Consider the following 102315-nt stretch of genomic DNA (forward strand, 5'->3'; position numbering starts at 1 on the left):
AGCCTACATTTTTTATTTTAATAAGACTTCAAAGAACCATCTTCTTAAATATGTATTTCCTACACTAAGTAATGTTTTACTTTTCAAATCATTGTATACAGGGCAATTTTTACTGATACAAGCTTTTGTAGGTCAAAGTTGCTAGTTGACATCCCAGAATAATGTGGCAGGATGTCATCCTGGCAAGTCTGAGAAGTTGACAGGTTATGATTTTTTTCCTGAGTCATGTAGGATTATGTTTTGTTATTTATCTCCTACAATGTGATGAAGGCGATACTTCACAGCCATACTATTTTGGGAGTTTCTGTATTTATCTGAATGTTGTGATTATTTTGGTTGACTTAGGGATAACAAATACCCTTTCTAGTTATACACTTAAGAAGCATGTTAATGATATCCCTATTCACTTCAACATTGAAGATCGTGATACTTCTGATGAAGACACCAAAGGGTATCCACTATTATATCAACTAATATTATCTATTCCACATTATCTCTGGATTTAGCCGTCTTTTCTAAATGGAGGAACATAACTCTCAGTTAACCTCATTAACAATCATTAATTAGTATTTCTATTTGGAACATATTGAAACCCTGGGATATAATTGTCATTACTTTTCCTTCTCTTTTTTTTTTTTTTATGGCCCAGGCATGCAACAGCTCTGACCAGCAATACAGGCATCAAGCTAGGATGAATTAAGTAGGGACTGTCTTGTCTGTTCACTCCTGACTGCTGTAAGAGCAACCACTAATCACGTGTCTCCTTGCCCATTGCCAGGGGGTGGGCCACAGCTTTTCATGGCCTGACACTTTGACACAAAGCTGAGTGGTAAGCAGCTGCCGACCCACTCTAGTTCCAAAGCACAATCTGTTACTGCATTTGCTCCAAGCGGACAAACACCACCAGGTATTAAACTGGGCTCAGCAACCTCAGTTCACTTCTCTTTTACTGGTTCCTCTTCAGCTCCCTGTCCTCTTAAAAGCTGAGGTGCCCAGGGCTGTCATTTGATCTCTTCCCTATCTACACTCACTGCTCAGTGATCTTACCATTGACATGCTCAGAACTCTCAAATTCATTATTTCCAGGACAAAACTATCTCCTGAACCTAAAATGTTATGTCTAACTTCTTTGACTTCACATCTTCACTTGGGTGTCTAATAGGAAATCTCAAACTAAGCTCCTGAGCCACTGACCTCCACTATCCCCAAATCTGTTAATTCTAGTTTTTTCCCCATCTCAGGTAATGGCAAGTCATTTCTAGTTGCTCAGGTAAAATCTTTCATCCTTGACTTCTCATTCCATGTACATTCCACCAGCAAATCACTTGGTGACCATCTTCAAAGTATATCCAGAATCCGATCACCACTTTCACTGCTACCACCCTGGCCTAAGTTACTATATTTTGCCTAATTATAGCACTACCCTATTTCTGTTCCTGCCCTTGGTCCCATTTAGTCTTTCTCAGCACAGCAGCCAGACTGATTGAGTACATAAATCCCATTACTTTACCCCTCTGTTCAAACCCTCTAATAATTTCCCATAGATAAAAGATAAAGGACTTAAATGGCCTGGAAGGGCCTATACAAGCTGGACTACTTTTTTTTTAAAACTTTTCTCCCTTGTGTACTCTGCTTCAGCCATTCCTTGATGTATCTCGAGTCATTGTTTAAAACAATGGAAGAGAGGGAACTGTAGTTGTAAAGACAAACACATAAACCACACTGACCTGTCATAATTCATTTGTGATAGTATTGCCTTTGGAGCTTGCATTCTAATAGGAAGCAGATAATAAACCAAAGCATGATATAACTACAACATATTACTAAATGTTATGGAAGGAAATAAAGCAAGAAAAGGGCAGTGAAGGCAAGTAGTGATTTTTTTAAAAAATATATTTCTTCATTGATTTCAGAGAGGAAGGGAGAGGGAAACAGTGATGAGATTTGATCAGCTACATTCTGCATGCCTCCTACTGGGGATCGAGCCCACAACTCGGGCATGTGCCCTTGGCTGAAATCAAACTCAGGAGCCTTCAGTCTGCAACCGACACTCTATCTACTGAGCAAACCGGCTAGGGCCAAGTAGTGATTATTACAAATTTAAACAGGGTACTCAAATGGCCATGGCATACAGAGTTATAATTATTTCAATAATTATATTTTTTTAGAAAAGATCATGCTAGGTGAGAAAAAGTGTAAAAAATTTTCTGACTTTTGTTGTTAATCCTCACCAGAGAATATTTTTCCATTGATTTTGAGAGTGAAAGGGAAGGGGAGACAGAAACATCTATGTGTCTCAACTGGTTGCCCCCAATTGGGACCGGGGAATGAGCCTCCAGGTGAGGTAAATGCTTTTGACCAGAATCAAACCCGCGGACACTATCCACGAAACCAAACTGGCTAGGGCAAAATTTTCACTTTTACTAACCGTCCCCATTGGTTTATTAGAGTAGGAAGGTCCAACCATGTAAATAGCTGACTTTTTTCCTGGGCTAAACACTTTAATGGCATTATCTCAAGGGAAACTGGGTAGGGCTTTTTTCAATTTCAGTAATGATTTTTTAAAAACTCATTTTAAGTGATTGAACCCCCAAACTTTTTCTTAATCCTCACCCGAGGATATTTTTCCCATTGATTACTTGGGAGTGGGAGATTGGAGGCAGGGGGAGAGAAACATCGACATGAGAGACACATCGATTGGTTGCTTCCCTAACCAAATGCTCTGACTGCTGAACCAAACCGGCCAAGGCTAAAAACTTTTAATGACTTATTCTGACAGCACTGACCCATTATTACTGTACCATGTTATCACTAACACCTTTCCTTTTAAATTTGCCAATTTTTTAACTTATAAGCTTGCTCAACTTATTTTGACTTGCTTAGTCCCAATTTTTAAAGTATACGTGTGGTTACCCGTTCTAGAAACAGTACAAAGATGAGCCCTGGATTGGACAGTTCACTGAAGACTAAAGAATCTTCTAATTTCTGTGGCAGTACAAACCTTGCATCTTAAGGGTAAATAAGATGTTTTCTAAACACCAAATTAGATGCTTGCTAATTTACTGAGCTCCAAACTAATTTGTCCTTACTCATTAATCCTGTTCCTCTTCAGCTTCAAAACTTATCATAAACACTAACTTATAACCTCTAATATCCCTGCCTCCCTCAACAGTAAACTGTTCCTACTTTTACATTCTAACATTACTTATATCTGATCTTTATTTGTAAGTATATTATAGTTCTCTGAATTCCATAAAATTTCACTTCTACAGAGAAAGTATTAATTGGAAATAAAAACAAACTCAATTACAAAAATGAAAGTTTCCAATTTATAAATGCACAAGTAAAATTAGAATTATTTCTATATAGCCGAAACCGGTTTGGCTCAGTGGATAGAGCGTCGGCTTGCGGACTGAAAGGTCCCAGGTTCGATTCCGGTCGGGGGCATGTACCTGGGTTGCGGGCACATCCCCAGTAGGAGATGTGCAGGGGGCAGCTGATCGATGTTTCTCTCTCATCGATGTTTCTAACTCTCTATCTCTCTCCCTTCCTCTCTGTAAAATATCAATAAAATATATTTTTAAAAAATGTAAAAAAAAAAAAAATTATTTCTATATACATCAGCAAAACGTTTCTCCCCCATGCCTTATACCATCACCACCACTCGCAACTGCGCTTAAAGCCAAAACTAGTCTTTTCTATAAGTACCATGAAAATTGTTCAAATTTTGCAGAAAAACACGAGTGAACAAAATTTAACTTATACAAAGGATCTTATTACATAAAATTATTTTTTATTCATAAAATAAGGACTTTAAAATACGTAACCCTTCTTTTAAATGATTTTATTGAGGAAAGGGACAGGGTGAAACAATGATGGGAAAGTGATAGGCTGCCCTGACTAGGAATTGAACAGGCAACCTTTTGGTGTATGGGATGGATGCCCAAACTGAGCCACACTGGCCAATGAAGTTTGTCATCCCTTTTAAGTGGTTATCTTTTCCTCATCCTGGCACAGGAAAAAATTTGTACAGTAGCCCCCCCACCCATGGTGTTACCTGCAATTGAGATCAAAAGTATTAAATGGCAAAGGATAACCTGAAACTAGTCATCAGATTCATATAACCTTTTATTATATAGTTTTTTGTATTACTGGTAATTTCTTAACATGCCTAACTTTTTGTTTCCCTAGGACAGTGGTCGGCAAACCACGGTTTGCGAGCCACATGCGGCTCTTTGGCCCCTTGAGTGTGGCTCTTCCATGAAATACCACGTGCGGGCACGCACCTAGACTGCAACTGAAACTTCGTGGCCCATGCACAGAAGTCATTTTTCGGCCTGGGCCAGTCTATTTTGAAGTGGCGTTAGAAGTATGTGTGTGTGTGTGGGGGGGGGGGGGGTGTTGGTCGGGTGATGGGATACGCAGCACGGAGGAGGCAGGCACGATTCATGCACAAGTTGAGTGAGCCAGTCAGTCAGCAGTCTCATGTGCAGTGGTTAGTGCTAGTCACATCTGCAAATCACGCACCGGTGACAAAGGATAGATGAAACAAGTATACAAGACGAGTGTGGATGGGAGAGTTGGAAGGGGTCGACCTCAGTGAATGTACCTCAATCAGATTGAGGACATTTTTAGCAAAGGCCAGCTTAGGAGTACCCTAATTAAGTTAATAACAATGTACCTACGTATACAGTTTAAGAAATTTGGCTCTTAAAAGAAATTTCGATCGTTGTACTGTTGATATTTGGCTCTGTTGACTTGAGTTTGCCGACCACTGCCCTAGGATAAAACCATAGTATACATAGGGTTTGATACCACCCATGTTTCAGGCATCCACTGGGAGCCTTGGGACATATCCCTCACAGATAAGGGGGAACTGCTTACTGCTGGAGAGTATTCAAATCCCCAATGAAGCTACTCTTGGATAAAACTGGCCCAGGGATGCAGGTAGCTAGCTAGCTCCGCATTTGGAGTTCTGTTCATTTACTGCTTATTTAGTACTCCAAGAAAGGATATTTTAGAGTTCTTCCCTTTAACCTGTTCACTTACATTTATACAATGCTGGAAATGCCTGTGGACATTTTATTACCATTTACTTGTCAAAGGAAGGCATAATGAATGTTTAAAGTCAAACCTAAAGCTATATAGTCAATGTTAAATTATGAACTCAAAAGTGCTCTCTTGTATAAAGCATCAAAAAGTTAATACAAGTACTAGTCTTAAGCAGTCACACAAATCTAAGCCACATTTATTTGCACATGTAATGGGCAACAGATACTCCAAACTCATACAAATTTATAAAACAACAAAGTTAATAATCACTTGGTACACTTGTGTTATCTTGTTTACAGATTCAAGTGTAGATGAACCTTCTTTATTTTGTAAACTTTCATACAATACTTTAACAAAAATTCCTGAAAACACTTATTGGCATGTTTCAGTTAGAGCCAACACAAAAGTTAAGACAAGACCACAAACTAAAAAACCAAGTTTAGAATATACTTTTCTACCTCCCTCCCCTGGAAAGAAGTGATTGTTTTAACAGATGTATATGCCGCATCACAAAAGAAACAATGAAGACAAAAAATGTTCCCATAATCGTGAAGAAAATGCCAACCAAATCATACTGTTTTAATTTATATACCAAATGTATGGTGTAAATATGAGATGGGAATAAAAATAACAAGGGAAATTAGAAAAAATAGTAATTACCTTAAGAACTATGGCCCCCCCAGAGCTGCAAAGATCTGACTTTGACAACACAAAATAATTGTCTAAGGCAAATAAAATTGGAAACCTTCAAAGACATTCTAATCATGTTCGGTATCTAAGGATACCGGCTGAAAATGATATCAAGAGGATATTTATTATACAAGTGTCAAGAACATCCCAAAACTAATGAAAGAAATGAGCATTTATTTCTACAAAAGCAAAGTATGATATAGAATTAGAAGGGAACAGACTTAAAGATTTACCTATTAAAATATACAGATTCTTACTGAAGAGAATAGGATATTTAAAAAAGATGACAAGGGATGTTAATCTTTTTTTATTATTATTATTTTTACATATTTTGGAACCTCACATAATTTTGATAAATAACTCTTACAAAATTATGCAAAAAGTACAAGAATGTCTGGTAAACAAACAGTCTGTATTTTCCAAAAAGATATTTTTACAACATGCAATTCTTAAGGCAGCATCCTCCTTACAAGGAAAGGTAATCCTTTTACTCATCAAGAAATCTTCTGCTGCAAAGAATAGGCTAAGAAAGCCTGGCTTCTTCCATTAACGCCTCTTGTCTTTCCTGTCTGATTTTCGGTCTCTTTCACTTCTTGAAGATCTTTTGCCTGATCGACTACTCTCTGATATAGACCTCTTTCTGTCGGACCGGGAATTCTTATCCTTTGATCCTTTTGTATCTCTACTACTGCCTCCTTTCGAAGATTTGTGACTCCTTTCTACTCCTGATGTATCCCTTCGCTTCCGCTCCACGCTCCTTCTGTGCTTTCTATCTCTATTATGTCCCCGGCCCCTACTCCGACTTCTACTCTCACTACTACTACTAGAGCTGCTGCTACTGTCTCTGCTGCTGCTGCCACTTGTACTGGAGCTGCTACTGGAACTACTTCGACTACTACTACTGCCACTGCTGGAACTGCTTCCACTGCTGCTACTGGTGGAACTGCTACTAGAACTACTACTGCTACTGCTCCGACTTCTACTCTTGCTTGTTTTATTTCTAGCTCGACCTCTACTTCGGCTTCTAGTTTTGGTTTTGGATTTGCTCTCCGTATGTACTGTCAAGACTGGCTCTACTGTCACCTCAGTGACTTTTACAGATCCTACAGGAAACTCCTTCCTTTCAGGTAGTAAATGCCCTTGCTCCTGAATAACCTGAGGTGATGACTGTACAACGGCTAATGGCAAAGTCTCAGGCTGAGAGAGAGGCTGGGGCTGGAGTACTGGTTGGGACTGAGATTGAGGCTGAGGCTGAGGCTGAGCCAGGGGCTGGGGCTGAGGCTGAGCCAGAGCCATAGGCTCGGGTTGGGGCTCAGATTCTTTCTCTTCTTTGTCCTCAGGCTCATTTTCCATTTCTAGAGCATTAGCATTCTCTTTCGAAGGAGAAAGAGACTTACATTCTTTCTCTGGCTCAACTTCAAATTCCATTTCTGGCTCCAATTCCTTGTTAGTTTCATTTTCTGAAGGTTCTACACTTTCAACTTGATTGGTTTCCATTACCTCCTGCTCAGCAATTACATTTTTGACACTCTCCACCATTTCTAGCACATCCATAACTTCCTCAGGTTGACTATCTGGCTGCTTTTCACTTTCCCTTACCTCAGTTTCCTCTTCCATCTTAACCTCCATTTCCTGTTTTTGTTCCTCCTCCTCCTGTTCTTTCTCTGCATCACTATGAACTATACTTATTTCCTTTTCCTCTTCCTCTCCTGCTTCCTCTATTTCTACATCATTGTGCTGATTACCTGTCTCCTCCAACTCTTCCTCTCGCTGAGCCACCTTACCCTCTTCTTGTTCCGCCTTCTGTTCTTCATTACGCACCACCTGATGCTCTTTTTCCTTCATTGATTGTCTTCTAGGCCTAGCCTCCATTTTATTTATTTGTTCTGCAAATTCGATGCGTCTACTTTCAAATAAAGCTATAAAGAACAAAAATTTACATGTGTGAAATTTATTATAATTAAGAACATTCAGCCACAACTTGACACCTGGCCACAAACTGTCATTGAGCTTTATCTAAATGTTTTTTTTGTAAAGCAATAATGATGTCCTAACTAGTTTGGCTCAGTGGATAGAGTGTTGGCCTGTGGACCAAAGGGTCCTGGGTTTGATTCCAGTCAAGGGCACATATCTCTGTTGTAGGCTCCTCCCCGGCCCTGGTCAGGGCATGTGCAGGAGGTAACCAATCAATGTGTGTCTCTCACATTGATATTTCTGTCTTTCCCTCTCTCTAAAAATCAATAGAAAAGTATCCTCATGTGAGGATTAAAAAAAGGGGGAAAAATGATAAAAGTTAATTATGGCAAATAAGTAATTATAAATTCACATAAAATGACAAAAGCAACGATCCACTGGAAACCAAGAAATTGATCGCTATAGCCTGCACTGCTCAGTGGTTAGAGCGTTGGACTGTGCATCGAAGGTTCATGGGTTCGATTTCTGATCAGGGGCATGTACCCGGGTTGCAGGCTGGTTCCCTGGCCCTGCTGGTTGGGTGTATGAGGGAGGCAACATTGAAGTTTTTCTCTGTCTCTCTCCTCCCCTTCCCCCCTTCCACTTTAAAATTCCATGGAAAAAATAGCCTCAGGTGAGGATTAAAATAAACAAATTAGTTGCATCATATTATCTATGTGACAATCTTTTGCTATTTAATTTTATGCTAGTAGAAAAGATAAAAAATTTCCTTCAGACAATAAATTTTATGGTATAGCATGCATTAATTTTTCTGATCCTTAGAAATCATCTAATCACCTTAGCAGTATCTACCCTTCTGTGTGTGCTCCCCCTCTACGGACTACATTTATGTTCTATGTTCACTTTTTCTTGCTTCATTGTATTTATGTCTGCCTACTAAAAAGTATGAAGCAAAAAAAAAGGTCATCTCACTCAAATGCATAATATACATATGAATTGAGCACCACCTACAAAATATGAAAGTTTCTGGTTAAACTATATCATGAAGTAAATGATCCTCCTGTACTTCAAAAACATTAGTATATTATTTTTTTTAATCAACTATTATAGGAAACAAAAAAATATGCATGTATGAGTGTATTGCCTTACCCATTAGGAATATTTCAATGGATCTCTTCATATACACTTACCATTCATTTTTCTCTGTGACTCTTCTATTAGTTTTTGGGTAGCTGGACACATTCTTCCGGGAATATAGAACAAATGGGGCTTTGTCTTAGTTCTTATATATTTAATTATCTTGGCATTATGCTCATTCCATTCTTCTTGCTAAAGAAAAGGTAAAAAGATCAATGCTTTTGAAACATGGATTATCAATATTAGAATTTGAAAATACTACCCACTCACCAGCTGCGCAAGCTCAACCTTCTGCTCCAAAAGCCGCAGTTCTGTCTGTTTTGCACGCCTCTCTTCAAATAGTTCTCTCCTCTCATTTTCAACCTGCTTTCTCTCCTCTTCTGCCTGCACTTCAAGTTTTTGTTCAATTTCCTGGCGTCTCTTTTGCTAAAGATAAATAATGAAATTTAAGATCTCATTACATACCGATTATGTGAAACATAACAATTTCACTAAATTATCTACATATGTGATTTACATTTGCAATTCAAAGTACCAACTAATTCAAACTTAGCACTACTTAGCATTTGAGACTGAAATATCTCTTTCAGGAAATGAAGACTGAAGCTTTCACATGTAAAAATCTAAATTTTAAAGCTATTAGACAATAATATCAGTAATTTTTAGGTAAGATTCATAAATTAACCACAAAAAAAGTCTTTTTAAGTAGGCTGTCTTCAGTTATTCTTTCTGAATAAAAAAATCCAACAGCCCTAGCTGGTCTGGCTCAGTGATAGAACGTCAGCCTATGGACTACAGGGTCCCGGGTTCGATTCTGGTCAAGGGCATATGCCTGGGTTGCGGGCTTGATCCCCAGTAAGGGGCGTGCAGGAGGCAGCCAATCAATGATTCTCTCTCATCACTGATGTTTCTCTCTCTCTCTCCCTTCCTCTCTGAAATCAATAAAAAAAATTTTTTTAAAAATCCGACAGATGTGATATCCTAATGAATTAACTAGTCACACTTTCTCTCTGTCTATTCAAAGAATACTTACTACTTACACATTAAAATGCTTAAGCCTTTTATATTCTGTAGTAAAGTTAATACATACAAGCTGTAATAAGTTTATTAATCTCCTATAACTGAATTGTTTCTCCCTTTCCAAAGTAAGTTCTTCCCTAAGAAGCAGTAACTTGGGTGCTCAACTCTACAAGACACAATTTTCTACCTTTAGCAAAATAAAAGCTTCTAGAAAGATGACACATTTAAATAAACTGTGAAGGGCAGTAAACTTTTATGCTTTTGCTTCTAGAGTGCAAAAGTACTACCCAAGTGTGACAATAAGTCTAAAAAAAAAATCAGTATTGAACTAGTACCAATGATGAGTTCAACTTCCTTGTTGAAGAAAATGAGCTTATCGAGCTTGCATTCTCCTTACTCACAGCCCACAGTTCTTTACAAGGAAGTTCACACAATTACTTCACAGCACCTTAAGAAAAGATCGGCTGATGGTTGATAAGTTAACTCCAGAAAAGTTTTATGTTTTTCCTTGGCTCCATTTCAGGCTTGCAATTAAATCTTAGGAGAGCTTTTTGGCTCTTTTTAAAAACATAAGCAACTTCTTTTTATAATATAAGTAAAGGAAGTAAATAAAAATTGCATTAATACCCTTTCAGTAGCGACAGTAGACTCCTGTTTAAATTTCTGAAGGGTGCCCATCAACAAGCCAAATATTCGCCGGTTCCTAAAGAACAGAAAAAGAAAATTTAATTTCAATAAAATCCACTTCATTTAAACCTGCCATTTCCTAAAAAGAAACATACTATAGCCACTTGGACAAATGTTTAAATTTTCTTAAAATTGCATTATTTGAAAAGCTTCCCACCCCCCACCCGAAGTCACAGAAGTTACCTTTGCTTTCCTTTTTCATCCATATTTTGATCCTGGATAAGGTCTCTCCGTGTACGCTCTTTGGAGGTAGCTACAACTGAAGACTGCAAAGCTGGCTACAATAGAAAAGAAAATCTCAGTGACTTAAGCATATGGGTGGTACTCTTTAAAGTGTTGTAAGATGAAAATACTAATTCATCCTCTAAGAAGTTCTTTTAATCTCAATTACCTTTTTAACATCATCATCCTCTGGGTCGCTTTCTTGGCGTGATTCTCTCCTTGTCCGACGCTCCCCGCCCAGCCTGTCATAGGAAAAATAATTTAAATGACCACTACAGAATTTGACTTAAGTGCATACCTAGAGTAAATGATTACCTTTTCTAGGACTTTTTCAGAAACCTCATTCTATCAGTCCCCATCCCATTTTACTTTTTCCTCTAATAGTGAAAGAATAAAATATAACATCACTGCCCAATCCAGACTTGATCTCCTTTTCTTCTCAAACTGGCTGTTTTTGCAGTATGAGACAAAAAAGTGGCACAAATACACTATGTTCTCAATCTTATTTGTCTCATAACCTTTATTTTGGGAATATTTATTATCATTAGCGAAAAACTGAGTTTTGAGTGAAACTGCGTGTCTCAGTGACCAAAAGTAACCAACCACACAGGATGGTCTAATTATAAATCCTATCTGTGCAGGCAATGGCTGTCCCAGGCCCTAAAGCTTCCTTAGCAAAGGTCAATCTTTATCTCAAGTGATCTCTGTCCATTGCTGGTAAGCACCTAGGATAACTTATCTTTTAAGTGTAATTCTTTTCTAGACCCCTCCAAGGCAAAACTGCAGGCTGCACAGCCCAATACCTCGTTGTTACTGCTGTCTTGTTCCCACCAACCATCTCTATGTACGGTAAATGTTAATTAGCCATCCTGTACCCACCAATGTAAAATAACGTGTCTCTCCATTTTGCTTTTCACCCAATCCCAGAGATTTCCCTGCTTTGCTTTCTCCAGACTCCTTTATCACGAATGGGTTCCACATCCCTCCTTACGTCTCCTCCCTTTATTGTAATGTATAAAATAAGTAGCAAAACTGCCCCTCTCCAAAGCATTTTCTCCATCCGTTGAGATTTTGCTTTCTGGGCATATACTCAAAGCTCAAAGAAACTCTTACAAAACTTTTCTATAGGCTGGTTATTATTTCATCAACAAACAGTATTTACTATGTATTTACATTTGTATGCTACCTCAGAAAAGGTAATGTAATTACGCCTTCAGAATCTTTTCTTCAATTTTCCAACATACCTATTGACTGCCCCTTCAAGGTCTCTCTGTTTGGCTGGGGGTCCTCCTCCACTATCTGAGAATCCACGCCTGCGATTAAAAATGTCCAACAGAAAGCACTTGAAATTTAAGACAAATGATACCACCATTTAGCAAGAGAATTCACGTTTTCAAGTATCCTTCCAATCCCAGCAACGTTAAACAGGCACTCACTCCAAGATACTTTCATAGCATTTTTTAAGAAACCCACCAGAACAAATCAAGTTTACACAAAACTGGTACAGTTAACATATTCTGCAAGCTCCCGTTTTTGCCTATAAATGAAGTTACAAGGTAGCCGTGAAGAAACCACGGCTGGTGACAGCTTTAAACACAGACATTTCTAACACTGGTCCCACCACGAATTTTGCTTAGAAAGACACGTTCGTGTAGCGTAAAAAGCACCCGTTAAGTCTTAGCATATGAATGAAGTCCAAAGGAAATCTTACCTCAGCAGTAAACTACCACGTCCTCTACCTCCGCCAGGACCAGAAAGGGCCAGCAATCTGGCTTGGATGGGCCTGCGGGACATTCACAATCAGTGCAAAAACCACACGTGGACACACCTAATGCATTTCATTCACGGGGGAGGTTCATCGTGAGGAAAAAACCCCACGAAAACTCCAAAAAGACGTCCCAAATCCGCGTGTTTGAAAAGGGGCACGAGGCCCTATTTAACTTCCTTATTTTCATTCCTTCAAGCCCGATACCACACACGCCGTACTGACCGCGCGAACACACTTGAATCGGTTCCTAACTTGGCCCACCCCGAGGCAGCCGCACGTGGAGGAGCGCCGGGGAGCCGGGCGGCGACCGGTCCCGGGAGGGCCTGCGGGCGCCGGCGGGTGGTCGGCGGGGGCGGGGCCTGGTGCGGCAGCTCGGGGCCTGCAGAGCCAGGGCGGGAAGCGGCGGTGCCGGCCTTCCTCCCCGCAGGCCTGGAGGCCGCCGGCGCGCCCAGGCCGCGCTGTCCTACCTCACGCACCCGAGCCCGGGGACCTCCGGCGGGAGCCCTGGAGACTCCCCACCTCACCGAAGACCGGGTTCCATCGCCGCCCCGGGAACAGGCCGCGATGTAACAGCCTTCTCCTAGCGGGCCGCCCTCCCCGCCCCCAATTCACCTCGGCCGGATGATGGCTGCCTCTCGGAGCCCGCATTTCTCACCCGGCCCTTACCTCACGTCATTCGGATCCCGCCCGGTGAGCTTGCGAATATTCTCATCCACGTTCTTTAGGCTCTCTTTGGCCTTTTCTAGCTGCTCCTGCAAAGTTCTCACTGCGACCGCCATCTTCTCCCTGCTGCAGGCTTCGAGACTGCTCCTCAGGCCGCGCCGGGCTGTGTCGCGCCGCCAGACGCGGGAGGATTGACAGCTGGGCTCAGCCAATGACGGTGGGCGTAGTTTTCGGCTTCAACCAACAGCAACCGGAAGGGGGAGAATCTGCCGGCTTTGTGACGCTGGGCCAATGAGGAGTCCGCCAGCCGGCCCCTCCCCCCCACATGTAGCTGCGGGCGGCCGGGCTCGCTGTTGGCGCAATCGCGGGGCGGGATTGTGAGTCCTTGGGTCCTCGGAGGGACGCGCTCGTGGGCTCGCTCTCCAGAGGAGGAGCGCGGAGGTTTGCAGCCCTTTTAATCCGTCATGTGACGAGCTTTACGCTGTTTAGCCTCCTAATCCTCTCAGAGCGGGTGGGAGGCGAGTCTGTTCACCCACCACCCGCTCACCCCCATCAGTGATTAGGAAAGGGTGCGGCTGTTCTGTTGGTGCGCATGCCCAGAGAGTGTTGGAGGGGAGCAGTCTTTCCCCCCCATTAGGTTAAACCAAAATTAGTGGAGGGAAACAAAGAATGAAGAAACGGGAAAAGCCATTAAACGTAATAGCTAACAGTTACTTTGAAGACACTTTCAAAGTGTGAAACGCTTTACGTGCCTTATGCCTCTCAATAGCTTTAAGAAAATGCCTGTTTTTCCTGATAAGGAGGTTGAGTCTGGGGATACTGTCCCTGTCTCTGTCTGTCCAGCCCTAGAATCAGTTGGCTCAGACCCTAAGGCTCCAGTAGTCTTAGCATATTAGACATACTAATTTCGTATAAGAAGCGCCAGGAGTCTTAGCATATGAATTAAGTCCCAAGGACATCCTACCTCAGCAATAAACTGTCACGTCCTGCACCTCCACTAGGACCAGAATGGACCTGCAATCTGACTGATGGGCCTTCAAGATATTTACAACAAAAAAGCAGCTACAAGACATGAGATAGTCATTAGCCTCTACACCTGGCCCAGAGCTGGTTAGCTTAAGATGGGGTCCAGGGAGCCGGTGCTATTGTTGGTTGTGTGTGTGTGTGAGAGAGATGGTTGTTCAGCTTCTGGTTCTGCTCTGCCTGTGTTGCCAACAGAAACACACACACACACACACACACACACACACACACACACACACATATATATCCTATATAATAAAAGGCTAATATGCAAATCGACCAAATGGCAGAATGACCGGTCGCTATGATGCACACTGACCACCAGGGGGCAGATGCTCGATGCAAGAGCTGCCCCCTGGTGTTCAATGCGCTCCCCCTGGGAGCGCTGCTCAGCCAGAAGCCGGGCCCACGGTTGGCGAGTGCAACATTGGTGGCGGGAGCCTCTCCTGCCTCCCCGGCAGAGCCAAGGATGTCTGACTGACAGCTTGGGGTGGGGGAGTACGGGGACCAGGCCTAAGCTGTTAGTCGGACATCCCCTGAGGGCTCCTGGACTGCGAGAGGGTGCCAGCCGGGCTGAGGGACCACCCAAGTGCACAAATTTCATGCACTGGGTCTCTAGAGTGTGTGTGTGTGTATTAGCTCAGAAAGCATATGTATATGTATATGTATATATATACTAGAGGCCCAGTGCATGAAATTCATGCACAGGTGGGGTCCCTAGATCTGGCAGGTGATCAGGGCCAATCGGGGTTTTCCGGCTGCTGGCCAGGGCCTTCCTTCTGGCTACCTGCTGGGGCCTCCCTACCCCGGCTGCCAGCCAGGGCCTTCCTTCATTCCGCGCCACTCCCTGGTGGTCAGTGCACATCTTAGCGAGTGATCGAAATCCCGGTCTCCCTGTCTAACTCCCGAGGGGACACTTGCATATTAGCCTATATATATATATAGATATAGATATAGATATAGATATAGATATAGATATAGATATAGATATAGATATATAGGGCCCGGTGCACGAAATTCGTGCACTGGGTGTGTGTGGGGAGGGGAGTGTCCCTCAGCCCAGCCTGCCCCCTCTCACATACTGGGAGCCCTCAGGCGTTGACCCCCATAACCCTCCAATCGCAGGATCGGCCCCTTGCCCAGGCCTGACGCCTCCGCCAGAGGTGTCAGGCTTGGACAGGGGACCCCCATCTCCCCCCGATCACTGGCTCTGGCCCCCGCCCAGGCCTGAGGCCTCTGGCCCAGGAATCATGCCTGGGCAGGGGACCCCCATCTCCCTCTGATCGCTTGCTCCACCCCCTGCCCAAGCCTGACGCCTCTGACCCAGGCTTCAGGCCTGGGCAAGGGGACCATCATATCCCCCCAATCCCCGGCTCCGCCCCCCGCCCAGGCCTGATGCCTCGGCCAGAGGAGTTGACCCTCATCACCCTCCGATCACCAATCACCGGATCAGCCCCTTGACCAGGCCTGAGGCCTCCGGCAGAGGTGTCAGGCCTGGGTAGGGGGCCCCCAGCTCCCCGTGGTTGCAGGCTCCGCCCCTGCCCAGGCCTAACACCTCTGGCCTAGGTGTCCGGCCCGGGCAGCGGGGACCCGCAGCTGCAGCGGCCCCGCGATCATGGGCTCCGCTTTAGGCCCAGGCAAGGGACCCCTAGCTCCTGGGACTGCCAGCTTCGACCGTGCCCAGCTCCCATCACTGGCTCCACCCCTACTTCCTGGTATCACTGGCCAGGGCGGAAAAGGCGCCTGATTCTCCGATCATGGCTGGGGGGCAGGGCAAAGGTGGCCCAAGGGCCGCCTTTGCCCTGCCCCACAGCTCTTAGCTCCCCCCTGGGTTTCCGATCACTGTCACTGTCAGTGGCTTCTTCCTGCTTTCCCTTTCGCCTCCCTGCATTGTGCCTACATATGCAAATTAACCGCCATCTTGTTGGCAGTTAACTGCCAATCATAGTTGGCAGTTAACTGCCAATCATAGTTGGCAGTTAATTTGCATATAGCCCTGATTAGCCAATGAAAAGGGTATCGTCATACGCCAATTACCATTTTTCTCTTTTATTAGATAGGAGGATATATATATAAGCTCAGAAAGCATTTTCTCATACAAACAATGTTACAAATAACCTTTGGGTTCTCATTTTCATCTGTTAGCAGGCAACCTCCTGGCACCAAGCATTAGCAAGTCAACTGTATTTAACTCCAGTAACCATCTTAATTCACCCAACCTTTAAATGCTCCTCCCATGTAGAAGCAGCAACCTAGGCTCTGAGGATAAATCCTAGAGTAAGATAGGTGTGGTTCCTGCTTTTCTGGAGTTTATAAACTCCTCAGGGAGCAAAGATCATTCATATACTGATTCATTCAACAAATATCCAGTGAGCGCCTATTATGTGCCAGCCACTATTCCAAGAAGTTGGATACATGAGTGTACAAAAAAGATCTGTTCCCTCAAGGAGCTTGGGAGCAGAAAGAGTGTGGAGACAGAGGACAAACATCAGTAAATTATGTAGCATGTTAGTGAAAGAGAGCAGACTATGCCAAGCCAACAGGTGCCAGTTGGGCATATGAATTATTTTGAGCTGAATGCAGTTAAGACCCAGCAGACTTAAGAAAAACTTTTACCACTCCCTAATTACCTACAGTAATTTAGTTAGGGGGCCTGGTCCAGAAAGAGCTATTACCAGAGTTAACTTTTCTTTCTTTTTTAAAAATTAAATTTATTTGGTGCCATTGGTTAATAAGATTAAATGTTTCAAGTGTACACTATTATAGTACATAATCTGAGAGATAACGTTTTATCTGAAAGGCCTGCCTGCATAGCTTGGCAAACATCTGATTACCAAACATCTGCTCTTCTACCTGTGAGTTGTCCTCCCATTTGAAGCCCCAGGTTCCTAGCTCAGGACAGCATATAAACCTAAATTGCCTGTCTTTGGGGTCTCATATTTTTATGGAGCTTCCAAATTCATGAAATTAAATTTATTTTCCTCCTGTTAATCTGTTTAAGTCAACTTAATTATTAAACCAGCCAACAAACCTAGAAGGTCTAGAAGGAAAACTTTTCCACCCCAGCATTAGAAAGGAAGAAGTGCTATTGAAAAAAAAAAAAAAAGCGAAAGTAAAGCTAGGTAAGAAGGATGAGGATTAAATGAATAACTATTTCTTTCTGCTTATGAGCATACCTGGTCTCTGACCCATATTACAATCCATGTTGCAGGCAGTACATGAACCAGGAGGATGTTGCAAAAGTAGATCCTAACACCAAATAGAAAAGTGTTTTAATAAAAAAATGCTTTTAGAGTTAACCAAAACCAGGATCTATTCCTGTTTCTAAAGTATCTGTTACTTGGATCCTGGCCAATTTAACATGGTCTGATTTATGGGGAGAGAATCAGTGAAATGCTGTGTTCAACATTTACAGTAGTAGATGCTCAATAAATGTTTCCCCTCCATTCTCCAAAATATTCTAAGAATTCCATGTTATTGTAGTTTGAGAAGTCAACCTTAATAAGTTGGTCAATTGCTTACTCTTCAACCTCAATAGGGAGCCTGGATTCCTCCTATTCCTTGATGGTGGTGATGAAGAAAAAATGCAATTAGGCCCTAACTGGTTTGGCTCAGTGGATAGAGCTTCAGCCTGCAGACTGAAAGATCCCAGGCTTGATTCCGGTTAAGGGCATGTACCTTGGTTGCAGGCACATCCCCAGTAGGGGGTGTGCAGGAGGCAGCTGATGGATTATTTCTTCCTCATTGATATTTCTAACTCTCCCTCTCCCTTCCTCTCTGTAAAATATCAATAAAAACATATTTTTTTTAAAAAAAGAATGCAATTGGGACATAAAGGACCTGACTTCACATGGGAAATTTTAGTGCTGGAAAAATTAAGATTACATTTTCAAAATTACACTATTTAGTGTTTTCAAAACCTCAGGTAGAACTTTTATGCTTATTTTATGTGATGATCAAATAAAGTGATCCAAGCATTAGAAGAGACATGTAAAGAAAAAGCTACCATAATTCCAGTTATGGGACATGATCTTAAATTCCTGTGAAAGGATATGAAGAGTTGAGAGGTTAAAATTTGAGAAAACTCAATGTTAATTTTGGGAAGCAATGAATTAATTGGAAAAAAATCTGCTTTGTCTATTAAGACAAGAGCTAATCACATGCTAAGCAACACATTTAACTAATCCAAATTTGCAAAATTTAAGAGATACATTTATCTAACATGGGTATTTGCATTGCTTTAGTTGTTTCACATCTGTCGTGGGTTATTATGAACTCTATCCCACAACAACATTGCTTTTCTGAAGTCTTTAGCACTTTTTCCATTCACTGAATTCTCTGATTAATTTGTGTCTTCTGGTTCAAGAGTATCTAGTTCTTTGCTTACTTCCTTGCCTCTTCCTGGTGTCCAAAATGGCTTTAAATCGTCTTTCTACCTAGGCTTAAACTAATATGGATTGGGATAATTTCTCAATATATCTAAAATGTATAGCCTGAAAAATTATGATTTAGTCACTGTTTTTACAACTTTTCATATTAAACGTAGGGCAGGAAGTGGAAGCTTTGGATGAAGCCTATAGACCAGCGGTTCTCAACCTGTGGGTCGCGACCCCTTTGGGGGGTCGAACAACCCTTTCACAGGGGTCGCCTAAGACCATCGGAAAACACATATATAATTACATATTGTTTTTGTAATTAATCACTATGCTTTAATTATGTTCAATTTGTAATGAAAATACATCCTGCATATCAGAGATTTACATTACGATTTATAACAGTAGCAAAATTACAGTTATGAAGTAGCAACGAAAATAATTTTATGGTTGGGGGTCACCACAACATGAAGAACTGTATTAAAGGGTCGTGGCATTAGGAAGGTTGAGAACCACTGCTATAGACATTCTCGTGGGTTCATCCAACTCCCAGGAAATTAACACGGAGATGGCCGTGGGGGTTTCCTTGATCTTAACACCATCCGTCCCCAGCGCCACCCCAGCCATATCGCCTGGACCCCAGCGACGTCACACGGGCACCAGCAGTCCCCCCCAGGGGAGGAACTCCGCGATCACAGAGCTGACTGAGTGCCCGGGTAGAGGGGACCGGAAGTTGTTTTTTCGCCCCCCGCCCAGGGGCCGGCCGGGTGTCTGCGGGTTCGGTTTGGTTCCCGCCCTTGTCAGAGTCTCTCCTGGGCCGGCCCGGGGTGGGCTCCCCGCAGAGCCCGCCTTCGGGAGACGGTGTCCATTCCCCGGTCTCCTAGCAACGCGGGCCGGGCCGCAGACCGGCGGGGCGGCGGGGCGGCCCGCATAGCTCAGGCGCGAGCCGGAACCCACGGGCCGGAGCCGAAAACCAGAGCTTAAGAATAAGCAGGAAATGGCGGACGAGGCGTTGTTTTTGCTTCTCCATAACGAGATGGTGTCAGGCGTGTACAAGTCCGCGGAGCAGGGGGAGGTGGTGAGTTTCCCTCGGTTCCTTCCTCCCACCGCCGTCCCGAGCCGGTGCTGCCGGCGGATTCCTCGGCCCTGTAACGGGGAGCTGTCTGCGGTCTTCCATCTGCTTTTCTTTCGCATCTTCTATTTGATACCTTTTCGTCCATTTCCATACCTGTGACCTGCAGGCCGCAGATTTCCTTTCTTTCAGTGTTGTCTCTACCGTGCTTTAGGGCAGGGTTAACTGCACAGCCGACTTTGGCACCCGCTTAATAATCCTCCATTTCCAGCGCTGCTGAGCGGCCCACCGCGCAGACTGTCCCAGCCTGCGAGCCAGCCCCTCCCTGCTCACCCCTCGCCGCAGTCCCTACCGCTCCGCCCACCCCAAGACAGAAACCTGATGAGGTTTGGGATCAAAGCAGTTTGCAGGCGTTACTATCATTAGGAAACTAATTAATTAATTAAAAAATACTTAACGCACATTGTGTTAGAGCTGGTTTTCTAGGTGCTGGGGTATAGTAATGAAGGAAACAATGGCCCCATCCTTGTAGGGGTTACCTCTAATATGTGGGAGTCCTCACTCATTGAGTCACTCCGAAAACTTTTAGTACAGATTGTGGGCCTGACACTGTGCTAGGTGAATAAAATAAAATCCCTGCCTCACAGTGGTTGGGGAATAGGGGTTCAACGAATAATTAAGGTTTTGGCTGGTAATTAGGTATGGAATTATGGAGTTGTAACAGGCTTTATAAATGAGATATTCCAAAGTCATGCTCAAGTCAGAAGCCCTTTCTGTAATGCTATTGATAAAGAGGGGTGGAAAGTGGGGGTAGGAAAAGCATCCTAAGCAAAGGTAAAGGCATAGAGAGATGAATGCGTGTGAAGTATTTAAATATGCTTAAGTATTTCATTGTGACTGGATTGGATAGGGAGAGTTAAATGTGTTAAGAGCTAAAACTAGAAAGACCCTGAATGATTAAAGAATTAGAACCTTCTTAGTGGAAGAGTTAAAGGGTCTTTAAGGGGGAATGACATGGCCCATTCATGTGTTAGAAAGGGACTGGCTGGATGGGAAGATCCTTGAGGTGAGAAGATCATGTATTGCAGGCCCTCAGGCAGAAGGTGACAAAAATCTGAATTAAGACAGGGATAGAGAGAAGAGGAGCGAACAAATTTGAAAAATAGGAGGTGGAATCTCTACGACTTGGTTAGGTATAGGAGTGAGAATTGAAAATTTAGAGTGAGAAGCCTAGTTGGTTGGAGAGAAATAAAGGAGAAGAAAGAGATGAAGATAATGAATTTTTCATTTGGGGGCAGGTTGAAATTTTGATATGCCTGCAGGACAGCGGTTCTCAACCTGTGGGTCGAGACCCCTTTGGCGGTCGAACGACCCTTTCACAGGGCTCGCCTAAGACCATCCTGCATATCAGATGTTTACATTACGATTCATAACAGTAGCAACATTACAGTTATGATGTAGTAATGAAAATAATTTTATGGTTGGGTCACAACATGAGGAACTATATTTAAAGGGCCAGAAGGTTGAGAACCACTGCTGTAGGATATCCAGGAAGAGGAACTGCCAGATTGTAAACTGCAAGAGGATAGTGTCTTAGTACATTCCGGCTGCCGGAAAAAAAATACCATAGACTGAGTGGCTTAAAACAACAGAGATTTATTTCTCACAGTTCTGGAGGCTGGGAAATCCAAGATCAAGGTGCCAGCAGAATCCGTGTCTGGTGAAGGCCCCTCCTGGTTCATAAATAAATGAATGCCTTCTGGCTGTGCCCTCACGTGGTGGAAGGGGGCTAGCTAGCTCTCTGGGAGTTGTTTTATAAGGGCACTAATCTTATTTTTAAGGGCTCACCTCCCAAGGGTCCCACCTCCTAGTACCATCAACGTCTGAATTTTGGGGCAACACAAACATCCAATCTGTGGCAAATGTCATTAGGGAGATATCATTAGGAAGACTTCAGGAAGAGTACTGGAAAAGAAGCAAATTCTATTGTTATCAGATCCATCTGTAATAGAGATTTTTTTCCAAGTTACAAGTTTTTGACTTTATCATCATCAACAACCAAGAGTTATTAATGTTTACCACTTGTGTTAAGTGCTGAGGAGTAGATGTTTACTGTTTGTTTAAAGCTAGTCTTCCTTTTCCCCAAAGAATAATGAGTAGCACACCCCTTTTACTCTTTTTTTTTTTTTTACCCCTTTTACTCTTTATCATACTATCCCTGACCCCCCACCCCTAGCCCTCAACATGCAACCAGTAATCTTCATTTTCTCTCTCTACTTTCTCTCTTCCGGCTCTTGCCTAGGAAAACCATCTTTTTTTAAAAAAAATTTATCTTTTTCCTAATGTATTAATCCAAAAGAATCAAACAGAGCTGTTGTAATCATGACTGATAATTTAAGCCAGCAATTTTCAACTGGTGTATCACAAGAATTTTTAAAACATGTTGCCTAGCTGGTTTGGCTCAGTAGATAGAGCACGGTGGGCCTGCGGACTAAAGGGTCCTGGGTTCGATTCTGGTCAAGGGCACATGCCCGGGTTGCAGGCTCGATCCCCAGGACGGCAGAAGGCAGAAGGGCAGCCGATCATTGATTCTCTCTCATCATTGATGTTTCTATCTCTCTCTCCCTTTTCTTTCCTCTCTGAAATCAATAAAAAAAATAAAAATAAATAACTTTTCCTATTGCAATTTGTTTATGGTGGGGGGGAAATGTAAAGTACGTATAAACAAAGTAATTTTTAAAAGTTATGTGGCAGCCCTAACCGGTTTGGCTCAGTGGATAGAGCGTCAGCCTGCAGACTGAAGGGTCCCAGGTTCGATTCCGGTCAAGGGCATGTACCTTGGTTGCGGGCACATTCCCAGTAGGGATGGCATGCAGGAGGCAGCTTATCGATGTTTCTTTCTCATCGATGTTTCTAATTCTCTATCCCTCTCCCTTCCTCTCTGGAAAAAATCAAAATATATTTTTTAAAAATGTAAAAGAAAGATACATAATCATGTCATCCAGAAATGGTTTTTATATATCTTTTTAGACAAAGTCATAAGTTTTGAAATGAAATAAAGAACCAATGTTCTCACCCTCCAAATCAGTGATTGTCAAACTATATTAAAGAGGAATTAAATCTCTAGAAACTGAATAATTAGGTATTTACCAACTTATGGAGAAGAGGTTTTTTAGAAAAGTTAATGGGTAATATTGTCAAGTTTAATTTTCTTAAAATTTGGTGCCTACTAGTGAGCACTCACAGATGCCAAAGGGAATGAAGTAGTAACATCAGAAGGTATTTGCTAGGGCTTATTTTAAAAGTTCGTGTGATCATAGTTAGTTTTTGAGAATGCCTACATAGTAAGTGTATTTCCTGCTAACCAATATGCTCCTGGATGATTCTACAAAGAGTAGATTGTTCTACCATCATGACTTATAGGTACTTATTCCACCTGAGCATGTTTGGGAATGAGTGTGGAAAATAACAGAAAAACCAAGGGTAGTGATAAGTACAATAAGTGTATGTACAGTGTGCTCTAGGAAAACAGGAGCATCAGGGAAGGTTTCTGGGAGGAGGTGATACTTGAGCCGAATTTAAAGCATGTGCAGTTTAGGGAACAACTTTAACAAAGGCATGGAGGCAGAAGAAGGGGCAAAAGAGAGCGTGGAACTCTGGAGATGCTGCAGAAGTTTCAGAGCGGTAGAAGGAAGGATGTTTGTGGATATGTGGCTGTTAGTGATTCTGGATAACTAGTCAGGGATCAGTTTGGGTTTGTTTCTGTTGTTGTTGTTGTTGTTAATCCTCACCCAAGGATATTTTCCCATTGATTTTTAGGAAGAGTAGAAGAGAGAGGGAAGACAAAGAGAAACATCAAAGTGAGAGAAACACATAGATTGGTTGCCTCCTGCATGAGCCCCGACCAGGGAGGAGCCTGCAACCAAGGTACGTGCCCTTGATGGAGTCAAACCCGGGACCCTTTGGTCTGCAGGCTGATGCTCTGTTCACTGAGCCAAACTGGCTAGGGCCAGGGATCAGTTTTTAATTTTTTTTAAAAAATATATTTTATTGATCCTCCACAGAGAGGAAGGGAGAGAGACAGAGAGCCAGAAACATCGATGGGAGAGAAACATCGATCAGCCGCCTCCCGCACATCCCCCACTGGGGACGTGCCCGCAACCCAGGCACACGCCCCCCACCGGAATCGAACCCGGGACCCCCCAGTCCGCAGGCCGACGCTCCATACACTGAGCCAAACCGGCCTCGGCTTAATTTTTTTTTTTAATTCTGTATTGATTGATTTTTTAGGGGGAGAAAGTCCGACGGGGGTGGTGGTGGAGAGGGCAGGAGGGAAAGAGAGAAAGGGAAATATTGATTTGTTGTTACACATATTTATGCATTCATTGATTGATATTTGTATGAGCCCTGACTGGAGATCAAGCCCACAGCCTTGGGATATCTGGACAACGCTCTAACCAACTGAACTACCCAACCAGGGCTAGCCAGGGATCATTTAAGGAAAGGCACGTAATGTCATGCTAAGGAGTTTGGATTTATTTTGAAGAAAGGGGATGGCTTCTGAGAGATCCAGTAGAGAAATAACATGATTTGTTTTTTAGAAAGTCTATACATAAATATGGAAAATAAATCAAAGGGGAAAAAAAGTAGAGTCAAGGAGATCAGTTGGAAGGTTCTGACTGAAAACCAGGAGAGAAATGAAAAGGGCTAACTTAAGCAGTAAGGATGGAGAGAGAAGATGTATTTTGGAAAACATGTAGATGATAGGCTCCACAGGACTGGACAGCAGTGTGTGGAGAAAGGTTTGGAGCAAAGAGGTGAAGAAAATGGAAGTTTTCTGGTTGGAGTAACTAGGGATGGTGGTGCCATTAATGAAGTTAGGGAATTCTGGAGGACAAGTAGGCTAGATATGCCTATTTGAGGGGCCTGTAGGCCTCTAGATGCTATGTCCAATAAACTATATACTAGAAATACAGATTTAGTAGTTATAGCCTCCAAAGTGGAGTACATGGTACTGAAAGTTCAGCAAATAATGAGGCCCATGGTATACTTCTTAGTGGAAGACAAACAGGCTTCAGAATATATAAAAAGTCCTGCCCTCTTGGAGCTGTATTCTAGTGGAGGGTGGAGATGGAGGGACACGGCAATATAAAAATGTATATATAGTGCAATGTATAGATAGTAAAATGTATATACAGTACATGAAATGGTGAAATAAGTTCTTTGGAGACAGCTTAAACAGGGAAGTGGGATAGGCTATCAGAATCACTTTTAGAGGGTGTCTTACAACAGATTACTGATTCTACACCCAGTTTCTGATACAGTAAATTGGGGGTGGAATTATAGAATTCGTCATCATTATAGGTTTCTATGCCAGTGTTTCTGGTCTTGAAAAATCACATTTTGAAAATCATTAACATAGAGAGTTGCTGAAAGGGAATGAGGTTGCAATTTTAGAGAAATGGTTAAAATGGGCCTCAAAAATAAAATAAAATGGGCCTCATTTGAGATGGTGACATGTGAGCGAAGACTTAAAGTGAGGGGGTTGATTTTTGTGAATATCTGGAAGAAAAGTTGCTTATGCAAGAGCCCTGAGATACGGGCACGGCTGGCATGTTTAAGGACAGCAAGGAGACCAGTGCAGTTGGAACAGAATGAGTGAAGAAGAGTAGAAGGTTGAGGTTCAAGAGGTACATGGGTCTGGATTGTATAGATATTTGTTGGTCATTCAGAAGATTTGGGGAGTCTTCAGCATAGGGATAGTATTTAAAGCCTTAACACGATGAAATTGTCAAAGGAAGAACAAAGCAAATGCATTATTCCAGGCATAGGATGGGGTCATCAATATAGACACACAGAATTAGAAAGCCTGGATAACTCTTAAGAGACATTTTGAAACAAGGAACAATAGAACTTAATGACCATACAAAGTGAATGACTGACAGAAAAAATCAAAGGTGATACCAAGTTTTATTATTTATTTTTTTAAATATATTTTTATTGATCTCAGAGAGGAAGGGAAAGGGAGGGAGGGAGAGAGAGAGAGAGAGAGAGAAACATTAATGATGAGAATCATTGATTGGCTGATCCTGCATGCCTCCCACTGGAGATCAAGCCAGCAACCCGGGCATATGCCTTGACCAGAATTGAACCTGGGACCCCTCAGTCGACAGGCTGATGCTCTATCCACTGAGTCAAACTGGCTAAGGCTATTTTTGTTTTTAGAGAATTTTATAAGAGTTTATTTGAGCCAAAACTGAGGACAGTTCCTGGGAAGCAAGATCTCAAATGCTCCTGATACCAAGTTTTATAACTACTGAGGAGAGAAGAATTGTTGAATGGGGGAAAATAAGTAGGGGGAGAATAATTATGAAGAGGCTTCAACATTTCTGAAAAGTAATAATAAGCAACAGTTCCCTATTTATCTTATTGCCTTATGAAAATGATTAGTACTAAGAAAATTCACTTTTTGCTGTAATGTCTCAATTAAGAAAGTATAAATGTTTACATTAAATTTTTTTAGCCAACATTTTATTTTTATTTTTAAAATATATTTTATTGATTTTTTACAGAGAGGAAGGGAGAGAGATAGTTAGAAACATCGGTGAGAGAGAAACATCGATCAGCTGCCTCCGGCACATCTCCTACTGGGGATATGCCCGCAACCCAGGTACATGCCCCTGACCGGAATCGAACCTGGGACCCTTCAGTCCGCAGGCCGACGCTCTGTCCACTGAGCCAAACCGGTTTCGGCTTAGCCAACATTTTAAAACAATTTTGAATGCCAACATTCTGACATTCTAAAAGTATTCTAAGGTATTATTTTTTCAAATAGGAAAATGGACGCTGTATTACTAAGCTGGAAAACATGGGGTTTCGAGTGGGACAAGGATTGATAGAAAGGTGAGCAGTCTGGATTTGAAAATTTTCTTCCAGGTAGGTTATGAACAACGATGATCCATTTCAAAAGATTGCATAAAACTTGAGATCCTGGAGGCAGCTGATCGATGTTTCTCTCTCATCGATGTTTCTAATTCTCTATCCCTCTCCCTACCTCTCTGTAAAAAATCAATAAAATATATTTTAAAAAAATACTTGAGATACTTTAATTCTTCTCTGTTCTTTAATTCAAAAATTGAAATTTCTTTTTAGGTCTTATGTTATTTTAACTCAGTTATTCAACTATTATGTTTTAATATTGAAGAAAATATATATTTTATATATTTGAGCCTTTTTTTCCTTGAAAACTTTGATGTACTAAAGTAGCTATCTAAAATTTTGTTCCATAGGTTTTTTTAACCTAAATATATTTTATTTAAATGCATATTTTGTTTAAATGCATAGGTGGAAATGCTTTAGAGTCTATGTTTATGTATGCAGTCATCTTCTAATTTATAGAACAATTTTTAGTATTCCTTTCTCTCTAAATAGTTGAGCTTTGTTTTATGTAACAATACCGTGATCATCCTCAGCTGTTTCTGATGTGCTGGGATGAATTGCACCTAAAACTGCAACTTACTGTTAGACTCTACTGTTAGACCAATTTTAGCCCCATAATTGTATTAAAGAATGTAAATCTATTGAGATGGGACCTACTTCGCTTGATGCTTATCACTTTATGACTATCAATATTCAGTGCTATTCTGGCATTTGGAAATTAGTTAACAATTTGCCCCTCCTACTCTCTTTGGAGGAAAAATACCGTATTACTTCTAGTTGATCTTTTTAGGTTTACAAAAGATACCGCGAGGTTCAAGGATGAGTTAGATATTATGAAGTTCATTTGTAAAGATTTCTGGACTACAGTATTCAAGAAACAAATCGACAATCTCAGGACAAATCATCAGGTATTTCGATAAATTAAAGCCTATTTTTTAAGTCCTTTAACTTATTATAAATGTCCTATTTTAGTGATTTACTTATTTAAAACTTAAAATAATTTCTACTCAACTTTGGAATGTTTCTCTTATATGTTATTAATAAGTTATATTCTCTAATAGGATATAGTGAATAAAGACAAAGGGACAATGATCAGTTATGATAGCTGTTTCTTTCCCCCAATTAAATAAGTTATTTTAAGTTTTAAAAAATAGCAATGTCAGAATGATAAAGTTTTAGGATTTAGTTTCTTAGTTATTATTACTTAGGTAATAAGAAGCAGAACCACAAATATATCACATTTATGCCTTTAGAGTAATTTTTGAAGTCCATTTTATGGAACATAAATTAGTCTTGTATTGTTTAGTTGCTGTCATAGTTTCTGTTAAAATATTTTAATATAAAAATCAATAGACTACATGGAAAATGTGCATTTAAAATCCATTTAAGGAAGTATTTAGAGTGGATTTGACCCTTTGATTAAGTATAAAAAAGGAAAAGAATGTATCTAGTAGCTATCTGTAGAATTTATTTTTTCATATAACAATATCAACCTGACTTTAGAAGTACTTGAAATACTAATGGGAAGAAGTGACTGATGATTGGCTTCATAGATATGAGTTAATAATACATAACTGCTGATTTTACCTGGATAAGTATTGGTGATTTTTTTGCACTAGACTGTGAGTTAAGGATAGAGTCTATGTCTCGTGCATCTTTTTTTTTTTAAAATATATATTTCATTGATTTTTTACAGAGAGGAAGGGAGAGAGATAGAGAGTTAGAAACATCGATGAAAGAGAAACATCGATCAGCTGCCTCCTGCACGCCCCCCAATGGGTATGTGCCCGCCCCCCACTGGGTATGTGCCCGCAACCCAGGTACATGCCCTTGACCGGAATCGAACCTGGGACCTTTCAGTCCGCAGGCCGACGCTCTATCCACTGAGCCAAACCGGTTTCGGCTCATGCATCTTTTTATCTTCAGTATCTAAAAGCATTCAATAAATATATAGTTATATAATACTGAACAACTCTTGAGCTTGAACATTGCAGACCTCCTTCACTCAAAGAGAATTTGAGGCCCTGGTTGGGTAGTTCAGTTGGTTAGAGTGTCATCCCTATACACCAAGGTTGCAGGTTTGATTCCCAATCAGGGCACATATAAAAATCAACCAATGAGTGCATAAATAAGTGGAACAACAAATTGATGTTTTTTTTTCTCTTTCTAAAATCAATCAGTAAATAAAGAAAAGTTGGCCAATAGAAAGGAGTTTTAATAACTTAGAAAGCTCTTATTATTTTGAAGAAAAGGTAATTTTTAAGGACTGCAGACTATAGTGACTTTGGATGTGTTTTCTGTTTTTTGGAACAGGGCATCTATGTACTTCAAGACAACAAATTCCGTCTGCTTACTCAGATGTCTGCAGGAAAACAGTACTTAGAACATGCATCTAAGGTATTTAATGGAATAAAAAAAATTGAGGTTTTTTAAAATTTTATTTATTATTATGAAAAGAGTAGAACCATAGGGAAAAGTACAGTGCCAAATACAACAGACTTTTGAATTTAAAATAGGTTTTACCATATTGCTTTTTTGTTTAAACACTTTTCTTTGAAATAGGAGACAGATGTTCATCATATTAAAATAACTTAAATTGTAGCTAAGTAGGCTTATGATGACCAATTAAAGAAACACTATAACTAAATGCCAATTGAATGTGGATTAATGATAAATTTTTGAATATAGCATAGATATGTCAGAAAAGATATTCAAGCTTATAAAACTCTTATTAGCTGTGCAAAATTATTGACCTCAGAGTTTATATTTACAATTTCCTTTAGTAGGTTAAAAAAATTGTTTTAAACATAGTTAACAATGTTTCTAAGAATACATGTTTTGTGTTAATTATATTTGTTTCCGGATTTTGTGTACTTTTTGTTTTTTAATCTCATGTAGGAATCAAAAAATAAGTAGATATATGTATTAAAGAAAGATGACAAGTTTTAATGTAAGGGTTCCTTTGAAGTGATTAAAATATCTGGGGCCATCTAAGTTGCTATTTATCTGTAAAAAATTGCCCATACCTTAAATCATCTAACACAAAGGCAATATAAGTATAGAGGAAAGAACATGGACTTGGGACCAACTAAATCTAAATTTGGGACCAAATCTAATGTAGATTTAAGCTAAGCTCCACAATTTACAGGTTTGTGACATTGGGTAATTTACATAACCCCTATGGAACTTAGTTCCTCATTAATAAAACTGGTTATAATAATTTCTGTATTATAAAGTCTGTAAGCTTTCTTCCAGTTCAGAATTTCATGACTCTAGTTCTAAATGCTTATCAGTACCCATTTATGTATATCTATATGTATAAAGAGATAATATGCTAATTGGTCTTAACGGTGTTCCAGTCATGACTGGAGCTGGTGGGTGGAGACGGGGGTGGGGACTTCCACCCCTGGCGCCCAGCGGAGGTGCAGGCAGGCCTAGCACTGAGGTGAAGCTGCTTTTCAGACTATAACTTCAGCCATTGAAGATCAAACTGTATGCCCCAAATGCTTTCTCTTGGATGGTCCAGGTGGTAGTGGAAAAACATATAAAGTTTTAATACATTATATTAGAGGTCATGGTGGTACTGTTTTACCTACAGCGTCTACAGGAATTGCTGCAAATTTCTCGGTGGAAGAACCTTTCATTCCCAATATAAATGACCAATTCCATTAAATGAAACTTCAATTTCTAGACTCAATATAAAGAGTGAAGTTGCTAAAACCATTAAAAAGGCCAAGCTTCTCAGTATTGATGAATGCACCATGGCATCCAGTCCTGCTATAAATGCCACAGACAGATTACTAAGAGAAATTATGAATTTGAATGTTGCATTTGGTGGGAAAGTTCTCGGGAATTTTCAACAATGTCTCAGTATTGTACCACATGCTATGCGATCAGCCATAGTACAAACGAGTTTAAAGTACTGTAATGTTTGGGGATGTTTCAGAAAGTTGTCCTTTAAAACAAATGAGATCAGAGAATTCTGCTTATAGTGAATGGTTAGTAAAACTTGGAGATGGCAAACTTGATAGCAGTTATTTTTTTTTATATATATATATATATATATATATATATATATATATATATATATATATATATATAATTGAATTTTTACAGAGAGGAAGGGAGAGAGAGTTAAAAACATTGATCAGCTGCCTCCTGCACACAACCAAGGTACATGCCCTTGACTGGAATCGAACCTGGGACCTTTCAGTCCACAGGCGTAGCTACACTCTATCCACTGAGCCAAACCGGCTAGTAGTTTTCTTTGTTTTGTTTTTATATATATATTACTAGGGGCCCGGTGCACGAAATTCGTGCACTGTGTGTGTGTGTGTGTGTGTGTGTGTGTGTGTGTTGGGGGGAGTGTCCCTCAGCCCAGCCTGCCCCCTCTCACATCCTGGGAGCCCTCAGGCGTTGACCCCCATCACCCTCCAATTGCAGGATCGGCCCCTTGCCCAGGCCTGACGCCTCTGACAGAGGCGTCAGGCCTGGGCAGGGGACCCTCATTTCCCCCCATCACTGGTTCTGCCCCCAGCCCAGGCCTGATGCCTCGGCCAGAGGCGTAGACCCCTATAACCCTCCGATCACCTGATCAGCCCCTTGCCCAGGCCTGACGCCTCTGCCAGAGGTGTCAGGCTTGGACAGGGGACCCCCATCTCCCCCCGATCACTGGCTCTGGCCCCCGCCCAGGCCTGAGGCCTCTGGCCCGGGAATCATGCCTGGGCAGGGGACCCCCATCTCCCTCTGATCGCTTGCTCCACCCCCCGCCCAAGCCTGATGCCTCTGACCCAGGCTTCAGGCCTGGGCAAGGGGACCATCGTATCCCCCCAACCCCCGGTTCCGCCCCCGCCCAGGCCTGATGCCTTGGCCAGAGGAGTTGACCCTCATCACCCTCCGATCACCAATCACCGGATCGGCCCCTTGACCAGGCCTGAGGCCTCCGGCAGAGGCGTCAGGCCTGGGCAGGGGACCCCCAGCTCCCGTGGTTGCAGGCTCCGCCCCTGCCCAGGCCTAACGCCTCTGGCCTAGGCTTCCGGCCCGGGCAGCAGGGACCTGCAGTGGCAGCGGGGGGCGCCGCGATCGCGCGGGCTCCGCCCCTGCCCCTGCAGGATGCCTCTGGCTGAGGCGTCCAGCCCGGGCAGTGGGGACCCGCAGCTGCAGCGGCCCCGCGATCGTGGGCTTCGCTTTAGGCCCCGGCAAGGGACCCCTAGCTCCTGGGACTGCCAGCTTCGACCATGCCCAGCTCCCATCACTGGCTCCTGCTATCACTGGCCAGGGCGGAAAAGGCACCTGATTCTCCGATCATGGCTGGGGGGCAGGGCAAAGGTGGCCCCAGGGCCGCCTTTTCCCTGCCCCCCAGCTCTTAGCTCCCCCCTGGGTTTCCGATCACTGTCAGTGGCAGGGGGCTTCTTCCTGCTTTCCCTTTCGCCTCCCTGCATTGTGCCTACATATGCAAATTAACCGCCATCTTGTTGGCAGTTAACTGCCAATCTTAGTTGGCAGTTAATTTGCATATAGCCCTGATCAGCCAAAGAAAGGGTAGCTCGTACGCCAATTACCATTTTTCTCTTTTATTAGCGTTGATTTTAGAGAGGAAGGGAGAGGGAGAGAGAGCGATAGAAACATCGATGAGAGAGAATCATTGATTGGCTGCCTCCTGCTTGCCCCCTACTGGGGATAGAGCCCGCAACCCAGGCATGTGCCCCTGGCCAGAATCGAACCTAGGACCCTTTAGTCCGCAGGCCAATGCTCTATCCATTGAGCCAAACCAGCTAGGGCTTGATAGCAGTTTTTATTTAGGAATGGATATTATTGAAATCCCCTGTGAAATGATTTGTAACGGATCTATTATTAAAGCTACCTTTGGAAATAGTATATCTGTAGATAATATTAAAAATATATCTAAATGTGCGATTCTTTGTCCAAAAAATGAGCACGTTCAAAAATTAAATGAAGAAATTTTGGATATACTCGGAGATTTCACACATATTTGAGGGATGATTCCATTGATTGAACAGAAGATGCTGAAAAGGAAAATTTTCCCATTGAATTTCTTAATAATATTACTCTTTTGGGAATGCTGTATCATAAATTAAAAATTGATAGTGGGTGCAATCATCATGCTACTAAGAAATCTTAATAGTAAATGGGGTCTTTGTAATGGTACTGGATTTATTATCAAAAGATTATGACCTAACATCATCGAAGCTGAAGTATTAATAGGATCTGCAGAGGGGGAGGTTGTTCTGATTCCAAGAATTGATTTGTCCCCATCTGACACTGGCCTCCCATTTAAATTAATTTGACGACAGTTTCCCGTGATGCCAGCATTTGCAGTGACTATTAATAAATCACAAGGACAAACTCTAGACAGAGTAGGAATATTCCTACCTGAACCCGTTTTCAGACATGGTCAGTTATATGTTGCTTTCTCTCGAGTTCAAAGAGCATGTGACGTTACAGTTAAAGTTGTAAATACTTCATCACAAGGGAAATTAGTCAAGCACTCTGAAAGTGTTTTCACTCTTAATGTGGTATACAGGGAGATATTAGAATAAGTTTAATCACTTTATCAGTCATTGTTTGCATCACTGTTTTTATATCATGTTTTTGTTGTTTTCATATCATGTTTTTGTTGTTTTTATGTCTTTGTTGTTATATCATTTTATTTTTTATTAATACATTTATATATTTTCATATACATTTTACTAATTTCCTTTCATCTCTGACACTTTATAAAGGGCAAACAGCAATATTATATATTTCCTCTAATTAATTCCCTTCTAATGTGCATGAATTTTGTGCACTGGGCCACTAGTTGTAAAATAATAGTCTATATTATTTATATATACATAGTATTGTTGAATATTATATAATATAGAAATGTAGATAATGAAAAATTCCTTAGATTATTAATTTTTTAGTTCCCATTTTTGTCCTGGCTTTCTCTGCTGTAGCTCAGTCCCTTTCCTTGTTTCTATATGACAGGATTTCTCAATTTCAGCACTAATGGTATTTTGAACTAGATAATTTTTTTGTTGTGAACAAATCATGATTTTTGGTTGTGGGAAGCAGAAACCAATTCTGATTGAATGGAATAATATCACCTCACAGAACTGATGGGAAGAAAACAGGCAAGAATCCTGGGACGTTAAAGCAGCCAGAAAGATAGCCCCTAATCATTCCACTGGGAGGATCTGGTTAGAATTCTTCAGTCAGCACTGACATTAGACACAGCCACCCTTGTTGCCTCTAGAACTAATTCTAACCTGTTTCCAGCTTGAGTTTGTCACTCACTCTAGATTCAGAGTCCTGGACTGGAGCACACAATTGGCAGAACTTGTCATGTGTCATACTTTAGTTGCAAGGAGCTGGGAAATCTTCTAACAATCCAAAGTTTCAGTAATTTGAAAAGTTTTTCCACAACCTTTTTTTAAAAACAGGAATTACTTAATAATAGGAAGACTTAAATGTCATACTTATCCATAGACTTTTCTGTCTTAGTAAATCCTTAATATTTTCTTCACACTTTTTTTTCCTTTTAGTATTTAGCATTTACATGTGGCTTAATCAGAGGTGGCTTATCAAACTTGGGGATTAAAAGTATTGTAACAGCTGAGGTGTCTTCAATGCCTGCCTGTAAGTTGAATTCACATTTTTTCTAAATGTTTTTAGTTATTATTTTTTAGGTCTGGTGTTTTTTTGTTTTTGTTAAATTAGAGGAAATTTAAAATGCTAAAACCATTTTTTTTACTTTGACCAATTTTAATATTTAATGTAGTAATATGTAGCATACTTATTTATATTCAGTGATTTTTGAATTCACAATGGACATTGATATAAGAAAATGTGCTAAAGAAATCCAGATTTACCAGACAACTTAAGGAATGATTCTTAACTTTTTAAGAAAAAAATGTTTTTACTGATTTGAGAGAGAAAGAGGAAAGGAGAGGGAGAGAGAAACATCGATTGCCTCATGCCCACCCCCTACTGGTGATCAAGCGGCCACCCAGTGTGTGCCCTGACTGGGAATGGAACTGGCAACCTCGTTCCCTGGGAAAAGGACGCTCAACCAACTGAGCCACACACACCAGGGTGATTCTTAACTTTTAAAGGAAAATTGTTTGTTGTATTCTTTCAAATAGAAAATTTCCCTATAGCATTGAAATATACTTTTAAAGTTTTTTAGACAATAATTATTACGTAAAACTAGATAAAGCCAGCTGGGTTTTTTTTTAAATCAGTAAACTCATTCGGAAAGATTTTTTCACCCAGATATACCAACCAAGAATAAAATTGACTTGAGCTTCAATGTGTTTCCTTTAACAAAAAATGTGAAAAGTTTGTCATAACAAGTTTCTTGATTAAAACTACTAACTGATGTTTAGACTTGCTTTCCTTGTTCCTAAAATCAAAATTATTTTTCATGTTTTCTTTTTTAGGTAAATTTCAGGTGATGATACAGAAGTCATAGAACATACTGAAATGCAATGCTTCAACAGTGTAAAGAGTTAAATTATTCATGTATAAAGTATTTCAAGTAGCAATGATTTAATTAAAATTGTTGGACATTTGTGTTGATATAAGCTATTTGCTAACTTATATAATGAAAGATGTACTCTTAAGTAGGACTAAGGTTGTGTTTTATCAGTTTAACATAGGTCAAGTTAAAGCAGATAGAGACATTCTACCATAACATATACTTTATTCAAACTATTCAGAATGAAAAAATCCCAATTTCAAATAAATAAACACCAAGTTGTAGGATCCTTATTTTAACATTTCTACTTGCTTAGGGATGTATGTTTAACCACAGACAGAAAAGCAAAACTCAGGGTTTGATAAATTAGCATAAAAAGAGTCAGAATCATTTGTGTAAGAATGAACAAATTTTGATTCCTTTATGAATTTTAGTTATTAAAAAAAGCAAACAGCACACTAAATAAGATTTTATTTTATTGCTTATAATTTATTTCTATTAAGGATTTTTATGCTTGTATAAGTATTTCATTATATACTAGAGGCCCATATAAGGATTTCATTATGTATAGTGTAGATGTGTGTGAGATATGTCATATCAGGCTGCCTAAATTTACTCAAAAACATAATTTTACTTTAATAGAATTCAGTCCTGGAGAGATCCATTAATATAATAAAATTGAAATATAGATTAGTTTAAATGTGAATTCAGTAACTCCAGGGCCAAAGAATATTAGGTATTTTAGGTAGAAATTTTTATACTTATTCCTGTTACAGTTTCAACTTTCAATTTTTCTCCCCCTGCATAGAAGTGCTCGTGAAGTATTTATCTTTTATATATATATTAGAGGCCCAATGCACAAAATTCGTGCAAGGGGCTCTGAGGGCCAAGGCAGCATCACCAGTCGCCGCCCTAGCCCTCGCAGCAGCAGCCTCGGAAGGATGTTCAGTCTAATTAGCATATTATACTTTTATTATTATAGATTTTTTTTAAGGCAGATCACTCCAGATTGGTAGGTGGCAGATTTTTGTGGTTTATTTATTGATTTTTAGAGAGAGAAAAACATTGATTTGCTATTCCACTTATTTATGCACTCATTGGTTGATTCTTGTATGTGCCCTGCCCTGGGATCAAACCCACAACCATGGCATTTCAGGACAATACTAACCAAATGAGTTACCCAACCAAGGTCTTCTTTATCTTTATTCCCTTATTTACTCTTTCCCACAGGTTAGAAGGAGCGTTAGATTCAGAGTGTGGTGAAGGTCTGTTTCCTAATTCACAGAGGGGTATCTCTTAACTGTCCTTATCTGGTGTGAAGGGGACTAGCTTATTACTCTCTGGGGTCTCTTTAAATAAAGGCCCTGATTATATTCAAGAGGGCTTTGCCCTCATGGTCCAATAATCACTTCCAAAGGCCCTGTCTTATACTGTTACCTTGGGGATTGGAACATGTGTGTTTTTGAGGACACAAATATTCAATCCATAGTAGAACCCAACATGTCATGAGTAAGGGAAAGCAGACTGAAAGCCAGGTTTACCTGGTGAATTGTTTCCAAATCTGACTAAAATACTGCTGTAGGATGGGAGTTCAATTTAGGCATCAGACTGGGATTGGCACAAATGTTGGGGTCATAAAAGTTAAGACACTAAATAGAACCTACAACTTTTTCAAAGTATTCTTTGAAAAATGAGTACTGTGATCAAACTAGTGGCCCAGTGCACGAATTCATGCACATTGCAAGGAAATTAATTAGAAGAAATATTTTAATATCACTATTTGCTCTTTATAATAGAAGTGTCAACCAAATTCAAGATTGACAATGACAGATCGAAACACACGTGTGCGATTGGTGCCAGCGAGAGCTTTATATGTATTGCACATGCCCGAGTCAACTTAGCCTTTTATAGATACAGAACAAACCTGCTTAGTCTGACCTGCTTTCTGATTTAGCTAAACTTTTTCCAGCACAGTGAAGCACCCCAACTTCTCTTTCAGGTAATTGTCAGCAACACAGTAGTAAATATTAACACGAAGCATATTATTATAGCTCATGCAGGGAGAACAAAGGGTAAAATATTTAACTGTAGCAGTGTTTGACTATATTCTGTGCAGTGAGAAAACCTGAAGTCATTTTCAAGGTCCACCATTTCTTCTTTTCAGTTGAGTCAAGTCTCTAAACTTTCTAAATCTCCGTTTTCCGGCTAATGAAAAGAAAACAGGATTCCACTGAGTCTCCTATTTACCTACTCCAGGACTTCTGTGAGGATCGAATGAGATGAGGCACGGGAAAACTCTTCACAGACATTTGGTTACAGTGTAAAGTATTTGCAGTTGGCTATGAAGCAAGCTGGCTCCTGGGCTGAAGAAACTGCAAGGAGGCTAGTCGTCACCAGGGAGAGGAAGCTGGGTGTTGCTACGTGATATCATTACCCAGACGGAGGGAAGGACACTTAGCATATTAGCCTTTTATATATATAGTTGCATTTTGGAAATCCATCTTTTGTTCTAACACATATTAATGGCATGTTTATAGGTTCAGAAAAAAAAAATTTATTTAACCTAGTATTTAATTGCAGAGCCATTTTTTCCAGAAACACTACCAGCCCAAATAAATCAACATTCTAGGGCAATTTGGGAAACATTTGTTTTAGAAATTTGGTGGCAATTGGTAATATGCATAGCAAAATATAATTGTGATACAAACAAGAGATCAAATTGACATCTCTATAATTTTTTAAAATGACTTAATTTTTAAAAAAATTATTTGATTTATAGAAAGGAAGAGAAAGAAAAACATCGATTTGTTCCACCCATTTAAGCAATTCATTGGTTGATTCTTTTTAAAAAAATATATTTTATTGATTTTTTTACAGAGAGGAAGGGAGAAGGATAGAGAGTTAGAAACACTGATGAGAGAGAAACATCGATCAGCTGCCTCCTGCACACCCCCTACTGGGAGTGTGCCCGCAACCAAGGTACATGTCCTTGACCGGAATCGGACCTGGAATCCTTCAATCTGCAGGCTGACACTCTATCCACTGAGCCAAACCAGTTAGGGCAATTGGTTGATTCTTGTATGTGCCTCTACCAGAGACGGAACCTACACCTTGGCATATTGGGATGACGTCTAACCAACTGAGTTACCTGGCTAGGGTCTATAAAACATTTTTCTTTCTGTCCCAGAGAGTAGATTAAATAACGTTAATCAATTTTATTATAAGTCAGCTTCTAATTGGCTTATTCTAAGAGACACATGAAATAATCTTACTTAAAAATTAATAAAATTTTAATGAAAGTATTATCAAAATTTAGTAAGTGTATAATATCCTCCTGACCAAAAAAAAAAAAAAATGTATCTTTTATGTGAATAAAAAAATACAGGTGCAATTTAATTTACTTTGTCATTGTTCCACAGACCTCCAAATGGTAATTAAATTACTATTTGGTAGCTATTATTTTCAAAATAACTACTTCTAAATTATACCTTTAAAATGTATAATTTCTCAACAAATTTAAGGTTTTATACCTCTGTTAAGAGTGGATGAACTTTCTTCAATTTTTCATTAAAATTGGAAGATACTTTTAATTGTGATTAACGCCTTAAAATATCTATTTTTATTTGTCCTTACATTCCTGAAAAAAAATCCTTATGCCAAAATGAGTCATTATAAAAATGGGTTCTTATTTACCTATTTGGGAATTCTCCAGCTTGCTAGAAAATAGAGGTGTAACTATTAAAATAAATTCTTATACCACTTGTCTTCAGCACATGCAAAATTGCCTTCTTTTGTATGCTATCCAGTCCTCAGGAATTTCATTCTGTGTGAGTAGTGTGCGTGACTACGTGTTCCACCACTAGTTGTGGAAGAAATGTAAATTAAAACAATAATTAACAAATTAAATAAAATCAACCCCTTTGTACCCCCTCCCCCAGCATCAATATGACAACAAATGTGAAGCTATAACAGTTGGTTGTGGTAGAGGTTGGAAAGCTAAGCTCTTTATAGTAGACAGTGCTGGCTACCTATCTAGTAGCCACTGGGGGGGGGGGTCCCCTCTTTTCTAACAGAACATCTTTTATAAGAATGGCAATGTGTGCTCTGCTAAAAAAAATTTCTATTTCCATCTTTCTTTATAATCAGAAAATATAACTAGCAAATTATAAGTTGAGGGTTTCTTATAATGCTTTGCTCCTTTGACATAAGCAGCAAGAAGGGATGGTACCTTTTTATCCTTCCTGGAATACAGATGTGAGATAAGAGACAAAGCAACCATACCATGACTGAAAAGATGAAAGCTAAAATTGATAAAAAAGAAATCTGGATGCAGCCCAGGATATTTCAGATATTATAAAGTTGCTGTACTAGCCCTGAACTTCCTATACCAGAATTATCAGATGAGAAACAAAAATTCCTAATTTTTAAAAACCTCAGTTAAGTCAAGTTTTCAAATGCAACATTAACTGATAAGACTCATGAATTGCAACCTTACTCTTGGGAACTCGGACCAAAGAAAGCAAAGTTATGTACAAGAAGATAGTCACGGTAGCATTTTCTATACTGGATTAACACTGAAAACAAATTAGATATCCAACGAGAGAATGTTTAAATTATGGCAAGAAAACAACTTGGACTATTAAGTCAACATTTAAAAATCAGCTTTCTGAAGACAACAGAAAAGATTAAAATGTAAATTATGTCTGCTTTACTTGTAACTATTGGCAAAATTATTGGTTCCCTGTACCACATTTATTCCTAATCCTTTCCTACCTCTTATTAGAAAGTCTGGAAAGGCTTACAATATCATTTCTTGACCTTTCTTGGAACTAGAGGTGACCATCTCAAATACTTGTGGCCAACAGATGAGCACAAATCTGCTGTGGGTTTCTGGAGGTTTTGCTGGTGTGAGAAAGCCTTAGATGTGTAAGGCCCTGCCTCCTCCCCTTTTCTGTTTTTGATAATAGAGACATAGCCTTGGACTGCAGAGGCCATTTTGTTACCATGAGGGAAAGGCCAAAAGAATCAGAGACTTGGTATCATGGAATCACTCAACCAATGCCAGTAGCCAGCTCCTCTATACTTCTCATTATGTGAAAAAAAATAAACCCCTGCTATTAGGATCTTCTGTTACTTAAAGGAGGAAACATTTCTACCTGATAAATTACATATGAACAGAATATTTGACAGAAAAATTAAAGCAGTCAACCTATTAGGGTACTATTAAAAATAACTTGTTAACAGAAGTTTTGTGCAGCACGGCTTGGGTTGAGCTTCAACATATGAATCAGGGTCACAGTGCAATTCCCATCAGGGCACAGGCCTGGCTGGGGGTTGCAGGAGGCAGCTGATCAATGATTCTCTCTCATTATTGATGTTTCTATCTCTCTCCCTCTTCTTTCCTCTCTGAAATCAATAAAAATGTTTTTTTTTTAAATTTTGTACAATAAAGCATTTAAATAAAAATAGTGAGCTTAAATGCAAAATGTTTGATTAATTTTGCTGCTAAGAACACATTCGCCATTTAATCTAGACTTTTAATTCTAAGACCCTTTCTCCATTGTCTTGTTTCTTTTCAAGAGTCAAACAAAATTTTAGTAACCAAAATACACTTTCAATAAAATTTTATGTGTATATCTGTAAATAAACAATGAAGCAGTATCAAGGACATTTGTAAAATTTCACCATACAGTTTTACACATGGTAATAGAAAACTGTTCATTAGAAATTAGTGGGATTATCCAAAGATACTTCAGATGTTCAAATCCATACACTCTACATCCTACCTATCAACTTCAGTTGCACAGATTAGGATGAAGACCTTTTACATGCTGTTGAAAATGTGATGCAATCTCACTTCATTGGCATTGTATTTCCTCAGACAGTCTGCCTTCATCACAAGTATCTTCTACCCCTGAGAGATCAGCAACATCAAGATGGCTCATCAGCTAAGTCACGTTGGTCAAAATACCTAGTAAAGAAATCATTGAATGTATGCTTAAAGATATTAATTGCAGCACTACTTAAAATAATATCAGAAGGCCGCAAACCACCCAAATGTCCACCAATAAGGCCTGGGTGAATAAACTACAGTACATCAATACAGTGGAAGACTATGAAGCTTTTACAAAATATCTCTACTGTTACAGCATGACTTCCAGGATTTATTACGTGAAAAAAAGGTACAGAATGGTATGTTTAATATGCTACCTTTTATAAGTGTGTGTAGGAATGCAGATATATATACTTGCTTATACTTTTTAAAAAGAATAAGTGGAAGGATAAACCAAAAATTAATAATAAAATGGATAATTACAGGAGAGAAAAGAGGCTAGGGAGGATAAAGGTGGTTTCTAAAATACTCCAAATGTACATTGAATTAAAATTTAACCTTGGAAAAATGTAAATATTTTTATGTAATTATGAAACAATAAAAAAAAACCACATGAATCAAACTCCACAAAATGAATCTTCCCGTATATCAAGTTGGTAGTATAATCACACAGAGGAGAATATTTTCTTTTTTTTTTTCTTTTTAAATATATTTTATTGATTTTTTACAGAGAGGAAGGGAGAGGGATAGAGAGTTAGAAACATCGATGAGAGAGAAACATCGATCAGCTGCCTCCTGCACACCCCCTACTGGGGATGTGCCCGCAACCCAGGTACATGCCCTTGACCGGAATCGAACCTGGGACCCTTGAGTCCGCAGGCCGACGCTCTATCCACTGAGCCAAACCGGTTTCGGCCATAATTATATTAACACTGTTCGAAACCAGAATTTTCAACATAGGATAAAAAGAAATACTAAAGAAAACCCCCAGAATCTTAAACTAGAACTGAAATATCAATTTGAACTCAGAATTTTCTTTTTCTAAAAAATACATAGTTCCTAGCTGTTCACTGAAAAGGACTCAATGCACAACTAATTCTCTAGACTCGAAATACCATCTTCTACTTGAAAAGAAGAAACAGTGCTCCCAGGAGAAAAGACTGATTGTAGACCCAGATCCAGAAATACTCAAAATACATGAATCATCTTGACATACCGAAAGTAAGACAACTATAAAAGCCACCAGGATTATAAAACAAAAAGCACAGGAATTGACCTGACTGGCCAAAGATGGAACAACCTGAACATCAAAAATACTGACTGCAATGGATTGAAACATATCAAATGTTAAAACCCCTAAATGCAAAACAATAATCCCTAAACAGCAACAATCTTACTGGTCAACTTTGGAGATTTCTAGGCCACAACTTCATTATTTTCCAAAAATTAGTGATAAATGGAAATAATACTGCCTGTATCCTATTTTTTTGGGGGTGGGTGGGTGGGTGTAAACTATATTTCAGGGTAACCAAATTGATGAAGGGAAGTTATGTTTTATAAAATATTATATAGATAAATATAAAAACCAGCATTTTCTAATCCTAAGGAAATAATGGATCTATGTAACAATCATCAATGGCTGATAAAACCAACAGGTAAAAGCTATGGATTTTACCTGAACACAATGATCAACTTTATCACCACTAAAAGTCGGACAACTGGACATTATGTGCCTCCTGATGTAATACAACAGCATCCATGGAGTCTTGTCAAACAAACAAAAACACCATACTGGTATACAGGGTGTCCCCCCAAAAATGTATGCACACACTTTGAATAATTATAAAGGCAGTGTTTATGAAAATACATTTCATTTTCAAAACTGAACTATCAACTGTTAAAGTGTATTACATTTCTGGGGGACACTTGTATAATCAAACCTCTAGACCTGTGATGGCGAACCTATGACACACGTGTCAGAGGTGACACGCGAACTCATTTTTTTGGTTGATTTTTCTTTGTTAAATGGCATTCAAATATCCTAATAATAGACAAACGTGGTAATTAACCATACCTTCGCTATGCCTCCCATTGGCTAATCAGTGTGATATGCAAATTAACAGCCAACAAAGATGGCGGCTAATTTGCATACTGCAGGCAGGGCGGGACAGCGCAGCCGCCAGCACGAGCCGCCATCCCAGGCCGCAGGCCAGCCCCAGAAGCCCCAGAAGCCGCCCATCAAGGGGAGATGGGAGTCCCCTGCCCAAGCCTGACACCTCTGGCAGAGGCGTCAGGATTGGGCAAGGGGCCAATCCGGCAATTGGAGGGTCATGGAGGTCGACGCCTCTGGCTGAGGCATCAGGCTTGGGCAGGCGGTGGAGCCAGCAATCGGAGGGGCGGGGGGTGAGGGAGAGGCAAGCCGGCGATTGGTGTGAACTACAGAGGAAACACCTTTTCTGACCACTCATTGGCTAAGCTCCCTGTATGCCACTGGTAATATTCTTAGTAATTTGGGTAATAAGAATCCAAAAAGGTGATCTAGGGTTTTTCACCACACTCCTGGCGACAAAAACGAAGGTCCGCTGCTGGAGGGCTAAGAAATGTCATATCCTGCCCTAGACGGTTTGGCTCAGTGGATAATGCCTCGGCCTGCCAATAGCAGGGTCTGAGTTCAATTCTCGCCAAGGGCATGTACCTAGGTTGCAGGCTCCTCCCTGGCCAGGGCCCAGGTCAGGGCTCATGCAGGAGGCAACCAATCAAAGTGTTCCTCTCACTTTGATGTTTCTCTCTGTCTTTCCCTTTCTCTTCCACATTCTTTAAAAATCAATGGAAACATATCCCCAGGTGAGATAAAAAATAATAATAAAGAAATTATTATTATATGAAAGACACATCTTGAAAATGCCTAAAAAAAGTTGTCATTTTTTCATGGTGACGGGACTGGAGTCCGTATTGATGAAAAAACCTTGCTGGCTGTGGTGACTGGCAGTGGCTGCAGCAGCGGGGTGATGGGGCTGGTGCCTTGCCCTGATCAGCCCAGTCACCTCCCACAAAGGGAGGCCAGACTGTGGCTTAGGCCCTATCCCCAAGGGGAGCAGAGAGCAGGCCTAAGCCATCACTAGGACATCCTCTGAGGGCTCCCAGTATGTGAGAGGGGACAGGCTGGGCTGAGGGACACCCCCCACCCCCCAGTGCACAAATTTCATGCACCGGCCCCTAGAATAAAATAAATATCAAAAATGTGTCTGTTTTACTATGGTTGCAAATATCAAAAAATTTCTATATGTGACACGGCACCAGAGTTAAGTTAGGGTTTTTCAAAATGCTGACATGCCGAGCTCAAAAGGTTTGCCCTCACTGCTCTAGACCTACCTACCAGTTACAGAAAATATTGGGGATGAACATCCTGGTGAACAGATAATCCTATCTAATAATAGACAAATATGGTCACTGACCGTACCTGTCTACGCCTCCCATTGGCTAATCAGCACGATATGCAAATTAACTGCCAACAAAGATGGCAGCTAATTTGCATACTGCGGGCAGAGTGAGACAGCCCACATGTCCTTTCAAGGTGCATGAGTTCATGCACTGGGCCCCTAGTCCACAATATAAATTATTCACACTGGCCTGAGATTTTAACATTTTCCAGGACTTAGACAATTTCTGTCACAGCAATGGGAAGTGGTCAGAGATCCCCTACATCCAGGCCTTCTTTATACTCCCCAATCGTCCTCCTCTCAGTCAAACTTGCTCTACTCATCAAATCCTACTTCTCCACTCAAAGCCCCTTCTGCTGACCCTGGACCTTTCCACCCTGAGGCTTCTGATCATCCTTCTCCAACCCATCAGGTCCCTCAGTCTCCCTTTGACCCTCCCAATCACTCGATTCTCCATTCCCCTCCAGGTCCCTGGAACCTAGCTCTTTATGTCCCTCCTCTGACTGCCCCCCGTCTTCAGACTCCACAGTCTTAAAATCTTTGACTCCCAGTCCCTGGGTGCTGTTGCCATTTTGGGGCTCAGCCAACCTGGGTTTCCAGATGACCTAATAAATTCATACTTCTTTACCCCCTTTGGCCTCATGCACTCTCCCTTCGGCTACCCTAACAGAAGGGAATTTATTCTACTACATTTGTATTTGCTTGAAAATCTCCACAGTAAGTTTTAAAAAATCATTATCATTGGTAAAATGGGATTCCATTTATTTGAGTAGATATTAGCAGTTATTGCCTTAAAGCTAACAAAACAAGCAAAACTAACAATAAAAAACACAAGAGACTTATAATATCTGATACTTATATTAAAGCTGCTGCAGCAAGGAGTCTAGGCCTATGTTATCTTTTTCAAACTTGCTATAATCTTGTATAAACTTTCCTGAGTGAAGCCTATGTCTCAGAAACTTTTCTAGTCTAGAAGTTTTTCCATGTACCTAACTTTTTGAGGGGAAAAGAATCATAACCAATACACTGGATATTTCTTGTCTCATATGTGCACAATATTATAAAATATCAGTGAATTAGCAGGCAGATAATATGATTAAGTCTCTGGTTTCATTAAGTATTACTTTACTGAACCATCAATTACTTAATTTTTCTGAACTGGTGTAAAAGGAAAAAAACAAAACACTTGAATTGTATAAGGATTAGAGATATAGCCTATATAGTGCCTAAGACAATGCTTGCTGTAGCCTCTCATTTAACTCTTACTACCACCAGATGAGGTAGGTGTTAACCTGTGATCAGCATTGTTAAGAGCTTAGCTCTGAAGTAAAGCTGTCTGAGTTTGGATTCTAGCTCTGCCTGCCATTTACTACCTTTGTGATGGTAGGAAAGCTATTTAACCTCTCTCTCTGCCATTGTTTCCTCATCTGTAAGTTGATAATAGTACCTACCGTCTAAGAATTAAGTGAGTTTCTGTTAGGAAGCACTAAGAAAAATGTTTGGCACAAAGTGCCCAGTAAGTGTTAATTATCAGCAACCACAAAACTGTAGATCCAGATGTTGAATATGTGTGTACTCTAAAAAAGTGTCTTGTGTGGGGGAGGGAAAAATGGATACAGGATTACTTACCGTCCCAATATTTGAATATATTATAAATCTTTAAAAAGGTATTAGCATTAGAATAAAAACACTGACCAGTAGAACAAAAATATTTAGTTCAGTAAAAATACCTAAAAAAAATGTGTGTGTATGTAGTGTTTATATATGTGTAAGGAAATAAACAGGAACAGAGTGATATGCCTCAATGTACGGTTGGGGGGATGAGAAGAGATAAACCAGAGAACTTATATAGTTAGATGCATAGTCCGTGGACATGGGCAATAGGATAGTAAAGACCTGGAGGTTGGGTAAAGGCTGGGAGGAGGGGGGCAAGTAGGGGAAAATGGGAGATATCGGTAATACTATTAACAATAAAAAATACATTAAAAAAAAAAGAAATAGCCCTAGCTGGTTTGGCTCAGTGGACAGAGCGTTGGCCTGTGGACTGAAGGGTCCCAGGTTTGATTTGGGTCAAGGGCACATCCGTGGGTTGTGGGCTCAATCCCCAGTAGGGGGTGTGCATGAGGCAGCCAATCAATGATTTTCTCTCATCATTGATGTTTCTATCTCTCTCTCTCCCTCTCCCTTCCTCTCTGAAATCAATAAAAATATATTAAAAAGAAAAGAAAAGAAATAAACAGACACAAGAATTTGGACTATGAAACAGTTTTCAAATAAATTCCAAGTGGAATTTTAATGTAAGTAATGAAATCAAACTAAATAAAAATATGTCCCAACAGAAAATGAACAAATGACACAGGTAATTTAAAAAATACAACTGCAGCCCTGGCCGGTTGCTCCGGAGTTAGAATGGGTTCGACTCCCAGTCAAGGGCACATACCTCAGTTGTGGTTCATTCCTCATTCCTTGGTCCTGGTTGGACGCAGATGGGAGGCAACCAACCAATGGGTCACTTCTCAGAATGTGTCACCATATTAAGCAGTGCATGCCTGTACATGCCCTTTACTTAATTCTAGGAATTTAACTTCAGGAAATAATGGAGCTGTATGTATAAGGATCTTCACTGAAGCATTATTTATAGAAAAAAAACTTGTGATACATATATTATGATTTCTTACACCTCAATTTCCTCTACTTGTAAAATGTAAATAAAACTCTACCACCATTAATAAAATACTAATACAAAGCAAGAAGCCAAATATTACTTACCTGCTAACCAAGCAGATTAATAAATTCAAAGCAGGAACTCTCTCATCATCTTTGCTGTTCTAAAAAAAAAAAGAAAGAGAAGAAGCCACATGTGGTAGAACTCAAAATGTAGTCTGGTCCCCCCTAATATCTTTGAAACAAATTTTCTTTTGATGCAAAATATGAAAATTGTATTAGGTGACAGTAAGAATCACATAAAAATAGGAAACGTCAAAGAAAAAGGACCTGCCGCCGAAACCAGTTTGGCCCAGTGGATAGAGCGTCGGCCTGCGGACTGAAAGGTCCCAGGTTCAATTCCGGTCAAGGGCATGTACCTGGGTTGCGGGCATATCCCCAGTAGGAGATGTGCAGGAGGCAGCTGATCGATGTTTCTCTCTCATCGATGTTTCTAACTCTCTATCTCTCTCCCTTCCTCTCTGTCCCTTCCTCTCTGTAAAAAATCAATAAAATATATTTAAAAAAAAAAAAAGGACCAAACTGTAGATTTAATGATCCCTCAAGAAATACCTAAGATCATCTTTTAAAGAAATATACTTAACAGGGAACAGAAGAAAGAATTAAGGGCTCTGAGAATAACTTTGGAGAATGTCTTTCCTAGTTCCAAGTAGTGCAACAAAAAAACCTATGTCTTAACTGGACAGTAATGAAAAAGTATGTAAATATTTTAGAGAACTTACAATTGAGAAGGAGTGAAAATTCTGGCTTCCAGCATTAAGACATACTAGTAAATATTCTAGATCAGGGCTCTCAATTATGATGGAAGTAGTTCCTGAACTATACATTTTAAAAAGTTCACTTCAAGTGTTTGTTAAAATGACAGACCTAAGATACATGGAAAGTAGTCTTACAGAGTATGAAATTTATTTTTATACATTTCAAGGAACAGTCACAATAACCTATTGAGTAATGTTATAACAGACATGTCATATATTAATTCAAACTTGGGACACACGTCCATGATGTTACTGTACTCAATTCTTCCACGTACCAAGCACCATATGGGGCAAAGTGAATAGACATATTAACTGCTAGTAGCACAGAAGATGAAATATCCACAAAATAACTTTAATGAAAGGGAAAATGTGTAAAGTGCCATAGAAAAGATACAAAGTATAACGAAAAAACAGAAGATGGAGAAATTCTTTTTCGTTGTTGGGATCAGGAAATGTATCATAGAAAATGGTGGAATATAAGCCCGGTTGTGAGAAAAATGGTACTTAGATGCAGACTGGAAGAGAGTGAAAGGCTCTTCTGCAGAGGGAATAAAGTCTAGGAACAAAGCATGGGGAATAGTAGTTGGCGAATAGCGAGAATTTGCTTGGAGTACAGGCCATTAAGTTCATTTGAGCCACATCACAATAGTCTAATGAAAGAACTTTGGAATAGTCAAGTTTATATTTTGTGGAGGGGAAGGAAGAATGAAAAAAAATCAGAAGTGGGTTTAATCGGGCTTCAATTTTTATTGTAATGCTACATGTGAGTTAGAGGAAGGGTCTGACAGGAGAAATTCAAATCAATCATTGGGCTAGAGATTGCTAGGTGACTACACCAGTTTCTTATGTCCCCTTACTATGAAGCTCATTTTTAGCCAGGCACACTGCCACCCAGCTAAAAGTAAACATTTCCCATTTTCTTATGGCCATGTGACTAAATTCTGGCCAATGAGCTACATAGCCAGATGTGCTGTGGAACCTCTGGGAAGTCTCTTAAAGAGGATGGCCTTCTTTTCTTTCCAACTGCTTATAATGAACTTACAGTGGCCAAGGCTCCAGCAGCCATCTGGATCTTGAGGTGAGCTGAGGATGAAAGCCACACATGGCAGAACTCAAAGGCCTGGGTTACTGCCATCCTAAATGTGATCAGCCTACCTTCAGCCTTTCTTTATCGAAGAAAAAGTTCTGTTTTTTGGAGGCTTTTCTATTATGTGACGAAATCTAATCCTGACTGATAAAATAATCCATGTTTTCTTATTTCATTGGAATCTTTTATCACCATATTGCAACTTACCACTAAGAGCCTCACTTCAGAGCATCTTCTTGCAAGTTGCCGAATCAGTGAATGAGCCTCGGGTAATAAAGGTTTTTCAAGACAAGCCAATAAAGCATAAAGCCATCTTCCCTAAATAGAGTTTTAAAAAATAGTAAGTAGGGAAACATTGCATCATCATGTTTTAACTAATTTTTAAAATGTTCAAAGTTATGTCTGGTTATTTGCTATGAATAATTTCATACATTTAACAGAACATTTAACTGTATAATGTTTGGATATAGATAACAAAGGGTCATCTAGCTAGCCAGGTCATAGCTTTTGTATCTTCTAACTTTAGACACAGAACATTAGATACTTCAAAATATTCTTACCCCCCGAAGAGTTGATTTCAGAGATTCTTATTACAATTATAGTCCCAAATCATAGGTAGAAAACTGCATTAAGATGTGTATAAATCCTTGAAAAATTAAGATACATTTTTCCTTTGCCTTCTATAGACAAATATACAAATCATACTATAATTTCTTTTGTCTGCAGAAATGCACTTAATTTTATTATTTTCTTCATGCTCACCCAAGGAGGGAGTATATTTTTTCCATTGATTTTCAGAGAGAGTGGAAGGGAGGGGGGAGGAGGAGAGAGAAAGACATCGATGTGAGAGAGACACATCAGTTGGTTGCTTCCCACATGCGCCCTGACCAGTGCCGCCCAACCAGAACCAGGGATTGAACCTGCAACCAAGGTACTACATGCCCTTGATCAGGAACCAAACCTGAGACTCTTTGGTCCACTCATATTATAATTTTATAACTTTGTCCCCTGGGTCTATACAAAGGAACTATATTCTAGATGAAGTAATGTTTTGATACTTCTATAAATGCCATGCAAGCTAAATTTATTCCCATCCCATTTTAAAATGGGTTTTTCTTTTTAATTACAAAAATAATAATACTAAATGCAGAAAAACTAAAGAATACAAAATGCACAAAGAAAAAATGATCCTGAAATCCCACCATCTAGAAAAACTTTCTGCTACTTTTGAAAATGTCCACCTTTCTCCCTAGTTGGTTTTGGCTCCATGGTTAGAGTGTTGGCCCGAAGGTTGAAGGGTCTCTGATTCAATTCCAGTCAAGGGCACATACCTCAGTTACAGGCTCCATCCCTAGTCCCGGTCAGGCACGTGCAGGAGGCAAACAATCAATGTGTCTCTCTCACATTGATGTTTCTGTCTCTCTGTCTCTCCCCTTCTCTTCCACTCTCTCTAAAAATCAATGGAAAAAATATCCTTGGGTGAGGGTTAACAAAATAAATAAATAAAAATGTTCACCTTTTCCTATGAAAACACACAGCTTTAAAAAATAAAGTTTCATGCCCTAGCTGGTTTGGCTCAGTGGATAGAGCGTCAGCTGGTGGACAGAAGGATCCCGGGTTCGATTCTGGTCAAGGGCACATGCCCGGGTTGCGGGCTCGATTCCCAGTACGGGGTGTGCAGGAGGCAGCCGATCAATGATTCTCTTTCATCATTGATGTTTCTATCTCTTTCTCCCTTTCTCTGAAATCAATAAAAATATATTAAAAAAATAAGGCTACATTTCTAAAAAAACTATTAAGACAAATCAATACCAAGTAATACCAAGTAAAGAAGTTTTAGAAAGGCTCCTTTTCCCTTTTGCTAGTTTATATGCTGGTTTTTACTTTAAACACTGATATTCTCAATACTAGAGTTCTGATGATATGGTTATTTGGATAGGGGAACTGAACACTATGGATTTAAGAGACATATTACTCAAAATAAGACTCACAAGATTAATCCGGTTAAAATTTAGTAAATCATTTGTCAATGGCTCAAAAATACTTTAATGGTTTCTCTGGCAAATATAGCTACACTTTTTGGTAATATGCTTTCACTAATTAACAGAAGAAGCCAAACTTATCACCCTCTAGTAATCTTTATAAGTTTTTTAAAAAATCTTACAACAGCCCTGGCTGGCGTGGCTCAGTTGGTTGGGTGTCGTCCCACGCACGGAAAGGTTACGGGTTTGATTCCGGCCCATGTTGGGGGCTTGATCCCCGGCTGGGGATGTGCAGGGGGCAGCCCATCGATGTTTCGCTCTGGCATGGATGTTTCTCTCTCTCCCCCTCTCCCTTTCTCTCTCTAAAATGTCAATAAAAATATTTTTTAAAATCTTACAACAAAGTTAAAAAATAAATATTAAAGGAAGAGAAGGAAAACAGGTAAGTAATACAGACAAGAGATCATTATCAGACAGAAGGAAACGATATAAAATTTAAAGTTCAATATCTAGATTTAAAGTTCAATATCTAGATTTCAATGAAAAAGTAGCCTAAGAATATGAGCAAAGGATAGCTAATATACCAGTGCATGGAAAAAACATCCTGTTTCACTGGTATTGAAAGAAATGTAAATTACATAGACTCTAAATAACTACTATAAACTCACCAAATTTGAAAAACACAGATTACAAAATGACAGATTGAACCATCATATGGAATTATTGATAATCAAAGGTTTTTAACTTATAAAAAAAATGGTCATTTCATATGGTTCAACTTAAACTAAGGTTGCAGGGAAGAGAACTAACTTTAAGCACCCATAACTGATGCATTATAAACTCATTCATTTTTTTTGGAAAGTAATCTGGTGGAATGTAACAAAGGCTGGATTCAATAATTCTACTCTAAAAATAGCCTAAGAAATTACTATACGTTTATATTTTAGCCATGATTGCAAAATATAAGGAAGAATCCAAATGGCTAATAATGAATCAATGTAGATTATGAGATATTAAGACAATGGTGCTTATGTGAATTACATTATCATACAGAAATACATATCTGAAATGTAGCTATAAAAACACACACATATAATATATACACACATATGTATACATACACACATTAATTATAACTATGTAAAAGACACCTAGGACCACTGAATCAGAAACTGATTTTAAACATGAATATTTTTCCTTTAAAAAGTACATGTTATAGAGTAGAGATTTAAAAGAAAGGAAATAGCCCAAGCCAGTGTTTCTTAGTGGTTAGGGCGTTGACCTGGGCACCGAAGGGTCATGGGTTTGATTTCCAGTCAAGGGCATGTACCTCGGCTGCAGGTTTATTCCCTAGACCCACTTCGAGTGCATGCAGGAGGCAACCAGTCTCTCTCTCTCTCTTTCTTCACTCCTCCCACCCTCCTTCCCTTCCACTCTCTAAAAATCAATGGAAAACATATCCTCGGTGAGGATTAACAAATAAATAATAAATAAAAATAAAGGAAAAGAAATATAAAAACTTAAAATGAAAAATCTAGTGATAAAGAATATGGTCATGACCTTGCCAGTAGGCTCAGTGGTCAGAGCATCAGCCTGTGCACTGAAGGGGCTCAGGTTTCATTCCCAGTCAAGGGCTAGGGCTCATACGTGGGTTTCGGGTTCACGCTCTGCCCCTGGTTGGAGCATGTGCGGGAGAAAACCAGTCAATGTCTCTCTCTCACATCGATGTTTCTCTCTCCCCTTCTCTCTCCCTTCTGCTCTCTCTGAAAAACAATGGAAAATATCCTCTAGTGAGGATTAACAAAAACAAAACAAAAAGAATATGGCCATTATACTTATGGAAGAGACTTTTCTAAGCCACTTTCACTGGCTGAATGGCAGGCTGGAAACTTACACACGGTACTGCAACGCTGGTTTATCGTTTCTCCCTGCAGACGATAAGCTTCTGGAGGGCAGAGATTGTATCTTATGCTTTGACAGGAAGCTTTGGAGCCTCAAATATACTCTTTTTAAATATGACTTTTTTTTTTCTTTTTCTTTTTTGAAAGGAAGGGAGAGGGATACAGAGATGGAAACACTGATGATAGGGAAATAATTGCTTGCCTCCTGCACACTCCCCACTGGGGATCAAGATGGCCACCCAGGCATGTGCCCTGACCAGGACTGGTTCATGAGTTGAAGCTCCACCACTGAGCCACATCAGCTGGGCTCAGATATACTTCTTTGCTGATATCCTCAACTGTGAAAAATATTTGTTTCTAAAAATTAAATCTATCTTCAGATGATAAAACTTAATAGGGGATTAAGTAGATAATTTATATAATGTCCACCAAATTTACCCAATTTTGAAGGTTAAAAAAATTATATTGAAGGAAATTCCATATGGTGGTTCAATCTATCATTTTGTAATCTGTATTTTTCAGATTTAGTGAAGGTTAAAAAAAAAAAAAGAGCTGTGAATATGAAGCAATAAAATAGAGGGGCAGTGTAGCATAGTTGCTAAGAATATATAGTCAGGTTGCCTAGGCATAATCTCAGTTCTGCCAGTTATAATCTCTATGACCTTAAGCGAGTTACTGATCCCTATGTTCTCTAGTTTCCTATCTATTAAATGGAAATAATAATAGTGATAGGTTATTAGAGGATTCAAGGAGTTATTACATACAAAGTCCTTAGAACATATCTGGCACAAAGTGCTATTGTTGTTGTTATTTCTGACATGCTTTTGTGAGTTAATTTCAATGAGATTTTAGAAAATGCATTTCAAACTTTTTTAAGGCAGTACCACTCAAAATGGGGGTCTGCAGATTGGTTGCTAGTTCGTTACTGGTCTCCAACACGATAAGCAGTCTGTCCCAGGATAAAAATCAACTGCTCAGTGAACATTTTCCCCCCAAAGCAAGACTTTCTCAATGAAGAAAGTAGTATGTTGATTTATAGTCTAGTGTAAGTTTCTTGTTTCACTACAAACAAACATAGTTTGCATTATACAGAGGTATAAAAAAAAATATATAATACATACATATCTATAAATACTGTAGAGTATATAATTTTGTCTGAATTATGAAAATGAAAAGATGTAACACTACCAATTCTGGAGTAAAGTCTCTTTCTCCAAACCAATTACTCAGATATTCCAAGACACTGGTTACTGTTGCCTAAAAAAAGGGCGGAGGAGGTGGAAGAATTGCATTAGTAGTAAAACATTGACAAGTTCAAAATGAGTTTCATTAAGTTAGTTAGACAGCAACTCTGATATTTAAAGTGGCCTCAGTCTTTAGACTTCCAGAGAAAACTGTGGCTTTATGTAGTAATTTGATTAGATGGCTCACTCAGTGAGAAGAGGCTTTTAAGATAAATATTCTTACACACTTCCAAGTATCAATACCTTGGTTTAAATCCTAGTATTTAGTTTGTAACTACTAATTTAGTTTATTACTACTTCAAAAATTCCATGTGCTCTTAAAAAAGTCTTTGCATGAATACCTTTATTTATTTTCATTGAAACATTGTACAAATCGGAACAGAAAGTTAGCTAGAGAAAGATCTGCTTTAAAACCATACAGACAGAATGTGTCAAATTGTTAAAAATATTATCTGGCTTATTTTTAGTTGGACACTTAAAAACATTCTGATGGAATTTAGTGTGACCACTATGGTATCTTAATGTAAATGATCAATTAAGTGAAACTGTCAGCCAGTAAAATTAAGACAGAGTATAAAAATTTCCTCTTACAAGGATATCCAATGTTATGTTAAGACAAAACAAACTCTTTTGGTGGTCTTTAAATGGAGAGTAACTAGTCCTAAAAGTCTGAAGAAACAAAATCCATCTTTCTCCATTTTATCCAAGAAATGTATGTAGTGGTTTAAGTTTTGGGGGAGTCAAAAGTTATATGTGGATTTTCAACTGCAGTGGGTCAGTGTTCCTAACCCCAGTGCCATTCAAGGGTCAACTGTATTTTATTTGTAATAGAATACATAGGCTATCTGAAATTAGAAATAGCAATCTAACCTTCGTATTTACTTTAAACCCCAGAATCTAAGACTAACAACTGAAATATACACAATTAAACAGTTTAGCACCATGATTAAGAGTGTCAGTTCTAGAATTAGATCACTCTGATATTGAATACCAGTGCTGCCATTAAAACTTGCTGAAAAAAATACATGCAAGTTACTTAAGCGTTAATTTTGTTTCCTCTTCTCTAAAAAGGGAATACGTATTAATAATAACTCCCTATACAGGGTGGCATTAAGGATTAAATAAGAAATGTTAAAGAATTTAGAAAACACACACAAGAGTTTAGGACAAGATTTTGCATAAATATTCAGTAAATGTATTCAAATACTTTCACACACATCACAAACAAAAGAATGCATATATCCTTATTAGATAGACTTTACCTGATTCATTCTGCTAACAATACTAAGCAAGGGAGGAAAACCAATCTGAAAGAAAAATGAGATTGAAATTTACTAAATAGTATTATGAGGGATTTAATTTTTTTTCAAACTGGTGAATTTTTCATCACACTATTACTTAGAAACAAAAAATGGCTATAAAACACAATTCCTTTATTGCCTATTACAATAAAATGTTCCATTGGTAATGCCCCCCTCAAATGATGTCTTGAAATCTGAATATGTAAATTTAAAAATGATTTCCATAATTAAAATGTTAAAGTATGAAAATTTTTAAAAAGATACTGATATTGTTAATACTATTACATAAATATGTGATATAAACTTTTTTTTGGTTAATCCTCATCTGAGGATACTTTTTTCCACTGATTTTTTAGAGGGTATGGAAGGGAGGGGGAGAGACAGAAAGAAACATTGATGTCAGAGACACATCGATTGGTTGCCTCCCTCATGCCCTGACAAGGGCTGGGGACTAGGGGCCAGGGACTGGGCCTGCAACTGGGGTACGTGGCCTTGACTGTGCCCTTGACCGGAATTGAACCCTCAACTCTTCTGTCCACAGGCCAACACTCTAACCACTGAGTAACTGGCCAGGGCTGATACAATCTTTTAAAAAAGCTTCAGCTAGCCTTGCCCGGTATGACTTGGTTAGAGCGTTGTCCAATTCACTAAAAGGTGGCCGGTTCAATTCCCAGTCAAGGCACATACCCAGGTTGCAGGTTCCATCCGCGGTTGGGGCACATGCGGGAAGCAACCAATCAATGTTTTTCTCTCTCAAAATCAATTTAAAAAAACTCACAAATAAATAGTTCATTGAGTATTTAAAAAGAATCTTCAGCTAAAGCTAATATTTTCAAGAATAAAGGGCACTTGAATTAGAATGACTTTTTTCAAACCTAATCTGATTCAATTTTTTAAATTCTACTTTGCAGCTTAATGCTGGGAGCATTGATTATGAAAATAGCATTGACTTGTGAGAAACTTAAGAGGACATGCGCCCAGCCAGTGTGGCTCAGTGGTTGAGCATCAACCTATGAACCAGGAGGTTAAGGTTCAATTTCTGGTTAGAGCACATGTCTAGGCTGTGAGCCCAATACCCAGTGTGGGGCGTGCAGGAGGCAGCCCCACAGTGGGTATATATATATATATTTTAAAAACAAACAAACAAAAAAACAGGACAGGCAATAAACTCTTACATCTTTAAGTGGTTCTTTCACATGGTATATGTTACTTGTATGTATTTTGTAATAACAAGCAAAATAAATAAATTTTAATTCTTTATTAAATTAAAACACATTTTTTAAATGTAACATACATTAGGGATTATGCAAAAGAATAGGATGGCCCTAGCCAGTCTAGCTCAGTAGATAAGAGTGTTGGCCTGCGGACTGAAGGGTTTTGGGTTCAATTCTGGTTGCATGCTTGATCCCCAGTGAGGGCATGCAGGAGACAGCCGATCAGATTCTCAGCATTGATATTTCTATCTTTCTCTCCTTCTCCCATCCTCTCTGAAATCAATAAAAATTTATTTTAAAAAAAAAAGAATAAGTTGTATAAGAAATAGTGCCAAATTAGTTCCCCTGGAGATCTGAATCTATTTTTCACTCTCATCATATATCACATATATAAGAATACCTGTTTTCCCAGCCCTATCAACACAGTATATCAAGCTTTCTTTGCCAATATATCACCTGAAAAAATTGCAGCTCAATATGGTTACAAGTTACATTTATATTACAAGTGAGTTTGTGCGTCTTCTCATATAAGAACAATTTGTATTTCCTTTCTGTGAGGTCTATTTGTATTATGGGACTATTATTTGTTTTTAATTGGGTTCTCAGTCTTTTTAGTGATTTTTGGAGCTTTTCCATTTGGGGATATGTTAGTTTTAAATAGGAAAAACACAATGTGGTACCATGTAGGACACAATAAATACTTATTCAACAGAACAGAACAACATAATATAGAGTTAGTAGTAATGCTGATGTATGCAGAGGGTTCCATAGAAACATCTGCAAATTTGAGGGCAGGTGAATCCTGAAGGACAAGAAAAAGTTGTCCACATAATTTATGAAGCTTTATGAAATTTAAATATACTCTCAGCATTCCATCTCCAGAATATGCAATTTACTAAGGATTTTTAGAACATCCCTCATCGTGTCGTATGTTTTTCTGTTTCCCTGCCACTAGTCACTCATTGTTTGAGCCATGACTAACAATTTTTTAAAGATCCTATCTACTTAAAACATTAATGATATGAAGCCAACCTAAAAAATATCACAGTACGTTGTTTCAGAAACTGGGATACCAATTTTTAAATTAAAGAGGTAATACACTAAGTCAGGGGTTGGCAAACATTTTCTATAAATCGCCAAACTAAATAGGCTTTGCAGGCCACACACTGTCTTAGTCACATATTATGTTTGTTTTTTTATAACCCTTAAAAAATATAAAAACCATTCTTAGCTCATGAGCTGTATAAAAAATAGGTGGTGGACTGGACTTGGACTAGGCTGCAGCTTGCTGATGATGGCCCACTGGCATGACACCGTGGTTGAGCATCTACCAATGAACCAGGAGGTCATGGATCAATTCCCGAATGGGGCACATGTCTGGGTTGCGGTTCTATTCCCAGTGTAGAGTATGTGGGAGGCATCCGATCAATGACTCTCTCTCAACATTGATGCTTCTCTCTCCCTTCCTCTCTGAAATCAATAAAAATATATATTAAAAAAAAAAAGATGCACTAGAACTAGAATACTTTGTTGTTTTAACTACTTATCACCTACTTGTATATAATCTATTCCAGGACTTTCATTTTTAGCTGGTTCAACAGCCCCTTCAGAACATAACCTTTCACCCAGACAAAACTTTTTCCAGCCTTCTTCATCTTCAGATTTTGGCTAAAAGAAAAAATAAATAAATTTACTTATTTCTATGTATTGTTAAAATACAGAACTGTGAAAAAAGAAATAAGATTCCTCCATAGTTCCACCACATCAACACAAAAATATGGTACCTGTTATGGATTGAATTATGTCCCTCCCCAAATTCAAATGTTGAAAACTTAATCCCCAGTACCTCAGGATGTGACTATACTTGGAGACAGGGCCTTTGCAGAGGTGATTTAGGTAAATTGCAGAATGAGCCCAAATCCAATCTGACTGTTGTCCTTGAAAGAAGAGGAAATTTGGACACACAGCGAGACACTGGGGATGTGTGTGCACAGAGGAAAGACTATGCGAACATACAATGAGAAGACAGCATATGCAAGCCAAAGAGAGAGGCCTTGAGAGAAACCAAACCTACTGACACCTTGATATTAGATTTCTAACCTAATGAGAAAGTAAATTACTATTGGTTAAGCTATCTAGTTTGTGGTATTTTGCTATGGGGGCTCTAGCAAACTATTACAGTGCCCAACTGGTCATACCATTTGTGGGACATTTTTACTTTGGAGCACACTTTAATGGACACTAACAAGCAAGGGAATTCTCAAAAAAGGATGATAAACATGGAAACTGGTGTGAAAAAAAATACACATTAAGAATGCTAACGAGAGCGCTGGCCAGTGTGGCTCAGTTAGTTGAGTGTCATCCCACGCACCGAGAGGCGCCAGTTTGATTCCGTCAGGGAACATACCAGGATTTTGGATTGATTCCCAGTAGGGGGCATGCAGGAGACAGCCAATCAATGTTTCTTGATGTTTCTCTCTCTCATTGATGTTTCTCTCTCCCTCTCCCTTCCTCTCTCTCTCTAAAAATCAATAAAAACATATTTAGAAAGAAAAAAAAAAAAGAATGCGACAGGAACGAAAGATGTTTTTTCCAGGGAAGGAGACATGATTATATATCTCACATACTTGATGGGCTGTCTAATCAAAGAAAAAATAGATTTATTTTATATTGCCAGATGGAAAAAGCAGGACCAGTGGGGAGCACTCAGCCAAATATAACTATCCTAATAAAACTATCTTTATTTGTATACATTACTTTGCACCTTACTTTGCAAAGGTGTGGTATTCCCCCCCTGATGACAAATAGCTTTCATTAGATTCTCAGGATGAATATGAAATCCCTAAAAGGTTAAAACCTGTTGTCCTAAAACAATGTTATCCACCTTTCTCCATTACTCCATTAGGTTAGAGATTATTTCTGCTGCAGGTAGCACTAAATACCCTGATTAAATGCTAGAGGCCCGGTGCATAAAATTTGTGCATGGGTACGGTCCAGTCCCTAGGCCTGGCCTGCGATCAGGGCCATCTTCCCCAGCTGCTGGCCCCACCCCCTGCCACCACCCACCTCCGGTTCCCTGTTCACCATGGGGCGATCAGAGCCTGGCAGCCCCCACCACTGGTTGCCCCCCCAGTGTGTGGGACGACTGGCGGGGTGGAGGCCTTGGCCTGACATTGCCTGCACCACCGCCACCCACCCCAGGTTCCCCATTCGCCATCAGGCGATGGGAGCCTGCCGGCCAGGAAAAGGGACCAAGAGGTGTTCAGTGCACCTCGTAGTGACTGGTTGAGCGGTCGTTCTGGTCGTTTCGCTGTTAGGGTAAATTTGCATATTACCCTTTTATTATATAGGATAATAGGTGCTTAATAAATGATTGGATTAATCAATAAATAAATTTTTATATATATGTATATACTAGAGGCCCAGTGCATGGATTCGTGCACCAGTGGGGTCCCTTGGCCTGGCCTGCACCCTCTTGTAATCCGGGACCCCTTGGGGGATGTCAGGGAGCCAGTCTCGGGACCCCTCAGGGGGTGTCGGGGTCCGTTCCCCACAGGCCAGGCTGAGGGACCCCACTGGTGCACGTTCGGGTCTGGGGAGGGAAGGTACCAGGGCGTGTCCAGGCAATCTCGCCCAGTCTCAATCGGCCGGACCCCAGCAGCAAGCTAACCCACCAGTCAGAGAGTCTGCCCACTGGTGGTCAGTGTGCATCATAGTGACTGGTTGAACAGTCAAGCAAATGGTTGGATACTTAGCATATTAGGCTTTTATTATATAGGATATTTTAAATATTATTTTTATTGATTTCTAGAGGAAGGAAGAGAGAGAGATATAGAAACCTCAATGATGAGAGAGAATCATTGATTGGCTGCCTCTTGCATGCTCCATATTGGGGATAGAACCCACAACTCAGGCATGTGCCCTGACCTGGAATCAAACCCGGGATCTTTCAGTCCGCAGGCTGACGCTGTCTCCACTGAGCCAAATCGGCTAGGGCTAAATGTTTATATTTACATAGTTGACACCAGAGTGTTTTATTATTTTCATGTTTATATTTTCCACGATGAACCTCTTATCTATATATCTAATATATATAAAAGCCTAAGTGACTAAACAACCAGTCGCTATGATGCGCACTGACCACTAGGGGGCAGACACTCAATACAAAAGCTGCCCCCTGGTGGTCAGTGCACTCCCACAGCGGGAGCACCGCTCAGCTGACCGACAGGTGCCAGACATCAGGCTCATGGCTGGCAAGCGCAGCTGCGGTAGCAGAAGCCTCTCCTGCCTCCATGACAGCGCTACTGAATGGGAGTGGCAGCAGGCGCAGCGGGGCTGGGATGAGCGGGAGCAGTGTGGCCCCCAGCCTGGGCTCGGGCTCCTCCCCAGCCGCCTGCCGCTTTGCGCATTACTACACCCCTCAGGGGATTCAGGCTGCCGGTTTCAACCCAATCCCCGCAGGCCTGGCCAGATTGCGAGAGGGCGCAGGCCAGGTTGAGTGACCCCACCGGTGCACGAATCCATGCACCAGGCCTCTAGTTGTTACATAATATCCCTGTGTTGGTGGATCAAAATTTATTGAATCAATTATGTTAGGCCATTTCATTTTTTAAAAAATTATCTACAATAATAAAAGAGAAACATGCAAATTGGTGTCACTCTGCTATACCCACCAGCCAATCAAATGAGTATGCAAATTAACCCAACAAAGATGGCGGTTAATTTGCATATGCAGGCACGGAGCGAAGACTGAGGACAACGTAGAAGGAAGCCAAGCGCTGTAGAAGGGAGCGAAGCTGCAGAGAAGCAAGCGGGGGCGGCAGAGGCAGGAGGAAAGCAAGCAGGGGTGGCAGAGGCGGGAGGGAAGCAAGTGGGGCAGCAGATGCAGGAGCAAAGCCTGGGCAGATTTTGCTCCCTTCTCTGCTTCCCTCGGGCCGCAGGAAGCCCTATTCTTGCAGGAATCTTCCTGCAACGGGCCTCTAGTATCATCATAATGTTACTGATGTGGTTTCATTTTTGAATTAGTAAGCATGTACACAAAGTCCTTACTCTGAGTAAGAAAAAAAATAATATATCTGCCTACCTCCCCCCACCTCCTTTTTTGCTATGAGGCCTCACAGCATAGAGAAAGGCTTTAGAGACAAAGCTCAGTGGCTCACAGCTATACCCTTTTTAAAAAAAATTAACTATTTAAATCAAAACCATCTTTATTATTTACAGAGCAGCCTGCCTTCAGGGACACTGACATGCGTGTCCCTAGAGGGCAGAACAATATTTACATGGGGGTCAGGAAGGTCCCAGCTATATCTTTGATGAGTTAAATGGTCTTGGGCAAGTGAGATAAGTTCTTTCACTATTTTTTAAGAGAAAGCTTCCAACTGGTATGGAGAGGCCATATATTGAATCTCAGCTTTCAGCTGGTAGTCTCAGGAAGATTATGCAAGTGGCTGCCTCCATTTACGCCAATATGTTACCATGTAAAAGATGTTAGGAAGAACTACCTTGAAGCTGCTTCTAAAATTTGAAATCTATGAACAAACTAAAACTGAGCAAAATTATGTGTATAGGTGCATTTTGTCCCTCTGAAGATTAACAGCTTTCATTTGATTCTCAGGAAAAATATGAGACTCCCTAAAAGGTTAAAAGTATTGCCCCGGTGTACATCTGAAATTAATATAATATCGTATGTCAACTATAATTGAAATATAGATTTTTAAAAAAGGGGGGAAGCACAGCTGGTGTGGCTCAGTGGTTGAGCATCAACCTATGAACCAGGAGGTCACAGTTCGATTCCCAGTAAGGGCACATGTCTGGGGTGCGGGCTCGATCCCCAGTTTGGGGCGTGCAGGAGGCAGCCTATGGATGATTCTCTCTCATCATTGATGTTTCTATCTATCTCTCCCTCTCCCTTCTATGAAATCAATAAAAATGTATTTTTTTTTAAAAAAAGAGGGGGGGGGAAATATACGAAGTAAAAATTAAAAACCTTTCACAGAAAAGAAAAGTATTGCCTTGGAACAATGTATCTATCTCTTCCCCAACTACCTTTTTTATTTGGTAGTCCAGATATATCATATCTACTGAGGAGCTTAAGTCATTCCTGGGCTGAGTCATTCCCTCACACAGCAGAGGACATCTTTCCCACATAGACATCTGCCTTGTCTGGGGGAAGACAGTTGACACACCCTATTAGAAAACACCCTGCCGAAACGGTTTGGCTCAGTGGATAGGGCGTCGGCCTGTGGACTGGGGGGGTCCCAGGTTCGATTCCGGTGGAGGGCATGTGCCTGGGTTGTGGGCACATCCCCAGTGGGGGGTGTGCAGGAGGCAGCTGATCGATGTTTCTCTCTCATCGATGTTTCTGCCTCTCTATCTCCCTTCCTCTCTGTAAAAAATCAATAAAATATATTTAAAAAAAAAAAAGAAAGAAAAAAGAAAACACCCTGCCCTGAGAATACACAAAAGATTAAAAGTAACAATTAGCACCCTAACCGGTTTGGCTCAGTGGATAGTGTGTCAGCCTGCGGACTCAAGGGTCCCAGGTTCGATTCTGGTCAAGGGCATGTACCTTGGGTGTGGGCACATCCCCAGTGGGGACTGTGCAGGAGGCAGCTGATCGATGTTTCTAACTCTCTATCCCTCTCCCTTCCTCTCTGTAAAAAAAAAATCAATAAAATATATTTTAAAAAAAAAGTAACAATTAGCCTCCAGGCTGAAGCAACTGCCCCACCCTGTTGAAAAAACTCTCGACAGATCTGAGGATGATTGCCTCGGGGCAATTCAAATTGGAATCCTATTAATCTGTAGATAGAGATAATTTCTGGAGGCTTTGAGTCTTTGCCTGATCCAATTAGTTAGAAACAGCCTTTAACACTGTCCTGCACTACAAATTGAGAGGTGTAGAGGATCTACCGAAGACATAGTCACAAACCCAAACAATCAAAATGAGGAAACAAAGAAACAACCCTCAAATGAAAGAACTGGAGAATTCCCCAGAAGAAGAGATAAATGAAGCAGAGATAAGAAATTTATCTGAAACAGAGTTCAGAGTAATGATGTTAAAAATGCTCAACAGTATGAAAAAAGACATAGTAACTATGAAAAATGAACAGTCTGAGATAAAGAATGACATAATACAAATAAAGAATTGGAAGGAATACACAGCAGATTAGGGGAAGCTGAAGATCGAATCAGTGAATCAGAAGACAGTTGAAAATATCACTCAATAAGAAAACCAGAAAGAAAAAAATAATTAAAAAACAGGAGGGCAGTTTAAGGGAACTGTGGGACAATGTGAAACGTAACAATATTAGAATAGTAGGTGTGCCAGAAGAGGCAGAAAGGGAGAAAGGAATAGAGAAAGTGTTTGAAGAAATAATGGTAGAAAACTTCCCTAACCTGGTAAAGGGAAAAGTCACACAAGTTCAGGAGGCGTAGAGAACCCCAACAAGAAGAACCCAAACAGACACATATGTAAACACATCCTAATTAAAATGCCAAAAATTAAAGACAAAGAGTGAATCTTAAAGGCAGCAAGAGAAAAGAAAACTGTTACCTGCAAAGGAGTTCCCATAAGGCTGACACCTGATTTCTCATCAGAAACGCGCCCTGACTGGTTTGGCTCAGTGGATAGAGCGTCAGCCTGCGGACTGAAAGGTCCCAGGTTCGATTTCGGTCAAGGGCATGTACCTTGGTTGCTGGCACATCCCCAATGGGGGGTGTGCAGGAGGCAGCTGATCGATGTTTCTCTCTCATCGATGCTTGACTCTCTATCTCTCTCCCTTCCTCTCTGTAAGAAATCAATAAAATATATTTAAAAAAAAGAAAAGAAAAAGAAAGTCTATAGGCCAGAAGGGAATGGTATGAAATACTCAAGGTAATGGAAAGGATTTGAGACCAAGATTACTATATCCAGCAAGGCTATCATTCAAAATAGACAGTCAAATAAAGAGCTTCCCAGACAAAAAAAAGGCTAAAGGAGTTCATCACCACCACGCCAGCATTAGAAGAAATGCTAAAGGGATTGCTGTAAGGGATTGCTGAGAAAAAGAAACATAGAGAGAAACCTAGCCATACAGAATTAAAATGGCTATAAATAAGTACCCCTCAATAATAGCCCTAAATGTAAATGGATTAAATGCTCCAATCAAAAGGTGTAGGGTAGCTGAATGGATACAAAAACATGACCCAACTATATGCTGTCTACCAGAAACCCACCTCAAAACTAAAGACACACACAGGATGAAAGTGAAGGGATGGAAATAATTTTTCCATGCAAATGGAAAAGAAAAAAAAGCTGGAGTAGCAATACTCATATCTGACAAAATAGACTTTAAAAGCATCATGCTAAGCAAAGTAAGCAAGTTGGAGAAAGATAAATATCATATGATCTCACTCATTTGTGGAATATAAACTGATGAACAAAAATAGAGCCAGAGGGGGAAAAATATTCTAGAATACAATAGAAGTAATCCTGTTATTTGCAGATATTTACTATTTCCTACAACTTCTGTGCTATCATACTATGTTAGTAGTTTTGGCAATACTGTCATACTTAAAATTCTTTTATTCTTGAAATATTAATGTTCATTGCATGTAATATTATTATATGTAAGACCATTTTTCTTGAATAACGTGTTTATTGCATGTAACATTATCATATTTAAAATTGTTTTCTTGAAGATATTGTTTACTGCATGTAACATTATATTTAAGATCGTTTTTCTTAAAAGATTAAGGTTTATTGACTGTAACATTATTATATTTAAAATCGTTTTTCTTGAAATAAAAAAAAAAAAACCTGAAAAAAATCAATGGAAATAATATCCTCGGGTGAGGATTATCAATAACAAAATAAAGAACTTTGTGGAGGCCTAACAATTACCTATCTAAAATCTTTCAAAATGCTGTGGATCAAAATGGATATAAAATAACAACTTGCATTACTGATTTTAGACTTTTAAGGCCACCAATATAATGAAATTGTTACTATTAAAGGCAGATGGGAAAAAAAAAGAAAGTAATATGGACTAAGTAAATGAATCTTTAAAGACTGGAAGTAAATATGAACTATCTACACTAATAAAAGAGAAAAATGGTAATTGGTGTACGACGCTACCCTTTTCATTGGCTAATCAGGGCTATATGCAAATTAACTGCCAACTAAGATTGGCAGTTAACTGCCAACAAGATGGCGGTTAATTTACATATGTAGGCACAATGCAGGGAGGCGAAAGGGAAAGCAGGAAGAAGCCCCCTGCCACTGACAGTGATCGGAAACCCAGGGGGGAGCTAAGGGCTGGGGGGCAGGGCAAAGGCGGCCCTGGGGCCGCCTTTGCCCTGCCCCCCAGCCATGATCGGAGAATCAGGCGCCTTTGCCGCCCTAGCCAGTGATAGCAGGAAGTAGGGGTGGAGCCAGCGATGGGAGCTGGGCACGGTCGAAGCTGGCAGTCCCAGGAGCTAGGGGTCCCTTGCCTGGGCCTAAAGCGGAGCCCACGGTCGCGGGGCTGCTGCAGCTGCGGGTCCCTGCTGCCCGGGCCTGCCGCCTAGGCCAGAGGCGTTAGGCCTGGGCAGGGGTGGAGCCTGCAACGCGGGGAGCTGGGGGTCCCCTGCCCAGGCTTGACACCTCTGCCGGAGGCCTCAGGCCTGGTCAAGGGGCCGATCCAGTGATTGGTGATCGGAGGGTGATGAGGGTCAACTCCACTGGCCGAGGCATCAGGCCTGGGCGGGGGGGGGGGGGGGGGGAGCCGGGGATTGGGGGGATATGCTGGTTCCCTTGTCCAGGCCTGAAGCCTGGGTCAGAGGTGTCAGGCTTGGGCAGGGGGTGGAGCAAGCGATCAGAGGGAGATGGGGGTCCCCTGCCCAGGCATGATTCCTGGGCCAGAGGCCTCAGGCCTGGGCGGGGGTCAGAGCCAGTGATCGGGGGGAGATGGGGGTCCCCTGTCCAAGCCTGACGTCAAGGGGCCGATCCTGCGATTGGAGGGTGATGGGGATCAACGCCTGAGGGCTCCCAGTATGTGAGAGGGGGCAGGCTGGGCTGAGGGACACTCCCCCCCCCCCCACACCCAGTGCACGAATTTCGTGCACCGGGCCCCTAGTTTCAAATAAGTATACACTGTACAATGTAAACAGAGAAACTTACATACCATGGTCACATTACTATCCAACTGTTGTGATTTCCAGTGACTTCTATGTCTGTTCACACTCTATAGGAAGAAGAGTTAGACAGTGAGTTTCAGAGAAGGATGATTAAAAATAAATCAATTGCTGTACAACATTCTAATAATCCTAAAACTTCAAAAATATGTTTCAAACTATATTATGTCTAATGATTATAATAATTTGGTTATTGATTCATAAATACTCTTTTCTTTATAGTTCAGAATAAAAAATCTTATTTTTTGAACTAAAGTCTAAATGCAGAAATAAATGAGAGATGTAATTTGATTAAATAATTAAAGTACACCTACCTGTCGAATAGTTGAAAATTGTGCCACTTGTTGCTGTTGCCACTGAAGTGTGGGGGAATAGCCTTGAGGAGCCGGTTGGCATCCTGAAAGCTAGAGATCAGTTTGTAATTGTTAGAATCAATGCTAGTGTTGTAACTAGCATCTCAGGCCTCTGAGAAGTAAAATCAACATGAACATTGAATAATACAGTAAATGATTAAGACTATAAAAAAAAAAAAGTACTTTTTGCTGATGCCAAAAAAGTAGATAGGCATTTCACTTTACTCTTTATGTCTAAGTTTAAAGTGTTAGGAGCCCTGGCCCATGTGGCTCAGTTGGTTGAGTTTCATCCCATGAAACAAAAGATTGCTGGTTTGATTCCTGGTCAGGGCACATGCCCAATTTGTGGGTTCTATCCCCGGTTAGGGTATATGCAACCAATCAGTGTTTCTCTCTCTCCCTCTCCCTCTAAAATAAATAAAAACATTATTTTTAAAAAATAAAATGTTAGGAAAAGATCCTTATTTAGTCACTTTAATAAAAGCAATCTGGAATGTTTATAGTTGTAATATTTAAGAAATCTACATGATATGAGCACTAAAGATATAATCTAGTCCTACCTTTCTAGAATAACAGAAGCCTGAAACAAAAAGATATGTACCAAATAAACAATTTCAGTATAGGTAGAACATACTCAAATAATTTAAGACATTTTATCCTGAAAGGTCCACTTCTATTTCCTAAAACAATACGTAATTCACAACTGATCGCATATTGCCTTGAAATAAAACAGTGCAGCCCTAGCCAGTTTGGCTGTGGATAGAGCCAAACTAAAACTTCAAAAATATGTTTCAAGCCTGTGGACTGAAGGGTCCTGGGTTCAATTCTGGTCAAGGGCACATGCCCAGGTTGCAGGCTCAATCCCCAGTAAGGGGTGTGAAGGAGGCAGGCAATCAATGAGTCTCTCTCATCATTGATGTTTCTCTCTCTCTCTCCCTTCCTCTCTGAAATCAATAAAAATATCCTTTTTTTAAAAAAGCCTTAGTGCAGTCACTTTTTAAAGCCAGGTATATAAGGCATTATCTTCCATCAACTGAAAAAATACTTATATGAAACACTGAGTGTCTGAATTAAAATGTGCTAATTACAAACATCAGATAAAGGAATTACTTAGAACATAAAAGGAAGAGGACTTATCACTATTTAAAACTGCTGCTCTCCTTTGACTTTAAATTAAATTCACATTCTCAAGAGAGACCTTCTGTGACCATCTAAAGTAGTTCTCCCTGTTATTAACTGGTCATAATGTATGTTAATTTTCTTCATGCAGCAGTCACAATATATAATTATTTAATTTGTTCATTTACCATCTGTCTTACTCAGAAGAGTGCAAACTCTATAAGGTATAGGGGCCTTTTCTGTCTCATCCTCTGTTTATTTCCAGTGCCGGGCACACCTTGCTGATTAGTAAAAAATGTGCTGGATAAATGAATGAAAATGTTCCGTGTACAAGTAGCTACAAAAAGGTTAAGATATATGGGTTTCTTTTCTTACAAAAACAAAAACACACGCAGTCAAAATCTGAACATAATTTGCAGCAAACTACACTAAAATTAAATAGTACAATAAAAATTATGAAGATTACTAGACAAGTTTACTTAAGAATAAAGATTATGCCCTGCCCGCGTGGCTCAGTGGTTGAGTGTATGAACCAGGAGGTCACAGTTGATTCCCCGACAGGGCACATGCCCCAGTGCAGGCTTGATCCCCAATAGGGGGCATGCAGGAGGCAGCCCATCAACGATTCTCTCTCATCACTGATGTTTCTTTCTCTCCCCCTTCCTCTCTGAGAGCAATTTAAAATGTGTATTTTTACAGAGAGGAAGGGAGAGGGATAGAGTTAGAAACATCAATGAGAGAGAAACATCGATCAGCTGCCTCCTGCACACTCCCCACTGGGTATGTGCCCGCAACCAAGGTACATGCCCTTGACCGGAATCGAACCTGGGGCCCTTGGGTCTGCAGGCCGATGCTCTATCTATCCACTGAGCCAAACCGGTTAGGGCTAAAATGTGTATTTTTTAAAAGAAGAAAGGTTTGCCCGGCTGGCATAGTTTTGAGCATCTACCTAGGAATGCAGGAGGCAGCCAATCAATGATTCTCTCTCATCATGGATGTTTCTATCTCTCTCTCCCTCTCCTTTCCTCTCTCAAATCAATAAAAATATATTTAAAACAATAAAAAAAAAATAAAAAGAATAAAGGTTAGCATAAAGAACCCATTTAAAGACTTATTTAGGATTGGATCATGTCCCCTAAGTATGAAGAGGAAATCTCTACAAATACCAGGGTTACTGTGAGCTTCTTGTGGCAGTAAATGACAATGTCCTTTTGGAGGAAAAAATACAAGCAAATGTCTAACTTATCAGGGAGTAGTTGTCAAATACTACATCCTTCTTAATTGATAGATACTGCTGGATACCATAGGAAGAACCTTGGACTTTTAATTTGTAGGGGGTAAAAAACTCACAGAAACATTCACACTTTGCTTCCTTTTCAACTTCTTTGGGTCAATCTGAGCTACCACAACGTCTGGACATTGAGCGGCCTCGATCCTACAAGTAGGTAATAAATGCAAGAAATGTGATTACATGGGCTTTGTTCATGTGGAATCAGAACACGCTACCAATTTCTATACAGTTCACTATGAAATCAGAGAAACAGTTCAGAACTACAACTGAGGCACTGGCCAACATGTTTCTTACATTATCTTGCCATGGGTATTCAAGTTTAATTATAAGGGAGTTCATGGAAACTCGCCCACGTAAAGGTGTAATCAAGCGATCGGGACCCGACCGGAGCTGAGACTGGACGGAACCAAGGCGGGGCTTCATCCCACTGCGGGCTGGACCGGGCGTGCGGCGCCCGCCGGGGAACAGGAAGGACGCCCGCCCTCCCGCACAGGCCACATCACTCACTGGACCCGCCTCAAGTATTCCTGAGGCGTCCTCGGGGGGATGGAGGGGTCGAAACCTTCTGTCAAGTCGCAGGGCTCCACTGGCAACAGCCGGGGCATCAACTCTTCCACTGCAGACTCCGCGGGTACCCACGCCATGGCTGACAGTCCAGCCAGCCCCGCGTCTGGGTCATGGCGCAGGCGCACGGGGAGGCGCCTTTGGCGCGGAGTTGAGCCCGCGGCCGGCTTGCGGGGCGTGGTTGCGCCTGCGCAAACCTGCCGCCTGGTCTAAGGCTCCTTGGTGCCGGGCAGACTGCGAGTTGAGCTCCTTGCAGGAGCGGTTCTGAATGTTTCTGCGTGTGCACTCTTACACCCTCTGTCCTCTCTCCTAAGGTTCGGGTAGAAACTGAAGACTGATAACTTTTATGCACCGCTGGTAGTGGGGGGTCCTAAAATGTTTTTTAAATTAATGAGCAATGTGACTGTAATTATCCTTTATTGACCTCTAAATGCTTAAACCCCTGGTACACAGGTCACATATATTTCCTCATTCAATTTTTACAACCTTTTGAAGTAGCTGGTGTTATCCCGGTTTTGTATAAGGGAGAAAATCGACCTGAAGAGGGGTTAAGTACTACCAACTGTGACTTTCTCCCAAAGGGGAAGAAAAGCCAATTCCAACCCAGATTTGTCTGAAGACAAATGGACAAAAATTTAATTTTTGTAGGAATCTCTTGCGCTTGGCTACTTCAAAGGTCATTTTATATTTATCTGAAGTGAATATTACTCCGAGAATAACCATTAGTTTTTTCTTTTTTTCAAAAAGAACTCTTCTTAAATATAAGTAGTGCAAAGGATAAAACTAATGCTAACACCTAGGAGTCATCATTATTAATCTTAGAGCCAATCTTGTGAGGTGAGTACGATTATCTCCATTTTACAAGTGAGCAAACAAGACAGAAATGATTGAGGTAACATTGGCTGGGTCACAAATTGCAAGAAAAAATGAAAGTATTAAATCTCAATTTTTCTAAACAAGCTCTGTGTGAATACAATTGACTTTTATTTATAAGGTTTACTAGCGGCCCGGTGCACAAAAATCTGTGCACTCGGGGAGGAGAGGGGGTCCCTCAGCCCAGCCTGTGCCCTCTCGCAGTCTGGGACCCCTCAGGAGATAACGACCTGCTGGCTTAGGCCTGCTCCGGGTGGCAGAGGGCAGGCCCAATCCCTAGGTGCAGCCCCTGGTCGGGCCCAGAGCAGGGCCGATTGGGGAGTTGGGGCGCTGCCCCTGTCATGCACAGAGCAGGGTGGATCTGGAGGTTGAGATGCCACCCCTAGTCACGTTCAGGGTAGGGCCGATTGGGGGGTTGGGACACCGCCCCCTGTCACACTCAAGGCAGGGTCAATAGGGAGATTGCGGTGCCACCCCGTCAGGCACAGAGCAGGTCTGATCAGGGGGTTGGGGAGCTCACCCCTGTCACGCACAGAGCAGGGCCGATCAGGGGGTTGAGGAACTCCCCCCTGTCACTCACAGAGCAGGGCTGATAGGGAGGTTGTGGCCCCGCCCCCTGTCACACACAGAGCCGCAGGGCGATCAGGGGGTTGGGAAGCTCCCCCCTGTCACACACAGACCAGGGCCGATCAGGGGGTTGGGATGCTGCACCCTGTCACACACAGCGTCGCAGGGTGATCAGGGGGTTGGGGAGCTCCCCCCTGTCATGCACAGAGCAGGGCTGATCAGGGGGTTGAGGAGCTCCCCCCTGTCACGAACAGAGCAAGGCTGGCAAGGCAGGCGGGGAAGCTTGGCTTCCTCCGTCACTGAAGCAAGCAAGCCTCCCTGTTCGCATCAGCTGCCTGGCTGCCGGCTGCCATCTTGGCTGGCAGTTAATTTGCATATCACCCTGATTAGCCAATGGGAAGGGTAGCAGACTTACGGCTAATTACCATGTTTCTCTTTTATTAGATAGGATATTTATGTTTGAGGCGTTTGTTTTTTTTAAACAAAAAGCACTGTCTTTAGCAATCGATTTAGAAACTAGAATGTAACTTACTCAATTGAAGACCAAATGAGGACAGTCCTTAGGTTAAAAACTCATGTTTGCCCTAGCTGTTTTGGCTCAGTGGATAGAGTGTTGGTCTGCGGACTGATGAGTCCCAGGTTCGATTCCAGCCAAGGGCACATGCCTGGGTTGTGGGTTCAATCCCCCGTAGGGGACCTGCTGGAGGCAGCCAACCGATGATTCTCATCATTGATGTTTCTCTCTCTCCCCTTCTCCCTTTCTCTCTGAAATCAATAAAGAAATATATTAAAAAAAATAAAAATTCCATGTATAAGAACATGGCAAAACTACACATGGATAAAGGAAGAATAGAGAAGAATAACAGAATGAACAAAGACTGATCTGGGAAACAATATTTTCCAAAAGAAGAGGTGTGTAATAAAGTACACTAATGATTTTGAAATGCTTTTTTTTAAAACCACAGTGGGGTTTTTGGGGTTTTTTTTTACTGATTTATTTTTTTTTAAGAGAGAAAGAGGAGGGGGGGGGGAGAGAGAGAGAGAGAGAGAGAGAGAGAGAGAGAGATAGATTTGTTGTTCCACTTTTGCATTCATTGGTTGCTTCTTCTATGTTCTCTGACCTGGGATTGAATCTAACCTTTGACGGATCAGGATGATGCTCTAACCAATGGAGCTACCCAGCCAGAGCTGAAATTCTAAAAATTTATTAAATATAAAGGCATAAATTCATTCAGAAGAAAGAAAAGTATATAAAAAATGTATGTCTTGCTTTCTGCTATTTCAAAACTAATCTGATGTAAAAGAATTAGTTATGAATTTTGGAACAAATTTTAATATGGTAATAAATTGGAAATTGTATTAAATATTTTTGATAATTTCAGTAAGATATGGAACATCTGAGAAGAAGCTATATGTGGTTGATGAAGTTATTATGAAAAAGAAAAGCTTAATTGTTGGAAAGTTAAACTTCTAAAACTAGAATAACTATTTAAATCAACCTCTCCCTGAGAGGAACTATTCCTAAATTTCTGAACTATTTCTGGTGCCCTATTTTCAAAGATTCCAGTTACTTCTCAGTTTAAAATGGAATTCTTTTTATTTCAATGTTTCTTACATTAGTGTTTGGCTATAGTATTTATATTAGGTTTGGGTGAACAGAACACTCAGCAGCTGTTTATTGATGATGGTGGCATCTGTTAAGTCATCCTTGCAGAGCTAAATGCAAAATTTGTCCTTGTGTTTTATATTCCCTTAAGCAGTTTAGTTATTCTCATACATTAATGTGTATAAGAATTAGCTAAGCCCTAGCCGGTTTGACTCAGCGGATAGAGTGTTGGCCTGCAGACCAAAGAGCCCCAGATTTGATTCCAGTCAAGGGCCTGCACCTTGGTTGCAGGCTCCTCCCTGGCCCAGGCCCTGGTCAAGGGGTACAGGAGGCAGCCAATCAGTATGTTTCTCTCACATTGATGTTTCTCTCTATCTTTCCCTCTCTCTTCCACTCTTCCTGGGGTTAGGATTAACAAAAAAACAAAACAAAAAAATAATTATCTGAAAGAGAGGTGTTATTCTGTTGATTGGATATGGTGGGGCCCTGAAATTGACATTTTAAGAAACATCCAAAAGAGAAACAAAGCTTAGCCCATTCATTTTGTCCTTTCCCTCCCTATTCTTTAAGATCTACTATACTAGAATTTCTCCTGTCTAATTATACTTTCTCAGTTCTTTTTTCCTTGGCCACAATCTAAAATTTCATTTGCCTCTTTTTGCCATTAAACTTTAATTAACCCAGTTATCCAATTGATATGTATCAGTTTTCAATTATGTGCCAGGCACTGTGGTAGGTATTGGGCATTACAGTTGTGAGTTTCTTCTCTCATGGTGCTTACAGTGTAGTGGGCAGGGAGCTGTTTATCAAACAGTGATACAAGTGAATTCTAAAAGATAACTGAGATAAGTACTATTAAGGAAAGTTTTTTTTTAATTTCAAGAAAAAAGATCTTAAATATAGCAATGTTACATGCAATAAACATTAATACCTCAAGAAAAACTATTTTAAATATGATAATGTTACATGCAATGAACACCAATTATTCAAGAAAAATGATCTTGTCCTAACTGATTTGGTTCAGTGGATAGAGTGTCGGCCTGCGGACTGAAGGGTCCCAGGTTTGATTCCAGTCAAGGGCATGTACCTGGGTTGCAGGCACATCCCCAGTGGGGAGAGTGCAGGAGGCAGCTGATTGGTGTTTCTCTCTCATGGATGTTTCTAGCTCTCTAGACCTCTTCCCTCCTCTCTGTAAAAAATCAATAAAATATATTAAAAAAAAAAATCGTGCCGGGCCAACACAGCCAAGGGTTCGATGAGCCTGAGGAGGAACAGTGAAAGATTAAAGAAAAGACAGACAAAGAGAATAAGCTGGGTCTAGGTCAGGGGTGGGCAAACTTTTTGACTCGAGGGCCACAATGGGTTCTTAAACTGGACCGGAGGGCCGGAACAAAAGCATGGATGGAGTGTTTGTGTGAACTAATATAAATTCAAAGTAAACATCATTACATAAAAGGGTATGGTCTTTTTTTTTTTTAGTTTTATTCATTTCAAACGGGCTGGATCCGGCCCGCGGGCCGTAGTTTGCCCATGGCTGGTCTAGGTGGATCTCCTGTGCCTGGCTGAGGCCACAGAGAGAGATCCAGACAGCAAGCTGAGCCTTTATTTTATAGCCAGAGGTAAACAATATAGTGGTCACCATAGTTACAATGTTCTTGTTAGTTTCACTTGTTTTGGCAGCACTTGCTGCACCTCCCGCAGCCCAATGCTAAGAGGACTGTACCCTCTAAGCTGGGACTTGTTTGTGGCTTTGCCAACAGGTTAGTCCGAGGCTTAACTCTATAGCCGCTCCCTACAAAAAATGATCTTACATATAATAATATTACATGCAACAAGCATGAATATTTCAAGAATAAAAGGATTTTTCCCTAGCTGGTTTTGCTCAGTGGATAGAGTCTCTGCTGAATGACTGAAGGGTCCCGGGTTTGATTCCAGTCAAGGGCACGTGCCTGGGTTGCCAGCTGGAGCCCCAGCAAGGGGCATGCATGAGGCAGCCAATCAATGATTCTCTCTCATCATTGATGTTTCTATCTCTCTTTCTCCCTCTCACTTCCTCTCTGAAATCAATAAAAAAAGAATAAAAGGATTTTAAGTATAATAATATTACCAAAACTGTACTAACATAGTATGATAGCACAAAAGTTGTAGGAAATATTAAAAATCTGCAAATAGTCCTAGCCGGTTTGGCTCAGTGGATAGAGCGTCTGCCTGTGGTCTGAAGGGTCCCAGGTTCAATTCCAGTGAAGGGCACATGCCCAGGTTGTGGGCTCAACCCCAAGTAGGGGGCATACAGGAGGCAGCCAATCAATGATTCTCTCTCATCACTGCTGTTTCTCTCTCTCACTCCTTCTCCCTTTCTCTCTGAAATCAATAAAAACATATTAAACAATAATAATTTTAAAAAATCTGCAAATAACAGGATTACTTCTATTATATTCTAGAATATCGCCCCCCCCCCCCGGCTCTATTTTTGTTCATCAGTTTATATTCCACAAATGAGTGAGGTCATATGATATTTATCTTTCTCCAACTTGCTTATTTCGCTTAGCATGATGCTTTTAAAGTCTGTTTTGTCAGATATTAGTATTGCTACTCCAGCTTTTTTTTCTTTTCCTTTTCCATTTGCATGGAAAATTTTTTCCATCCCTTCACTTTCATCCTGTGTGTGTCTTTAGTTTTGAGGTGGGTTTCTGGTAGACAGCATATAGTTGGGTCATGTTTTTGTATCTATTCAGCTACCCTACACCTTTTGATTGGAGCATTTAATCCATTTACATTTAGGGCTATTATTGAGGGGTACTTATTTATAGCCATTTTAATTCTGCATGGCTAGGATTCTCTCTCTGTTTTTTCTTCTCAGCAATCCCTTTAGCATTTCTTGTAATGCTGGGTTGGTGGTGATGAATTCCTTTAGCCTTTTGTTTGTCTGGGAAGCTATTTGACCATCTATTTTGAATGATAGCCTTGCTAGATATAATAATCTTGGTCTCAGATCCTTGCTTTCCATTACCTTGACTACTTCATACCATTCCCTTCTGGTCTGTAGTTTCTGATGAGAAATCAGGTGTTAGCCTATGGGAACTCTTTTGCAGGTAACAGTTTTCTTTTCTCTTGCTGCCTTTAAGATTCTCTCTTTGTCTTTAATTTTTGGCATTTTAATTAGGATGTGTCTGGGTATGGGTCTGTTTGGGTTCTTCTTGTTTGGGGTTCTCTGTGCCTCCTGAAATTGTGTGACTTATCCCTTTACCAGGTTAGGGAAGTTTTCTACCATTATTTCTTCAAACACTTTCTCTATTCCTTTCTCCCTTTCTGCCTCTTCTGGCACACCTACTATTCTAATATTGTTATGTTTCACATTGTTCCACAGTTCCCTTAAGCTATCCTCCTGTTTTTCAATTGTTTTTTCTCTTTGGTTCTCCAATTGAGTGATATCAACTCTTTCTTCTAATTCACTGATTCAATCCTCAGCTTCCCCTAATCTGCTGTTTATTCCTTCCAATGTGTTCTTTATTTGTGTTATGTCATTCTTTATCTCAGACTGTTCTTTTTTCATAGTTACTATATCTTTTTTTGTACTGTTGAGCATTTTTAACATCATTACTCTGAACTCTGTTTCAGAGAAATTTCTTATCTCTGCTTCATTTCTCTCTTCTTCTGGAGAATTTGCTAGTTCTTCATTTGAGGGTTGTTTCTTTGTTTCCTTATTTTGGTTGTCTGTTTGGGATTGTGACTATGTTTTAGGTAGATCCTCTATCAGGAAAGTTTTGAGGGGATGGGCCAGGGAAGAACCTTGCAGCATGGAAACAAATGAAGACCAAGGAATAAGAATAAGCAAAGGGTATTTATTCAGAGTTTGCTAGAGGAAGGGAGTCAACCTCTACTACTTGTATTTTGGAAGAGATTCACAGCAGGAAGAGGAGTTGGAAAGCTTTATACTGGAAAAAAGAGAAGGCTCCAGGTATGCCCTAGTTGTAAGCTATAGGTGGGTTACTGTAGGGGAGGTAAAACTTCTTCTCTTCTATCCTCTTATGCTGTCTGTGTAGGCCTAAGTATCAAATGGACATAAAACAGATTAACAGAAGAAAAGCATACAAATTTTATTTTTACACAAGAGGCCTGGTGCATGGTTTCATGCACTGGCAGGGTCCCTCGGCCTGGCCTGCTCCCTCTCGCAATCTGGTACTGCTTGGGAGATGTTGGAGAGCCAGTTTGGGCCCTATCCCCACAGGCCAGGCTTAGGCACTGGTACACAAATCCGTTGACTGGGCCTCTAGTATGTATATAAGCTCTTTGGTTAATGTCTTCCCGCCCTCCCCCCTCCTCCCTTCCCTCTGAGATTCATCAGTCTGTTCCATGTTCCATGCCTGTGCATTGAGCGTCTGCCCCCTGGTGGTCAGTGCGTGTGATAGCTACCAGTTGAATGGTTGCTTAGGCGTTTATATATATAGATAGATGTACATGGGAGCCTTTACAAGAAAAATTATGAGCCAAAGAAGTGAGGGCCCAAAGCTTATATACTGGGGTGGACAAAGAATAGTAAATTGTGAAAATGTAAAAAGACAGAGGGGTTTGGGCTAGGGCAGTTAATTGTGGAAAAGTGACTAGGAAGATAAAGGTTCGTTTAATAAGGTTTGTTTGTGCATATTTATCTTGGCCTTGAGTCCCCATTTCTGGTGGTAAGAATGTCTTCCTTCCTCCTGGCATAGGGAGGTGCACATTTCAGATGGGAGTTTTATCTCCTGCTCTGAGGAAGAAAAAGGAAGATCAGAGTGCTTTTCTTGCATCTGCCATTTTCCAAATGCCTTTAACTCAAAATAATTAATATGAAAAGTGGCCAATTTGGGGGTGGCATGCTCTGAAACCCTGTTCTACTTAGAAGTGTGACATCCTATCATATTGGTTAGGGGTGCACATTTAGTTTTCTTTAGTTGGTCCTAAATTGTAAGCATGGAAAAAATTAGTAAAACTGTTATTTTGGGACAATTATTATAGGGATAGGGATTATTGTTTGGCTTCTTTAATTGTTGCTAGTGCTAGCAGTCGAACTTCCTACAAGTTTGACTTATAGAAGGCTCCCCAGGCTAGTTACAATAGAATAATAGGTTGGTTTCCTGGGATGGTTGCTGCAGATTGTGGACCAGAGTTCTATTTATTTTAAATATTCACCTGAGGATATGTTTTTATTGATATTAGAGAGAGAGAAACATTATCGACTGCCTCCTGTACGCATCCTGACCGGGAATTGAGCCTACAACCTAAGTATGTGCCCTGACTGGGAATCAAACCTGAAACCTTTGGATGTGCGGGAAGACAATCCAACCAACTGAGGTACCCGGCTAGCGCCAGAGTCCTTTTTTTATCTTTATGGTCAGGCCATTGTCCATTTGTATATCCAGTCTCAGCAGGTAGAAGAAAGCGTTCATTCAAGGCCTTATTGTTTAAGGAAGTAGGTCATGTTGGAAAAATTGGATAAAGGTCAGTATGTTGATGTATAGACAGTAGAGGAAGAATGGTTCTGAACAGGATTATGAGAAATGTAGCTGTGTTAGTTAATACAGGCTGGAGCAAAAGTAGGTTTACAGTTGTTTCTACGGAAAATAATACAATAATGAATAAATAGTAATACAAGAGTAAACTCTGGGAGAACCAAGATGGCGGCATAGGTTAACGCCGGAGTTTGCTGCTTTGAACAACTACTTCAAAAGTGAAACCAAAAAACGGAAGGGACATCACCCAGAACCACAGGAACGCTGGCTGAGTCGAAGTCCTACAACTAGGAGGAAAGAGAAACGCACACGGACACTCAGAGGAGGCGCAGTGCTGAAGTCAAATTCTGAGGTGCGGAGTGCGCGGAGCGGGCTGGCTGCGGAGGGGGCAGTTGGCATTTTCAATCGGGAGGGAGTCGCAGACTCTGAGCTCCAGATCCGGGCGAGTCTTTAGGGACCCAGACTCAAACGGGAGAAGAAGGACTGTCTGGCTTCGGTCAGAGCGAGTGCAGCTTTCTCTCCCAGCTTTGCAGTGGGTGCTGGGACTCAGAGAGGCAGAGCCCCTGGGGACAGGACTGAGAGCCGCCATAACTGCTCTCTCCGGCCCACCCTGTTGATCCTGTTCGACCCTCCCCGCCCAAGCCCTGCACAGAGGCATTTGCCGGATAGCCTCAGGCAAAGGCTAGATTAGCACCTCCCTAAAGGACAGAAGTTCTCTCACTGCTGACACAGCTGATTCTCATAGCCACTTGGCCTGGAGGTCAAACCCTCCTGGAATTAGCTACAACAAAGATTTAACTATAAGACTGCGAACAAAGACCACTAGGGGGTGCACCAAGGAAGCATAACAAAATGCAGAGACAAAGAAACAGGACAAAATTGTCAAAGGAAGATATAGAGTTCAGAACCACACTTTTAAGGTCTCTCAAGAACTGTTTAGAAGCCGCCGATAAACTTAATGAGATCTACACGAAAACTAATAAGACCCTCGATCTTATATTGGGGAACCAACTAGAAATTAAGCATTCACGGACTGAAATAACGAATATTATACAGACGCCCGACAGCAGACCAGAGGAGCGCAAGAATCAAGTCAATGATTTGAAATGCGAGGAAGCAAAAAACATCCAACCAGAAAAGCAAAATGAAAAAAGAATCCAAAAATGCAAGGATAGTGTAAGGAGCCTCTGGGACAGCTTCAAGCGTACCAACATCAGAATTATAGGGGTGCCAGAAGATGAGAGAGAGCAAGATACTGAAAACCTATTTGAAGAAATAATGACAGAAAACTTCCCCCACCTGGTGAAAGAAATGGACTTACAGGTCCAAGAAGCGCGGAGAACCCCAAACAAAAGGAATCCAAAGAGGACCACACCAAGACACATCATAATTAAAATGCCAAGAGCAAAAGATAAAGAGAGAATCTTAAAAACAGCAAGAGAAAGAAACTCAGTTACCTACAAGGGAATACCCATACAACTGTCAGCTGATTTCTCAACAGAAACTTTGCAGGCCAGAAGGGAGTGGCAAGAAATATTCAAAGTGATGAATACCAAGAACCTACAACCAAGATTACTTTATCCAGCAAAGCTATCATTCAGAATTGAAGGTCAGATAAAGAGCTTCACAGATAAGGAAAAGCTAAAGGAGTTCATCACCACCAAACCAGGATTATATGAAATGCTGAAAGGTATCCTTTAAGAAGAGGAAGAAGAAGAAAAAGGTAAAGATACAAATTATGAACAACAAATATCCATCTATCAACAAGTGAATCTAAGAATCAAGTGAATAAATAATCTGATGAACAGAATGAACTGTTGATTATAATAGAATCAGGGACATAGAAAGGGAATGGACTGACTATTCTTGGGGGGGAAAGGGGTGTGGGAGATGTGGGAAGAGACTGGACAAAAATCGTGCACCTATGGATGAGGACAGTGGGTGGGGAGTGAGGGCGGAGGGTGGGGCGGGAACTGGGAGGATGGGGAGTTATGGGGGGGGAAAAAAGAGGAACAAATGTAATAATCTGAACAATAAAGATTTAATTAAAAAAAAAAAGAAAAAAAAAAGAGTAAACTCTGTGTTTCTCATACAACTGTAATCCTACAACTGTAATCCTTTTGCCCCACCTGGTATTTATGGAGCATTCTCTTACCACCAGAACACTCCTGTAGTCACGTGAGGACTGAAACTTGGGAGATGTCTCACTAAGAGGGTATTAGAAATAACATTTATTATAGAATTTGGGCTTTACACTATGATTTGGGGAGAGTAGAAATAGGGATAATTTTGATGAATAAGGTTCCTCATTAAAAACCCATGTGTGATTTTTCAGACCTGACCATAAGCAATTACTAAGGCTTCACTTGGCAGGCTTCACAAGGAAGAACTGCCCTCTCCACACTAGACTTGGTGTACCCAGCCGATGGATGGCAGTCTCTGAAGGAAGTTGCAGTCAAGGACGCAGGTCCCTCTTGCCCCCTTCTCGCTCTCCCTCTCTATTTGGAGGTCTCCTAATTCAGAAACTTTCCCACTCTGACTTAGCACCCAGTACTTTTCCACTCCAACCCCCCAACCCAACCCCCAACTACATAAATCTGCAGGAGCCTTTTGTATTGTTTTTAAATTTTATTTTAAAAAACAACAACAAATACCAAGTAAAACAATTCTACTCCAATCTCCTTCATGGAGACCTCCAGACCTCCATGTTTGTGCCGGTCCACTGACCATCAACCAACATGCCATTCCATGGGTGTAATGGAACAGCGGGAGTCAGTGCTTTCACCATGTTTGGACTCTTGCTTATGCAGTTGCAATTAGTGATTACAGTGGTTCTCAACCTTCTGGCCCTTTAAATACAGTTCCTCATGTTGTGACCCAACCATAAAATTATTTTCGTTGCTACTTCATAACTGTAATGTTGCTACTGTTATGAATCGTAATGTAAATATCTGATATGCAGGATAGTCTTAGGCGACCCCGTGAAAGGGTCGTTCAACCGCCAAAGGGGTCTCGACCCACAGGCTGAGAACCGCTGGATTAGAGGCTTCACTGTTATCTCCCAATTTTGGCTTTTTGTTGCTTTAATTGCCTATTTTAACACCTGACAGCCCAGGACACTCTCCAGCTCTTCTGAGCACTTGACAAATTCTATGATTAGTTATTATCATTTTCATGTAGCGGTATAAGGAAAAAGGGAAGTTAATGGTACAGTGGGGCCTTGACTTACGAGTGTCCCGACTAACGAGTTTTTCAAGATACAAGCCATCTCTCGGCCGATTTTTTGCTTTGAGTTGCGAGCTAAAATTCGGGTTACGAGCCAGCTTCAGATACCCCACTGCTAGTTGGTGCAGCGAACGTCACAGTGAACACCACAACATCAGCCCAGCATCACGTGTCTCACTCGTTCACTTTAAGCAGTTGTGCTCGCATTTGTGCTTGCAGTTACTTTGCAAAACTTCGTTTTTTCAACCATGGATCGGAAGAAAGTAAGTGCGAAGGACAGTGCTGAGAAGAAGAAGCAGATGATGTGCATTGAATTAAAGAAAGAAATTATCGAAAAACATGACCAAGGTGTGCCTGTAATCGACTTGGCGAAGCAGGACGAGCGTAAGACTTCTACAATCTGCACCATACTGAAGCAGAAGGAGTCGATACAGGCTACAACTCCAGCCAAGGGCGTTACAATAATTTCTAAACAGCGCACATCTACCCATGAAAATATGGAGAAGCTGCTAATGGTGTGGTTACGGAGAAGCAGCTCGCAGGAGGTACCCTGACGAAGGCTATAATCTGTGAGAAGGCACGAGCTATTTATGCTGATTTGCTGCAGCAGACCCCAGGCACTTCAATGGACGAGGCATCGGGCGAGCCGTTTAAAGCCAGTCGGGGCTGGTTTGAAAATTTTAAAAAGAGGACCGGCATTCACTCCGTTGTCAGACATGGTGAGGCAGCGAGTGCGGATGTAAAGGAAGGTGACATCAACGAGCTCATTGAGGAGCACTCCGAGGAACTGACAGCGCAGGAGCTAAAGGAGCTACAGACGCAGCAGCACACGGAGGTTTTGCAGGAAATAGATGACACGGAGGAGGAGGAAGAGGCGGAGGAGGAGGTTATCTCTATAAGTGAGATAAAGGAAATGTTAGGAATGTGGGAGAAACTTACAGACTTTATTCAAAAGAAACACCCAGAAAAAATTGCAACTGGGCGTGCGATGGAGCTATTTAATGACACTTGCCTAACTCATTTCAGAAATGTTCTGAAAGGGAGGATGGAACAGATCTCATTGGACAGGTTTTTATCGAAAACTCCTGTAGATGAAAGTGATGAAAGCGTGGCAAAAAGGGCAAAAATCAGCAAATAAGATTCAGTTATTCAGTTCAGCCTTTCTCCTCCAACTCCATCAGCATCTTTAAGTTGTTTGATCTCCAAGGTAAATGCTGTACATTAAACTTAATAAAACAAGTTTATTGCACTACATTCTATTGTTCAGTATTGTGTTTTTATACAATATTCATTATTTTTATTTTATTTTTTTTCTTCCATTCACGTTTTTTTTTTATTGCTTAAAGTATTACAAAGAGTATTACATATGTCTCCTTTTTTTCCCCCTGCCCTTGACAATCCCCTGGCCTCCCCTACCCCCCAGTGTCTTATGTCCATTGGTTATGCTTATATGCATGCATACAAGTCCTTTGGTTGATCTCTTACCCACCCCCCTCCTGCCTCCCACCCTCCCCGGCCTTCCTGCTGTAGTTTGACAGTCTGTTCGAGGCAGCTTTGCCTCTGTATCTATTTTTGTTCATAAGTTTATAATGGTCTTTTTAATCCAGAAATGAGTGAGATCATGTGGTATTTTTCCTTCATTGACTGGCTTATTTCACTTAGCATAATGCTCTCCAGTTCCATCCATGCTGTTGCAAATGGTAAGAGTTCCTTCTTTTTTACAGCAGCATAATATTCCACCGTGTAGATGTACCACAGTTTTCTAATCCATTCATCTACTGATGGGCACTTAGGCTGTTTCCAGATCTTAGCTATGGTGAATTGTGCTGCTATGAACATAGGGATGCATATATCCTTTCTGATTGGGATATATTCCTAGAAGTGGGATCACAGGGTCAAATGGGAGTTCCATTTGTAGGTTTTTGAGGAAACTCCATACTGTCTTCCATAGTGGCTGCACCAGTCTGCATTCCCACCAGCAGTGCACAAGTGTTCCTTTTTCTCCACATCCTCTCCAGCACTTGTCGTTTGTTGATTTGTTGATGATAGCCAGTCTGACAGGTGCGAGATGGTACCTCATTGTTGTTTTGATTTGCATCTCTCGGATGATTAGTGACTTTGAGCATGTTTTCATATGTCTCTTGGCTTTCTGAATGTCCTCTTTTGAAAGGTGTCTATTTAGATCCTTTGCCCATTTTTTGATTGGATTGTTTATCTTCCTTTTGTTAAGTTGTATGAGTTCCCTATAAATTTTGGAGATTAGGCCCTTATCAGATATGACATTGGCAAATATGTTTTCCCATGCAGTGGGTTTTCTTGTTGTTTTGTTGATGGTTTCTTTTGCTGTGCAGAAGCTTTTTATTTTGATGTAGTCCCATTTGTTCATTTTCTCTTTAATTTCAAGTGCCCTAGGAGCTGTATCGGTGAAGAAATTGCTTCAGCATATGTCTGAGATTTTGTTGCCTTTGGATCCTTCTAGTATTTGTATGGTTTCCCGTCGTATATTTAAGTCCTTTATCCATTTTGAGTTTATTTTTGTGTATGGTGTAAGTTGGTGGTCTAGTTTCATTTTCTTGCATGTATCTGTCCAATTTTCCCAACACCATTTATTGAAGAGACTATCTTGACTCCATTGTATGTTCTTGCCTCCTTTGTCAAATATTAATTGAGCGTATTGGTTGGGGCTGATTTCTGGGCTCTCTATTCTATTCCATTGATCTATATGTCTGTTCTTGTGCCAGTTTTGAGAACAGTGGCTTTGTAATACAACTTGCTATCTGGTATTGAGATCCCACCTACTTTGTTCTTTCTCAGGATCGCTGCAGCTATTCAGGGTCGTTTTTTATTCCAGATGAATTTTTGGAGAGTACGTTCTAGGTCTGTGAAATATGCCATTGGTATTTTAATGGGAAGTGCGTTGAATTTATAGATTGCTTTGGGCAGTATGGACATTTTAATGATGTTGATTCTACCAATCCAAGAACATGGTATGTTCTTCCATCTCTTTATGTCTTCCTCTATGTCTTTTTTCAACGTCCTGTAGTTTTCTGAGTAGAGGTCTTTTACCTCTTTAGTTAAGTCTATTCTCTATTCCTAGGTAGCTTAACTTTTTTGGTGCGATGGTAAATGGGATTGCTTTTTTAGCCTCTCTTTCTGCACATTCACTATTGGTGTATAGAAATGCCATAGATTTCTTGGCATTAATTTTGTATCCTGCTACATTGCCAAATTCATTTATTAAGTCTAATAGTTTTTTGATGGAGTCTTTAGGGTTTTTTATGTATAATATCATGTCATCTGTGAATAAGGACAGTTTTACTTCTTCTTTTCCAATTTGGATGCCTTTTATTTCTTCTTCTTGTCTAATTGCAATGGCTAATACTTCCAGTACTATGTTGAACAGGAGTGGTGAGAGTGGGCATCCCTGTCTTGTTCCTGTTCTTAGGGGAAATGGTGTTAGTTTTTGTCCATTGAGTATGATGTTGGCTGTGGGTTTGTCATATATGGCTTTTATTATGTTGAGGTATGATCCTTCGATTCCCACCTTGCTGAGAGTTTTTATCAAAAATGGGTGTTGAAATATTCATTATTTTTAAATACATTTTTCTTATTTAAAAACATTTAACAAAACAATTGCGGTGTGTTTAGGGTGTCCGGAACGGATTAATGGCATTTCAATTCATTGTAATGGTGAAAATTGATTTGACATACGAGTAATTTGAGTTACAAGCTCCGTCACGGAATGAATTAAACTCGTAAGTCAAGGCCCCACTGTATTAATTGGTAAAGAAGCAGCAGTCACTCTGATTAACTAGGTTAGGGAAGTATTTAGTCATTTGTGGTTTGGACAATCTTTGTGATTTTGTCTGAGTTCAGACATGATTACAGAGGAGGGTTTTGTTTTTATCCTTCAGGGTTACTGAGTGGCCTCGTCTGATGCTGGTGTGCTGTGGACTGATTTATATTCAACAGGAGAACAACGTGGCCTGACGGTGAGAGCCAGGGCAGCTCTTATCAACAGGTAGGCCCAGTTGATGGAGCCAGGTCAATTTCAGACTCTCAGAGGCTCCTTTTCTCTTTGTCAGGACTAAATATTTTATATAGATTCTCTCATTTAATCATCACAATATATTGTTATCCTAATTGGTAGGTACTATTGTTATCTTCATTCTCAGATGAAGAAACTGTGGCTCAGGAAAGGTTACATGCCATGCCAAGGTCACACAACTAGGAAGTGGATGGGATTAAGATTCTGTCCTTGGAGGTCAGACTTATGAGCCATTGCTCTAAATCACAATGCTTCACAAGACACAGCTTAGTAAAAATAAGTACATAAGTCCCCACTTCACATGATTGACAGGTTCTTGGAATCTGACTTTTAGCAAAATGATGTATAATGAAACCAATTTTACCATAGGCAAAATTGATATAAATAGCCGAAACCGGTTTGGCTCAGTGGATAGAGCATCAGCCTGCAGACTGAAGGGTCCCAGGTTCGATTCCGGTCAAGGGCATGTGCCTGGGTTGGGGGCACATCCCCAGTGGAAGATGTGCAGGAGGTAGCTGATCGATGTTTCTCTCTCATCGATGTTTCTAACTCTCTATCTCACTCCTTTCCTCTCTGTAAAGAATCAATAAAATATATTTTAAAAAATTGATATAAATAAGAGTTAAGTTCCCATGGCACAGTCACAAAAACATCACCAAACTTCTAAATAAAGACCTGAAACACTTCTTTTTTGTTTGTTTGTTATTTTGGTTAATTCTCACCTAAGGATATTATTCCATTGAGTTTTTTTTTTTTTTTTGAGAGGGAGAGTGGAAAGGGAAAAAGGGGAGTGACAGAGAGAGAGAAACATCAGTGTGAGAGAGACACATCACTTGGTTGCCTCCTGAATGGTCCCGACCAGGGCCAGGGATTGAGTGCCTGCAATTGAGTACATGCTCTGGACCAGAATTGAACACGGGACCCTACAGTTCGCAGGCAGATGCTCTATCCACTGAGCCAAACCAGCTAGGACCTGAAAAGCTTCTAATATTAAACACTGAAATAAATGTCAGCTAAACATACATTTAAAAAAGATGAATAAAAACAAGTAAGTCCCTAGCCAGTGTGGTTCAGTAGTTAGAGTGTCACAGGTTCCATTCTTGGTTAGGGGAACATACCTGGGTTGCAGGTTCTATCCCCTGGTGCACCCAGAAGACAACCAATCAATGTGTCTCTCTCACACTGATGTTTCGGTTTCTCCCCTCCCTCCCTTCCACTTTCTCTAAAAATCAATGGAAAAAATAACCTCCAGTGAGGATTAACAAAACAACAACACAAAAAACAAGTAAAATAATTCTATTCCAACCCACTTATTCTAGTTCAGGGTTGGGTGGCAAGAGCCTGTTCTGGCAGCCCTGGTAAGGCAGGAATCCACCATGGACAGGACTCCCTTCCATTTCCTGGCCACTGACATGCATCCATGCTCACTCCCACTGGGACAACGTAGCCACGCCAGTTCACCTCGCAGGTACATCTTTGGGATGTGGGAGAAAACCAGAGTGCTTGGAGAAACCTTTGTAGGGATGGGGAGAATGTGAAAACTCTACACAGACAGTGACCCTGGCCAGGAATCGGATTTTCCCCCCTCATCATGGTTATAATGAGACTAGAGGCCTGGTGCACAAAATTTGTGCATGGGTAGGGTCCCTAGGCCGAGCTGGCAATCAAGGCCAATCTGTGGGGACACTGGCAGGGCGATTGGGGGGCTCCCACTGGCACCCGCCTTGGCCAGCCTGGTGCCTGCAGGTGGAAGCAGTTCCTGCATTGAGTGTCTGCCCCTGGTGGTCAGTGTGTGTCATAGCTTTTATTATATAGGATAGTATTTGAGGGCCTGCTCTACATAATAAGACCTTCTATGACCCACTGGTCATAAATTAGAGAAAGGCAATGAAGATAAATGCAAGGAGATCCTAGTCTTAGTGCATACCCTATGGGCATGAGCAGTCTCTTTTATCTCTCTAAGAACACTGTCCTCAACCTTTGTGGTCCAGATCCATAACGAGGACTAGAACACTGAATTGATGCCAGAAAATCAAGGCAAGGTCTAGTTTAATTATAGAACACAAAAGTTTACTTCTTTAAAGTAAAATACAAAAAAACCCACACAACTAAAGTAAAATACAAATCTAGCTTCTTCCTTTTAAAGTAGGAGTTTCCTTCTTTGCCATGTAGAGTTAAATAATTCTTATGTTCTTTATAAATCAAATACACATTAGACAAAAAGAAAAGGAAAAAGAGCTGTCAGTAAATAACCATGTTGTATTTCTTTGACCCACTATAAATGGTTTAAGAACAGATCAAATTATTTCATTTGTATAATTTCTAAACTGGAGATTCCAACAAGAACTAAAAATTTTAATGCCAAGTCTTGTCAGCATTAAAGGGAAAAAGACAGGCATGAAATAAAAATTGTGTGCAAGTTTTAAATGGTCTCCAGCACCCTGACTTTGAATATGCTATATACGTAACCTCTTATCTTCACATTCGTTACATATAGGGATTGGACTAAATGATTACTGAGGTGCATATATAAAAGCCTACGCAACAGAACAACCAAATGACTGAACAACCAGTCGGTTGCAATGATGTACACTGACAACCAAGGGGCAGATGTTCAACACAGGAGCTGCCCCTGGTGGTCAGTATACTCCCACAGCCAACCTCCCGTAGCCGGCCAAACTCCTGTGGTCCCTGCCCTCAGACTGGGCAAGACAACCCAATTGGCCCTGATTGCCGGCCAGGCCGAGGGACCCCACTTGTGCACAAATTCGTGTACCAGGACTCTAGAAATCTATAACTCTTGTGTTATTTGTTAATTAGCCTTATTTATTATTATTCTATCTAATATTATTGTAGTCATTGTGTGACTACATCAAAATGATATTATGCCATGTATATGGACTAAACACACTATTAATGCTGAAAATTCAAAGTCAGAATCTGAGTACTGCTTTTTCCAGTGAGTACTCCAAAAACAGTTGGCTAGTGCCTTATAAAGTCACCATCTCAACAAATGGAAGAGAACCCATGTTGACAAAACTGCAAGTGGCCTGGCCAGCATGGCTCAGTGGTTGAGCATCGACCTATGAACCAGGAGGTCATGGTTTGATTCCCAGTCAGGGAACATGCTTGGGTTGTGGGCTCGATCCCCAGTGTGGCGAGTGCAGGGAGGCAGCCGATCAATGATTCTCTCTTATCATTGATATTTATCTCTCTCTCCCTTTCCCTTCCTCTCTGAAATTAATTACATATAATGATAAAAGCATAATATGCTAATTAGACCAGACATCCTTCCGGATGACTTTCCGGATGAAGCTGGGGCTGCGAGGGAAGCCCGGGCCCAGGTGCCAGAGGGAAGCCAGTGCCTGCAACTGGGGGAAGGAAGGCCTACTCTTGCATAAATTTCGTGCATTAGGACTCTCTCTCTCTCTCTACACACACACACACACACACACACACACACACACACACACACACACTAGAGGCCCGGTGCACAAAAATTTGTGCGCTCAGGGGAGTCCCTCAGCCTGGCCTGTGCCCTCTCACAGTCTGGGACTCCTTGGGGGATGACCACCTGCTGGCATAGGCCCGCTCCCAAGGGGATTGGGCCTAAGCTGGCAATCAGACATCCCTCTGGCAGCCTGGGAGCCCTCGGGGGATGTCCATTTGCCAGCGGGGAGCAGGCCTAAGCTGCAGTCTGACATCCTTAGCGCTGCTGAGGAGGCAGGAGAGGCTCCCACCACCACTGCTGTCCTGGCAGCTGTCAAACTGGCTTGTGGCTGAGCAGAGCTCCCCCTGTGGGAGCGCACTGACCACCAGGGGGCAGCTCCTGCATTGAGCATCTGCCCCCTAGTGGTGTATGTCAGTCATTCCCAGCGTGACCAGTCATTCCCAGTTGTTCTGCTGTTAGGGTCAATTTGCATATTACCCTTTTTTTTATATAGGAGTGCTTGGCCAGCCTGGGTGAGGGGATGATGGCTGTTTGCAGGCTGGCCACAGCCCCTTCAGGGTCCTCCCTGGGGTGCCTTGCTAGCCTGGGTGAGGGGCTGATGGATGTTTGCAGGCTGGCCACAGCTCCTTCAGTTTGGGTTCCCCACTGGGGTGCCTGGCCATCCTGGGTGAGGGGCTGAGGGCCGTATGCAGGCTGGCCACCGCCCCTTCAGGGTGGGGGGTCCTGCTGGGGTGCCTGGCCAGTCTGGGTGAGGGGCTGAGGGCTGTTTTTAGGCTGGCTAAGTCCCCCAGTGGGGACCCTCACCCCATGAGGATGTGGCCAGCCTGGGTGAGGGGCTAATGGCTGTTTGCAGGCTGGCCACGGCCCCCAGCCACCCAAGCTCCCAGTGGTGGCTGGCTGGAAACAGGTATCTAGGATTTATTTGTCTTCTATAATTGAAACTTTGTTGCCATGAGTGGAGGCCACAGCCAGCTCAGAGCTGGCAGAAAGCTTGGCTTCCTCCATCGCCCGGGCAACCAAGCCTCCTGCTTGATCCAGCTCCATGGCTGCCAGCCGCCATCTTGGTTGGGTTAATTTGCATATAGTCACTCTGATTGGCTGGTGGGCGTGGCTTAGGGCATAGTGAAGGTATGGTCAATTAGGATCTTTGTCATATATATATATATACTAGGGGCCCGGTGCACGAAATTCGTGCACTGGGTGTGTGTGTGTGTGTGTGTGTGTGTGGGGGGAGTGTCCCTCAGCCCAGCCTGCCCCCTCTCACATACTGGGAGCCCTCAGGCGTTGACCCCCATCACCCTCCAATCGCAGGATTGGCCCCTTGCCCAGGCCTGACACCTCTGGCCTAGGCGTCCGGCCCGGGCAGCAGGGACCCGCAGCTGCAGCGGCCCCGCGATCGTGGGCTTCACTTTAGTCCCAGGCAAGGGACCCCTAGCTCCTGGGACTGCCAGCTTCGACCGTGCCCAGCTCCCATCGCTGGCTCCACCCCTACTTCCTGCTCTCACTGGCCAGGGCGGAAAAGGCACCTGATTCTCCGATCATGGCTGGGCCGCCTTTGCCCTACCCCCCAGCTCTTAGCTCCCCCCTGGGTTTCTGATCACTGTCAGTGGCAGGGGGCTTCTTCCTGCTTTCCCTTTCGCCTCCCTGCATTGTGCCTACATATGCAAATTAACCGCCATCTTGTTGTCAGTTAACTGCCAATCTTAGTTGGCAGTTAATTTGCATATAGCCCTGATTAGCCAATGAAAAGGGTAGCTCGTATGCCAATTACCATTTTTCTCTTTTATTAGTGTTGATATATATATGTACACACACACACATATATATAATGTATGTATATATTGCAGGAGCTTCATTTATACTAGAGAACAAATTAAGCCAATAACAACACAAAAAGTAGAGGTGAAAACTCTATCTGGTGGTGACCATATAAAATTTTAAGAAATGTACATTATCATGCTTCAACTGACTGTGTATTATTGGAATCTCCAGTTTAGAAACATCTGTGGGTTCAGAAGTAGGAAGGAAATTACTGGCTGTTACACATTAACTAGTACTTAAGGTAATTAATGAATGAAGATAAAGTCATAGGGTTTTAGAATACTTGCCCCCAGATAGTCCTAGAAAAAAAGTTCCAAGGACAGATATCTTTGGGAAATGTACTAAGAGCCCACTCGTAAAGATCCACAATGAATATTAATGTATTAAAATCCCTGACAAGAGGTCTATTTCACATAATTTAACTGGTGTTTCCTGAGTTTATTTGACCATAGAACTCTCCCTCACTATTTATTTATTTTTCTCTCTCACTTTTTAAAATATTCTTTGGCATTTTGAAAAATGCCAGTTTGAGGAAGAACTGATCTTAGGAGTATTTGCTTTTAAAAAGAACTTTTTTTTTTTGGAAGGGGGTGGGGCTTACATCAGATTTATGTTTTCAGTCAATCTCAAATACCTAAAAATGTTGATGATGATAATATTTTATATTGTTTAGGTTTTCATGCTTATTCATGAGTATTTAAGGGACAATCATTTTGTGTCAGAATCTACACAAGGTGGTGTAATTGAAAGCAAACAATTATAATCAATTGCCTGTTGGTAAATGTTTAACAAACATCCTCACAACACAGATGGATCTCAAGTACCTGGGTCCAGGGCTGGCTATAATTTAGGTTAGAATACAAGAGAAGTTTGTGTTTTGAGATTCTGCCCTATCTCCAATTCTTAGTCTGAGTCTCCTTTCTCAGGAGCTCAAGAAAATTCCCAGGCTTTCTCTACTCTTCCTCAGATCAAAACCTCTTAACTTTCAGTATACCAGAAAAAAGTCTTCACTATTTACCATCTGAGTCCAATGGGCCCTTTAAAATATTTATATCTTTATGTTATTTCAGGAGTAATTTACATAGATTAAAGTGACATTCAGTAAAGCTGTTATGATGATAAAACGAGTAAAGGAATAATGAGAAACAATTTTATTGGAAATTTAAATAAATATCTAAACTTAGCAAACCCCAAGTTTCATTCTGTATTTTCCTGGTTTGAAGGTATATTCAAACTGGGCAGTGCCTTCTAAATGCAACCAGAGCCCTGGCTGGTTTGGCTCAGTGGATAGAGTGTTGGCCTGCGGCCTGGAATGAAGGGTCCAGGGTTCTATTCCAGTCAAGGGCACATGCCCAGGTTGCGGGCTCGATCCCCAGTAGGGGGCGTGCAGGAGGCAGCTGATCAATGATTCTCTCTCATCATTAATGTTTTTATCTATCTCTCCCTCTCCCTTTCTTTCTGAAATCAATAAAAATATACAATCAATCAATCAATAAATAAATAAATGCAACTAGACCTGCTCATTATCTATGATGCATGAGGCTGAAATATACCCATCTTGTAAACAGTGATTGCAGATTTCAAATACATCACTACTATATCCTAGCTTATTGTTTCTTCTGGTTTTTCTTGCACTTGCATCATCAAAACACAAGACTTGAAGAAATTTTTTAAAGCCTTTAGATTTATAATTTTTTTGAAGAGAAGATAGCCATCTTCTTTGCTCCCTAATTGCAAAATATTTGTATTTTTAATTTTATAAATGATCAATCCAAATAAAAATAATTTTTGATTTTTTTTATAAGGGATAGGTTTTTTAAAAAATATGTTTTTATTTTTTATTGATTTTTTTTTTTCTTTTAGAGAGAGAGGAATGGAGAAGGAAAGAGAGATAAAACATCAATGATTCTCCCTAATCATTGATCGGCTGCCTCCTGCACTTCTCACACTAGGAATCAAGCCTGCAACCTGGGCATGTACCTTGACCAGGAATTGAACTGTGATCTCCTGGTTCACAGGTCGACCCTCAACTGCTAAGCCACACCTGCCAGGCCTAAATACATTTTAATTTCTAGATTATCTATTTACTTCTATCATCTTTGTATAGACCATTAGCATTTGTCTACTTAAGGATTGGATCATGTAAAACTATCTTTATAAACATCATAAAGGATTAAAGAATACTGTAATATGTGTGTTAGCAAAATGAGGTTGTCCAGATTATTTTGCAAAATATTGTGTAATGAAGTTATTCTATTTGAATGACTGGATGAGAATACATTTCCTTTTTGTCATTATATTTATTGTTAACTCATTGATTTAAAAATTTTAATATTTTTGTTTTTAATATATTTTTAAAATTGATTTCAGAGAGGACAGGAGAGGGGGAGAGAGAGAGCTAGAAACATAGATGAGAGTGAAACATCAACATGAATTAGCTGCTTCCTGCATGCCCGCCCAATCAGGCATATGCCCTGACCATGAATTGAACCAGTGACTTCCTGTTCCATAGGTCGACACTTAACCACTGAGTAGCCACACCACCAGGCAACTCATTAATTCTTGAGTTTGAGAAATTCATCTAGGATAGTGATGGCGAACCTTTTGAGCTCGGCGTGTCAGCATTTTGAAAAACTCTAACTTAACTCTGGTGCCGTGTCAAATATAGAAATTTTTTGATATTTGCAACCATAGTAAAACAAAGACTTATATTTTTGATATTTATTTTATATATTTAAATGCCATTTAACAGAAAAATCAACCAAAAAAATGAGTTCGCGTGTCACCTCTGACACACGTGTCATAGGTTTGCCATCACTGATCTAGGAGATGGTCATTTAAAGATTCATAGTCTAAAATTTTGCTATCATTATTAGGATCTAGAGTGCTGTTCTCTGTCTCTGCATTCATTTTCTGAATTCTGAATTCTTAGCTATATTTAGTGAAAGCTCAATGCCCTATGTTCATAACATATTTTACAATGGCTAAGATCTGGAAACAGCCCAAGTGCCCATCAGTAGATGAGTGGGTAAAAAAGCTGTGGTACATTAGACCACGGAATACTATACAGCAGTAAAAGAGAAGAATCTCTTACCCTTTGAGACAGCATGGAGGGGTCTGGAGAGTATTATGTTAAGTGAAATAAACCAGTCAGAGAAAAACAAGCACCACATGATCTCACTCATGTGGAATCTAATGAACAAAATAAACTGTTGAACAAAATAGATCCAGAGACATAGAAGCATGGAACAGAGACTGTGGAATTTCAGAGGGAAGGTGGGGGTGGGTGGGTGGGAAGAGATCAACCAAAGAACTTGTATGCATATATGCATAACCTATGAACACAGACAATAGGATGGTAGAGGCCTGGGGTAGGGGGCAAGGGCTGGCTATAAAGGGTCAACGGGGGACATATATAATACTAAAAGTGTAATATGCTAATTAGATCGGGTGGCCAAACAGCAGAACACCGCCTGGACAACCTTCTGGATGAAGCCGGGGCTGCGAGGGCTGGGCAGTTGTTGCGGCTGCCAGGGCTGAGCCCCTTGCACAAATTTCGTGCATTGGGCCTCTAACAATAATAAAGATTTAATAAAAATATATAAAAAATAAATGCATAATATAAAGACCTTGAAAGATAATACAGTACTATGAGCATTGCAAAAAGAAAACTGAAAAATGATGTAATAGTTAAGATTTCACTATTGTATCATCTTTAATAACTCCATCATTCTTCCATTTTCTTATTCTTTTTTTTCAGAGCATAGTTTGGAATAATTTTGGTGAGTAATGATGAAATAATGCCAATGATAATGAAGTAGCAGAATGTTTCTAGATATAGGAAAAATAAGATCACTAAGATTTCATGATGAATCCTAGATTTACCAGAAAGAGTCCAATGGACCCATACGGTAATTACAAATAGAACAAGCTGTATTCTTTTTTTTTTTTAAATAAATTTTCTCTTTGTTCCTAGAAGACATTTAAGAAAAAAATAACTCATGAAATTTCAATTCTTACAAGAAGTAAGACCAAAACGCTTTCTCCGTGGCCAACAGATCCGAGGCTTTGTTCCAAATATGGTTTGATGCTGATCAGACAGACACTCATTGTCCCGAGTGCTTAATGCTTAAGGTATTGGCCCTGCAGGGGAGGAGGCGAGTGAGGCAGGGTGCTGGATAAGGCCAGTTTGAATCCACTGTCTCAGCCTCCCCATTCCACAAGGAATTTTCCCAGTTTCTTACTATCCTGCCTCCAAAGGACAACTCACTTTGTTTAAGGGGAAATGTTTGCGGCCTAGGAATCAACCAGGGCCCTAGAGGGCAGGAGGCCCTAGAAGAGGATGTCTCCATTTCTCTTCAGGGCCTGAGGAGTCTGAGTGGCAACGGAAGTCCCCACCTTTCTTGCAGCCCCAGGGAAAGAGGGAAAAAGGCGCTCCACTCGGCCGCCCACTCTCAGTTCCGGCTCCATCCGGTGCGGGCCCCATCCGCGCGCCCCCGTTGGGTTAGTCTCCGTCGCCCCGCCCCTCCGGCTCCGTCCCTGCCACTTCCTCAACTCTCCTTCTAGTCCCGCCCACCCGCCGAAGATTCCGCCCCCTCCCGGGATCTCCCCTTCAGGCTTCCGGCCTGTCGCCCCGCCCCTCGGCTCAGACCCCGCCCCCTTCCTCACGCCCGCCCCGCCCCCTCCCCTTGACGTGGCAGAGGCGGCACCAGCCATGTTGGCCCAGCGGAGTTCTGCGCGGCGGCCGGGGGCGGGGCGGCGCGGGTCCTGATCGCACTGCCACGGCTGCTGCTGCCCGGGGCGTAGGACTGATTTTCGTCAGGCGGAGGCTGCGACCGGCGCGGATCTCGTAGAGGGGACACTGTGGTAAGGGCTCACTCCGGGGCTGCCTCCGGGGACCGGCTCTCTGCGGGAAGCGGGGGAGGGGCGGCGGGGTCCGCGGGCCGGGGTCTCTCGGGTGGTGCCCGCTCTGCCCTCTCAGTGCCTGGGGGTGGGCGAGGCACGCCCGTTCGGCGGGGCAGCCTTGAACCCTGAGCCTGTCACCCTCTCCCCCCCCCCCCCCCCACCCGCTGCTTCGTTCTTTCCGGGCTTGGGGGCCCGGCTCCCGCGCCCAGCTCCCCTGGATCAGGTGTCGGGGGTCGAGTGAGAAAAGGCAACTGGCCCCGCACCCCAGCCCCGCCTCCGGGGCGGTCTGCCTTCCCCGCCGCCGGCCATCACCGCTTCTGGGCACTTGGACTTCTTGGTTCATTCCTTGCCACATCCCAAGTGCCCTAGACTTTGAACCGCGGTGACTTCGTCACCCGTAGTTCGGCCTTGGGAGTTAAAGGGGAAAAGGAAAAAAGTCAGACCAAGCCGACCCCTCAGGGCTTGATTACAAATAGAGTTCACTTTTCAGAAGGGACCTATCTTACCGCCCGAGGGCTTTCCTATTTGAGGGGAAAGGAAAAGGCGTAGGAAACTTATATGTAACCACTGGAGCATGTTTGTGGAATGAATGTATCCAGGTGAACTTCCTCGACCTCCACCCCTCAAAGACAAATTAACTTGGTTAAGAAAAGTTTTATGTTTAAATACCGATATAAATATAAATACATGTTAAGTTTCCTCCTTGTCCTTCCAACCATTTTTAATGGACTCAACATTTAAAGTTAGAAAGGGCCTTGTAGTTTTCTAGCCCAAACCGCTTATCTTACTGATGAAAAATTGAGGATCCAAGAGGTTAAGCTATTTGTCTAATGTAAAGCTAGTCATCGGAAGTAGTTGAGGACACTTCATTGAGGATCTTACAACTGAAAAGTAGGAGGCACATTACATTTTCAGTTAAATACATCTGATATTGGGAGGAACTCGCTTTTGCTTGCAAGTTAGGATGTTTGCCACTTAGTTGTCTATAAAATGGTTAATATGAGAATATTGAAAAACTTATCATACGTGAAGCCTTAAAAAGTACTGTGGGTACATGTTTGATATGCTAGGTTAAAGTCATATACTGCTTTGTTTCTTTGCTTTAGTTATACCATGAGAAATTAAAGTAATTCCCGCTGATTATACATTGCGCTGAAAAATGAGACATTTGTTTAGAATGGTCTTTTGTGTTTTGTACCATTTAATAAACATATAGTGACTACTATGTTAAGTCTGCATGCTAATGTAGTGTCTGAGTCATATTCATTTGGTTTTGCACTTTTATGCAAACGTTAGGGGAGAGAGTACTTATCAAATCATGCCATTTTATAAATGTCTTCATGATAAGTGTCAGAGCCTTTCTCTACTAGGCTCCCTGATTGAATTAATGTCCTAATGGCAGTGGTTCTCAGGACCCTTTATTCTTAAACATTGTTGAGAATCCCATACAATAACAAAAATCCACCTGGCTTAATAAAAGACATATCTACTTCTGTATTCAATCTATAGTGATGCATTGTTTTGGTTGAATTGTATGAAGGAAATCTGACTCATAAGTATGTAGCTGGAAAAAGGCGGGCTATTTTCATAATTTTTTCCCCCAGATAATTTTGCATACTCACCAAAAATGAACAGTTTTTAAAACATATATATATATATTTTTATTGATTTCATAGACGAAGGAACAGGGAGAGAGAGATAGAAACATCAGTGATGAGATAGAATCATTGATTGGCTGCCTCCTGCATGCCCCCATTGGGGATCGAGCCCACAACCTGGGCATGTGCCCTTGACTGGAACCGATCCCAGTCCCCTTTAGTCCTCAGGCTGGCGCTCTATCCACTGAGCCAAACCAGCTTGGAGGAAAACAAAAATGAACAGTTTTAATTAAGACATCAATGGTTAATTGCAGTGTAGAGTCTGAAACCTTAGAAGTAAACTTTTTGTACTCTGTTGCATTAAAACCCTTGGTCTATCCTGCACTTTGAGTGGATCATTTACTCATGCATGATTTTATAATATTATGACTTCATCATTTTGTTACCACCCTTTGGGGTTCTTGAGTTTACCAAGATCAAAATCGAGAGGAAACCCCAGAGAATTTCCAGATAGATTTAAGGTTTTGCTCCAGCACAAGGGAGACAGCACAGAGGAAAGAAAGGTCCTCTGAACTGGCTGGGGGATGGCTGCGAACAAAGGGGCTTGAGTGAAAAACTGGGCTTGTGAAGATTCCAGAGAGTAGAAATTTCTGTGTTGGGTTCCTTGGCAGCAGCCTCCCCCACAGGGCAAGATTATAGTGTTGCTCATTACTGTCACCCCACAAAGGTCCTATAGCAGCCAAACCTTGATCAACTGCATATGTGGAACAGTGGTTTAGACATTTTCTGGCCACCTGGTATATTTCCATTCCTGGGGCCCATGTCCCTATACTGACTCAACTTGGAGATATTGCTTCATGAATAATGTATATCTTCCAAATGTTGACATTTTGTTATATTATCCTATATAATAAAAGGGTAATATGTAAATTGACCCTAATGGTGGAACGACCAGAATGACCACTCGACCAGTCACTGTGAGGTGCACTGACCACCTCTTGGTCCCTTCCCCTGGCTGTCAGGCTCCAATTGCCTGATGGCTCTCTGGGGAACCGGGGGGTGGTTGGCGGCAGGGCGTGGGGCTGGCTGTGGGCAGCCGGGGAAGATGGCACTGATCGCAGGCCAGGCCTAGGGACCATACCCACGCCTCTAGTCCTGTATAATAGAAGGCTAATATTCAAATGGACTGAACAGCAGAAGGACTGGTTGCTATGATGTGCCCTGACCACCAGGGGGAAGACACTCAATGCAGGAGCTGCCCTCTGGTGGTCAGTGCGCTCCCACAGGGGGAGTGCTGCTCAGCCAGAAGCCGAGCTCACAGCTGGTAAGCGCAGCGGCTGTGGTGGGAGCTTCTCCCACCTCTGCGGCAGTGCTAAGAATGTCCGACTGCTGGCTTAGGCCCACTCTCCACGGGAAGTGGGCCTAAGCCATGAGTCGGACATCCCCCAAGGGCTCCCAGACAGCGAGAGGGCAGGAATTTCGTGCATCAGCCTCTAGTGTATATGTATATGTATGTGTGTGTATATGTGTGTGTGTGTATATATGTGTGTGTGTGTGTGTGTGTGTATGTATGTATGTATGTCTATATAGTGTAAAAATATATATTAAAATTTTAATCCTCACTTGAGGAGTGAGGATATATTTTCCATTGATTTTTAGAGTGGAAAGGAGGGGATGGGGGAAAGAAAGAGAGAGAAAGAGAGAGATTGACTGGTTGTCTCCCACTCCCATCCCAACCAGTGCTGGGGATTGAACTTGCATCCGAGGTACATGGAGGTACCACGTCTGGCTTGTCTGGGAACTGAGCTCGAGACCCTTTATTCCACAGGCCAGCACTCTAACCATGGAGAAAAACTGGCAAGGGCTGTACAATATATTTTAAAAATCACATTGATATCATCAGAAAAATCTTTACATATTAGAAAGCTGTGAAGCTTATGGTAGTGGATACAAGTTTTCCAGTTTATACTAATAAAAGGGTAAATGCTAATTAGACTGGACATCTTCCGGACATCCTTCCAGACGTCCTTCTGGACAAAGCCACAGAGCTGAAAGGGCTGAGGGCAGGTTACTGCAGAGGCCTGCAGTGGCATCAGCAGCGGGGTGATGGGGGCGGCACCTTCCCCTGATCACCTGGTTGCCTCCCGCAGAGGGAGGCCAGAGGCAGCAGCAGTGGCTGGGGTGATGGGGACGCACCTTCAGCAGATATGCCTGGTCGCCTCCTGCAGAGGGAGGCCAGAGGCAGCAGCAGTGGCGTGGTGATGGGAGTGGCGCCTTCCCCTGATGGGCCTGGTTGTCTCCCACAGAGTGAGACCAGACTGCTCCCCAAGGGGAGTGGGCCTAAGCTGTCAGTAGGACTTCCCCTGAGGGCTCCTGGACTGTGAGAGGGGGCAGGCTGGGCTGAGGGTCCCTCCCCCCACCACCAGGTCCCAGGTGCCTGCGGCTGGCCAGAGGAGGGGAGCCTGGGTCCTGGGTGTGGGGGCCGAGGCAGAGGTTGTTAGGGCTGGTCAGGCAGGCAGGAGAGCAGTTAGGAGTGATCAGAGGTCTCGGGTACCTGCGGCCGGCATGGGCAAAGCCGGCCCAGGTCCCGGGTGCCTGCGGCCGACTGTAGGAGGGAAGCCTGGGTCCCGGGTGTGGGGGTGAGGCAGAGGCGGTTAGGGGCGATCAGGCAGGCAGGCAGGTGAATGGTTAGGAGTCAGCAGTCCCAGATTGTGAGAGGGATGTCCAACTGCCGGTTTAGGCCCTATCCCTGTGTGAGATTGGGCCTAATCTGGCAGTCAGACATCCCCCAAGGTGTCCCAGATGGAGAGGGTGCAGGCCAGGCTGAAGGGACCACCCCCCTCCCTTGCATGAATTTCGTGCACTGGGCCTCTAATATTTTAATATTTGCTTGAAAGCTCATATTTTATCACTGGCAACAAATACTGTCAGTTGTTTTCCAGGTGAAAATATATGACAAATACCTGAGTACTAGTAATGTACCATTCTTGGAAAATTGAGAAAGTAGACTTAAAATATTTTTTTGTGTTTTGTGGTTCAGATGAACAACCCTGATTGGTCTGGTATATTTTAGTGGATATTTTAATGCTTTTTGGTGATGCATTTTAGATACATCTTAAAGATTTAATTAAGTAATGAACAGAAAACTTCATTTGCTTTATTTTCTGTAGATATAATAGGAGGGATTGCATAGTCCTAGAATTTATGTTTACGTCTGTAGCATGGAAGCTGTTGCTAAACACTGGATTTCTCTCCCAGAGGAGATTGTTTCTCCTCCTGTTGCCTGTTTTAGAAAGGTTGGCACCTTCTAACTCCCCTCTGACTATCTCAGGCCTTTGTTTTACCATTATCTTTCAACAACCTCTTTTTCTTAAGAGTTCATATTGTCGTTCGCAAAGCTATCTCCTATATAAAATATAAAATGTACCTTCAAAATAATATTTTTCTAAATAAATTTAGTTATCTTAGAATTTCTCTTTATTCTTTATCATCCTTTGGAAAATCCATGGTTGCTCTTGTTTAACAGAAGATTCTGTCCTTGTCCCTCAGATTCTGTTAGGAGGGAAATACTGTTTAATTTTTATTTTATTATTAATTGAGATATAATTGGCATCTTATTTCTTTTAAAGTAGAGGAAGCTCTTAGCTGCTTAAGATACTTATATTTGTTAAGCTTCACTTTCTGTAATTTGTATTATCAAAATTTATTTGAAAATGTTTCTAAAATTAAATAACTTTTATTGAATTATATTTTTCCTTCCCTTATATTTGAGAATCAGTTCCTCATCCCATCATTGTTATTAGCAACTTCAGCATCCATATTGGCTCTTTTTCTGTTTTAATATTTTTTTATTGATTTCAGAAAGGAAGGGAGAGGGAAAGATAGATAGAATCATCAATGATGAGAAGGAATCATTGATCGGCTGCCTCCTACACGCCCCCTACTGGGGATGGAGTCTGCAACCCGGGCATATGCCTTGACAGGGGAATTTCACCTTGACCACCTGGTTCATAGTTGATCCTCAACCACTGAGCCACACCGGCTGGGCCATATTGCCTTTCTTGGCACCACATCTTCATAAGTCTCCAGTGTTTTTCTGTTGTTTTTTAAAAATATATTTTTATTGATTTTGGAGAGGAAGGGAGAGGGATAGACAGATAGAAACATCAATGATGAGAGAGAACCATCGATCAGCTGCCTACTGGGGATCGAGCCCGCAACCTAGGCATGTGCCCTTGGCTGGAATGGAACCTGGGACCCTTCAGTACACAGGCCAACACTCTATCCACTGAGCCAAACCAGCTAGGGCTCCATTGTTGTTTTTTTGTTTTTGTTTTTTTTTAGGAGAGTGAGGAGGAGGGAGAGAGAGAGGGGGAGAGAGAGAGAAAGAGACAGATTGATTGATTTGTTTTTCCACTTATTTATGCATTCATTGGTTGCTTACTGTATGTGCCCTGACTAGAGATCACCCACAACCTTGGCATATCTGGATGGTGCTCCAACCAACTGAGCTACTTGGCTTAATGTCCTTCATCTCTCCCACAAATCTTCTGACCATCCATTCACATAGCACATGAAACTCTATCTTCTCAGACCTTTAATTTTTACAGTTTCTTTCTATCACTAACCACTGTTGCAGTTTGAGTACACAAGACAGAATTGCTGTTTAGGTAGAAAAGCTAACATCTTATATAAACAGTTAGAGAGTAACAAGGTGGAGATATTGC

The 102315-nt window shown here is 41.2% G+C and overlaps 3 protein-coding genes across 12 annotated transcripts; 1 reads left to right on the forward strand and 2 right to left on the reverse strand.

The window, feature by feature from the left end:
* Positions 1-5219: 5219 nt before the first annotated feature.
* PNN (pinin, desmosome associated protein) lies at positions 5220-13338 on the reverse strand. Of its 2 annotated transcripts, XM_059659483.1 has the most exons (9): positions 13157-13336; positions 12434-12505; positions 11967-12035; positions 10892-10964; positions 10684-10778; positions 10441-10516; positions 9064-9219; positions 8847-8985; positions 5220-7661 (listed from the first exon to the last, which is right to left on the reverse strand). In XM_059659483.1, exons 1-9 carry the CDS (start codon positions 13267-13269, stop codon positions 6289-6291), a joined length of 2166 nt encoding a protein of 721 aa, XP_059515466.1. In that variant the 5' UTR covers positions 13270-13336; the 3' UTR covers positions 5220-6288. The 2 variants fall into 2 exon arrangements, with proteins under 2 accessions (XP_059515466.1, XP_059515474.1); XM_059659491.1 differs by lacking the exon at positions 12434-12505 and having other exon boundaries at positions 13157-13338.
* A 5870-nt stretch (positions 13339-19208) lies between these two features.
* On the forward strand, positions 19209-37794 carry TRAPPC6B (trafficking protein particle complex subunit 6B). Of its 3 annotated transcripts, none has more exons than XM_059659585.1 (6): positions 19235-19627; positions 26457-26524; positions 27315-27468; positions 28874-28957; positions 34108-34201; positions 35005-37794. In XM_059659585.1, the coding sequence occupies exons 1-6, from the start codon at positions 19547-19549 to the stop codon at positions 35034-35036; spliced, it is 513 nt and encodes a 170-aa protein (XP_059515568.1). In that variant the 5' UTR covers positions 19235-19546; the 3' UTR covers positions 35037-37794. The 3 variants fall into 3 exon arrangements, with proteins under 3 accessions (XP_059515584.1, XP_059515568.1, XP_059515575.1); XM_059659592.1 differs by having other exon boundaries at positions 19265-19627; positions 27351-27468; XM_059659601.1 differs by lacking the exon at positions 34108-34201 and having other exon boundaries at positions 19209-19627.
* On the reverse strand, positions 21535-70144 carry GEMIN2 (gem nuclear organelle associated protein 2). Of its 7 annotated transcripts, none has more exons than XM_059659535.1 (10): positions 69952-70142; positions 69504-69588; positions 66996-67085; positions 66672-66731; positions 58081-58194; positions 55274-55318; positions 53956-54024; positions 49092-49202; positions 47085-47143; positions 21535-21586 (listed from the first exon to the last, which is right to left on the reverse strand). In XM_059659535.1, the coding sequence occupies exons 1-10, from the start codon at positions 70086-70088 to the stop codon at positions 21550-21552; spliced, it is 807 nt and encodes a 268-aa protein (XP_059515518.1). In that variant the 5' UTR covers positions 70089-70142; the 3' UTR covers positions 21535-21549. The 7 variants fall into 7 exon arrangements, 6 of the variants coding, with proteins under 6 accessions (XP_059515518.1, XP_059515509.1, XP_059515556.1 ...); XM_059659526.1 differs by lacking the exon at positions 21535-21586 and adding an exon at positions 40650-41013 and having other exon boundaries at positions 69952-70140; XM_059659573.1 differs by lacking the exons at positions 21535-21586; positions 69952-70142 and adding exons at positions 40650-41013; positions 69739-69926.
* Positions 70145-102315: the final 32171 nt, after the last annotated feature.

Source organism: Myotis daubentonii, chromosome 1 (genome assembly GCF_963259705.1).
Source record: "Myotis daubentonii chromosome 1, mMyoDau2.1, whole genome shotgun sequence".
Taxonomy (NCBI): domain Eukaryota; kingdom Metazoa; phylum Chordata; class Mammalia; order Chiroptera; family Vespertilionidae; genus Myotis; species Myotis daubentonii.

Excerpts from the sequence above, each read along its gene's own strand:
- PNN (XM_059659483.1), bottom strand. The coding sequence starts at position 13,269 with ATGGCGGTCGCAGTGAGAACTTTGCAGGAGCAGCTAGAAAAGGCCAAA. Across the intron at positions 12,506-13,156 it reads CGGGATCCGAATGACGTGAG|GCCCATCCAAGCCAGATTGC; the intron begins GTAAGGGCCGGG and ends AATGTCCCGCAG. Across the intron at positions 10,965-11,966 it reads CTTGAAGGGGCAGTCAATAG|GCTGGGCGGGGAGCGTCGGA; the intron begins GTATGTTGGAAA and ends TTCCTATGACAG.
- TRAPPC6B (XM_059659585.1), top strand. The coding sequence starts at position 19,547 with ATGGCGGACGAGGCGTTGTTTTTGCTTCTCCATAACGAGATGGTGTCA. Across the intron at positions 26,525-27,314 it reads GGACAAGGATTGATAGAAAG|GAAAAATACCGTATTACTTC; the intron begins GTGAGCAGTCTG and ends CTCTCTTTGGAG. Across the intron at positions 28,958-34,107 it reads ACTTAGAACATGCATCTAAG|TATTTAGCATTTACATGTGG; the intron begins GTATTTAATGGA and ends TTTTCCTTTTAG.
- GEMIN2 (XM_059659526.1), bottom strand. The coding sequence starts at position 70,088 with ATGGCGTGGGTACCCGCGGAGTCTGCAGTGGAAGAGTTGATGCCCCGG. Across the intron at positions 67,086-69,503 it reads AGCAAAGTGTGAATGTTTCT|CTTTCAGGATGCCAACCGGC; the intron begins GTGAGTTTTTTA and ends ACTGATCTCTAG. Across the intron at positions 41,014-47,084 it reads TTAATCTGCTTGGTTAGCAG|GTATTTTGACCAACGTGACT; the intron begins GTAAGTAATATT and ends TTTCTTTACTAG.